Here is a 120120-nt window from a genome sequence, read left to right as displayed (position 1 = left end):
AGAAACCGAGGCTCGGTGCCCATTCCGCGCTGTGACACTAGGGGGAAGCACAAATCCAGCTTCTGGCCTGGAATGAGCCTTTCCCGGGAAGCGGCAGGTCCCGGAGCAGCCCGGCAGCGGACACGGCTCCGGGTATGGTTTTGGGCACGGCTCCCGCTTGCCCCCGCAGTCCTGCGCAGCACTTGGGCTGCAGTGCAACGTCCCAGAGGCTCAGGGAGGACCCTCTGCTTTTCGGGAATCTGCCAGCCCCCGTTAGCCAGGTCCGAGCACCTCGCTGACTCCTGGGCAGTTATTTAGCCTCCCCCCGCCCCAGATGGCAGCGGATCAGGTGCCCTCTTGGGAAACTGGGGCACGGAGGGGGCCCACACCTAGCCCACAGCTGACTTAGGGAGGATCTGTCCCAGCTCAACACCAGCACAGAGCCACCCTTGGGGTACGAGGAGGCTGCCCCTTTCCCGGGCTGCACAGAGGGGCAAGGACAGGCTCAGGTGTTGCTGGTCATGGCCCTTTCCCCAGCAGCTGCTCGTGCTACCAGCACAGCTGCAGCCTATTCCCTCATCTGAGGGTTTTCTGTGTGGGGTTAGTGGTGGACTGGGTTGGTAGTGCAGGACAAAGCTTGTCCCAGAGAAGGGTCACAGTCGGGTGGCCCTGCTGGCTGGAGGGGTGCTGTGAGGCTAAGCTGTTGCTGCGTGGGAAGTGCTTTGTGGCTGCTCGGCTGGTGCCAGGTAAGGAGCCCTGGGGTTTTCCTGGCTGCTTCCTCTTGGGATTTGTCTGGGAGGGCAGCTGAGGCCATCAGGCTGGGGACAGGATGGAGGTGAAGTGTGCCCTGGCTGAGGGACACTGTAGCAAGGGATGGTCTCTGTGATCCTCTGCAGGATCTTTTCCCCGGCCCAGAGGAAACCTTTGGGCTGTGATTGCCCCCAGCAGCTGGGGGGGCGGGGGGGACTCTCTTCTGGCTGCTTTCTCCAGACACCCCTCTGCATGCTGGTATGGAGAGTGGGTTTTCTGTGTTAGTGGAAAAAATATCCTTGGGGGAAAGCATGTACCTGGCTAACAGGGTATGTGGGCACTGGGCACCTCAGCCTGCTGAAGGGGTGGGTGTGAGCAGGATGCCAGCTCTCAGGGCTGTGCAAAGGCTGTGCACAAATGCTTCCTGCCCCTATTCAAATGTGGGAGCTGCGGGGAGCCCACATGGTGGCTGCTGGGCAGGAGCTGAGGCCCAGGTGTGGGCTGGCAGGACCCAGCTCCGGGGAGTGCCTGGCTGCCTGCCAGGCACTGTGCCGTGTGTCTGGGCACGGGAGGCTGACAAATGGCCTGGGCTGAGCGATCAATAGAGGAGCAAACAGGGCTGCAAGGAACGGTGCAGGCTGCCCTAGGACCGGCTGCGGCTCCCCGAGTGTGGCACGGGGCTGATCGTCCACCCTGGGAGCCGTCAGTGGGTGTCGCTCCGTGTGCCGCTTCCCAGCTTGCCAGCAGATGTCCTGTCCGGGAGGAAGGAGCTTTGGGCAGGGGGAGGTAGGCGCTGACGGCAGAGGCTGATTCTGTGAGCTAGGGACGCTGAGGAAAGGCGCTGGGGATACTGAGCAGCCGGGGGAAGCTAAAAACGAGCTGGGGCGTAGCATCTGCTCCCCCTGCACATGTTCCTCACATGGAGATCTGTGAGGCCCTGTGGGTGCCATGCCAAGCGAGTGCCCTGCCAGCCCACGCACCCCTGTTTCATTCACTCCTGAGTGTAGGAGGCTGGAAACTGCACCCGGATCCAACACATTGCGTGATGGAGAGCAAAGCACTGTAGCAGGTTTTGTGGCTGGAAGATTCCTGTTAGCAGCCCAGCCCATGCTGCCATCCTGCTGCAGCTGCCAGCAAGAGAAGGGGGCAGATGCCTGGCATGTGGCTGGGGCTCCCCAGAGCCTGGGATTTGCTTGTTGCCTCGGGTGTGGGCATGAATACCAATTTCCTTGCCAAGTGCCAGCTAACATCTGTATGGGGCTGCTGGCAGCAGTTGAAATGCACCTCGGTTCCTGGAGGGGTGTGTGGGCACCGGCTCTGTATCAGCTGCTGCTTCATGGGGACGCGGATGGCACGGGCAGGGGTACAAGCGAGTGGCAGGGGGCCAGGGAGCAGCACATGCAGGCGTGGGAGGGCTGTGTGCTGGGGACACCCACACACAGTTACAGAGCTGCTGAGGTGGCCCAGGAGCAGGCTGAGTAGGGGGTGGTGACAGCTATGGAGCTTGGCAGCAGCGAGGAAGGGGAAAGCACATCCTCAGGGAGGAGGAGGAGGAAGGCTGTGGTGTGTTGGACCCACGCAGCACGGGCACAGTGTGTGTTCCCACCTCTGCTTTTGGTGCTGAGGCCTAGGTGGGTGCATGTGCACAGGTTAGGGGACAGCTGGCCTCATCCTGCTTGGCACTACAATGAGTGTGGCCTGGAGCAGGGAGGGGGACACAGAGGGGTGTGTGCAGGAGGCAGCTTCTCTGTGCTCTTCAGCTGTGTGACATGGGAACCGCTCGCCCACGCTGTGCCAGGACCACCTTGGTGGTGTGGGTGAGAGCTCTGACTCTTCCCTGGGACTTCCAAGCGTGAGGAATTGCAATGAGCTGCTGTGGGCTAAAAATGGGCAAGGAGCTGCTGGGTTGTCTTTTTTTTCTGGTTTTTTTTTTTTTTTTATCTTTTTCTTTTCTTCCTGGGGACATTGGTTGCATTTTCAGCCAGATCTGTTGTTTTTATTTGTAATAATTGGGTTGTGGTTTGTTTTTCGTTGGGTTTTGGGTTTTTGTTTTTTTGGTTTTTATGCTTGCTGTTTTGTTTGAGATCTGAGTGCTTCGATTCCAATTTGCTGGGAAATAGAAAACTGGAAAGGCTGTTTTGGAAAGCTAAACAAACCTACTCTAATCACTTCAGGAGAAAACATTCTGAGCAACTCTAATGGTCCAAATTTGCTTTGGTGTGACTAAGTCTTGGGGAGCGAGATCCTGGCCTTGAATTAAGCCTTGGCTAAATACCCTCTAAAGTGGAGCAGTACCCCCCAAAGAGTTTATTTGTTGTTTGCTGGTCAGAGGATGAACTTGTGGTGCAAGATCAGGCCTAGCAGAGTTCCTGGGAGCAGCAAGCTGCTGCTTGTGTCATGAAAACCCAGTTTGTGTCCTCGGGCTGCTAAAATGTGTCCAGGATGCCTGAGGAGGGGCACTGGGACCAGAAGGTCCTGGGTGGCCTAGCCTCAGGGCTAGGATGTGGAGTATTCTGGGGCCAGGCTGCAGGTTTGCAGGGGCTGGGGGGAGCCTCCAGCTTGGCAGGGGTGCAGCAGCGAGCTGGGGGTCTCCGTGGAGTGTGGCTAGTAACCTCCCCCTGGCACCTGCCCACGGGTGCCACCCGGGTGCGGGGTGTGCAGCTCGGCGCTACCCCCCCTGTTCGCATAGTGGGAGGAGGAGGAGGAGGAAGAAGGGGGGAGCGGGGCGCTGCCCTCGGCGGGGGGCCGGGGAGCGGGGCACGGGGCGGGGAGTGTGCGGGAGCCCGGCCCATCTCCCGCCGCCAGTCGCCGGGCGAGGGCCGGAGGAGGAGGAGGAGCGGCGGCGGCGGCGGCGGCGAGCGGGGCTGTGGGCACCTCCGGCGGGCTGGCAGCGCGGCGGCAGGAGCGCGGCACGCCGGGGCACAGCACCGCCCGCAATTGCGCCGCAGCCCGGGGCCACGGCTGCTCTTTATGGCATGTGGCTGGTAACTTTTCTCCTGCTGTACTCTTTGCGGAAAGGTAGGTGGGCAAGGGGCGGGGGTGGACGAAGGAGGTCGCCGGGCACCGTCTGGGTGGCGTCGGGCTGGCCCCGGAAACGGTTGGGGCTAAGCTGTTGCCGGCTCTCGGGACGAACCGGGCTCAGAGCTCCGCGGCTCTTGGTGCGCCGTTCGCGGGGCTTCCGGTGTAGTCTCTCCGGGGCAATCGGTCCCGGAGCTCTCGGTGCAGCCTATCCCCGGTCCCCGGAGCTCGCCGGAGCTCTCGGTGCAGCCTTTCCGGGGGAGTCAGCAGCGGCTCTCAGCGCTCCCCCACGGGACGCGCCCGTCTCGGGGCTCCGGAGCTCTCGGTGCGCAGTCCCCGGAGCTTCCTGGTGCTCTTTCTGCAGCCCCTCCGGGTTACCGACCCCGGGACTCGGCGTTTCTCGGTGCTATCCCACGGGACCGTCTCAGCGGGGCTCTCGGTGCGTCCGCCGCGGAGTGGAGCGCGGAGCGCGGTGCGGAGAGCGCGGAGCGGCGCCGCGTCCCGAAGCGATCCCAGAGCCGCTTCTCGGGGGTCCGCCGGTGGCTGCAGGGAGCTGGAAGGCGGAATCGACGTGCGCGGCATCGCCGGGCCAGCGATGGGGACTGGAGCTCACCGCGGCTCCGCGTCCCCGCTTCCCGGGAGAACTTGGAGTGCTAGCCTAATCCCGTAAGGCAGAGGAGATGTAGCGATGCTCTGGAAATCGCATCCTTCCCTCTTGGAATACTGCACCCGGTGCAACCCGGCGGCTCGGCATGAATCGGATGGCGGCGGGGCGAGGTGGGGGGAGGAATCGTGAAACGAGTGTGGAGGAGATGTACACATAAAGATTAGAGCTGAATTTGAAGTTGGAGATGAAGGGAACGCTGCCCACATCCATAGAGGTGATACTCTGCAGCGAGTCTCTCGATGCAATTAAAAAGCAAGGCAAGGAGCTGTGCCTAACCCGGGCGGTTCAATCGCGGCGCCTGGCCCCGCGGCCAGCCGAGGTTACATAAAGGATTTGCCCCTTTCCCAATCTGCAGGAATTTTAAATGACATTCCTGTGCCGAATCGCCACCTCATTGCCACCTTGCACATGACCCGACCTGCAGATGTGGCAAGGGAAGCTCCCACCTCTTGGAAACCGTCTGCTCGGAGGATGCAAAATGACATCTGCCCTAATTATCGGTGGTGACATTTGGGAACGGCACAGGGGACGTTTAGGGGAGAAGGAGACAAGTGGAAGAGAGGGGCCCGAGCTGCCTCCTCGCCCGAGACCCCTCTTGCTGCCCCTTGCTTTAACCACTCAGCATTAATCTGCTGAAAAAAAAAATATTTACGGAGGTTTAATAGGGCACCCTGCCCGCTTCTGTGGGGGTGATCAATTATTCCATCGATTAGGAATTGTGGGATAGCAGCTGGATTCCAGCTGGAGCAGAGAGAGCTGCGTTTCGGAGCTTTTCCCCCAAAATCGCTATTGTGTTCGGGAGCTGCGGAGCTGAACGTGCCAGCCTCTGCTTTGCTTACATTTGCATTTTATTGCTGTGCTGGAAGAGGGGAGTGTGGGGGGGAGAGGAAAAAACTGAACCCAAACCCAACAACCGTCGAGGATGCTGCGATTTCTACCCCTCCCTTCCCCCGCTAATAACCAAAATAACCGAGAGCTGCCCTGGCTTTGTGGCTTCTGCAGGGTTTCAGCCCTAGCTTCTTGGTAAAAAGGATCTCTTCCCACAGAGCTATCTCTTTGGAGAGGAGCAAATTAAAAGCCTCCATTAGCACAACTCCTCGTGGCCTCATTTTCTCCTTTTTTTTTCCCCTTCTTTTCTTTTTTTTTTTTTTAAGGAATAAAAATGTAATCTTCAGTGCTGAACAGTCCTGGTGATGGAAAGCGTTAAAGCGAAACGGTTCCAAAGAGAGGACAGCAGCACAATGGAAGTTTCATTATAATAATAGGATAAAAAAAATATAATGAATTGCTTAATGCATGATAAACCTTTCAGATACTTAATATTTCTGGGCACTGAAGCACATCCTTTTAACGTGTTCCTGCTGTAGAACAAGAGCTCAAGTAGAAACTGAAAGCAAATAAACACTTGATCCAGGGGAAACCACTGAAGTTTAGCGATTCCCTGGGTGGGTTGGAGCTGCTCATTTCTCCCCCACTTGGAAAAATCAACAAAAAAGAGGTGGTTGGCAAGCAAAGGGAAAGGGGAGTTGAGCAGAAAGATGGCCTGGCAGAGGAAGAGGGGAAGCGAGCGGTGTGAGGAAGAGCAGAGTAGAGGAAATGGAGAGATTTGGGGCTGGGGGGAAAGCATCTCCCTGTGCGTTCTTGCTGTTTCTCCGTGCTGCCCGCTCTGCACTGGCATTCTGGCTGCCTGCTGCTGGGTACTGGGTGCAGTCAGCTCTGCAGCCTGCGCCTCCTCGGCTCGGCCCCATCTCGGCCCCCCAGTGTGGCACAGCGCTCGTTTGTCTCTGAAATGAAACATGGAAGCCTCATTAAATGCGTGGCAGAGAAGCCTGCAGTGCTGCCCGCTCCTCGCCGTGCCCAGGGTTTGTTTATCCTTGCTGGGTCGCCCCATGGTGCCCAGCGCAAGGAGCTGCAGTGGGTGCTTGCCCCAGGTCCCACAGCTCTTCCTGCCCCTGGGTGAGGAAATGGAGAGAGGCAACCCCTATGTTTTGGGCTGGTTTGGTTGTGTGGAGGAGCAGGCAGTGCCTTGTGTGTGTGCCACAGCACAGCCCTTCCCAGAGATGGGGCAGCTCAGCAGCTGGGGCCTTCATCTTGGGCAGCCATGGGAGTGGGCACCTTTCTGCTGCAACGCTCCCGACCCTACCCCTGTGGCCCTGGTCTGGAGGGATGGGCAGTTCTCCGTCCTCCTCTGGAGCCACTGGCGAGCCGAGCACAGGGATAAGGCTGTAAGCTTCTCTTTGTGGCAGAAATTCTGCCATGGCAGCACACGGGCTCTGAGCTGTGCCATGGAGAACGTGAGGCCATCTTGCCCCCCGATACGCAGAGTGTGGCTTGCTAGGAGGGCACAGAGGAGGAAGATGCTCCGGTGCCGCGGTCGTTCCGAGGCTCTCCTGGGAGGCTCAGGGCAGTGCTGGCTTTGGGTGCAGTGCTCCTGCTCTTGAAGTGTTTTTACGTAACCCTCATGCTGCGAGTTCCCCGTTCCCTGCGCCTGGATCCTGGAGCAAGCCAGCCCAGCAGGGGCGATCTGCCTGCTGCCGCCATCATCTGCCAGCAGCCCTTCTACCAAATATTTAGGAAATCCATTTCCCTGCCCCAGCTGCTGCTGCCTCTTGGAGAGGGCTCTGCTGGTCTCTCCCTGAGAGAGGGGAATGAGCACAACCTGGGGGAGAAGAGGAGGTGGGAAGGTTTAGGAGCTCGCTCCATTGATGGACTCCCCTTGTTTCTCAACCCTGCTGGTGCAAATCCTCGTGTGGCTCGGCTGGCATGGACCAGTGGCTCCAGAAGGAGCCTGGCAGCAGGTATGTGTGGATCCCCTCGTACCTGCTTGGCCTGGTCTTGGCCTCAGAGGGGGACTGTGTTGTCCCCCTGGCTTGGTAGTGTCACCAGATATTCCCCTGGGACCCTGCTGCAGCTCCTCAGGTTTCATGTTCAGCACGGCTGAGGTGTGGAAGTGGACTGTGGAAGGGGAGGGAGAGGCCGTTGTCTGTGGTGCCTGGCATCGTTCCTCATCCCCAGAGCAGAGGGCCCCTGGGACACGCTCGGGCAAGTTGGGGGGCTTGGGAGGTGGTGCAGAGCTGGGGGATGGCTGGCTCTGGGCCAGCCCCCCTGTTTGGATGGGGTGGTGAGACTGGTACCTCAGCAAGCTGATGTGGGGGGTCTAGGGGCTGGGGACATCATCAGGGAGAGCTATTCTTGTGCCAGGCAAGGGTTACAGACTCAGCCTGGGTGCTGGCGTAATCGCTGGAGGTGGCTCAGGCCCTAATTTCCATGCAGATGCATTAAGGAGCAGGCAGCTCCAAGCCTGTTTGAGCAGTGCCCTTCCCTGGTGGTGGCTGCTGGTCAGGAAGGGCTACATGGGCTGTGCCACAAGGCTGGCACTCCTGCAGTGGCTGAACCTCGATGCCAGGGGAGGGAAGGTGCTGTGGTGTGTGTCATTGTTGTGCTGGGCACCAGCTGAATGCCACAGGCCCTCCTTGTTGTTTTGTGGCACAATTTCCACCCCTCTGCACCTGGCCACGATGTGGGGGAGGCCACTGGGCTGGGGTCATGGCTTTAACCCTTTGGGCTGGAGAGCCACCACAGGGGGATGGCATCCTGCATGGCTGCACCATGCTCCTGCCAGGGTATGTGCACCTCCTGAGGGTGCCAAACTCGTGTTTCTCACCTCATCTTAACCACTCCTCTCCCTTCCCCTTCTGAGATGCTTGGGGATGCCACCTCTGGTTGTGTCAGCTGCAAGGCTGCTCCCTTCATTAGGAGAAAGGCCATTAAAAGTGTCCTGAAGATGAGGGCTGAGGGCTTGGAGGAAGCTGGTACCAGGGAAGGCAGAAGACTGCTCCAGTGGGCAGGCAGGATGTGATGGCATCGCTGCTGTGTCTGCAGGCAGCAGAGAGGAAAGATGAGGACTTGCCACCTACCTGTAATTCCCACCCTGCCGTGCATGCCAAGCCTCAGGTCACTTTCTCCTTGAGCAGGGCAGGTGTCAAACCCCCTTAATGAGGATAATAAAGGAGAGAGGAGGTGGTGATTAGCCCTGCTGCTCTGCACAGCAACCCTGCAGCCCCTCCAGCTGCTGGCTGGAGAAGCCCTGCTAGCTCCTGCAGTCCCTTTGCTGGGTGGCAGGTGGGCAGTCATGGACCTCTGCCACCCCTTGAGGAATGGCATCAGCCCAGGCTGGATCCCCGTGCTAGAGGAGAGCCTGAGAATCCTTCAAACACAACTTGTGTAGCCTTTCCCCATCTCTGCTGGATGTCCACCCAGTTTAATATGCAAAGGACCTTGCTGAGCTTGGAGGAGCTAGCTGGGTTTGGGTGGGCATGGGACTGGTGGGGAGTCCTGATGATGTCTGTGCATCATGGGCAGAAAAAACTTCTTAGCTCGGGAGAAAAGGCTCTGAATGCACTGGCACAAAGCTTGTCATTGTCTGAGAGCAGTCCTGAATCCACCTCACAGCAAAAGATGGGAGTTTGGAGGAAAGGAGGGATCACGTCACTGGGCACTGGCCTTGAGAGGTGATCTCCCTGGGTGATCCCCCCTGGGTGACCCTGCTTTTGGCAGGGGGGTTGGACTTGGTGATCTCTGCAGGTCCCTCTAACACTCTGTGATTCTGTGATTCACTTCTGGGGTACAGAGGCTGAAGTTCAGCCCCTGCTGCTCCTCATGCAGGACTCATGCCTGCATCTCATACAATCATAGAATGGTTTGGGTTGGAAGGGACCTTAAAGATCATCTAGCATGGCAGGGACACCTCCCACCAGCCTAGGCTGCTCAGGGCCTCATCCAGCCTGGCCCTGAACACCTCCAGGGAGGGAACATGCACAACCTTCCTGGGCAACCTGTGCCAGTGAATCCCCAGCCTCACTCTCAAGAATTTCTTCCTCATCTGCAGTCTAAATCTGCCCTCCTCAATCTTCTCTTGGCTGCCTCTTCCAGAAATAGGTGGCTTGGGGACAGTTTGTGGGGTTAGAGCCACTGGTTAGAGCCAAGGAGTGCATTTGGCAGCCCAGTGCTGTGCCGCTGCTGCAGGTATCTGAGTTTGGGGAGTTCAACCATCCAGGCTGGCAAATATTGTGAGGGGATGATGATAGCAAAACGACTTGCTTCTCCCAGCTCAGATAGAGAGATTAATATTTCAACAGCTCCAGGTTGTAATTTAGCACAATTTAGGAAGATTGCTCTCTGATAACTTCAAGCTCCTGCCTCTCGGAGCCAGCCCAGGCTGCGGCCGGCTCTGCGCAGGGCTTTGTGCGGCTCCCAGCTGCTCTCTGGGGCTGGGTCCTCCACGCCTGCTCTGCAACCCTCCCCCAGCAGAAACTGTTCCATTTTGGCTCCTCTTTGCAGGTTGCTGTGAATTAATGCCCTGGGTATTTAGGTTAGGGTCAGCACAGCTGACCAGATGTGAGCAGTGCTTTCTGGTATAAAAATATATTGCAGCACTATTTCTGAAATGTTTAATCTCTCCTTGGTGATTTGGAGACAGTTTTATGAAACATGGAATTAGGGATTGGTGCTCAATGCTAAATGGTAAAGGAGATTATCTGGATTTAACTCTCTGCGTCTGTCACATAACTATTGCCAATCCCATAACCTCCATTTTCCTCTGGAAAATCCTTTTCTCCCTTTGACCTGAAAAAGCTTGGAGGGTAAGCTGAATGTCTCTCTTCAGGAAGGATTTTTCCACTCTTCAAACCCCAGACCCTCACCCATCCATCTCTCAGCTTTCCTGGGTGCTGCTTGGGGTGAAGGTGTTTCCCTCTTGGGCTGTGGATGCACTCTGGTCTTTATCGTAGCCTTCAGGTCTCAGAATCCCAGGATGCCAGGGTGGAAGGGACCCCAAGGATCATCTGCTCCAACATTTCTAGGTGACAGCAGAGTTGTAATGGGCTGGCCCAGAACCCTGTGAGCTGAGTCTTCAATGTGACCAAGGCAGGGGACTCTACTGCTTCCCTTGGGAGGTGATTCCAATGTCCAACTGTTCTCAGGGTGACAAATTTCGTTCTGGATTCCAATGGGAATGTCCCCAGCAGTACCTTGTCCCCATCAGCCCTTGGGACTCTCTGTAAAAAAGTCTCTCAAGCTGCCTCTTCCTGTTTGATGGGAACCTGGGACAGGACCTCCTAGGAACCTGTTTGCAGGTGATTCTCCTCTTGCACATTACAGATGTTGCTTTTTCAAGACCTAGAGGCCATCAGGAGGAAGTTCTGCACCATGAGGCTGGTGAGACACTGGAACAGGCTGCACAGGGCTGTGGTTGAGGCCCCATCCCTGGAGACATTCAAGAGCAGACTTAATGTGGCCCTGGGCAGCCTGCTCTAGAGGTGTCCCTGCTGCCTGCAGAGGTGCTGGACAAGCTGCCCTTTGAGGCTCCCTGTGAGTGTTTCCCTTTGGGTGAATGTGGCCATATCGGAGCTGTGGTCTGGGACCCGGGGCGGAGGTGTTGAGTGGAGCAGATCCAGGTGGTCATCGGGGTGCTGAGCAGAGCAGAGCCCTCCTGGTGCCAGGCTGGTGGGTGGGTGGGTGGGTGAGGAAGGGTGGCTTTTGCTGTGCTTCTCACACGTGCCTGCCCCAGCTCCAGCCATCTTCTGCTGCTCTCGACAGGCGTTGCCACAAATAGCTTGGCTGCTGCTGGCGCGGGCTTTGTTTGCCTCCTCCGCCTGCAAACGTGCCTCTGCCTCTTTCATCTGTTGGGGAGCAGCACCGTGCTGCTCTGATGAAGGGAAATGCTGATTCATGACGACAAACCAGCCTGGAGATGTCACAAAATGACATCCACAGGGCCGAGCGTGGCCCCGCAGCTCTGCGCAGCCCGGCTGGAGCTTTCGCTCCTCCGGTCCTCACCCTGGTGCTTGTCAGCGAGCAGGGCAGCAGAAATGGCTTTGTCTGCTCCTACCTGTGTGTGGATGTGGGGAGCTGGTGTATGGGGAGATGTGGAGATGCTTTTCTTGACTGATAAATCTGTTGTCTGGTGAGGTGGCAGTGCCAGACCTTGCCAGTCAGCTAATCTGGGGTGTGGAGAGCTTTGCTGGGCAGCTCTGGCTGTGCAGTGCCCCTGGTGTGGGACAGCAGAGCCCTGAGGAGGCAAAGGAGGAAATTTTGGCATTTGAGGTGATGATTCAGTGCAGAGAGCACAGAGAGCAGCAAACAAATGCTCTCACCTCTGATTTTGTGGGTGCTGAGAAGAGATGTGAGGCTGAGTGTCCAGGCAGAAGGAGGCTGGAGATGGCTCTTCTCTGGGACAGGGTGAGGAGCTTTGAGGTTTCCCATCAGAGGGCTGGAGCACATCTCCTGTAAGCACAGGCTGAGAGAGTTGGGGCTGTGCAACCTGGAGAGGAGAAGGCTCCAGGGAGATCTTAGAGCTGCATTTCAGCATCTGAAGGGGACCTACAGGAAGGCTGGGGAGGGACTGCTCGGAAAGACTTGGAGTGACAGGATGAGGAGCAATGATTTCAACCTGGAGCAAGGTGGATTTAGCTTGTACATCACGAGGAAGCTCTTTACAAGAGAGTAGTAAAGTACTGGCACAGGTTGCCCAGAGATGTGGTTGAGGCCTCATCCCTGGAGACGTTCAGGGTCACACTTCATGTGACCTGTGCAGCCTGCTCTAGTTGGAGGTGTCCCTGCTGAGTGCAGGGGGGTTGGACAAGATGCCCTTTGAGGTTTCCTTCCAACCTGATGCAATCTGTGAATCTTGACTTGGGCTGGTGGCACAGCACCAAGCCAGGTGCCCACTGTTGCTGAGTGCTGGAGGACACTTTGTAGGGAGATGCCAGTGACACTCAACCAGCCTCTCCTCGGGCAAGCAGGAGGCCACCCTTAGAGGGGAGGCTTTCCTTCTCCCTGCTCCTCCCCAAGTGAAGAAATCGAGGTCAGGGAGGGTCCCCCGTGGCTGGTTTTTGATCTGCTTATTGGCTGGGCGGTGCCGCCAGCCCCGCGCTCAGCCCCAGCTATTAATACACCGCCCAAGGCTGCGTCCCCATCCCGGCCTTCTGCCTGCTTGGGAAGAGTGTGGCTAAAAAAAGCAACCAGGGCCCAGTGGCTGGGGCTCCTTCTCTTTATTTATAGCCCATCTTGCCTCGGTTGGGAGGGAGGGACTGGAGGAGTTCCTAGGGTCTCCCTCTATGGGGACAGGCTGGGAGAGTTGGGGTTGTTCAGTCTGGAGAAGAGAAGGCTCCAGGGAGACCTTAGGGCAGTCTTCCAGTACCTGAAGGGGGCTACAGGAGAGATGGGGAGGGACTTTTGCAAGGGCTGAGAGTGATAGGATGAGAGTGAATGGATTGAAGCTGGAGGAGGGCAGATTGAGACGGGAGATGAGAAAGAAATTCTTGCCAGTGAGGGTGGTGAGACACTGGCACAGGTTGCCCAGGGAGGCTGTGGATGTGCCCTCCCTGGAAGTGTTCAAGGCCAGGCTGGGTGAGGCCTTGAGCAACCTGGGCTGGTGGGAGGTGTCCCTGCCCATGGCAAGGGGTTGGAACTGGATGATCTTTGTGGATGTACAAGTTGGATGAAAAAAGTCCTGTCCCCTGTTTTGAAGCAGGGAAGTGCCCTGTAGAGCTGCTCCTGGGCATCTGGGTTGCTGCAAGCTCTGCCTTCAACCATGCCCTTAAACATGGCACATCTTGGTCTGTGGGCTGTGCCTGACGCCAGGCTGCAGCTTGGGCTCTGGGTAAGGTGGGGCCAGGTTCCTCTCCTGCTGACTTTGGGAGTGGGGAGCAGCACTGAACTCAGCTCTCCTTCCCCTCTCCAAGGGGTGCTGCAGCTTTGTCACAGGAAGGGTTCTGCCCTGATCCCTGATGGGCAGCTGGAGCTGCTCTGGGGGTCTGATGGGCTACTGGGGTGCTGGCTGTGGCTCCAGCCTGGGGGTTATGAGGGTTTGCAGGGGGATTGGTGCCACTTTGTGGTGCTTGGGTTGCGGTTGTTGCATGTGGGTGTCCTCAGGCCTGTGGGTGCTGAGCCATGGTCAGACCAGGTGCCCAAAGCCAGCTGGTGAAGCCTTGGGGGATGCCCTGGGTACCCTTCCGTGCTCTCACAGCCCCTGATGGTCCTGGCTGGGTGTCTGTGACCCTTGATCTGTGCTGCCAGCAGGAGCACTGGCCTGTGAAGATGGCTTTGTGCTTCCAGCTGATGCTCCTCTGCTTTACTCTACTCTGCTGGGGAGGCTGGGCTGGGGGCATGGGGCGCCAGGGCGCTGGCAGTGCCCGTGGGGCTGGGCGATTCCCCGGGTAACCCTCCCGCCCCTGTGGCTCTGCTCTCTCTCCCTGCAGCACATGCTGAAGATGTTGGAACCAGCCTCTACTTTGTGAACGACTCCATCCAGCAGGTCACCTTCTCCAGCACAGTGGGGGTGGTGATCCCCTGCCCGGCCGCAGGGTCACCCAGCGCCGTCCTTCGGTGGTACCTGGCCACGGGCGACGACATCTACGATGTGCCCCACATCAGGCACGTCCATGCCAATGGAACTTTGCAGCTCTACCCCTTCTCGCCATCAGCCTTCAACAGCTTCATCCACGACAACGACTACTTCTGCACGGCCGAGAACTCGGCTGGCAAGATCAGGAGCCCCAACATCCGTGTCAAAGCAGGTAGGAGCCCCCCTCCTCCTCGGGGGCATGGCCGGAGAATTCCCCCCACCCTCCAAGGCTGAATGTGCCAGGGCAGCTCAGCTGGCAGCAAGTGAAAGCTGTGCTTACAAGCAGAACTGGCATCTGCAATGACAGGCAACCAGTGTGGACAAAATATACAGGAGGCACTTGGTGCCATGGGTTAATTGGTTAGATGGTGTTGGGTGATAGGTTGGACTAGATGATCTTGAAGGGCTTTTCCAGCCTGGTTAATTCTGTGATTGGTTCTGTGGTTTTCAATATTTGCAGGGATTTACAATGGATGAACAGCACAAGGACTCCCCAGCACAAAGACCAGGGGAGCTGTAACAGCCTCTCCTTCCCTGCCTCTTCCTTACCCCTCTGTACACAGCGGGATGAGTGAAAGAGCAGAGGGATGTTAGCACTCAGCCAAAACAATGCAGCCAAGGTCAAGCAGAAGCCAGCAGAAGCACAAAGTTAGTATCTCCCAGAGCAAAGAAGCGAGAAGAGAGAGAGATTGTTTTGTACAACCAGTCTGAGTCTGTTACCTTCTCCAGGGGGGTTGTTTAGGACTATCATTATTTTCCTTTTCACACCCAATGGTGATTTATTTACATTCTCCCACTTTTCTGTTCAAGACCTGTGAAAAAATTTTTAAAGGCATAGCCTAAAACTACCTCAGGCTTGCACCCACTGCTGGCTCTGCTCTGCTCTTCCCCTCTGCTGCTTGGCACACAGAGCACACACAGCTCAACTCTTTCTCCCCCCTGGCACAACCCCACTAATGCTGCTGACTGGCAGCCTGCTGGTGCTGGGGTGGTGGATCTGGGCTGTTTTGAAGGGGAGTAGGCTGATGGCATCTCTGCCAGGACCCGGTGCCCACTGCCTTGCTGGGGCTAAGGTGCTGCTCCGCCTGCACCGTGGGCTGCTCTGGCAGCCCTGGCACAAGGCACTGCCAATCGGCACTGCTGCTGCCTGCCCAGGAGCAGAGCACAGAAGCAGGGCTGCTGTTGGAGGGCATCACAGAATCACAGAAACATTCAGGTTGGAAAAGACCCTTAGGATCACCAAGTCCAAGCGATAGGTTGGGTGCTGTGTGGGTGGAGAGCAGGAGGAGGGCAGGGTGCTGGGTAAGCAGGGCTGCCAATACATCTTTGCCAAGCAGCATCCTGCCCCAGCTCAGACAGCTTTGCCTCAGGCTGCTTACTGCCTAGGAGAGGCCTGGGGTGGCCAGGGGAGAAGTGATGTGCAGCATGAAGGTCTCTGGTGAGTGCCTGGAGGCTGTGGTGAGCCTGCAGCCTGGCAGCAGGAGAGGTCCTCTCCTTTGGGCTGCTATTAGACAGGATGTTAGAGGTTGGAAGGGACCTCTGGAGATCTTTAAGTCCCAACCCCCAGCTGTCACACCCAGCCACATCTGGGAGCTTCTCTCAGCTGCAGGAGGAGCTGGACCATGTCTGGGTTTGTGTCCCACTCATGCCCTCTTCAAGCCTGTCCGTTCCCATCCAGGCTCAGCATGCCAAGGCTTATTAACCTAAAAAAAAAAAAAAAACCAAAAACAAAAAAAGGAGGACTATGGCAAAGAGCTGAGTGCCAAAGCCATTATAGTAAATTATTGACCAGGCTGAGGAGGGCTAATAGCCCAGGAATGGCTTCATTATGTAACCTATTAAAAGTGAAGCTAGCAGAGGGAACACGACAGAAGTGACTACAGGGGTTTGTGGTTTAATGCCTTGTACTGCAGGGGAAATGAGTCTTAACCCCCTTCCCGGGGGTGAATTATTTACCAGCATGCCCAGGTTACCCAGAAACCACAGCCTGGCATGCAGGGTGGCAGCAGATGGGCTGCAGGAACGATGGTGCCCGGGCAGGCACCGCAGGCTGGGCTTCCCTGGGGCAGCAGCCTTTGCTCTGCCCTTGTCCAGGCTGGGCTGGATGGATCCATAGTGATGGGATGAGAGGGAATGGATTGAAGCTGGAGGGGAGGGCAGATTGAGACTGGAGATGAGGAAGAAATTCTTTAGAGTGTGGGTGGGGAGACACTGGTTGCCCAGGGAGGCTGTGGATGTCCCCTCCCTGGAGGTGTGCAAGGCCAGGCTGGACGAGGCCTTGAGCAACCTGGGCTGGTGGGAGTGGCCTTGGAACTGGATGGTCTTGCAGGTCGATTCCAACCCAACCCATTCTATGAATCCCTGCTCTTGGTGGGACTCAGCTAAGAGCCCTTTGCTGGTGCAGCTACCAGCAGCCATGGGTATGCAGTGGTGGCCCACACATGGCACTCTCTGAGGGCCACCAGCATGGCTCCAGCTGTGGCAGCTTGAGCTACTTCAGCCTTGTGGCATTTGGAAGAGGCTGTGAAACATTCTCCTGCTTCTGTTCTCTCCTGGTCAGTTGTGTCCCAGTTGCATTCCAGTGGCAAGGCACCAAGGAAAGGCAATGAGAGCTCTGTGAAGGAAGCAAAGAAATGCAGCTGGATATGGGAGGGGTGGAGAAAATCTCTGGAAGCTTAGGAGGAGCTGTTGGTGAGCACATGGAGCATTGGGCAATGGTTTGAAACTGGAGCAGGACAGGGTTAGGTTGGCCATCAGGAGGAAGCTCTGCACAGTGAGGGTGGGGAGACACTGGCACAGGCTGCCCAGGGCTGTGCTTGAGGTCCCATCCCTGGAGACATTCAGGATCAGCCTGGATGTGTCCCTGTGCAGCCTGCTCTGGCTGGAGCTGTCCCTGCTGCCTGCAGGGGGTTGGACAGGATGCTCCCTGAGGGTCCCTTCCCACCTGATGCATTCTGAGGTTCTGTCATCTCTCCAGCCAAGGGAACGTTGTAAGCTGTGGCTGTAGGTCACCCTGGTGGGAATTACTCCCTGTGGCAGCTAGAGGCCAGGGTCAGAGCTGCTGGCTCAGAGCTGCTGGGCTAGCTATGGTCAGCCTGCAGGAGGCTGGGCTGGGTGCTCCTCCTGCTCCCTGCTGGCCTTTCAAGCCTGTGAATAAGCCTCCTGCTCCGTGTGATTAAGGAGGCTTTTGCTGGCTAATCTGCTTTGTCTCTGGGGTCCCTTTCCATGGTAGGCTTCTCCAGCTCTCTGCAGCTTGGACTTCACATCTCCTGGTCTCCTTGGGTGCACAGTTGGTGTGTGGAGCCCTGGGGTTCAAGGTGGAAGCACTGTCACCCTCTCCTTGTGTTTGCACAATGGGTAACCACTGGGTGCCTTCCTCTGGGGGCTGCTGAGGAGCTCTGCCTCAGGAGGGTTGTTGAGCTTCTCCTGCTCTGGCAGAAGGGACTTGCTAGGTGATGAAAGAAGGATCTGTCCTGCTGCTCACGTCCTGCAGGGCACAGTTGTCACAGTAAGGAGGTACCTGGACTGCCTGAGGGTTAGACTCAACCTCCAGGAGTTTGTGGTGCCTGCCTGTGCCACTGGCCATGGTGGCATCTTTTTGTCTCCCTGAAGAGGCTGGGGTGGCTCTGCCTCATCTGGTGAGTGCTGCTGGAGGCTTGTGGCACTGGGGAGTCCTTGTCACTGGTCCAGGGAGCAGCATGGAGCTGTCAAAGGGATGTGCATCTCCCTAAGGAATAGGGCACATGATGGGGACAGCTCATGGCTCTCACTGTGGTGTTGCTTGGAAAATTGTCCTCAGCTTCCCCAAAGATCCCTCTGGGGGGTCTGAGGGGGTGCCAGGCTCTGTCATAGGCTGTCCCTCCCAGCTGCATTTGCAGCAGGGGGATGATGTCTCCAAGGTGTGAGGTTGAACATTGCAGCTCTGCTGTCCCTGTCCTGAAATCTGGCTGCTGCCAACCTTTGCCTTGGCAGCTTTGACGACTCCAAAGCCAGCAGCTTGCCCTGGTGCAAGCCCATGGGATGCTGAGATCGTGGCAGGAGCTGGGGCAGACCCTCCCCCACTGCCCACCCAGCCCAAGCCTGCAATCTCCAGAGGAAAGCTGCTTCCTGCCCAAGTGTTTTGGGTGGCAGCAGCGTGCTGCTGGGTGGGTTGGTTTGTTTGGGAGCCGTGGGACTGAAGCAAAAGGCAGTGTGCTTCCCTGCAGCACTGTCAGGCTCCCAACCATCTGCTCTCTCCTCCACAGTTTTCAGGGAGCCGTACACCGTTCGGGTGGAGGACCAAAGGTCGATGCGTGGAAACGTGGCTGTTTTCAAGTGCCTCATCCCCTCTTCAGTGCAGGAATATGTTAGTGTTGTCTCCTGGGAGAAAGACACCGTCTCTATCATCCCAGGTAAGAGCAGCCACCCTTCTCTTGGCAAAGCCTGACCTGCTTTGGCTCTCTGTGTGGAACTCGCCACCCGGGAAGGGCTTTTCTCGGTTTGTCGTCCGCCCTGGTGCTGCCCTAGAAGGGCTTCTAGTGATGCCCCTCTGGTGGCGTGAGCACACCTGGCGTGGTCAGGGTCTTCTCGGTGCTCTGCTTGGTGCTTTGGGTGTCTCTGGGCTCAGGGGTGTGTGGTATGGTGGTAGATGTGCCCCAGCCTGGCTTCTCGGTGTGCCTGGCAGAAGGAGCAAAGCCTGCCCGGGCTGTGTGTGTCCCAGTTGGAGCTGGTTGGTGCTGGTGTTACCAAGTACCAGTGCACCAAGGGAGGCTGCCAGCAGGATGGAGACTCCCTTCTGACAAGGAGTGCCATGGAGAAGCCAAGGGGTGTTGGGGACAAGGTACTGCTGGGGGCGTTCCCATTGGAATCCAGAGGAAAATGTTTCCCCATGAGAACAGTTGGACATTGGAATCATCTCCCCAGGGCAGCAGTGGAGTCCCCTGCACTGGTCACATTGAAGACTCAGCTCACTGGGCTCTTGGCTAGCTCACTGCCACTCTGCTGTCACCTGGAAAGGTTGGAGCAGATGATCCTTGGGGTCCCTTCCACCCTGGCACTCTGTGGCTCTGCAGTGGGGGTGATGCCTCAGTACCATTCCAGCTTCTCCTGGAGGTCTGCACAAGTGCTTCAGCCCTGGGCAAAGGAACTCAGTCAAAGCAGCAGCCTGCCCCTCTTCCCTGTGCCAGCACCTGCCAGCTGCCTGGCCCCGTGTCCCCTGTGCCTGTGGGCAGGTGCTGGGCACTGTGTGGGGCCAGCCCTGTGTCTCTGTGTACCAGGGTGACCTTTGGGCTCCCTCCTCAGAGCCTGTATTGATGGCAGCTCTGGCTGCCCAGCACAGCCTGTGTAAGCTAGTAGTAAAGTGATCAATAGCCACGGCCCCCGGGGATCCAGGGAGGGTTAAAGGATTTTGCCCAAAGTGACTGCTGGCAGCCTGGCATCTGCTTGCAGGTCAGCAAGTCCCCAGGCTCCTCCAGGGCTTGGCATTGCTGCACTAGCAGCACCCTGGGGAGCAGATGCTGGAGGGCAGATGCCATCAGGAGCCAGGGGAGCAGGCTCAGGAGGGCAGATGCCACCAGGAGCAGGGCACAAGCCTGGCACCATCTGGGGCAGCACTAATGGAACCTGAGAGGTGATTTGCTGCAATCCCTCCAGCAGGGATTAAGCTTGAGGAGCAAAGTGCCTCATCTGGGGGGTGGTGGCAGGTGGCCCTGAGGCCATGCTGGCTCTTGTTGGTGGCCTGCTCCTCCTGAGCTCAGCTCATCTGCTGACTCAGCACTGGGAGGTGGGCAAAGGGAAGCTGAGCTCTGGGGCTGTGAGACATCAGCAGGGTCTACATGCAGCCTCCTGCACAGCAGGGGACCCAGCTGTGCCCAGGGAGCACAACAACCTCTCCTGCCCAAGGCTGTGCCCTGGCTGGCACAGAGCCTGTCACGGGTGGCAGCACCAGGGCTGGGAGCCAGCTGCCTGCCTGTGGTCAGGACCTGACTGTTCAGAGCTTCCCCTCCCCAGAACTGACCTCTTCCTGACAGGCTTGGGATGAGATCCAACATGGAACTCTTCACCTGGAGGAGATGGTCAGCCCTGTCTGGGTGTTCAGAGCCAGGAGCTCGCCCTGAGCAGCAGCCAGCCCATGCCTACAGCAGCCTTTTGCCCAGAGAGGGCAACCCCATGGCAGTGTGGTTGGATCTAGATGATCTTTAAGGTCCCTTCCAACTTTTCTTGATGAAGAATGTCCACATTTGTCCATGCCATGTCCACACATTCCATGCACACCTCCAGGGACAGTGACTCCACCCCAAACTTGTGTAAGGAGCTTCTGGGTTTTTTGGGAATGCTATGGAAATGTCCCATTCTTAGTGGGTGAGAAAGCTCTGGGTGGTCCAGGGAGCCTCTTCCAAAGGTCTAGCAGTGCTCACAGGGCTGTGGTGGACACTCATGGTGGTGAGAGGAGGGTAGAGTGGTGCCCACAGGGCTCTGAGGAGTGGGGCTGATTGGCACCAGGCGTCCTGTGCACTGGGTTGGTCTCCCCCAGCCCTGTTCTGCAGTTTGCTGTGGCAGGGGATTTTTTTTTTTTTTTAATATGATGATTTAATTAGGGTGGAACGGTTTTAACATTCTAAAGCAATAATTACCCTAAAGACAGAACATATAAATTGTGTTACAGTGCAGAGTCAACACAAGCAAACATCCTCTGCTGTTGGATTGCAAACATAGGATCTGCCTCAGGCTTCTTTCTTTTTTTTTTTTTTTTTGTTTTCTTCTCTTTTTTTGTGCCTTGTTGCTGTTGTTAGAGCCAAAAGTGGCTTTGCTGGTACCAAACCCGTGGTCATTTCTCAGCCTCTGCTGAACTGTTGCTTCTGTCCCAACGCTGAGCCAGGCAGAGAAGGAAGGGGAGGTCCCTGCTGTTCAGAGCAAGCAGTGTGAGGGCTGAGCAGGCTGAAGTGTGGTGCCTCCAGCCACGGAGATGTGCTGCTGGAGTGGTGATCACCCAGATGTGCAGACACAGCTGCCTGGCTCTCCTGGTGAGGAGAAGGGCTGGGAAGGTACCAGAGCTCCTTCAGAAGCAGGGCTGGCTGCATGCCACATTGCTCTTTCCTAACCCCATTGTGCCAAACTCTGCTTTTCCTGAAACTCCCCTCCAGTGCTTCCCCTGGAAGCTGGGGAATCTTCCCAGCAAGCTCTGGTGCAGCTGTGATGAGCAGTCCTCATCTGCAGGAGCAGGAAAAGCCTCCATCCACAGCTCTCCATGGCACTAAACTCTTCTGAAGTGACTCTTCTCCCAGGAAATTCCTGCTTTCCATAGCTTCCCTGCTTTCTCCTCCATAAAGTGGAATATGCAGCTCAGATTGTGGGGAAGGGAGCATTGGCCCTCTCAGAAGCTCCATACATGGGCTGGGTAGCCCTTTGGTGAGCTTTTGCTGTTTTCTTGGTGGACAATTAATGGGGTTAGAGAGCTCTGAGATGTGTTTGGGGTTGCTGCTGCTCTTGCCAGCCCAGGAGCACTCCTCTTGCCTGGCTTCTTTCCAGCAGAGCCCCTGACCAAGGTGTCTCTGTAGGAGCACATGGTGGGGCCGCTCAAGGAGATGATAGAATAGTTTGGGTTGGAAAAAACCTCTAAGATCATTGAGTCCAAACTTCAACCCAGTGTCACCATGGTCATCAAACCATGGCCCCAAGTGCCATGGCCACAGGTTTCTGGAACACCTCCAGGGATGGGGACTCCACCACCTCCCCATGCAGCCTGTTCCAATCCCTGACCACTCTTGCAGCAAAGAAATTTTCCTCCTCTCCAACCTAACCCTCCCCTGACACAATTTCAGGCCATTTCCTCTTGTCCTGTTGCTTCTTCCTTGGGAGAAGAGCCCAACCCCCACCTGGCTCCAGCCTCCTTTCAGGGAGCTGCAGAGAGTAATGAGGTCTTCCCTCAGCCTCCTCTTCTCCAGGCTGAACTCCAGCTCCCTCAGATGCTCTCTCCATCCCTGTTCTCCAGACCCTTCCCCAGCTTCTTCCAGTGTCTCTGGACACCCTTCAGCCCCTCAAAGATCATAGAATCCTAGACTGGCTTGGGTTGGAAGGGCCCTTAGAGATCATCTCCTCCAATCTCCCCACCATGTGCAGTTGCCACCACTCAAAGATCTCAAAGCCAGCTCAGGGAGCGCTCTGCGTGGTCTCTGTCTCTGCATGGCCAGGCTGCAGGAGGGGCTTTGGGTGGCGAATTGCATTATTTGGTTAACTTGGCAAGATGGTAACTTACCCTGAAATCAGAGGTAAATCCTTGATGGGAGGTTGCCCTGGCCATAAATCATCGTTAGTGCGTCTGGGCTGTGCGCCTCGCCGTGCCGGGAGCCTAAAAATGTGTGTTTAGCAGAGTCAAGGGTTGTGCAGAAATTACAGGCTTCTCAAAAACCCATTTGCTTTTTTCTTTTTCTTTTTTTTTTTCTATGCTGGTTGCTCTCAGCAGAGGCAATCTTGCTTCTGGTTCCCCAGGCTGGTTGCAAACGTGCAGCCCAGCTCGCCGGACCGGCGCGGGCGGCGCTGGCACAGGCAGGGGCTGTGCAGAGCACTTGGCAGCCAGGTTGTGATTGCAAACTCTGCTGCTGCTTCTTGATCTCTGTGAGTGGGGAAGAGAGAGAGGGGGAGAGCTCTGCTGCTGAGCAGGATTGGAATGGGCTGCCCAGGGAATCATAGAATCATGTTAGGGGCTGGAAGGGACCTCGAGAGATCATCTGGGAGTTGGTGGGGTTGGTGTCCTGGAGGTGTTTAAGAAAGGACTGCAGGAGGCACTCAGTGCCATGGTCTGGGTGATTGGGTGATTGGTTGGACTTGATGATCTTGGAGGTCTCTTCCAACCTGGGTGACTCTGTGATTTTGTGTTTTCAGACCCCTCTGCCTGGGCTGTTGGGAAAGAGGGAGAAATTGCTGCTGTGAAGTGGTTTGTTGGGGTTCAGTGGAGCACTGCTTGGCTGTTCATGGAGTCAGAGAATCTGCTTCTCTTGCCAGCCCAGGAGCACTCCTCCTGCCTGGCTTCTTTCCATCAGAGCCCCTGGCAAGGCTGTCTTTGCAGGAGCACATGCTGGGACTGCTCAAGGAGATGATAGAATTGTTTGGGTTGGAAAAGCCCTCTAAGATCATCCAGCCCAACCAGCAACCCAGCACCATCAGGGCCACTAAACCATGACCCCAAGTGCTGTGGTCACACAGCTCTTGAACATCTCCAGGAATGGTCCTTTCTTTAGGAAGCAAAACAGAGAGCTTGCCAGAGGGGTGAAACTGACCCAAAATGGAGTTCTGGGATGTTGGATGTGGTTTTGTGGATGTTCTTGAAGCTTTTAGGAGTTCAGGAAATATCCAACCTCACCTGTTTGTGGTGGTGGCTCAGGTATGAGCTGAGTTTGACCTGCGTGGCTCTTGCCATCCCAGCCCCTGTGGTGCCCAAGGCTGCTTGCAGGACTCTGAAACTCGTCTCAGCAGCTGTTTAGAGAGGTGGGAAATGAACCTGCAGCAGTGTCCCTGTGGTGAGGTGTGGCCATCCAGTGCTTTCCTCCCCGCCTCTGCCTCCCACTGCATTTTCCTCTGGAATCTGAGGTGTGAGGAGCACAAATTCCAGCACCATCCACCTCCAGCTGTGGTGAGCCTGGGGAGCAGTGTGAAGTTACCAGCAGTGAACCACCCAGCCAGGGCAGCCTGCTCTGGTTGGAGGTGTCCCTGCTGCCTGCAGAGGGGTTGGACAAGACACCCTTGGAGGGTCCCTTCCAACCCAATGCAGTCTGTGAAGCTGTGTGGCCTGTGGGTGCTGCGTGCTGGGAGGGACAATCCAAGGGGCAGAAGAGCCAGGACCTGGATAATTCAGCATTGTCCTGGTGTCAATAGGCTTCTTCTGGGGGACATCAATCCCCTGTTACTGGAGGAGGAAGGCTGGAAGCTGGGATGGAGTAAACATGGTGAGGCAAAAGGCAGCTCTTGTTTGTGTTTGTCACACGCCGAGGGGGCCTGGGGACAGGAGTTGCTGAGGAGTATGAGCAGCCCTTAACCTTTTGGTTTGGTGCTGCCTGAATGCAGAGTGGTGCTGGCTGGTCCGGAGCGAGGTGCTTGGCAGCAGGCAGCCCACGGTTCAGAGCGTGCCAGGCGTCAGGTACCCTCTGCCCTGTCCCCGGTGTCACCTGCGGCAGGACACCAGGCTGGTGGCTGCCTCTGACCTTCCCGGTGCGCTGGGGAGAGACGAGGGTGCCCAGGGCTGCCTCTGCCTCCTCTGCAGAGCGATGTGGACCGGCAGCTCCACCAGGAGAGCTGTGCCCACCGGGCAGAAGGAGGCAAGGACCTGTCCTTCCCGCCGAGTGTTGTTGGCTCCGCCGGGGCCGGGCTGCGGCGCAGCACGCAGCAGCCTGATGTGATGCGAGGCAGCGCTGTCCGACCCCGCGCTCGCTGGGGGTGCTGCAAAACCTTCTCCTCTGTCGATCCCAAGATCTCTAAAGGTGTCCTGGCTTCTCCCCCCACCCCTCGCCACCCTCTCTGGCTGTGACATGTGCCCAGACCTGTTACAGAGGGAAGTAGCTCCAGGCGTTATTCTCACCAAGTGGGGTGAGATTCTGTCTGAAATCATTTCATCCTTCCCCAGAGACTTGGCGTGAATTTTATCTAATCGCCATGGCAACAGATAAAAAAAGGTGTGAGCACATCTCCTTTTGCTGTGATAATTCAGATTTATATATTCAGATCAGATTGGAGTTAGAGATTTTTTAAAGGGAGCAGATGCAGCAGAAGGTGTGACTGCAAATAATGTGGCAAGAACGTTTTGATGATCCTGCCCTTTAAGAGGGAGAGAGAGAGAGAGAGAGCGCTTTTTCCTGCAGGTTTTTTTGGAATATAATTATTCCATCAAATCCACTTTAACAAGGACTCATTACAGCCCTGATAATGCAGAGTCACGATGGAGACAATCTCACACACGCATGCACACACACAGCCAGAGAGGGACCACGTCCAGCAAATAAGATGCTGGTGACCAGCGTGGTGCCAGTGCCCGGTCGCTGCTGGTGCCCTGTAGAGCAGAGCCAGGCTGGGCCAGCTGAGGTCTGGCTGCCCTGGCCCACATGGCACCCTGGTGGCCTTCACATGGCTGGGGAGATGCTCACGGGCAGCCCTTTGGGTGCTTGGATCCTGGGAGCCATGTGCAGCCAGGAAGAGAGAGGCACAATGAGAGTGGTGAAATCCTGGCATAGGTTGCCCGGGGAGGTGGTTGAGGTCCCATCCCTGGAGACATTCAAGATCAGACCTGATGTGGCCCTGGGCAGCCTGTTCTAGTTGGATGTGTCCCTGCTGCCTGCAGGGGGCTGGATAAGATACCCTTGGAAGGTCCCTTCCAACCTGATGCAGTCTGTGAAGATGTGAACCCAGCAGGTGGGATGGAGGCTCTGGAGCTGTGCGTTTCCAGCAGCCCCTGCCCTGGGTGCAGCCCTGGCTCCTTTCTCCCGGTGCAAGGTGTCTCATTTGCAGGCTCCCAGGCTGCTGGCCGTGAGAGACTGCCTGAAGGTGAACTTGGACCACCCTGACCCATTGTGGTTTGCTGCTCTGCTCTGCTGCTGCAGCTTCTGCAGGAGGGGATGCTCCATCCAAGAGCAGAGCTGGGGCACTTTTAGCTGTCTCTTCTGCAGGCTAGAGGGAAGGTTTTGGGGAAGAAGAGTTGCTGTTGTTCCACTACTTGGCATCCCAGTCCTGTGTGGTGTCCTTGCCCCTGCTCCAAGCTCTGTGGGATGGTAGAGCATGAGCCAAATAGAGCACACCAAGGCATGGGGTACAGAGGAGAAGCTCTTCTTGGAGTTGCCATCTGTGTGTATCTGCAAGTGCAGGACTTCAGCCAGCTTGAGGAGCAGCTGTGACATAGGGGAGGGTCAAAACAGCACACAGAGGGAGGGAGGGATGGATGGATGAGGGTTTGGAGTAGAGGCAGGTGGGCTGTAAATCTCTGCCTGGTGCCTAATGCAGACCTAGCAAGAGACTTGTTTCCTGTGTTGCATAGCTGGACCTGTGTCTGCCCAAGCTGCTGAGGGCTCAGGAATGCAATTCATGAGTTTGTAAGACACTGGAAAGAAGTTAGAAACAAGAGGAGAATCCTCTGGAGCTTTGGTAGCAGGCAGGGAAGGGGAGTGACCCAGGCAGAAGGGGTTCAGAGGGGCTGATGGCCCTCCTGTGCTGACAAATGTTTCTGACCTTCTGAGCCAGCTGGGCTTGCCTGGGGGAGCCTGGAGACCCTCAGGCCATGCACTGCTCACATCACCAAGAGGCTTCTCTGCTGAGACTCAGCCCTTGGAGAAGGTTACAGGCCCAGCTCGTGCTGGAGCTGCGCTGCATAATGAGCTCTGGTGCTCCACGTGTCTGCTGCTCCAGCTGAACCTGCTCCTTGCTGCTGGTGTCACCGAGCTCAGGGGACACAGCTCCTGCTGAACTAGGAGGGCTGTGGTGGTCTTGTCCCCTGCTCAGAAGGCATTTGTTAAACTGTAGGGTTTTGTGCCTCTCCAAGACCTCCCTGCTGCAGGACAGGTGGCATCCTCTGGGCTGGGAGTTCCTGCAGGCACTGGAGCAGCTCAGGCTGGCGCTGCCATGCCCACTCTGTGTGCATGCTGGGCACAGGGGCTGCAGCCCATGCTCAGCCGTGGGCCACCTTTGAGCCACCTTGATTAAGGGACCCTTGGGAGCCACTTCCTCTGGCTGGAGCACTCTGCAAGGCTGCCACCAGCTCCATGGGCTTGGAAAACACCAAATCCCCTTGGAAAAGCCTAAGAGATGAGTTTGGAGGGAGAGGCTTCACTTCAGCAGCTGTTTGCTGGCACATGGAGCTCCTGCACCCTGCCCCAAACCTTGTTGCTTTTGTACTCTCCCCTTTAATTGCCATCTAAGGAGTGCAGGCAGTGCTGGCTCTGCTCCTGCTGTCCCCTGGTGTCCCCAGGAAGCTCCCCACGGGGAGCTGTGCCCACCAGGGCAGCCTGGCAGTGACAGCTGCAGCAAAGCCAAGTGATATGGAAACAGGTACAGGTCAAAACTTCTTTGCTAGCCACAGGTTTTCATGAGCTTGAGCCAGCTGTCCTTGGGGCCTCCTGATGGGCAGTTGAGGGAGAGGGACCAGTGCCAAAGCCGCTGCTGCCACTGTGCCCACTGGGGAGACTGGCACCCGTGTGCCCAGTTTCCCTTGAGCAGGCAGCAGGGCTGGGGTGCCTGCCCGTGGGGAGGGGGTGTTGGTGGTGTGGGTGTGCGCCCTCCTCCCCCTCCCCCTACCGTGCCCCCGCGCACACAGGCAGATGCAGGAACAATGAGGGTCGTTATTGCTGCAGTGGTGGCGGTGGCAGCGATGCCAGCTTCCTCACACAGACAGCTCTATTTCATCTCCTCTGCTTTTCAAAGCCTCTTTCATTTTGTATGAGCAGACAGATGTGAAGGGCTGCAGGCTGATAAATTCTGCTGCCTCCTGAAAGGAGAGGGTGAGGGTTTTGTTGTGGTTGCTTCTCCCTTCCTCCCTCCCCAGCCCCCCTTCCAGCAGCCACCCTCCCAGCAGAGGATGCTCTCTGCTCCGGGCATGGGACACTGCCCGATGCCCACCTAGCTGGGCAACGAGGTTTGCGGTGCCAGCCTGAACATCCCCAGGGATAGCAGGGCTGGGCTTTGGTGGGCACCCTGGGTTGTGGTGGTGGGCACCTGGTGAGCAGAGCGGTGCAGATGCCTCCCCCAAAAGGCATCCGCAGAGGCAGCTCTGGCACGCTCCGAGCCGCGGCCGAGCGTTTGCTGGGAGGAGCTGCTCTGAGCCGGAGGAGCAAGGGCTGTGCATGGGCTCCCAACCCAAACCCTGCTGCCCATACAAGCACCAAGGCACTGGGGCTGCTGGCTCGGGGTCAGTGCGAGCTGGGGAGCTGCTGAGGGCTGTGCCAGCTGCCAGCATCAGGGACAGAGAGCAAAGCAACCTTTTGGGAGTGCTCATGGCAGCACCCACTGGGTGCTGTGCCACTGCTCCAAAGCCTGCCTGACCGTGGGGCTTGGGTGGCCCCTGAGGGGTGATGGTGGTGGGGGATGGTCCCTGCACAGCTCCCCTTCCTCTTCTCCTCCTCTGCTGCTGAGAGCTGGAGTTTAAAAATAAAATCTCTCCATCTTTAATTGCGGTTTAAATAACTGCTTCATTTTTATTTAAATGTGGCTCTGTAAGGCTTGGAGAACAATTAGGAGAAAATACAGGGAGGGCACTGCTCTGGTGCCTGTGTTCAAGCATGTAATTATTTTTTTTTAATTGTACTGATGTTTGCCAAATCTGGAAAAAGATCTGATTGTTCCCCTTGAGTTAGTCACTCACCCCAGCCCCAAAGACAGCAGCCCCTTGGTGCTCCCCGTGCCTGAGAGCTCCTCAGATTCGTGGATTCATAGACTTAGGTTGGATCTCAGGAAATATTTCTTCACTGGAAGGGTTCTCAAATACCAGAATGGGCTTCTCAGGGCGCTGGTGGAGTCATCAGCCCTGGGGGTGTGCAGGCAGCCTCTGGAGCTTGGTGCTTGGGGAGGTGGTTTAGTACTGAGCCTGCAGTGCTGGGTTGAGGGTTGGACTGGATGAGCTTGGAGGTCTCTTCCAAACAGACATATCCTGTGATTCCATGATGGAATGGAAGGGACCTTCAAGATCATCCAGTTACAAACTGAGCAGGGACACCTCCCACCAGCCCAGGTTGCTCAAGGCCTCATCCAGCCTGGCCTTGAACACCTCCAGGGAGGGAGCATCTGCAGCCTCCCTGGGCAACCTGTGCCAGTGTCTCCCCACCCTCGCTGGCAAGAATTTCTTTGCAGTTTGAAGCCTAAGTAGTGGTGAGCTGCCTCCTGCCACCCCAGGGCTGGTTGGGGCTGTTGGACATGCCTCCTCAGCCTCTTCTGAACACTTTTGTACCCATGCACAGTGCTGAGGGCTTGGCTGGGGGCTTGCTGGGGTGAGGGTTGGTTCTTTCTTGTTGATGGATGATGTTAAAAGGCTAATCAATGACTTGGGGGGTCAGGTGAGATCTCTGCAAGGCTCTAAATGATCCCCTAAAGAGTGCTGGGTTGCCTTCTGCCACCCCAGGTCTGTCTGCTGGGGCTTGAGGTCTCTCAGGGACCAGGCTGTCAGCCCCTCCTGAAGGCTTTTGGATCCGAGAAGCCGTGCTTGGGGGCTGGCTGGGGGCTGAGGGTTGGAGCTTTGTTGTTGATGGATGGTGTTAAAAGGCTAATCAATGACCTGGGGGCGTGGGGTGAGAGATCTCTGCAAGTCTCTGAATGACCCAGAGCCCTGGCTCAGAAGCGAGCCAGCCATTCAGGAGCATAAATCTCATTGAGAGTCGATAGGGATTAAGTTCCTAAGTGCCCAACATAGCTAAAGTGCTTCTGAAAATGTTGCTTGTTAGAGGGCTGTGGAGGAAGCTGCATGTGGCCTGGCAGGGGCTCTAAGCTTATCAGTCAAAGGTGCTTTACTTGGTGACAGAAGCCACTTGTGGTAAACAAGCTGCTGGCCCCTCGGACTCCTGGCAATCGTTTAACCATTTATTAAAAAGCAGAGATGAACTCTGCTTGCAGGAGATGAAAAATCTTTGATAGGGAGAGCATGGCAGAGATTTTTTTTTTCCTTCTTTTTGTTTTGTTGTGGTTTTTTTTTTCCACAGATGGCAGCAGTGCCAAAAGCAGGCATTGAAGCAAACATTCATCACAAACATTCGTTTCTTTCAGAAAGAAAACTGACGTTTACAGCCCAGACGAATTTGGGCCTCATTTGCTTTGCCGTTTCAGTTCCTGAATGTGGGCAGAGGTCACGTCTGCCTGCACCTTGGAGGGCTAGAAACCAGAGTTATTTTGAACTGGAAACTGAGATTCCTGTGTCACCAAGTGGCAGGGAGAAATAGGATGTGCAGAAAGGGCTGGGCAGGACCCCACGGAGAGCTGGGACCCCTGGCTGGATGCACTGCCAAGGCTTCAACCTCTCCCTGTCCTCCTGCCTTACACCTTTCTGCCTGGTGCCACTCTGATGGTCCTGGAGCTGTGCTGGGCACTGAGCAGGACAGGTCTGCTCCCTTCCTCCCCACCTTAAAAAGCCAGAAATCCCCTCTGGATGGAGCAACTCATTGGCAGCTCATCTCCATTGCATCTGAAGGCTGCACCACGCTGGGTTTCAGCCTTGTGTTTTCTCTGGAGCAGTATCTTTTATTCCTGCCTTTTCAGAGCCTCTCTTGCCTCTTCTGGGTCTCTCCACCCAAAGCAGCTCTGAAACTGTCAATCCTTGTGGCCAAGCTGTGCCTGTTGTTTGCATGTCCCAAGCAGCTGCTTCCCTGCCTGCTCAGCTGCTGGCACCACCACCCAGCCTCTCCCCGGTGCCTGCTTTCCCCTCCCTGCCTGGCATCCCATCCTGAGGTACCCAGTGCAGGCAGTCCCCAGTGCTGGGCACTGTGTGCAGGGCTGTAGGTGCCATCTTGGGACCAGGCAGGCAAATCATAGAATGGGTTGGGTTGGAAGGGACCTTCAAGCTCATCCAGTTCCAGCCCCCTGCCATGGGCAGGGACACCTCCCACCAGTCCAGGTTGCTCAAGGCCTCATCCAGCCTGGCCTTGAACACCTCCAGGAGTCATCCACAACCTCCCTGGGCAACCTGTGCCAGTGTCTAGCAGGTTGCTCAGAGCCCCATCCAACCCAACCTGGAGTGTTGCCAGGGATGGAGCTTCTACCACCTCTCTGGACAACCTGTGCCAGGCCTGACAGTGATTAAAACAGGGATGAATGTCCCCAGGATTCAACTGAGCAACCCGAGCTGGGCAGGGATGCTGCTACTCAGAGCAGGGATGTTGCTACTCAGTGCAGGGATGTTGCTACTCAGTGCAGGGATGCGGCTACTCGGTGCAGGGGTGCTGCTACTCAGTGCAGGGATGCTGCTACTCGGTGCAGGGATGTTGCTACTCAGTGCAGGGATGCGGCTACTCGGTGCAGAGGTGCTGCTACTCAGTGCAGGGATGCGGCTACTCGGTGCAGAGGTGCTGCTACTCAGAGCAGGGATGTTGCTACTCAGTGCAGGGATGTTGCTACTCAGTGCAGGGATGTTGCTACTCAGTGCAGGGATGCGGCTACTCGGTGCAGGGATGCTGCTACTCGGTGCAGGGGTGCTGCTACTCGGTGCAGGGATGCTGCTACTCGGTGCAGGGATGTTGCTACTTGGTGCAGAGGTGCTGCTACTCAGTGCAGGGGTGCTGCTACTCAGTGCAGGGGTGCTGCTACTCAGAGCAGGGATGTTGCTACTCGGTGCAGAGGTGCTGCTACTCAGAGCAGGGATGTTGCTACTCGGTGCAGAGGTGCTGCTACTCGGTGCAGGGATGCTGCTACTCAGTGCAGGGATGCTGCTACTCAGTGCAGGGGTGCTGCTACTCAGTGCAGGGGTGCTGCTACTCGGTGCAGGGATGCTGCTACTCGGTGCAGAGGTGCTGCTACTCGGTGCAGGGATGCTGCTACTCGGTGCAGGGGTGCTGCTACTCAGTGCAGGGATGCTGCTACTCGGTGCAGGGATGTTGCTACTCAGTGCAGGGATGTTGCTACTCAGTGCAGGGATGTTGCTACTCAGTGCAGGGGTGCTGCTACTCGGTGCAGGGATGCTGCTACTCGGTGCAGAGGTGCTGCTACTCGGTGCAGGGATGCTGCTACTCGGTGCAGGGATGTTGCTACTCAGTGCAGGGCTGTTTCAGCTTGGGGCAGCCCTGCCCAAGTGTTCTCTTGCTGAGCATCACTCCTGTACCTTGAGCACTGCGGATCTGAGAGTCTCCCTCCCAGAAGCTGTTCCAAACTCACGTGGACTTCTCTTCTCCTTCAGGGAAGAGTCCTCTGGAGATTGCAGTTTTGTTCTAGTGGAGCCCAGATTTGCCCAAGTGCCCATCTCCCCCCTGCTGGCAGAGCATCTTGCAGTGCCAGCGCCCTGTGAAGTGTGAATGGCTGAATTTCTTCTTTATTTAGCCACAATGCATGATACAAAGGAGCTAAAAATGATGAATTGCAGCTAATGCTGCTGCCTGATGCAGATAAGGGCTGTAATTATTTGTTTGGGCAGCTTTAAATCAACACCCAAAGCCTGGTGGAAAACAAAGCAGTAAGCTCAACCTCAGCGTGTGGGTCTCAGGGGCTGGCTGACCAAGTGTGAACCTCAGACACAGGCTGCTGTGAGCTCTGCCTCTGTGGGTGGTCAGAGCAGCTCCCTCCTGTGCCAGGCTTCATGTGCTGCCCTGAGGCCTGCCCAGCACTGTGCCTGGGCAGAGCTGAACCTCCTAACAGCTTTCTGGCAGAGTTTGGCTCCTCCTCAAGCCTGCCTCAGCCTTGGCATTTCGCTGCTTCTGGTACCATGAGTGCTGCAGGGAGGATGTGACCAGCCTGCCCACTCCAGAGGGGTCTCCTGGCTCAATAGGAGATTCATAGAACCATAGAATGGGTTGGGTTGGAAGGGACCTGAAAGATCATCCAGTTCCAACCCCTGCCATGGGCAGGGACACCTCCCACCAGCCCAGGTTGCTCATCCAGCCTGGCCTTGAACACCTCCAGGAAGGGAACATCCACAGCTTTCCTGGGAAACCTGTGCCAGTGTCTGCCCACCCTCACTGGCAAGAATTTCTTCCCAATCTCCAGTCTCAATCTGCCCTCTCCCAATTTCAATCCATTCCTTCTCATCCTCTCACTCCAAGTCCTTGTCAAAAGTTCCTTCCCAGCTTTCTTGTAGCCCCTTTCAGGTGCTGAGAGGGTTGGGCAGGAGCTGTCTCAGCTCTGGATGCACTGAACCCATGGCTCTCAGTTTCCAGGTTCATTCTGGTTTGCTTCAGTTTAATTAAGTGATGGGTGGGAGCCTATGGAGCCCTGACCTCTCTTGCAGGCACCATAAATCACCTCCTGTGCTGCAAGTGGGGACTGGGCACAGTCCTGGCTGCTGGGCTGGGTGAGGGCAGCTCTGGGGGCTGGAAAGGCCTGGAGTGAGTGGCAGAGGAACAGTTCTATGGTTCTATCCCTTGAGCACCTTCATCACTCCACATTTTCTCCCCCCTCCCAGCACAGGGGTTCAGCACCCCTGGCTGCAGCCATTAGCCTTGGCTCCCCTTAGACTCCTCGAGTTGTTTGGGTTGGAACACTGGAACAGGTTGCCCAGGGAGGTGGTTGAGGTCCTTTCCCTGGAGATATTCAAGGTAAGACTTGACCAGGCTCTGGGATGCCCCTGCTGACTGCAGGGAGGTCAGACTGGATGACCTTTGGGGGTCCCTTCCAGCCTGGATCATTCTATGATTCTATGAAAAGGCCTCCAAGGTCCTTGAATCCTTGGTCAAGCCAAATCTGTTGTGCTGAAATCTTCCAAACACAGCTCAGTTTGGGGGTTTGACCAAGTGTTCCTTTCCATCCCAGCTTCCACTGCAGTCCTTTCTCCTGCAGAAAAGTGTTTGAGGGAAGGGAGGAGGTGCTGAGGAGAGAGGTTTGGTGAATCTCAGGGTCAGATGGGGGTTGTGTGGTGCAGGAAAAGCTTTTATTTCATTGTTTTCTTTTTCTGGCCTCCTGCTTTTCCACCACCATGTTTCTGCTTGGATGTAAAAAGGGCAAACCACACTTAGTACCAAATGCTGCCACTGGGGTAGGGATTTTTATCTCCTTTCTGGCTTCTAATGCTATAGCTGGTTTTAAAAACCTCTAAAAGCATCAGCATTAAAGCAATTTTCCTGAGTAATATAGCAAGAGGTCTACAAAAGCTCTGCAACATTTGATAATAGTTTGCCATCTTCAGCTGGAGATAATGATGTTAACAAATGTAAAGGGAGTAATGAGGGGAGATTCAAAAAGCAGCTTTTGTTTAATTTTCTTTTTTTGTAATGCAAATGAGTTGGGGAATAAAGAAGGAGAGCAGGAAAAAAAAAAGAAGAATGAAAACTTCATTTGAAATGAGTCTTAATCCTCACAGCCAAGTGCTGAAGGGGTAGGAAGGAAGGAGAAAAGGGGATGGGGAGCCTGAGCTGAGGCTGAGGGAGGCTAGAGGTGGGAAATTTGGCAGTGCCAGGTTTTGGGTGGGCAGTGACCTGTGCTGGGGATGGGTGGGGAAGGTTGGGCACTGCCAGGCAGCAGTGCATAGGTCTGTTGACATTGACAGTCCTCAGCACTGGAGGAAAAATTGCTTTGTGTGAGATTTCTGGGATCTCTCCTGTCCCCTAAGAAGAAAGGATCACAGACTGAGAGAATGGTGGAAGCCGGAAGGGAACCCTGGAGATCATCCAGTCCAACCCCCTGCCAGAGCAGGAGCACCCAGGGCAGGACACACAGGAACACAGCCAGCTAGGGCTTGAAAGTCTCCAGAGAAGGAGACTCCACATCCTCTCTAGGCAGCCTGCCCCAGGGCCCCTGCAGCCTCACACTAAAGAAGTTTCTCCTCATGTTGAGGTGGAACCTCCTGGGTTCCAGTTGTGTCCATTGTCCCTTGTCCTATCACAAGGAGCCTGGCCCCTGCTTCTTGCCTCCCACCCCTCAAATATTTACAAACATTGATCAGATCCCCCCTCAGGCTGCTCTTCTCCAGGCTCAACAGCCTCAGGGCTCTCATCTTTCCCTCCTCAGACATCTGTTCCAGGCCCTTCATCATCCTCATAGCCTCCATTGGACACTCTCTGGTATTTCTCTGTCCCTCTGCAGCTGGGCAGCACAGAACTGGGCAACACAGAACTGGGCACAATACTCCAGCAGTGGTCTCAGCAGGGCAGAGGAAAGGAGGATTCAGCAGCCCAGCTCCTCACAGGCAGGCCGTGGGGCTCACTGCTGTCTCCTGGCACAGCTGCTTCGAGGCAGAGGAGAATCCTTTTCCCTTGCTGCTGCACGTGCCATGTGCAGTGTTTCTGCAGCACCTTCCACTCCAAACTGATGCCAGCCAAGTTCAACCTCCTGACAGCCCAGCAACTCCCTCTCCCCATCAGGAGGAGTGGATTTGCTTTATTTAGATTGACTCCCAGCCAAAGTGATAGGGACAAGGCTGGCAAATAAGCATCCTTGTGATGAGGACTGGCACTTATGCATGTGCAGAAGACTCAGGTCTGTCAGCTCGTGTCAGCTCGCCTTCCGTGGAGTGTTTAATCTCCTAACCCTTGGCCAAGAAATGCATTAGGAGATCTGCAGCAAAGAGGTGCTCAAGAAGGGAGGGAGGCTGCTGCCTGTCCCTCTCCTGGTGTAGCCTGCCTGGGAAGAGGGCAGCAGGAGGGGGCACAGGGCAGAGCAGGTACTGTGCCCAGAGGAGAGCTGTCAGAGTAGAGCTGGAAGGACTGGAGGAACCAAATAACCTCTCCTTGTCCTACCCAGGGTTATCTGAGAGGTATGGGGAGTGCCAGGAAGACAGCCAGAAAGGGACTTTTGACAAAGGCTTGTGGTGGTAGGATGGGAGGGAATGGATTGAAGCTGGAGGAGGGCAGATGGAGACTGGAGATGAGGAAGAAATTGTTGGCAGTGAGGGTGAGGAGACACTGGCACAGGTTGCCCAGGGAGGCTGTGGATGCCCCCTCCCTGGACGTGTTCAAGGCCTAGAGCAGCCTGGGCTAGTGGGAGGTGTCCCTGCTCCCCCTGGCAGGCGGGTTGGCACTGGATGGTGTTTAAGGTCCCTTCCAACCCAGTCCATGCATCTGTGTCCTGCAGGGTGGGTCAGTGGCAGCGCAGGGGGCAGTGGGTGACCCTTGTGCCCACACTGGCTCTGGGCAATGTGCTCCTGCTGGAGCCCGAGCTGGCTCACACTCTGCCAGCAAGCAGATGGTGGTCACGGCTGCCTGAATGTTCTTGGGCACCAAAAGCAGTGTCCCCAGCCCCAGGGGGCATCACATCTGTCCCCTCTCAGAGCCCAGACTGGCACAGCTGCACAGGGCAGCAGGGTGGGATCTGTGCCCCCTGGCAGTGCCTGGCTCTCAGGAAGGCAGTGCTTGGGCAGGAGGATCTGGGCAGCTCCGAGGCAGGGACAGGTCGCCTTTGGAAGGGTGTCCTCCATGGCATTGTCCCTCCCTGCATGCTGGATGTGGAGCTGGAGCATGGTGTGAGCAGGCAGCGTCACTGCCCTGGCTGGGGGAGCAAGCTGCTGGCACTGGGCAAGGAGGGCAAGGCTGGGAGGGTTGTGAGGGCAAACAGCTCCCTGAGGAGGATCTCATCACTGCTGATCAGTACTGCCAGGGTGAGGGTCAGGAGGATGGGGCCAGACTTGGCTCAGTGGTGCCCAGGGGCAGGATAAGGGGCAAAGACTGGAACATCAGAAGTTCATCTGAGCATGAGGGGGAATTTCTTTAAGTTAAGGGTGAGGGAGCCCTGCAGGAGGCTGCCCAGAGAGGTGGTGAAGTCTCCATGTCCAGAGACATTCCAAACCCTCCTGGATGTGTTCCTGTGTGACCTTCTCTAGGTGACCCTGCCTTGGCAGGGGGGCTGGACTCAATGAGCTCAGGGGGTCCTTTCCAACCCCTTCTGCCCTGTGATTCCTTGGCATGTGAGAAGCATCTCAGGGGTTCTTGGAGGCCAAGCTGTGAGTCCTGGCTGGGTCACAGTGAGGATGGAGTGAAATGGCTCTGGGCTGAATGTGACATCACAAGGGGACAGGCCACGCTCTAAAGCAAGAGGTCTTTATGTTCTCAGCATCAGTTTTTCTCCATCTTTTTTCTTTTTTTTTTTTTCATTTTTTCTCCTCTTCCCCCCCCCCCCCCCCCCCGTTGTTTTTTTCTTTTTCCTTTTCTCTTTTTCCCCAGTTTTTTCTTCCTTTTTTCCCCTATTTTGTTTTTTCTTTTTTTTCCCTTTTTTCCTTTTTTGTTCCTTTTGTCCTTTTTCCTTTTCTTTCCTTTTTTTCCTTTTTGTTTTCCCTTTTCTTTCTCCTTTTTCCTTTTTGTTTTTCCTTTTTCCCCTTTTTGTTTTTACCTTTTTCCGTTTTGTTTTTGCTTTTATTTCCTTTTTTCCCTCCCCCCTTTTTCTTTTCTTTTTTCTTTTCCCCTTTTTTCCCCTTTTTTCCCCTTTTTTTTTTCCCCTTTTTTTTTCCCCTTTTTTTCCCCTTTTTTTTTTCCCCTTTTTTTTTTTTTTCCCCTTTTTTTCCCCTTTTTTTTCCCCTTTTTTTCCCCTTTTTTTCCCCATCTTTCTTTTTTTCCCCTCTCCTTTTATTTTCCCTGTTTTTTTCCCCGTTTTTTCCCCCCTTTTTTATCTTTTTAAAAAAAAAATTGTGTGTGTGTGTGTGAAGGTTAAAGCTGTGAGTTATCACATCTGGCTCTGCAATTTACAGCTTTTAATTAATCTGAAATTTCAGCACAGATTTTTTGGGGGGGGGCAGAGAGGCCTCTCCGTGAGCTGGGGAGGAACCATAACGAGGCGGTGAGATGAAGCTGCAGGATGAAATATCAGGGCAATAAACAAGGCTGTATAAAACAGAGATACAAAATAAAACCTGCCTGAGACATCAAAGCAGGGATCTGCAAATGAGGGCTCTTCTTGGAGCCCTTCCCTCTTGCAGCAGGAGTGGGCACGGGGTGGGGGGGCACGTGCCAGCTCTGCCCAGCAGGGTGATCTCTGGGCTCATTCCGTAGCTGCCATCTCCAATGGTCACAGCAGCACTGGGCTCTGCTCCAGGAGGTTGGAGTGAGGTGGGGGTTGGTCTCTCCTCCCTAATATTGGGTGGTAGGATAAGAGGAAATGGCCTGAAATTGTGCCAGGGGAGGGTTAGGTCAGAGAGGAGGAAAAATTTCTTTGCTGCAAGAGTGGTCAGGGATTGGAACAGGCTGCATGGGGAGGTGGTGGAGTTCCCATCCCTGGAAGTGTTCCAGAAACCTGTGGCCATGGCACCTGGGGGCAGGGTTTGGTGGCCATGGTGGTGTTAGGCTGATGGTTGGACTGGGATGATCTGAGAGGGGCTTCCCAACTGAAGGCAATGGAGTCTTAGCTGTCCACTTGTGACGGACATCAATCCATCACCAGAGGCCTGTGGGGCCAAGGGAAGGAGAGGTCTGTGGTGTAAGGAAGGCTGGTCTGGGACTGGGCTTTGGATGTGGAGCTCTGGGTGAGCTCTGTGCAACGCCCTGCCCCTGTTGCTGCAGGGCTGGGGTGGGGGGGCCACAAGGCATCCTCTCTTCATCAACTTCATAGAATCACAGAACTGTTTCTGTTGGAATCGCCCTCAAAGATCATTGAGTTCAACCCAGCACCACCATGGCCACCAAACCATAGCCCCAGGCGCCATGGCCACAGGTTTCTTGAATATCTCCAGGGATGATGATTCTACCAATTCCCTGGGCAGCCTGGTCCTGTTCCTGTGGCACTCTGCTGCTCTTTCTTGGTGTGCAGAGCCAGAGCTGCCCTCTTTCTCTGAAACCCAACAGGAGGGTTTGTCTGCATGGTGTAGCAAGGCTGCTTTGGTCCCTCTGGAGGGCTGTTTGTGGTTACTAAACAAGCCAGCAGTGCTCAACTCCTCATTATCTGGCTCATCCTTCCTGGCTAAGCCCTGGCTCAGTGCCCTGCACAGTGACCAAGCCCCTGTGCCCTTGGCATGGAGGGCTGTGCTGTGCTCTGCTGTGCTGCCTGCTCCAGGGGCATGCTGGCAATCTGCACCCAGCTTCGTGTCCCTGTGGGAGCTGCAGGGCTGGTGTGGGAGAGCAGAGGTTGGTGTTGGTTCATGGGGCACACACTGCTCTGCCAGCTGCTGTGCTGGGTACAGAGGGCTTGACCAAGCCACAGCCCACAGGGGTTTCTGCCTCTGCCCTTAGGGGCTCCCTGTGCTGCCAGGGAGGCTGGCAGAGCTGGAAACAGCTTAATTTGCCCAGCAGTGAGCAGAAGCAGGTTGGAAATGTGCTGACATCCACCTCATTTGTGAGCTCAGACTCTAATTACCCTGAGGATGCTGTGCTGGAGCTGCAGAGCCAGCACCACCACGTGCCCCTGTGCCCAGAGTCACCAGTGCTGGGTAAGGGTGGGCAGCACCCTTTGGGCTCAGTAGCCCCCACACCATGGTGCTGGTGGTGCCCTTGTCCTGTTAGAGGGACCTAGGTGTCCCCTAAGGATGCTGCCTGTAGCTGGACAGCCTCAGCCTTCCTGGTGCCCCATGGCTGCTGATGCCCTTCTGGGTGGGTCCAACACGCTGCAGGTGCCTGTGGGGTGCTGAGAGGAGGAAAGCAGATGTTGGAGATCTGGGAATGCTTTGGCCAGAAGGCTGCAAGTTAGGCTTGCTTTCCTCCCTGTTTTTTCTCCCTGCAGCTCTCAGAGTGGTGCATTATCCTCTGTTTTCCTTCTCCAGCCACCTAAAGCCTGGAAAATTGCACTAATGAAGGCTAATGATACAGTGTGGGGAGCAGGCTGCTGCTGGAAGTCTCCTGAAGTTGTATAAACAGAGGCAGGAAATGCTTATTTGCAAATATCCTCTGGTGAAAGGGGGAGGAGGGAGCAAGCTGCTTTTGTCTCCACCAACACAGCCTTGCCTTCCATCAGCCTTCCTCCCTGCCAGCACCTTGCTGCTGGGCTCTTCACTGTGTGCCAGGATCAGTCCCTTGGGAGCAGGGCGGGCACAAGGCGATGCCCCAGCCATGGCTGAGGTGGTTTACCTTGCTGGCCCCAGAGCTGAGGGCAGTGGACATGCTGGTGGCACTAGAGGTGCCCCCTTGTCCCCCACGGCTCCATGGGAACGGTGAAGGTCGTTGTGGTGTGGAAGTAGCACTGGGGAGGAGGGTGAGGGGCAAGCTGGGAGTTTGCTTTTAACATCAATATTCAGAAATGGTGCATGTGAATAATTGATGGTCCTGTGAGCTGGGGCTTGTCTGTCTGTCACAGCAAAGCAGAGGTGACAGAGTGACAGGCTGGGGTGGGGGCAGACTCCTGTGGCATGCAGGTGGGCTCTTGCCTGCATCTCAGCAGCTTCCTCTGGCACCTGGCATGGGGCAGAGTTCCTCCATGCTTGCCATGGTCCTGCTCTTGGGCAGGACTGCCCCATCCTCCAGTGTGGGCCTGGGGCTGCCAGCAGTTCCTCCAGCTGCTCCCCAGGTCCTGCCAGGCTGTGGTGGCCAAGCCATGTTTTAGGTGAAAAATAATCTGTCAGCAGGATTTGCCTGACCTCAAATTAGCTCCTGCAGGAAGAGCTTAACCCTTATTGCTTCCTGTCTGGGTCTGCTGCAGGATTTGATCCTAGGAGGGCTGGGTTCCTGCGAGGGTTTCGATCCACCTGTCCCTCAGAGGCCCCAGGGATGGAGGTGTGGAACAGTCTGGCTTTGGAGCTGCTGTGTTGGCTGTAGGGGATGGGTTCTGGCTTGCTCTGCTGGGTTAGATTTCATGGAATTATTAAGGCTGGAAATGGCCTCCAAGGTCCAGTCCAGCCCTCAACCCAACACCACCATGGGCGTTAAACCACGGCCAAGTGCCATGGCCACAGGTTTCTTGAACACCTCCAGGGATGGGGACTCCACCACCTCCCTGGGTAGCCTGTTCCAACCCCTGACCACGCTTGCAGCAATGGATTTTTTCCTGATATCCAGCCTAAGTTTGGAGCATGATTTGGTTCAAGTCTTGTTTCTGGATGGAGGTGCTCAGCAGTGCCTGCAGCCAGCGAGGTCTCTGCTGCTTGCAGAGCGACTTGTGGCACAGGGACACGTGGTGCTACCATCTCTGGAGATGGTGGCAGCTGGGGTGGCCTGGGTCTGGTGCAGGTGGCTTCGCTGGAGCACATCCAGGCCGTGCAAGGGCTGTGCTGTGGGTGTGGGAGGCTCACCTGTCCCTGTGAGTGTGGCTGCTGTCACCCTGCAGGTAGCACAGGCAGGCGGCTCGATGGGGCTCAACCTCCTGCCAGCCTTGGGATGAGGCAAAGCCCTTCACCCCTTCAAAGCCTCTGGCACTTCCTGCAGGAAGCAGGGGGAGAGAAAAAGCTCTCCCCCAGCACAAACTGCAAAGGAGAAGCCGGAGCTGGAGCCTTTGTTGCGGGAGCCCTGAACGGGAGGGAGGAGCAGGGTTTGAGCTCCTGCTGCTGGAGCCGAGCTCGCTACAAAGCAGCCTCCCAGCCTGGCGAGCGAGATACAGCCCAGAGGTTGCAAAGTTGTGACCTCAGCAAATGTCTGAGGCGGGAGGAAAGAGCTTTCTTCCCTTTCCCCCGTTCTGGTGTCAGCCCAGCCGTGGCTTTTAAACCGCATTACACAGGCTTGTCAGCCAAGATAAAATGTTATTAAGATAAAATGCTGCACAGGGAACAGCAGGGGACTTCCCACCGCTGTATTTCAGCGCAGCCCTAACGCTGCTGCTGCTGCTGCCGCCGCCGCTGGAGCAGGCGCCCGCAGCCGGGACTGAAGCTGGCAGACGTGTCCCGCTGGATGGTCGCAGGGCTATGGGCACGGGGAGATGTTGGTGCCAAGGTGCCCGGGCATCACCACCCCTTTTCCAAGCTGCAAAGTGGGGCCGGGCTTTGCCCGCAGAGAAGTGCGGGGGGGAGGTGAAGGCATCAGGGCAGAGGCTTGTGTGGAGCTGACAGCGAGCATGTGGGCAGCCCAGGGGGCTTCCTGCGGCCCCTCCTTCACGGGTCAGGGCTCTCGCTGCTGCCTCCCTCTCCTCTGGTCTCCGTTTGCCCCCCAGCACAGTTCCCAACTCCTCTGTCTCCACGTGGCAGCCCCTGGTCCTGAGCCACAGCCAGGGCATCCCACATCTTGCATCCCACACTGCCTGGCTTCATCCAGATGGGATCCACTTCTTTGGGCACAGTGGTGCTGGGCTGATGGTTGGACTCAGTGATCTTAGAGATCCTTTCCAACCTTAATGATTCTATGCCCTCCTGCTGAGGGATGCATTTAGGGCAGGGATTGTCCCCCTGGACTTGGCACTGGTGAGGCCACACCTCGAGTGTTGGGCTCAGTTCTGGGCCAGTCACTCCAAGAAAGACATTGAGGGGCTGAAGGTATCCAGAGAAGGGCAACAAAGCTGGGGAAGGGTCTGGAGAACAGGGCTGGGATGGAGAGAGCAGCTGAGGGAGCTGGGGGTGTTTGGTGTGGAGAAGAGGAGGCTGAGGGAGACCTCATTGCTCTCTGCAGCTCCCTGAGAGGAGACTGGGACCAGGTGAGGGTTGGGCTCTGCTCCCAAGGAAGAAGCAACAGGACAAGAGAAAATGGCCTGAAATTGTGCCAGGGGAGGGTTAGGTTGGAGAGGAGGAAAATTTCTGTGCTGCAAGAGTGGTCAGGGACTGGAAGAGGCTGCCCAGGGAGGTGGTGGAGTCCCCATCCCTGGAGGTGTTCCAGAAACCTGTGGCCATGGCATCTGGGGCTATGGGTTGGTGGCCATGGTGGTGCTGGGTTGCTGGTTGGGCTGGATGATCTCAGAGGCCTTTTCCAACCCAAACAATTCTATGATTCTATGCTGGAGGCTCCTTAGCCTGGCCAGCAGCCTGTGGATAATATTCCTGTACTGCAGCCTCTTTTCCTCTCATTGCCAAGTCTCCTCCTGCCCTTTGCCATCCCGTGGTGGACGTTTGCACCATCTGAAGGTGACCTGAGTGTGCACTGCTGTGCATGCAGAGGTGTGTGGGAAGGCAGCTGCAGGTGGGTGGTGGTTGCATGTCAGAGCTTTCCAGAGCTGGTTGTGTATGATGACACCATGTAGGTGAATCCTTTAAGAGGAGTGGAACAAAGCAGGGTTGTGGTGCCCTGCTCCTGCACAGCTACAAAAGGAGAGGTCAGGGGGCAGAGCATGGAGCATGGGAGGGACCTGGAGGTACTTGTGTGATCTGCAGGCAAAGCACAAAACAAAAGGTGGAAAGGGAAGAGCTGCTCTGACACCAGGTAAGAGCAGAAAGAGGGAAGGAAGGGGAGAGGAGGTGAGCTGTAGTTACAAGGCTGTGTAATCCCTGAGTTGAGCCTGGTGAGTGCTGTGCTGGAGCTGAACTCATCCTGGGCTTGTTCAGCTTGTAGCAGGGATGAATGTAAAAGCAAGGCTGTTAGCAGCCTTATTAAAGGCTCTGGCCTCAGTCAATATCCCTCTGTCCCTGGTGGCTCAGGGCTCTAATTCCTAAAGCTTCACACTTCCTTGCCAGCAGTTTCTGCTTGGAGGTTCCCTGGTGTCATTCAAACCCTCTCACCCCTTTGCTGTCCTGGGATTTCATCTCGTGTGGGGAGAGGACAGACCTGGGGCTGGGGTGTGAAAGCCATCTGAGTACTGCCTGCAGGTCTGGACTTTGCTGGAGGCACTCTCCAGCCCCAAGTGCCAGGGCTGCCCTGCCTCAGACAGTGCAGTGCCAGGGGGGCCTACAAGAAAGCTGAGAAGGGACTTTTGACAGAGGCTGGGAGTGATAGGATGAGAGGGAATAGATTGAAGCTTGAGGAGGGCAGATTGGGACTGGAGATTGGGAAGAAATTCTTCAGAGTGAGGGTGGGGAGACACTGGCACAGGTTGCCCAGGGAGGTCATGGATACCCCCTCCCTGGGGGTGTTCAGTGGCAGGCTGGACAGGGCTGGGTGCACACAGGCACAGCTGCTGCCAGAGAGCTGAACAATGAGGTGGCCTCTGGGGCTGGTGCAGCTAATCCATGCTGCAGACCAGGGCCTCTCTGCATTCCTTGTTCCCCAGCAATTAGATTGCCAGACACAGATCCTATTAGAGGAGCAAACACCTCCAGCACGGTGTCATGGGGTGTTCTGCTGGTCCTGGGCCATCACTGTCCCATGGCCTTTACCCTTGCCCTGAGACTGTCCCTCAGGGGCACACAGCTCTGGCCCTGCCTGGCACCATGGCAGTGCCTCTGTCCTTCAGGCAGAGTGCCACTGTCCCTTGCAGGTGGCACCACTCCAGCTGTCCCTCCTCACCCAGCCCACCCAGGCTGGCTGCGAGCCTCTGCTGGTTCCATCTGGTTTTTAGCTCTGCCCACTCACAGGCAGGGTGGCCCCAGCTGCCAGCCTTGGCACGGGCACAGCTGCTGGGTGCTCCCCACAGCAGATTGCACTGCCCTTACTCCCCTGCACCCCAGCACTGGGCTTTGACTGCAGGGACACCTAATGGGATCGGGGCCTCCTTGAGATGTATTTACTGGTGCAGGTGATTGATCAATCTATTGGTGAAGAGCTATTGATCAGCCTTACATGGCTCTCAGGCAGCCATAATCCATCAGTGATTGCTTCCTCCTGCCAGGAGAGCCCTTCGCCATCAGAAGATGTTTGTGGGTCTTGGGGGTGCCACCAGCTGGTTCTATTGGCAGGGCCATGACAGAGCCACCAGGCTTTGCTCTTCCCTGTCACTCAGAGGTGGTTTACACCCAGAAAGTCTGGGTTTGTACCCATAAAAGTAGCTGGAAGGGAGACTGGAGAATGGTTGCAAACCAAATGGCTGGAGCCCTTGGTTTGGGTTTTTTGGTGCAGAGCTGTGCCTGTGGTGAGGGTTTGGGCTCAGTGTAAGGTTTGTGTCTGCTGGAGCAGAGCCAGGGGTTGCTCTCTGCTGGGGTCAAGGGGAGAAGTCTGGGGTGTGAGGGACCTCCTGCCCCTGGGAGCCAGCTCCAGGTCACAGTCATACAAGGGTCAAGGGTCAGGGCTCGGCTGGGTTTGGATGTGAACTTCTGGAACCTGATACCTTGTGCTTTGGAAATGTAATTCCATCCCTGTGCTGGGATGAGACTTGCTCTGTGCTGCTGCTCTCTCTTCTCCTTGACTGAAGTAAGAGGCAATGCTGGAGTAGGGCAGAGTCCCTGGCCAGCATCATTGGTGCCCATTTCACTGCCTTGCTTATTGACCCATAGTGGAGGAACCTTTTTCAGGAGGATTTCCACAGTCGCACTCCTGGTGTCACTTGGGCATCTCTGTGCTACAAAGTTGGGTTCAGTTTCATCACAGAATGGGTTGGGTGGGATCTTAAAGATCGTCCAGTTCCAACCCCCTGCCATGGGCAGAGGCACCTTCCACCAGCCCAGGTTGCTCAAGGCCTCATCCAACCTGGCCTTGAACACCTCCAGGGAGGGGGCATCCACAACCCCATGGGCAAGCTGTGCCAGTGTCTCCTCACCCTTACTGTGAAAAGAAACAGGAATGCTGCTGTCAGAGTGGGGGTGAGCTGATGCTTCAGTGCTCAGCGATGTGGAATGGCCCAGACTGGCTCTACCTGAGTGGCACCTGGGGCTGGGTTTTGCCTCTGGGCTGGCTTTGGTCCCACCTTGTGGCTGCCCACGGGGAGCCCATCCATGCTGGTGCCAGTGGCTGGACTCATGTGGCTGCCAGGCGCTGGCGGCGCGGTTGCTGCGGAGCCGTCGGTGCTCCGGCAGCTCCGTGTGGGAATAAATGTTTCAGTTGCACTATAAATAATGGAGAGAGTGAAGATGTTGTGTAAGTGGTGCTCTGGGTTTTGCCAGAAGGTGTGGAGTTTGTTGAGGGCCTTTTTTTTCTGTTGTTGTTGTGTTTTGTTGAAGGCTTTTTTGTGCTTGTTTTACCTTTTTCCCTTCCCCCACTCCCCTCCACTTTTTTTTTTTTCAGTCTCCAGTGCAACACAGAAAGCTTCACGTGGGGAACTTGAGGGACTTGCTGCAAGGGGAAGCAGGAGGTTGGAACTGGTGGAACTAAGTCAATCAATCCTTGTCAGTGGCTTTGCAGCGCTCTGAGAGCAGCAGCAATGCTTCTCCTGGCCAGGAGCAGCTTTCCAGAGGCAGGGGCTGGGCACCGCAGGGCAGCTCATGTTGGCAGCCAGTGGTGCCAGCTTGGATGTGGCAGATGTGCAGTGGGGCAGGAGGTGGCTGCAGGTGAAGGATGCCCAGAGCAGCAAGGAGGAACCCTGGGTTTGCAATATTCTTGGCTTGCTAGAGATGCCCCCATCAGCTCCCAGCACTCCTCCTCCTCCTCCTGGGGCGGGCAGCAGGATGTTCTTCCTCTCTCCTGGGGGGCTCAGCCAGCCCCATGTTCCGGGGGGTGGGGGGAGGGAGTGGATTAGGAAGGGGCTTTACTTCTCTGGGAGATGAGTGCTCCTAAGCACTTTGTGTTGTTGTGCATCCTGCTGAGAACAAGCCAAATGTTCAGCCAGCTGGCCAGACCCTGGCTTGGGTGGGATTTATCTGTAGGTGTTGCAAACAAGATCTTAATTGATTTAGCTGCACACATGACTTTTAATTTCGTGGTGGAGTGAAGAGCTTGGCCCCAAATCAGGGAGCTGGGGAGAGGAGTGAGAGGATGAGGAGGAGGTGTTTCCACATCCCCAGATGCAGGAGATTTGGGTTTGGATGAGAAGTTTGTGGTAGGGGTGCCCCAAATGCCCTCCTCCTCTGGGGCTCCCACCCTGCCCCACAGCTCTCTGGCAGGCACAGAGCCATCTGGTAGGATGAACCCAAAGAGGTTGGTTGGGCTCCGTGGTATATGCCTTGGAGGGTGTTTGGGAGCCTGCTGAGTCTGGACACCCTGGGAGGGCTTTGGGGTGGCAGCTCTCCCTCCCTGGTTCTGCTCCAGAGTGGTGGGGAGAGGAAGGGAAGCACCAAGGAGACCTTCTCCTGCAAGTGGCAGAGACCATGAATATTTCACAGCTCTCCACAGGCCTGGTAGGAGTGGTTCTAATATTGCTTGACAGGTGCCACACTCCTGGGGCCTCCTGCTCCCTGCTGCCCCTTCCTGAAACACAGATCTCCAGGGAGGGACAAGCTGTGTGCTCCTGGGCATCTCCCAGTGCTGGTGCCCAGTGGAGAGGCTGTGTGCAGGCTGCTGGGCAGTGGAGGAAGGAGTTTGGTCATGCAGGATGGACCTCTCTGAATTCCTGCTGGGAGCCTGAGGAGCTCACAAGGAAATGAACCCACCTGGGGATGTGGTTTAATGGTCATGCTTGGACTTGATGAACTCAGAAGTTTTTTCCAGCCAAAGAATAGGACAGGAGGAAGTGGCCTGAAATTGTGCCAGGGGAGGATTAGGCTGGAAATGAGGAAAAATGTCTTTGCTGCAAGAGTGGTCAGGGATTGGCAGAGGCTGCCCAGGGAGCTGGTGGAGTCCCCAACCCTGGAAGTGTTCTAGAAACCTGTGGCCATGGCACTTGGGGCCAGGGTTTGGTGGAACTGGTGGCATTGGGTTGAAGGTTGGACTGGCTGATCGTTCAGATCTCTCCCAACACCAACAACTCTATGATACTATGAAGGGGAACCACAACATCCTTGGTGTCTGTGCCACCTCCACAGCCACACCACCTGCCCCCTTTGCCAGCACCTCACCGAGCGCTGTGCCAGGCGTTGGGGCACCGCTGCCAGGGGAACGCCAGGCAGCCCTGGGCACGCTGGAGGGGGAAGCCAGCGACATCCTCAGCCCCAGCTTGGGTCTGGCCTCCATCAGTTCCTGTAGGACATCACTGCAGTGAGCCAGATGCGAGCGTACAGCCGCAGCCAGCAGGCTGCCCCCCGCTCCCTGCCAGGCCTCGGCCCCTTACGCAAATCGCTTCTCACGCTGCCTTAATTGAAGCTGTCAGATGAGCTTTACCTTTTCTCTTTTCTTCTTCTTCTTCCCCCCCTCCCCCTCATTCCTGGCAATACAGATGGATTAATTCCACTATGGATACCCCAGCAGCCAGCATGAGATCAATAAAATGAGGTTGCATCTCTGACATATATATTACAGGAGTGGCACCAGCAATATTTCATTGGGAGAGACAAGGCAGACACGGGCGTGTGGAGCTCCTGCAGAGCCTCTTTGGCCAGGGGGGAGACAAGAGTGATTCAGAGGGGCACAGAATAGGTTGGATTGGAAGGGACCTTGAAGATCATCCACCTCCAACCTCCCTGCCATGGGCAGGGACTCCTCCCACCAGCCCAGGTTGCTCAAAGCTTCATCCAGCCTGGCCTTGAACATCTCCAGGGAGGGAGCATCCACCCCTGGGTACCCTGTTCCAGTGTCTCCCCAACCTCACTGGAAAGAATTTATTCCAAATCTTCAGTTTCAGTATCCCCTCATTGGCTGGCTTTGGTGGCACTGCTGTGCCCCATTGCAGATCAAAGAATCATAGAATTGTTGTTGGAAAAGCTCATCCAGTCCAACATCAGCCCCACCCCACCATGGCCACCAAACCGTGACCCTAAAGGCCATGGCCACACCTTTCTTGAACGTCTCCAGGGATGGGGACTCCACTACCTCCCTGGGTTACCTCTTCCAGTGCCTTACACCCAGTATGGCACAGGATGGGGGCAAGGAGAAGCTTCCCTCATTTCCCACTTTGCTACTTTTGCTGCACATCTGCTGTTCCCCAGCCATAAGACCACCATCCAGGGTTGCAACTTGGGTTGTTTTTTGGCATGCTCTGAGTTCAAGGATGCCAGAGCCGTGGTGTAGATGGTAGGCATGGTGCCAGCTCTGTGGAGATGTGTAGATTGATAGAATGGTTTGGTTTGGAAGGGACCTTAAAGATCGTCTAGATCCAACTCCGTGCCGTGGGCAGGGACACCTCCCACCAGCGCAGGCTCCTCAGGGCTTCATCCAACCTGGCACTGAACGCTTCCAGTGAGGGAACATCCACAACCTCCCTGAGTAAGCTGTTCTAGTGTCTCCTTCCCCTCACTCTCAAGAGGGTGGCATGGAGCTGGGGGTGCTGTCTCCCATGGCTACCACCCCCCTTCATTCGGCTCCCTTCAGAAATCCCCATGGCAGGGATTTGGGCTTTAATTATTTTCAAATGCTGCTTTTTTTGTGCGTGTGTGTGTGTGTAAAATTTGATTTGAAGAAACATTTTTTTTTTTTCTGCAGCAGGCTGTAGGATTTGAGGGTTTGTAATCCCTCCTAAATCGCCCTGGCCGGGGCTGGTATTGCAGTGCCAGTATCAGAGCTAACAAAGGGGGATTAGAGGGGAAAATGCTGCGTGAAAACCTGCCGCTCTTTGAGGGCTTTTAGTACAAAGCAGATAAGATAGGTAGAGCAGAGCCATTTTTAACCCAGTTTTTAATGCAGTCACTGCTTCTCCTCTTTGAGGCAAAGGAGAGGGGACATGGCAGCCCTTTAACCCTTTCCCTTCCTCAGAGATTCTTTACAATGGAATCGGTTGCCCAGGGATGTGGTTGAGACACCGTCCTTGAACGCATTCAAGATCAGCCTTGATGTGTCCCTGAACAGCCTGCTCTGGTTGGAGGTGTCTCTGCTGCCTGCAGGGGGGTTGGACAAGATGCCCCTGCAGGGTCACTTCCAACCCAATGCAATCTGTGAATCTGTGTGGGAGAAGTGCTCTGAGATGTGTTGGGCAGGAAAAGCTGCGGGGCGGATGCCCATGGCAGTTTGTTGTCCCCCAGAGCCATTGCCAGCTCCAAGGCCATGCTCCATGCTGGAGGGTGTCCAGAGAAGGGCAACAAAGCTGGGGAAGGGCTTGAGAACAGGGCTGGGGAGGAGCAGCTGAGGGAACTGGGCTCATATAGTCTGGAGAGAAGGCTGAGGGGAGGCCTCATTGCTTTCTACAGCTCCCTGAAAGGAGGTTGGAGAGTGGGGTGAGGATTGGACTCTTCTCCCTAGTCTCAGGTGATAGAAGGAGAGGAAATAGCCTGAAATTGTGCCAGGGGAGGGTTAGGTTGGAGAGGAGGAAAAATTCCTTTGCTGCAAGAGTGACCAAGGACTGCAACAGGCTGCCCAGGGAGGTAGTGGAGTCCCCATCCCTGGAAGTGTTCGAGAAACCTGTGGCCGTGGCACTTGGGGCCATGGTTTGGTGGCCCTGACGGTGTTTGTGTTGCTGGTTGGGCTGGATGATCTCAGAGACCTTTTCCAACCCAAACAATTCCATGATTCTGTGATCCCAGGACTGCATTGGTGTCTGCATGTTGGACTGTCAGTGCTGTCTGTGCCACTCAGAGCCCTGTTGTGCCACCCAGCCTGGGAGCAAAGCAGGTTCCCATCTTGCCTCCCGCTGCTGGGAACTGTGGCTGTGTGTCCTGGGGTGGGATCACTGTCCTGCTGCCCTGACAGGGCTGGATCACTGTCCTGCTGGGAGGGGATCGCTGTCCTGACAGGGCTGGATCACTGTCCTGCTGGGAGGGGATCGCTGTGCTGATGGGAAGGGATCAGTGTCCTGCTGGGGGGGTCGCTGTGCTGATGGGAAGGGATCAGTGTCCTGCTGGGGGGGGATCGCTGTGCTGATGGGAAGGGATCAGTGTCCTGCTGGGGGTGGATCCCTGTGCTGATGGGAAGGGATCAGTGTCCTGCTGGGGGGGTCGCTGTGCTGATGGGAAGGGATCAGTGTCCTGCTGGGAAGGGATCGCTGTCCTGTTGTCCGGTTGGGAGGGGATGCCTGTCCCGCTGTGCCACCGGGAAGGGATCACTGTCCCGCCTTCCTGCCGGGAGGGGATCGCCGTTCCGCCGGGAAGGAATCACCATTCTGCTGTCCCGCCGGGAGGGGATCTCCGTGCTGCTGTCCCACAGCGGGGGGATCGCCGTCCCGCCGCCTGTCAGCCCGGCGTCAGTCGGTGCCGGTGGCAGCTGTCAGCCTTCGCGGGCGCCTCACCGCCCGCAGATGCATTACCCGAGCTCGGGGAGTGCCAAGGCACATCAGGCCAGGGGAAGAGATGCTCCAGGGGGAGATGAAAGGATCCCTTCAGTGGAATTCATGTGGAATAAGCTTTCCGCAGGAGATATTTCCTCCTAATCCTCCTTAGCACTCAGCTGATGCCTGCAAGCATCGGGGTTTATAGGCCTTTGAAAAATTCATTCTCCCTGCTCCAGCAGCAGGTGTGAGCTCTGCCAGCCGTGCCCAGGACCCTCCAGTGCTGGGCTGTGCCCTTGGACCCTCTGAGCATCCTGTTGCAGCGAGTTCCACAGCTCACCTGTGTGCCTGGCAGAAGCAGCCTCCCTAAACATGCTTCCCTGGCAGGGTGCTGGGCAGACAGGGTTGTGCCAACCATGGATTTTTGCTCCTGAGTCTATCCCTGAATCATAGAATGGTTTGGGTTGGAAGGGACCTCCAAGACCATCCAGTTCCAACCCCCCTGCCATGGGCAGGGACACCTCCCACCTCCCACCCTGGGCTACTCAAAGCCTCATCGAGTCTGGTCCTGAACACCTCCAGGGAGGAGGCATCCAAAATCTCCCTGGGCAACCTGTGCCGGTCCTCCCTACCCTCACTCTCAAGATTTTTTTCCTCATCTCCAGTCTAATATCCAGATGGCTGGGGAGCTGCCTCCCAGCCATGGCAGTGCTGCAGAGCCCCTGGAGTTGCTGTTCCCTCAGCACTGCCCTTGCCTGCCTTGCTGCAGCTCTGGCACTGCCAAGTGTTTCACTGCAGCGCTTGACGGTCCTGGGCAGGCTGAGGACAAGGGAGCCGCGAGAGCTGCGGGTGCCAGGTTGTCTTTATTCTGCCATCTGTGCCCAGGAGGTGGTAGATGCCTGTACGTGGCAGCCTGAGATCCTGCAGATGTTCCTGCTCACAGGCTAGGCTTGGGAACCAGAGCTGCGCCGAGAGAGCCATCATCAATCTGCTGCACATGAACAGGCACCAGCAGGGCAGGCTCTTGGAGGGGACATTTTCCAGGTGACTGAACAGAGCTTTCCTGCTGCTGATGGGGGCTGTGCCCTTCTCGGCCCCTGGAAAATCCCACTCGGATCTGGAGGATGTGCTGCAGCCCCCTGAAGGTGCTCCCAGTCCTGCGGTGATGCTGCTTGGTGTGTTTGCTTCATACCTAGCACATGGCTGGGACCAGCAGGAACCAAGCATGTCATAAGATCCTGGAATGGCTTGGGTTGGATGGGACCTTAAAGATCACACAATTCCACCCACCAGCCTGGGTTGCTGAAGTGTCTACAGCTTCTCTGGGCAACCTGTTCCAGTGTCTCACCATCCTGTGAGTAGAGAATTTCTCACTGATGTCCAACCTAATCCCACCCTGCTCTGCCTTCAAACCATTGTTCCTTGTCCTGTCACCATAGGCCCTTATAAATACTCCTTCTCCAGCTCTCCTGTAGCTCCCTTCAGGTCCACAGCCAAAAAGTGCCCATGTGAGGCAGAGGGGTAGCTTCTGCAGCACAAGGTGCTCCTGTTTGTGTAAATGGGGTGGGAGGAAGAGCAGAGCCCCTGCACCTCCTCATCCTCACAGCAGCTCGATGGTTGCTTGATAAACAACTATGAGAAAGTGTTCAAATCCTGGAGGTGGGGCTGGCAGGAGAAGGGAGGCCATAACTGCAGGGGAAAATAATGAACTGCACCCTTCTTGCAATATGCAGTGGTCTAACAAGAATCAGAAAATTAATTATCTGCTGTAATTAGTGTAATGACCTACACTATTAGAGGTTATTTACAGCAGGAATAAAACTTCCCCCTGTAAATGTCAGGCTGTGCCATCGGAACACAGAGGCTGGAGCAAGCCCTGCATGGGTGCAGTGAGGAGCTGAGGGCAGGGCAGGGTGCAGGTGCCAGCATGGATCCCCCTGGCAGGGCTCTGTTGGCCCTGGCACTGGGCAAGATTGGCTGTCACATTCCCTGGTGCCTTGTGTCACCCATGCTTGGCCACTGGCTCAGCTGCTCAGTGGAGGCTGACCCTACCTGAGCCTGTCCTGGGTGGGATTTGCCATCCTGGGAGTCGTGGCTCCCGAGCTGTCCCTGCCAAACAGTGCTTGTGTCCCTCTGGGGTACTGGGGCTGCTCAGACCTCGCTCTTCCTCTGGATGAGCACAGCCTGCTCTTCCCCCATGCTCCAGAAAGGTCCTTTCGCTGCCGGAGGCACACGCCAGCTGCGCCTTCACAGCTCAAAATGGAGACATTAGGCTGCTATTGTTCCTCAGCCCAAAGCTCTCCTGGCTCTGAAAGGGTCCTTTTCTGTGCCTAGAGTGCATGAAACAGGTCCACGAGTGAAGTGTTTCCAGTGTGGGGCACAGGGAGCAAGAGGGTCTTGCCATGGGGGCTTGTTTGCCCTTCTGGAAGCACAGAATAGCAGCTCACCTCCTGAGGGAAATATTGGGTAGCTTTGGTCCTCTTGAGGGTGTTTTCATAGAGCCACACAATGGTTTGGGTTGGAAGAGACCTTAAAGACCATCTAGTTCCAAGCCCTGTGCCATGAGCAGGGGCATCAGCTGTGCCAAGCCCCCAGGCAGCAGCAGGGGTGTGTGCAAGGGAGGTGTTTGGGCTGCTTCTGGACGGCAGCAGCAAGCTCTGGCTGCCTGACTGTTCCTCTGCTCTTGTTGCTGCTCTGACACTTGCTGGCCAGGCTCCTGGCTCAGGTGCTGCTGGTGGGACTTGGAGAGGTCCCATGTAGGAGGCAGGATGACCCTGCTCTGGGGTTCTGCCCAGTGCCATCTGCCATGGAGCAGGTGGGAAGCTGGTGGTGAGTCCTCGGTGCCGACAAGGCAGGGGAGGCCGGGGGGAAGTTCTGAGCGTGGAGAGGGTAACCTGAGAATTCCTTGACATTTGAGAGTGGAGGATCATGACTGCTGCATTATTAACGCTGCAGAGATAAAATGCCTCACCTGTCACTGAGAACTGGCATCAATAATTCACTCTGGCACCTGCTGATTGCAGGGAAAGCAACACTGGCCCAAACACCCTGCCCAGGAGCGGTGCTGGTGCCACAGTGGTGGCCGAGGCTGCAGCCAACCCCAGTGTGATGCCTTCCCTGGTGAGACCACAGCTTCAGTAGTGTCCAGTTCTGGGCACCCCAGTTCCAGGGGGACAGGGGTAGGCTAGAGAGTATCCAACAGAGGCTGGTCCAACATGAGGATGATGAAGGGACTGGAACATCTGTCTGAGGAGGAGAGGCTGAGAGACCTGGGGCTGTTTAACTTGGAGGAGAGAAGGCTGAGAGGGGATCTGATTAATCTCCATAAATATCTGAGGGGTGGGGGGCAAGAAGCAGGGGCCAGGCTCTTTGCAGTGTCCTGTGATAGGACAAGGGGCAATGGACACAAACTGGAACTCAGGAATTTCCATCTCAACATGAAGAGAAAGTTGTTTGGTGTGAGGGTGCTGGAGGCCTGGAGGAGGCTGCCCAGAGAGGTTGTGGAGTGTCCTTCTCTGGAGACTTTCAAGCCCCATATGGACCTTGTGATCCTGGGCAAGCTGCTGCGGGGCACCCTGCTCCAGCAGGGGGGTTGGACTGGATGATCTCTGGAGGTCCCTTCCAACCCCTCCCATTCTGTGACTGCCCAGTCCCCGCTCCTCGCTGCCTGCGCACACGTGGCCGGAGAGGCTGAGGTCACCTCCCTCAGGGCTGCCAGGCAGGGTCAGCCGAGGGCAGCAGGGCCGGGCATCTGCACAGTGCCCAGGGGCACTGGGCAAGGGACAGGCAAGGGGCTGCTGCTGCTGCAGCAACAACGTCTGCTGTAACCTCGTTGTGTAAACAGAGCGGAGCTGGGGCTCTTGAAACCGAGAGCTTGTTCCTTCCAACAGGCCCTTAATGTAATTTGAATGTACAATCGAGGGTTTTTATAGCTTAATACTGCAGTGTTTGTGGTGCATCCTGGAATTTAAGTGTCTTAAACGTAATTATTGTTAATTGCTCACACGATTCTATAAACTCATCCAATTAAAAAAAAGTTATTAACTTTATAAAATATCGCAGGCGTCCCACAGAGCAGGAGATTTGCAGGAAATAACAGCTCCAGCAGGCAGAGCTGGAGTGCTGCAAGGTGCCTTGGTGACACCTTGGATTCCTGCCTCTCTTTGCTTCCCCCCAACCCCTTTCCCTAAAGTATTTTGGAAGTGCCCTACCCTGCAGCTCAGGAGATCCTGCATGCCCTGGGCTTGGCTTTTGCAAGGAGGGTGATTATAGAATCATAGAATGGATTGGAAGAGACTTCTAGAGATCATCCAATCCAAACCCCCCCTGTCACCCAGGGCAGAGCGCACAGCAACGCATCCAGGTGGGGCTGAAAGTCTCCAGAGAAGGAGACTCCACAACCTCTCTGGGTAGCCTCCTCCAGGCCTCCAGCACCCTCACACCAAGCAACTTTCTCCTCGTATTGAGATGGAACCTCCTGTGTTCCAGTTTGTGTCCATTGCCCCTTGTCCTATCACAGGACACTACCACAAAGAGCCTGGCCCCTGCTTCTTGCCCCCCACCCCTCAGATATTTATAAACATTCATAAGATTTCCTCTCAGTCTTCTCTTCTCCAGGCTAGACAGCCCCAGGGCTCTCAGAAGGACTGCAGGCAGCAGGACACTGAGAGCTGCTGGGTGCCTTTGGGAAGTGGCCTCCAGTGCTTTGCTATGGACTCACCTGGGAACCTCACTCCCTGTGCTGGAAACACCCTGTGGATCCCCAGTGATGTTGGGGAGCTTCTGAAGTGGGGCACAAAATGAACAGAAGCCTCTGGGGAGGGCGAGTGGGACTGGAAGATGGTCAGTGTGAGGTCAGGACCCAAGTGGATGTTCCTCCCTCCTGGGCTTGCCCCACATCCTCCTGCTCCCTGAGCTGGGGGCCACTTGCAGCCGGCTGGAGATGATGATTGGAGTCTTACAGCCTAATGCCAGAATTTACAGCCAGGGATTTATTGTCCCCTGATTGCTCTCTGCTGCCATTTAACTCATGCCCTGGAAGAGTTATTTAATGCACAGCAAGTGGAGTTGTGCTGAGGCTGCCTCGTGCACGAACATCTCCAACCTCCTCCTCTCATTTTCCTTCTGGGATTGAAATCCTGCTCTGTGTGGATACAAGCTCTGTTGGACCCAAGAGGATTTTGGTTGGAGCTGCCCAGCTTTGGAAAGCTTGGCCATTTCCCTTCTCAGGTGCCTGCTTGGCTGTTTCCCCTCTCAGTGCCTGCTGTCCCTCACCCTGTCTCAGCCCAAAACCTCACTCAGGTGAGAGCTGGTGGAATCCTCCCAGGGAAGAGAGGGGGCAAATGGGGTGTTCCAAGCAGGATCCTTCCAGCCTGGGTCAGAAGGTATCTTTCTCCCTTTCCATCCTACTGCTTTTCCAGTAGAGAAACAAATGGTCTGTAGCAAGAAGAAGAGATGAGGAGAAAGAAAACTTTCTCTCAGATGAAGACAAAATGGAACAGGCTGCCCAGGGAGGCTGTGAATGTCCCCTCCCTAGACATGTTGAAGACCAGGCTGGATGAGGCCTTGAGCAACCTGGGCTGGTGGAAGGTGTCCTTGCCTATGGGAGGGGGGTTGGAACTGGATGATCTTTAAGGTCCCTTCCAACCCAAACCATTCCTTGATTCTAAATAGTGGCACTTGGAAGTCAGCAAAGGAGCCTGGCTGAAGGCTCTCTCCTTTTCCCTGCTGGAAGCAGAGCAGGGAGACGAGAGACTGGCAGGCAAGAGACAGGTTTGGGAAGAGACCCATCCCAGGCAGGGAGGCATCAAGCAGCTCATGTCCTTGTTTTGGTAGTGGTGGTGTGTGGTGTTGTAGCACTGAGCCACAGGAGCTGGGATGGACTGGGAGAAGGTCTGGGAGCAGCTGGGGCTCAGGCACCATGGGGAGCACCCCCGCGCCAGCTCCGCCGACGGCTTGGAGCCGACCTGGGCACAGAGCTTCGTTTTAGGATTGTTCCAGGCCTGCTTAATTGGCTCTTGGGCTCCCTGTGCAAGGCGGCCAGTGCATCTTAATGAGGGATGCTCAAAGCCTGGCTTTTTTTTTCCCTGGGACTAGAAGGAGGTGGTGTTTAATATTCATGTCTAGCTCCACTCATTTGAAAGGTAACGAGGGAGTTGGATTCCCTGCTGGCAACGAACAGTGATGGGCTCTGGGCTCCTAAATCACCTGAGCCTCACAGCTGGGCTGGGCTGTGCTGGAGGAGGCTGCCCCACAGGCATGGGGTCGGTGAGGTCTCCTTTGGTGCTCAAAATGGGCTCTGGGAAGTGCTTTTTTCATACCACTCGTGGTCAGGATCTGGCCAATCTTGCCACAGGCAGCCATGGAGGTCGAGTTCTTAGCCCAGAGCGATTGGATGTTGACATGGCAGGGAGATGCTGCTGAGCAAGAACAGCTTCTGAGTGCCTTCTGACAGAGCTGTTAAAGCCCTTGCTGCAGGCAGGGTTTCAGCTGCACCTTAGCCCTTAGGGTCACTCCACGTCTGCCCACACTGCCATCTTCCGTGCTTCCCTGCCTAGGGCCAGGTGCTGGACAGGGGGAGATGCAAGAGGTGCTGAGGAGGCTGGGTGCTGGGAGGGCAGTGCCACCTCCCTGCTTGCTGAATCAGCCTGGCCTGGCCAAGGAGGCATTTGTGAGCCCTGCTTGTTGGGAGGAGCAGAAGATAGCCATGGGGAGCAGAGCTTTGCTTTCCATCTGTTCCCCTGACTTTGCTGCCATCCCCATCTCACTGTGCTTGGGGAAGATGGGGGGGAGGAGGAGATGCTGGGTCTGCTGTTGGGGTGGACCTCTGGGCATCCTGGCCGGCCTGTGTGCATGCAGCAAAATGGTGACTCCTGGAGCCTTTCTGGGGGACAGTTCTGTTGGGCAGATGCCAGCTGCCCAGAGGGGGCCAGGCCAGTGTCATCTGCTCTGTGAAACCCTCTCGCTTCCAGCCTACCCCCATCATGCCCACATAAGCCCTCGGAGCCCTGAACACCACACTGGTGCCTGGCTTGCTGGAGGATCTCACTCCTGTTTATGGCAAAGATGCCTTCCATGGTTCCCTCTCCCTGCCTGCCTCCCAACTGCTCTCCCTCATTGTCATTTTAGCCTAGATTAAAGGCGCTGGGGCGCAGCGCTGTGCGCATGATCCAAGCGGAGCCTTTTCACAGCACCGCACTGATGCCAAGCAGTAATGACAGGTTCAAGCTTTTCTGCATCACAAATGAACTGCATGCAAATGGCTAGTCCTGAATGGAGAATAATTGTCAGCACCTAGAGTCCTGCCTACACCCATCGGCTCCACCTCGCCTGCGGAGGGGAGGAAGCCCTCAAAGGGTTAAACGGGGGCCGGCCCGGCAGAGCTAGCGGGGAGCTGCCGTTTCCACTCTGCTAGAGCCCAACCTGTTAGTGCAGAGCTGTGTGAAGAATGTCAGGGATTTGTTCGAAGCGTTATCGAGATGTGGCTTTACATCTGTAAATCCTTTTACGCATCGCAGCTCAGCCGTGAGGCTTCCCCACGTGATGGGCAGTGCTGGCTGCCTGGCACGGGCCAGGCCAGCCACCGTGCCCAGGCGGTGCCAGAACCACACATCTGGGATGTGGTGCTGCTTTCAGGGCACTCCAGCTTGGAGGGAAAGCACCCCCAAAACGTTGCTGCTCTTTAACTAAATCTGACCTGCTTGTTCTGCTGTATCAAACCATCCCTCCCTGAGCTGCTTTGGCACTCTGATGGTGCCCATTAGCGTCAGTGACACCACCATGTCCTCACTCACGTGGTGGATGTAAATTGGACATTGGGAATAAATTCTTGACAGTGAGGGTGAGGAGACACTGGAACAGAGTGCCCAGGGAGGCTGTGGCTGCCTCCTCCCTGGAGGTGTTCAAGACCAGGCTGGATGAGGTCTTGAGCAACCTGGGCTGGTGGGAGGTGTCCCTGCCCATGGCAGGGGGTTGGGACTGGATGATCTTGCAGGTCCCTTCCAACCCAAACCATTCTATGATTCTATGAATCCTGCCTGCATTGACGATTTTCAGTCAGAAGCCAAAGGTGGGAGGCCCACAGCTGGTGTTAGCTGCCCCCTGGGGAGCTTTCCCAGCCTGTCAGCAGAGGGTTTGACTTGGTGCTGTTTGCCCTCCTACCAAGCTCTCACCAGCAGGACTGAATTTAGCAAGCGACTGTGCCAGTCTCGGGCACCACCAGGCAAAGATGCTCCATCATTCATTGTGATGTGTGCTGATGAGGGGAAAAGGAAAAAAAAAAAAAAAGAAAAGGCTTGTTCATCCATCAGCAACTCAGCACTGCTGTCTCCAGGTGAGCAATTTGCCAGCGTTACCCTGGTGTCACTCATTAGACACAAGATGTAACAGTTCTCATTTACTCTTCGGGCTTCCTGCCACTCAGTTACTCCTGCCTTTGACTCTGCACACCAAACTCCAGCTCGTTTTGAGCCTCTGTCGAGTTCCCCTTTCAAATTCCTGCTCGTTAAGCCCAGGCACAGCGTGTGGGCTGCAGGCACAGGAGAGGGGTTGGGAAGCCAGAATAGGACTCTGGTGCCTGTTGCCATTCAGCTTTGCAGAGCAGTGTGAGTGTGTTTCAAAGCCTGAGAGAGAGAGAAGCAGTTCCTTCCCTCCCATCACTAGGTCTGAACTTCACCAACTGCCTTGGCTTTGGCTGCATTTTGGTTCTGATTTTGACAGAGTTCTGTTCTTTTTAATAGATATAAACTTTTACATCCAATTGGGTTGATGCTCTTGGCCCCTTCAGGGATTTTTATCAACTTGGACATATAAGAAGGAGAGCAGAAAGTGCAAGGAGTTCATTTCCTCTGAGGAAGCAGAACCAGGGGCTTGAGTTTTGTGGCTTGAGCAGTTGTTTAATGGCTGGAGTTTTGCTGATGTCTGAGAGCAGCAACACCTGCAGGTGCAGGTGGGGACATTTCAGTGGCAAACTGAAGTGTTTCCCTCCAGTGCTTGTCTCTGCTCCTGTACTTAGATGATTTTAGCCACTCCTCCAGCTGGCCACATGGTGTGGGAGCAGGATGGAGGGGAAGGTGAAGCCAAGGGTGCTGCCAGCTCACAAAGCTGCCCTGCATGCAGAGATGGGGCAGCTATTTGCTGTTCCATGAGCTCCCAAAATGTCCTCCAGTGCTCCTGGCTCTTGGGGCTTGCAGCTGACCAGGGCTTGTAGTGCATCTGTGCCAGGGGCTCAAGTGGCCATCACAGTAGAGCTCATTGCTGTCCATACTTGCTACCCTGTTTCTGTGGACAGGAATTGTCCTCTCTGTTTTTAAGGATGTCCCTCCTCTTTGTCTGTCCCTTCCTGCACCACCTAAAGAGTCCTGTCCTGTCCTTGCTGATTTACAAGTACTGGCTGAGGATGAATCTCAGGTTTGACATGGACAAAGAACCAAGTCACTTGAGTAACATCAGTCAGAGCTGTGGGATGTGTAAGCAATGCCTGGGGAATGATCCTCCAGGATGCAGACTAGGAAAGTGGTGTTGAGAGTGCTTGGTGTTATGCTGAGACAAAAAAAGAAAGCCCCTTAGAAGCTGCCTTTATGTCTTCACACCATTGCTTGAATTGTCACTGCAGCTGAGCTCTTTGGGAGGGAGAGGCTGAGGAGCAGTCATCTATGACCTGATAGGGGAGAAGGTGATAATTCCTAGGATGTCTCTGGACATGGTGCTGGGAAATCAGTGTCTGTCTTGGACACCACAGGAGGGGCTGATTTCTTCACCCTGAGCAAGGGGATAGCCTGTGGTGTTTTGTGTGGTTTGAGCTGGTTCTAGTCAGAGGGGAGGGAGTGTGTTGAGATCTGCATTACAGTGATCATTCTGCAAATTCCAGAGCATTAGTGTCATTAAAATGTCAGGCTGCTATCTTCCTCAGCATTAGAACTCTTAATGCACTTTATCCTTTTGAACTCGTGGTGCTCCAAGTTAAAGCATGAGGGAAGAAAAAAAATAAGTGAGTACAGAGCAAGAGGATTAACACAGAAGGAAAAGGGGATGCCCTGCTCCGGGGCTGCTGGGCACAAAGCTTCCTTTAGTCTTTCAGTCAGGTGGAACTCCAGCAAGCTGTGTTCGTTTCTGTGACAACAGCCTGAAACTTGCTTGTGTTGCCCAAAGGGAGCTTTAGCAGCAGCCCTGAGCTTTTTGTGTTGTTGGAAGAGAGCTGCTCTGGTTGGACCTGGCCAATAATCCCAGGTGTCTGCACAAATTCCTTCTGTCCCACAGCCAAGTGGCAGGAGCAAAGGTCTCCTGTCCCTTCAGGTGCAAAGCTGGCCCAGGGCTTGTGCATGTTGGTGGACTTTTGGTACACCCAGGTGATATCTCGGGGTTGAAACTGATCAGAAAGAGGAAAGCTATTGCTTGTATCTCCTCACATCCACAGTGCATGCGCTGGGTGGTTGTGCTGCTTCTTCAGACCATCTTGGATGGCACTTCCTACTCCTCGGAGCTTCCCAGGGAAGCCTCTACATCCGTAGGTGGAAATACGCCTGGCAGCTGGAGGGGTTTTGTGGGGAGGCTGAGCTGAGAGGCTGAATTCTCCCTCTGCTGCCTTGTCGGGCTCAGAGCCCACAGAGTGCCACCATCTCGGGCAGGAAACCCCTACTGCTGCCTGCGGGGCAGGGAAAGAACCTAAACCCCACAGCCTCCAAGGGGGGCTGGGGTGGGGGTGCCGAGGCGCTGGCCGTGGTGCTGGCCGTGATGCTGACCAGCGCTGCGTCCCTTGGCCGCTGGCCGTGGTGCTGGCCGTGATACTGACCAGCGCTGCGTCCCTTGGCCGCTGGCCATGGTGCTGGCTGTGATGCTGACCAGCGCTGCGTCCCTTGGCCGCTGGCCGTGGTGCTGACCAGCGCTGCGTCCCTTGGCCGCTGGCCGTGGTGCTGGCTGTGATGCTGACCAGCGCTGCGTCCTTTGGCCGCTGGCCTCGGTGCTGGCCGCTGGCCGTGGTGCTGGCCGACCTGGAGGTCCTGAGCCGCTGTCCACGGTCCTGACCGGCCCGCGGGACTCGTGGCTGCCTACCGGCCCTAGGGTGCTCGCAACTGACCATCCCCACGCTTAGGCCTCGGGTTCTGTCCAACTTTCCCGCCCCACGGAGTGTAATTATGCCCTATCTCCATCCCCATGCCATGACCCCGGGGTTCCTGCCTCCCTCCATTCCTGCTGAGCGTGGCCAGGCAGTGCCAGGTGACAACTTTGGGCAGCTGTCCAGTTTCTCAGCTGTGTTTGTGTCGCCTTCCAAGCAGTTCACCTGGAAACCTGGAGTTTGCTCTGTGTCCTAAGCATGGCAGTTGGCTTTCTGGAGCCATGCACTTTGCACTCAGTTTCTGGTTTGTGCCAGGGTGAAAAGGGCTCTCCCAAAACCTAACAAGCTTCCTGCACACTGCTGCTTTCAGTGCCTCTCCTCATACAGCAGCAGAGAGGAATCCAGTCCCTAGGCAGTGAATTAGGAGGTGGTAGCTGCTCATTTTTCATCTCTCTGGTTAAAAAAAAAAAAAAAAAAAAAAAAAAAAAGAGAGAGAGGTGGGGGGGAAGCAAATCTCATGCAATCATCAAAAAATAAAGCTGCATTTTTCATGTATTCGCCATTAGGAATGTCTCTTGCTGATGCTCTCCTTCTCCCTCCTACCCCCAAATTATTGAGGCCTCATCAGTGTTTAAAATCTCATGGAGATTTACTTTTTGGATGCCAGCAAAGGGGTGGGAGTTTGAGTAATCTCTAGGGCTGCAACGTTGCCTTCCCTTAATAAAAGCATTCTTTATTTGGAAACAGAAACGTTGTTCTTGCAGAGGCATCATCCTGAACGGGGTTGGGTTGTTTTTTTTTTTTCCTTGTCCTTTATCTGAAGCTATTACAACTCTTGGAGACGTTCCCTGGCTTTAGCAAGCCATAACCCTTACATTTATTGCCTGTGTGTGGCCACAGCTGGCCCCCCCTCGGATAATTTTGTTTAGGGCTGTGGTGAAATTTGCCTTCAAATCTGAAATTGAATCCATTCTCTGCTTTCAGCAGCCCTGATGGGTTTCTGCCTCTCTCTCTTTCCCAAGGATGTTTGCAGTTATTGATGCTGAGTGTGGCTATTTATCACAGACAATACAGAACAAAGAAGAATTTATTAATAAGTCTCCCATTCCCAGATGCTTTCTCCAGGAACCTCAAGCAATACTATTTTCTCTTTGCCCCATTTATATCTACATCCTTTTGCTCCTGTCCGGTCAGATTAAATGCTTGCTGAGGAACAGGGGTGGCCCTGGAGCATCTGGATGTGTTTGGTTCAGTGCAGAAAGGGAGGTTGGCCAGGGGGAAATAACACAGAGTCCAACGAGACTGGCACCAAGGTGCCAGCCAGAGGTGTGTGCCTTAGTGGCACCAAGGCTTTAGGGGCTTGCTCTGCTTGGCTCTTGGCACAGGTTAGTTTGCATCAAGCAAGGAGGATGTTCACAGGCAGGAGGTCTGCTCTGTGTCCTGCTGGCTGGCAGGAGCACGCTGGGGGGCAGGTGGCATATACTGAATGCCTTTGGCCCTTCTCTTGCTTCGCTCACAGTCAGATCCTGCTGGCATCCTCGGTGGGAGCCTGGGTGCTGTGTTTGCCCACCCATCCTCCTCTTCTTGGCCTTCCTGGGAGGTGGGCTCAGCAGCAGCACAGGCAAGAGGATGTTTTGTGGGAGCTCCTCCTGGAAAACTAGAGTTGCTGATGTAGTGACACTGATTCTTGCTGCTCTGGAGAAAGGGAAGGTGCCTAGGGAAGTTCTGGTGGTTTTCTCCCCCTCGTGCATGCTCATGCTCTAATTAAAGGTCAGTCTCCATTTGCATGCAGAGCATCTCGCTCCTTCCCTGGGCTGTTCATCAGCAGAGGGCTGGTTTCCATCTGACCAAGCCGTGGCTGCAACAGTCACCCCCGGGCTGAGAGGACCCTCTCCTACTTTTGGCAATCCGGCAGAGGCCATCGTGTCTCAGCCATTAGGGTATCCTTGCCAGCGCCGGCAGGGGAGGGGGAGAGAGAGCCCCTCTGCCTCTGCTCTCGCTCTCCAGCCCCCCAAGATGAGTGCTAGGCATTTATAGGCTCTTCTCCATGGATACATGTGCGGGCACGGTGGTAAAAATACACCCAGGCACGAGTATATTTATCTGGAGTGCGGTGGAGCCGGAGCAGGCTGTGAGCTGATTCCCCCCGGGCGGAGCAGCATCCTCCCCCCGCGCCCCCGAAGGGGAGCTGCACTGATAATTACTGCAAATATTTTGAATACAGAGCTCATCACGGGCCTTTGTCACCGTGACAGGCAGTGACCTGAGATGCATTTCTCCTTTCTTAACGTACCCAGAATGTGTAATTAAGGGGTGACTAAAAGAGTCGTTATCAGTCTTTGTTTCCCCGATGCGGCAGACGCTTGGGAAACGCAGCCCCCTCCTTCCCTGCCTCTTGCTTCCCCACAGTAAATGTGGGGATTAACATTTGCTCTGCTCTTCCCTTCCCTCTGGCACGGGTCCTGTGCTTCCAAGGCCTCACTCCTCCCTGCCTGCAGCTTGGCCCTAGGTCTGAACAGTCACAACTGCCCAGGAGAAGGCTGGTGGCTGGTGGTCGGCTTGCATGAGAGGAGTTGCAGGTGTAGGAGGAACTGCTAGGAGGGCACAGGGGTGCCAGCACCCTAAAGGCCTGGTGTGGGCTCACCAGCAACAAAGGGTGGGAGGAAGGAGGCTGTGGAAGTAGCACCCTTGTAGCACTTGACCTTAAAGTGGCTTTCCAGTACTTCAAAAGGCCTGCAAGAAAGCTGTGGAGGGACTTTTGACAGAGGCTTGTTGTGATAGGATGAGGGGCAACAGATTGAAGCTGGGAGAGGGCAGATTGAGACTGGACATTAGAAGTAAATTGTTGACAGTGAGGGTGGGGAGACACTGGAACAGGTTGCCCAGGGAGGCTGTGGATGTCCCGTCCCTGGAGGTGTTCAAGACTGGGCTGTATGAGGCCTTGAGCAACCTGAGCTGGTGGGAGGGGGTTGGAACTGGACAATCTTCAAGGTCCTCTCCAACCCAACCCATTCTGTAATGAAAAAAAGCCCAAAGGGCAGGGCAGAGAAGGCAGGACAGTCACTGGGAGAGGCACGGTGCTGGGGCTGGCCCCACATTAGCAGCAGCAGCAGCAGCCAGGCTCTGCCACGCTGCGGGAAACGCAGCGTGACAGCACCTGAGCATGGCTACGTGCATAGCAGCTGGCTGGGTGCTGGGGCTGGGCTGCACACATCAGCACCCCATCAATTATAGATCTCTGCTTCCCTTGGCCTGAGCAGGCGCTCAGAACGGGGGCTGGGAAAGGAGACATGGAAAGGTTGGAGAGCAAGAGAGGGACTTGTGAGGACAGGGAATAATACCTGGGCTTGTTTCTCATCTGGAGAGGGCAGGGGGTTGGCAGTCCTCTCCTTGCTGCCTGGCCAGCCCTGCTGTGCTCTCTGTCAGTCCCTTGCACCTTTTCATGATGGGACCCTCACCCCTCTCACTGCAGCAATGGGAAGGGTCACAGGTTCCTCCTGCTCCTTACCAGGCAACTCTAGATTCATAGAATGGGTTGGGTTAGAAGGGACCTTAAAAATCATCCAGTTCCAACCCCCTGCTGTAGGCAGGGACACCTCCCACCAGCCCAGGTTGCTCAAGGCCTCATCCAGCCTGGCCTTGAACACCTCCAGGGAGGAGGCACCCACAACCTCCCTGGGCAACCTGTGCCAGTGTCTCCCCGTCATGGGGACAGATCCTGGGATGGTGGCAGGGGGCTGACAGCTTCCTGGAGCCACCAACCCCCCTCAGCTTCACCTCAGCTGTTCCCTTGTGTGTCTCATTGCTCCAGCCAGCTGTCCTCACCTGGCAGTGCCACCTCATCCTGGGCATGCCAGGCAGGGTTTTCACTGAAGGTATCATTTGCCTCATCTGAAAACCATTTGCAGAATGAATTCACCTCCTGCAAACAGTTTGTATTAATGAAAATGCATTTTTCATGTGGGCTTGCTTGGGAGAAGCTGGCTGTAGCTCAAGAGCTGGCTTGATCCCATCCTGCATGAGGAGGAGATGGAATTTGTTTAAAAAATTAAATAAATAACACCACTCAACACCCCCCCCCAGCCCCCATTTTTAATACAATATGGCCCAGCAGTAATCTCTGAGCAGACTGCAAGGGCCGCAGCAAGCTCCATCTGTGGCATTTTAATATGCAGCATTGTCTCCTTTTTGAATGTGTGTCCCCCCCTGTCCTGCCTCACGCTTGGGGGAGTGAGTCAGGAGCTGCTGCCCCCTCCCCTGCTCGCCCCTTGGAGCTGGGAGTGAACAGAAGTGGAGCTGGACGCAGCCGTGGAGCCCTTCCCCTCTTACCAGGCTCATTTGAGGATAATTGCTGCTGAATTCATTTTGCAGCCTCGTTTCTCCTCAGCCTTCCCCCACTCCCTCCTCCATATCTGCATGGAAAAAAAAAAATGAAAATCTCATCAGCCGGCCAGATGGCAGCTGGGGGCTCTCGGCCCTGCACCGGCGTTTGGAGGCTCCTCCTGGCCAGCGAGGGAACAGAGGCTGGAGGCGGGACACCAAGTGCCGTGGTCCTGTCAGGCAGCGTCTGCCCCGGGCTGGGGCACAAGGAGAAGCTCTCACTCAGCCACCCCCCTCCCAACACTGGGCTGGCATTGGGGTGTCCACCTTGGGCCTGAGCTTTGCAGTCTGACTTCTCAGTGGAAGTGGCACTGGGTAATGTCACCCGGGACGGCATCAGCAGCGCTGTGGAACTGTCCACAGGAAGGTGTTTGTCACAATGCTACCTGAGAACCTTGAAATGCTGTGGGGAAGGGCAGAGAGAAGCCTCTACAGATACTTGAGGAGCAGAAGGTCTGCACCCTCTGCACCATGCATGGGTGATGGTGGGGAACTGGGAGAGATCCTTCAGAGGGAGCACTGAGGATGAGGCTGGCAGAGCCCTTTCAGGATACACACTGGTGCCCTGTGCCATCCTGTGCCCAACCTTTAGGAACCCTGACAGCTCCTCCCTGTAGCTTTGAAGAATGCACTTCACCTGTACTCAGCACTGGTGAGGCTTCACCTCAAATCCTGGGCTCAGTTTTGGGCTCCTCACTCCAAGAAGGACATTGAGAGGCTGGAGAAGGTCCAGAGAAGGGCAACAAAGCTGCGGAAGGGTCTGGAGAAGAGGGCTGGGGAGGAGCAGCTGAGGGAGCTGGGGCTGTTTAGTGTGGGGAACAGGAGGCTGAGAGGAGACCTCATTGCTCTCTACAGCTCCCTCAGAGGAGGTTGCAGTGAGGTGGGGGTTGGGCTCTTCCCTCTGGCATCAGGTGACAGAAGGAGAGGAAATGGCCTGAAATTGTGCCAGGGGAGGGTTAGCTTAGAGAGGAGGAAGAATGTCTTTGCTGCAAAAGTGGTCAGGGACTGGAAGAGGCTGCCCAGGGAGGTGGTCGAGTCCCCATCCCTGGAGGTGTCCAAGAAAGGTGTGGCCATGGTGGTGCTGGGTTGCTGGCTGGACTCAATGGTCTTGGAGGCCTTTCCTGACCCCAAACAATTCTCTGATTGATTCCTCACTGAGAATCATGCCCAGCCCCTGCCACTCTCTGCTCCTATTCTTGCAGCCTGGCCTCCCGCGTTATGTTTATCTCCTTCCAGGACTGCTGGCAGCAACTCCACTCTAGGCAGAAACTTAATTATCTCTCCTCGGGTAGCAGCAGGGCAGTGATTTATTGCTGCCTTTTGTTTCCATCCTCCCCTCACCTCTTTCTAATTACGCTCCAGAAGAGACCTGCACGCAGGTTTGCTGTGCAGAGAGGCTGAGGCTGCTCTGCAACTTTGCTGGAGTTGTGGAGCCCCTGTCTGGAAGGTGGTGTTGGGCAGAGACCTGAGCTGTGGCCATGGAGCTCCCTCTTAGTGGCCATGGACCTCTCTCTTAGTGGCCATGGAGCTCTTTGCTGTGGAGCTCTGCTCCTTCTTGGTGGCCACAGAGCTCTTTGCCATGCAGCTGCCTCTCAGTGGCCCTGTCCATACAGCTGCCCCGTGGTGACACAGTGTGGTGGGATGTTTGGGGGTGCAGGGTGGGGGCTTGCAGTGCTGATGCTCCCTGGTGCTGTTTTGGTGGCTGATTTGCTTTGCCATAGTTACCCTGCAGAGGCAACAATGCCCTGGCTGAGAGGGCTCCCCAGGAGCAGACTTATTGGCTCCTCAGAGCCTCTGCAACCAAGACCCAGAAGTTTTCCCGTGCAGCCCTTTCATGCCAGAGGGTTTTCCCTCTCTCCCTCTCTCTCCCTCTCTCCCTCTCTCCCTCTCTCCCTCTCTCCCTCTCTCCCTCTCTCCCTCTCTCCCCTTCACTGGTTTGGGTGCGTGCTGACAGCAGCATCCCCTGCAGAGCATCCTCCCTGCTGCTCTCGGGCACCACGCTGTGCCCCCAGATCTGAAGGGAAGCAAAGAGGTTTGGGAAATGGCTTCTCCTCCCTGTGCCATCCACCAAGGCCCTGCCTTCACTCTCTGGGGAACAGGAAGGTGCTTTAATTATTCCTGCCTTCTGGAAGCACCATGGTAATTAGCAGCACTGCAGAGAGCAAGGCCTGGCTGGGCTTCTGAGCACTCCAAGGAGGTGGAAGCTCCTCAATGTCTCCTCCAAGGCACAGCTGTGCCAGAAGCAGGGGAACATAGAGCTCTCACCCAGCCCAGCTCCATCACTCACTCCCCCCTCTCCTCATTGTGTGGGAGCAGGAGGAATGGGTGGGCACAGAAATGGTGCCTGGAAGGGCATCGTGTTGGCTTCTACCCTGGGGTCTGCTGGAGGGGTTTGAAGTTTGAGGTCCTGTGCAGGGCTTTGCTGCAGTCACTGTGCTCTGCTGAGAGGAGCTGGAAGGGGGTTCAGTGCTTGCTTGGCTCCCATCCCTTGCTTGCTGTGAGCACTGAGGGGGCTCTGGCTGATGGGCCCTGGAAGTGCTGGGGGTGCTGGAGCCACCCCACTGCAGCTCCCTTGTCCTTGCAGGGACGAGCTGGCACCTTTGCTCTGACCTCCATATGAAACAGGGATGCTGCCCTGTCCAGCAGCTTAACTGAGGTCAGCAGGAGCTGCAGCTCCTCCTCCTGGTGTCCAAGCACCTGTGTCCTGGCCCTTCCACCTCCAGCAGCTCGAATCTGATTGCTTTGAACCCTGGCTGCAGACCTGGCTTGCAAGGAGCACCTCTGTGAGTCAGGGCAGGTCACCCTGCCTCACTGGGGTCTCACCCACACTGCTGGGTGATGGGCACCTGGCACAGGCTGCTCTTGTGTATGCCACAGGGGTTGTTTTTTTTGTACCTCCAGCAGCAGGGCTGGGCAGGACGTGGCAGCTCCATCTCAGTATGCAGAGCAGAGCCCTGCAATAAAGCCTTCCCTCTGCTTTTGAACAAATTGCTGATTATTTTTCCCCTCATTATTCATCTGACAGAGGAGCAGGTTGAGTAATTAGCAAGTGTGTGTGAACCTTGCAGTGATTTAAGAGGAAACTGCTTGTGGAGGGGCTGGGTACTGGCCCTGCTGCTGTCGCCTGTCAGTGAGGAGCATCAGGAGCCCTCCCGGTGCTGCCTTCCCCGGGGGGGCTCAGCTTTTTGCCCCTGCTTGCTCCCCAAATCACCCTTCCAGCACAGCATCAGATGTGTGTGAGGCAGCAGCTGCTGGGAGCAGTAGCCAGCAAGGCTTGAAGAGCAGCTGAAGGGGTGAATAATGTGAATCCATCAGGTCTGACAAGCTCTGGGAGGTGAGAGCTGGCAAGGGCTGCACCAGGGCTGAAGTGCCAGCGTTGCCAGGCTGGGAAGGGATGGAGAGCTGTGTCCCTGCCCCAGACAGAAGGGCTGTGTTTTAGGGGGGAGGTGAAGGAGGCCTTTAGTGGGGATCTGTCACCGAGCTCATGAGCAGGGGGCACCCCATGGTCTGTTGCCTTTGAACCCAGACACGTGAGGCTGGGTGCTGCGTGCCCAGGCTGGATGCTATGTGCCCCTCTGCAGCTTGTTCCACAGGCTCTCTCCCTTTGCACCCCTCTGGCCACAGCTCCTGGGGTGCCCTCCTGGGGCGCCCCAGCCGTGGAGGCTTCCCAGCATGGGCTGTTGCCTTTCTGCAGCAGCCTGCATGGACGAGGCCAGCCGTGCCTGCTGGAGCTGGCGCTGAGGCCTCAGGCTGTCCTGGCACAGTGGATGCTGGAGAGGCACCACTGAACCGTGTAGAGCAGGAAGGAGCCGTGGGCAGAAGGCCAGTGGCCAAGGAGGTGTCCCCCCAGGCAGGTGATGACAGTATCCTCACTGTCCTCCTCGTGTCCCCTGCCCTGAGCCATGCTGCGACCTGGCAGGGCTGGGGGTGGGCACCTCCAGAGAGCCTTTTACACCTGCACGAGATGAAGAGATCCATCCTGGGTGGCACTGCAGGGGAGCAAAGTGGGGCAGGAGTTCAGGTCTCAGATAAAGCTCTGGGGGTCTGCACATGCCTGCTGCTGGCCAATTTGCACAGGGTGGGGACAAAGGGTGCTGTGCAGCTCTGTGTGCTTTGGGTTTGCTGGGAGAGAATCCTGGGCCAGCCAGGGGCTGCAGGCCCTTAGCAGTCAGCCAGGAGCTTCAGCTGGGAGGGCAGAAGCCAGGGCAGCTGCTGTGAGTTGGCTCCAGGTGTATCCCATCACATAAATGGCAAGCTCAGTATAAAGGGGGGAGTTTGGGGAGGAGAAGGCTTTTGCTCCTCCTGTTTCTCCTTCTTCCATCCCTGGAGGGACCTGCTCCAGGTTCTTCTCCCCAGGAGCCTCACTGTTTGCTGTGACTGCCATGCACTCCCCAGGCTGAGTATCACTTCATGTTGGTGGCAGTTTGGCTGCTCCATGGAATCCATTTCCATCTCAACCCCTGGGTCTCCCCTCCTCTGCTTGTGTACCCAGTGCACTGGGCATACTGGGCAAGCTGGGAGTATGGCTGTGGGGCCACTTTCCTCCTCACCAGTGCTCCTCTTGCTTTGACTTGAGGGAGTTGCCAGCTGGGGCTGCCCCTCTCCATCACTGGGTTTCTGGTGCTGCTCTCTTGCTGAGGACCTGGTGCTGTCTTCATAGAATGACAGAGTGGTGGGGGTTGGAAGGGACCTCTAGAGATCATCCAGTCTGACCCCCCTGCTAAAGCAGCATCCCCTAGAGCTGCTCACACAGGAACACATCCAGATGGGTCTTGAACCTCCCCAAATCAAAGCCTCTTGGTGGAGCAGGATAGTGTTGACAAGCTGCTGGGCAGAGCTCTCCTGTCCTGGTTGTTCCTTGCTGTGAGGCTCAGTGCTACCTGCCAGAGTTTATCAGGAAGGGTTTTAGGAGGTGTGTAGAGGGTTGGTAAGGAGCCAGCAGTGCTGGGCAGAGACTTGGTGGGCATGTTGCCATTTCCAACCTGTCTAAGCTGAGCCCTGGAAAACAGCAACATGAGGAAAATTATGGAAATCAGCTACTGTGCAATGAGTGTGGTCCTAGAGACCCCCAGCTCCATCTCCCTGGCTCTTGGCTCCCTTCCATCCTGCTCTGCCCAAGGGCAGCGTGAGCCTGGGTAACACTTGGCTCCTGGGTTTCCTCTTCAGCATCCTGGTCAGAAGCCCCACATGACAGAACAGCTGCAGGGCTGCCTTCCTGCTGGGAGCAGAGGGTCCCCACTAGCAGGGAAAGGGCTCCCAGGGCTCTCCAGCACAGGGGGCACCAAAGGGGGCAGGGCACTGCTGCTCCTGCTCCCAGTGCTGCTTAGTGCTCCCAGCCAGCCTGCTCTGCTCAGTGCAGCAGCAATTTCTGGTCCAGGTGCCATGCCTGCAGATAAATTCTGCTGGATGAGCAGGTACCAGAGCTCTCCCAGGCTCCCCTGGCAACCTATGCGTTTGCTGACGTGCAGACTCCTCTCCTGGGGTCTGCAGCAGGACCACTCTGAGGACCACTGCCCCTTTGTCCCCTCTGCCCCATGGTGCTTTGGTTGCTGCTGGTCCTTGTGTAGTGCAGATGTTGATGTTGAGACTTCACAGCAACCACAGCTCTGTCACAGCTGCTGGGCTGCTAACCAGAGCCACCGTGGCTGGGTTTGCTCTTGGACCTCTAACTAGGTCACCACATTTGCCTTGTCTTAATAATTATTGATAAGATGTGGGGGGAGGAAGGGGCTGCTCCCCCTGCCAGCCTCCCTGTTCCCCAGAGATGCTCTGCAGTGGGTTGATGCCTTCCAATCCAAAGGGAGCAATGCAGAGGCAACACCAAGGTTGGTTCCTCAGCTGCTCCCTGAGCCTTCCCAGTGCCTGGATGTGGGTGAATGGAGAAGGGCTCATGGCAGCCCACTGGTGGCTTTCATGGCTCTGGAGATATTCCACTGCCTGTTCCTCCTGGCAGGAGGGACTCGTGCTGGAATCTGCCTGCCCTGAGGCAGAGCCAGCATGCAGGGCAGGAGGATTTGGGGTGACTTTGTTGGTGTGGGCTCTGCAGACCAACTCTGAGCGAGGGGAAAGGCAAGGAACAGGCACAGGCAGCCTCTCCGAGCCAGTCAGACTTCAGAGCTGCAGAGGAGGTTGTGTCCTGGGGATTTTTTTTTTCTGTTGCTTTTTGCAGCACTAATGAGCAGGGAGGAAGTTCTGCTCTTTGTTCCAGTTGCATTCACTGATTTTTTTTCTTTCCTTTCCCCTGGTGAGTGGTGAGGAGGGGAGGAGGGGATGCACTGTGCCTGTCTGTGCCAACACGTGGGGCCGTGGCAGCGAGCGGCAGGGTGGGATCCTTCCACTCCACTCCTGAGTTTTTAGAGTTCCTCTTATCAGGCTTTTGGGTTTTCTTAGCAGATCAAAACAAGGCCTTGGCTTTCCTGGGGCAGGGCAGGGATTTGCAGCTCCCTTGCAGTGTTCTGTGTGGCTGTGGGAGCTTTCTGCCCTCCTTGATCTCCAGGAAGCTTCTCACTGTTATCTGAAGCATCAACAACAGCATCAATGTCTGAGGGGTGGGGGCAAGAAGCAGGGGTCAGGCTCTTTGCAGTGGTGTTCTGTGACAGGCCAGGGGGCAATGGATACAAACTGCAACCCAGGAAGTTCCACCTCAATATGAGGAGAAACTTCTTTAGTGTGAGGGTGCAGGAGCCCTGGAGCAGGCTGCCCAGGGAGGTTGTGGAGTCTCCTTCTCTGGAGACTTTCAGCACCCATCTGGATGTGTTCCTGTGTGCCCTGCCCTGGGTGACCCTGCTGTGGCAGGGGAGTTGGACTGGATGATCTCTTGAGGCTCCTTCCATCCATTCTGTGATACAACCCCACCACCAGCAGTGTGGCCTTTGCCAGGGGGGGTCTGTTTGCATTCTTCTTGCACTGTGGCTGTACACTTGCAGCCTGGGAGAGAGCTGTGTGCTGATTTCTGCTCTCCCATCCCTCTAATTCAGGCTTTCACAGCCCAGCTCCTGCATTCAGAGCCTCCTCTGTGTGAGGAGCAGCATGCAGGGCAGGTGCTTCCCCAGTGCCCTCATTGGGGTGTTGCAGGGCTGCTGTCTTGCCCAACCTCCCCCAGCTCTTCCCCTCCTCCCTACCTGAGGACTTTATCATAATGCAGCATGAATTTCATTAGCTCATTTGTCTCTGGCGCTCGCAGCCAGATAATTTAATCCAGAAGTGGCTTACAAGGAGGAGCGTGGTTTAGTCTGCAAAGCTTTAATAACCCCCTTGGGCTGCCCTGGGTAAAGCCAGGGCCAGGGCAGGGCCATAGGCACTCAGGTCTGTGCCCTGTGGACCTCGTTAGGAGGATCCTGCAGCACCGGATAACAGCAGCGACTCCAGGCTTCCCCAACAGGCTAACAGCTGTGGCTCTTTCCTGGCCATGTTCTCTTGACAGCCCCGGGGCTGGGGACACACTGCCAGCACAGAATCCTGGAATTCTTTGGGATGGAAAAGCCCTCTGAGGTCATCCAGTCCAACCAGGGTCCCAACACCACCATGGCTGCCAAACCATAGTCCCAAGTGCCATGGCCACAGGTTCCTTGAACACTTCCAGGGATGGGGACTCCACCACCTCCCTGGGCAGCCTGTGCCGATCCCTGACCACTCTTGCAGCAAAGACATTTTTCCTCATCTCCAACCTAAACTGGATGACCTTTAAAGGTCCCTTCCAACCCAAACCATTGGGTGGAGTCACCACCTCTGGAGTTCTTTGAAAGGTGTGTGGACCTGGTGCTGAGGGACATGGTTTAGTGGTGACATTGTAGTGCTGGGTTGAAGGTTGGAATGGATGACCTTGGAGGTCTCTTCCAACCAAAGATACCCTGTGACTGATGGGCTGGAGCAGGCAGGTCAGGTCGTAGAATCATAGAATTGTCAGGGCTGGAAGGGACCTCAAGGCTCATCCAGTTCCAACCCCCCTGCCATGGGCAGGGACACCTCACACCACAGCAGGTTGCTCACAGCCACATCCAGCCTGGCTGCAAAAACCTCCAGGGATGAGGCTTCCACCACCTCCCTGGGCAACCTGTGCTGGTGTCTCACCACCCTCATGGGGAAGAATGTCTTCCTAACATCCAATCTGAATCTCCCCACTTCTAGTTTTGCTCCATCCTCCCCCGTCCTATCACTCCCTGACACCTTAAAAAGTCCCTCCCCAGCTTTTCTATAGCCCCCTTCAGATACTGGAAGGCTACAATAAGGTCTCCTTGGAGCCTTCTCTTCTCCAGACTGAACAACCCCAACTCTCTTAATCTGTCCCCATAGCAGAGCAGCTCCAGCCCTCTACTCCTCCTCATGTCCCTTCTCTGGACACCTTCCAGCACCTCCAGATCCTTCTTGTAAAAGGGGCTCCAGAACTCCAGGTCGGGAGGAGGTGACAGGTCCCTCGCACGTGCCCCTTCTCCTTGCACCTCACCAGGGGAAGGTTTAGTGAAGCAAGCTGCAAAAAGGGGAAAAAAAAAATCATTCCATATGCTGCTAGTGGCCTGGTTAATTAAGATCCACAGTTCTCTGGGTAGGAAAAGCCGACCTATATTTACTGTACGTAGGAAGACATCTGTCAGCTCCACGCACGGAGAGCCCCAGCGCAGGTTCCTCCTGCTTCCTGCAGCCTCGGAATCGCAACTGTTTGTTAAGCTCTGATGCAGCCCAAGTTAATTTTAAGATGACTGTTACTATTCTAAACAGAAGGAAGGGCATATTTAGCCTCTCAGTACTCAAGAAGGCAAAACCCCCCTGCATGTTTCTAGTAATTTTTCCCTAACAGTTTGCACAAAACAACAACAACAAATCCGATTTGCTTGCCGCAGAAGAATATGTTCGGGGGGTGATCGGAAAATAGATTATTTTTAAAGCTGCAGATGGTTTCCACATATTCCTCCTCAGCTCACTGCAGCTTTCCACCTCACTAAACTGGTTTGTAATTTAGCCCAGGGCTGTGGAGCAAGCGTTCTGTTGGCTTGTTTGCCTCCCTCTCCTCCTTCACCAGCCCCCCCACTGCTTCCTGTCCCTCTTCTTCTCTCTTCTTCTCTCTTCTTCTCTCGCTTCACAGACAATGTCCCCTCCATACCATGGCCACCCAGCCTGTAAGCAGCCTGTGCCAGGAAGTCCCTGCAGAGCTAGGAGCTCGGTGATGTTATTTTTCAGTGGAGAAGAGGAGTCTGAGGGGGGATCTCATTGCTCCCCACAGCTCCCTGAAAGGAGGCTGCAGTGAGGTGGAGGTTGGGCTCTTCTCCCTAGCATCTGGTGATAGGAGAGGAAGTGGTCTGAAATTGTGCCAGGGGAGGCTTAGGTTGGAGATGAGGAAAAATGTCTTTGCTGCAAGAGTAGTCAGGGATTGGCACAGGCTGCCCGGGGAGGTGGTGGAGTCCCCATCCCTGGAATTGTTCAAGAAAGCTGTGGCCATGGCACCTGGGGCCATGGTTTGGTGCCTGTGGTGATGTTTGGTTGCTGGTTGGACTGGATGACCTTAGAGACCTTTTCCATCCCAAACAATTCTGTGATTCTATGCTCCTGTCATGATGGGCAGGAGATGCCTTCTCCCTCTCCTTATCATCTGGTGGGGATATCAGAGGCTCACCCCACTGCTGGGGCTTTCTCACCACTGGGCTGAGGGATGCACAGCCCTGGGAAGGATAATGAGAGGAAGGACACACTTCCAGTCCTGCACTCATGCCTCTCCCCCCACTCCCCTGGCTCCCTGGAAGAAAACACAGCGCTTTTTTTGCCTTTTTTTTTCTTTATTTCTTTGTTCTTTCATGGTTCAGCATTATAATTACTGAGATTTCACTGCAGGGCAAAATGATCATTTGACAATGTAAGTGGGGAAAATAATTCTGGTGTTATCCAGCAGCCTGACTCTTATTATAATTATGGCACAACTCCTGCAGACTGAAGTGGGGGCAAAGAATTTCCTCCACCGAGGGTGCTTGTCTCTCCCAGATCTGATTGCAGATGGGAGGATTTTGGGTCCCTCCTGTATTTTTAACAACCCAGGGTTGTTGATGGATGGCCAAAGACTGGAGTACCTGTTGTTTTCCCCTTTGTTTTCATTAGGTGTTCTCCATTTCTGTCATTCCTGGCATCCGTGATGGATTCTTTATGAGCAAATATCTTGGGTAGAGCCCTTTGGAGTTTGTTTGCACGGTGATGTCTGCAGCAGCAGCAAAACCCAATTAAAAACAAATGGGGAAATTGATGGAAAAAAAACCAAACAAACCACAAATTAGGACAAACTCTCAAAATGGGGGACTCTCAAAATGCTTATTGGGCTCTGCTCAGCGGCTGGTACCAAGGTGGGCAGGGTGAAGGCAGCTGAGAGGCATCCAGGTGGTCAGGCAGAGCCATGGCTTCACTGTGACCTTGGGCTGGGCACCTGGTAGGGTTGTTTTGGGGGAGCACAGAGTCACCAGGAGGTTATGGCTGAGACAGCACCAGGGGGCTGTAGGATTTTATTCCTTTGGGTGGGAATTGGCACCCATGGCGTTGGTGGTGCCATTGGAGAAGCCTCTCCAGATGTGTGTCCTTCTCCTGCCTGGGGGGGTGGGTCTGTGCTGCTCCCCATGCTGAACTTCATCCCATGCTGCCAGCCTGGCGCTGGGCACCCCTCGTGCCAGGGCCTGGTACCACTGTGGGGAAATGCTCCTCGGTGCTGTGGTGCGGGAGCCTGCTGCTGTCCCCTGCTACCCTGGGGCTGATGGAAATGAGCTGACAGAGGAGAGGCAGCATTAGCCTAATTATGGCCCTGCGAGCTACCTCGGTGCTGGATTTTCCTTTCTTAGCGACTTCCTGTTTTCCTCTTTGAGATGCAAATTTTTGCACAGTCCTCGATCCAGATTCTCTTCTCATTAGCATGAAATCTGACGAGTTCCGCGGGTTTTTAAATAGCAAATTAAGGAAAAGAGTTAACCGCTGCGCACAAAGTCACGGCGAAGCCCCTGCCACCGGCGGGGACGGGAGCTGGAGGGGCTGCTGGGGACCCTGCTGTCCCTCCTCGGGCATCCCTTGGTTGTGCCAGGCTGCTCTGCCTCGCTCTTGCACGGCTGAGCAGGAGGCAGGCAGAGCTGCAAGCACGGAGGTACCAGTGGGCAGAGCCCCTGCCCAGATCCCTAGCCCCATTGGAATGCCACCTCGAGCCCCCAGCCCACACTACACCAGAGCTCAAGCAGGACATGATCAGCTCATAGTCTGAAGCCTTTCCTTTTGCTTCCTCCTGGAAAATGGGGCTTGTCCTAACAGGTTAAAAAGAACTACGCCAGAAAAAAAAAATCTGGGGTTTTGTGATGCACCTCATTCCGATGGAATTATTATTATTATTATTATTTATTATTATTATTATTAATTTTTATTTGTTGGTGCCTGCTGTAGTCTGTGCACACCACAGTTCAGCTCCGGGAGAGGGCTGCGAGCACAGCTGGTTTGTGCTGAATGTCACTCCAGGAACGTGCAGCTCTCCTCGGAAATGGGAACGCAATCCTCACGGGAGGGAGAAGCCCAATACAGAGCTGCGGTGCTCTCCTTCCAGCCCCAGTGCCCTCCTGCCAACCCCGGTGTTCCCCTGCCAGCCCCGGGCTGGGGATGCCTTTTGCCTGCCGTCACTTCCCTCCCCCCCAACGCCGCTTTCCCAGGCTCCCTTCACAGCCCCTCCCTCCCCCCCTGCTTTCTGCCACATAATGAGTTTGATAAGAAATTGTCTTGTTAACAGGATTAGCCATGGAAATCTCTAGTCCCCTCCTATTCATTTTGTAATGCTCTTCAGCCTCTTCTGTAATTTTCTGCTGGTATTAGACAGCTCCGGACCACCTCGGGAGATTAATTCCTCCTTCTTCTGGGATAGTGCCAGCTCAGGCAGCGCCAGAGACCCCTCTGCGGGCCAGCTCTGGATCCGGGTTGCAGAGCTGTCCCCTCACCCGGGAGAGTTCCTCCTGCTCGGTTTGTTCCAGTGAAAGTGGGTCAGTTTCAGAATCACGTCCACAAACAAACCAAAGAGTCCCCAAACACGCATGGCTTTCGCTGCCTGTGTCTGCAAAGAGCTCTGGGGGCTCGGAGGTGCATTAAAACCCAGCCAGGAGAGCCCTGCTCTCCTCTGTGCCCGCATGAATCCCATTCCCTAGGACGCATAGTCCTGGATTTCCTTCTAGGAAAGCTCCTTGCCAGCCTGGCCGTTTGCTTTGCTCAGTGATTTCCCCTTGATTTAACAACTTCTGGCAGCCCCGCAGGACGCCTGGCTTCTGAGGGAGTTAATGGGAAGAAATCTTCTCTAACGGTGGTTTTCCCAAGTCCTCCAACTCCCGAGCGTGTATCTGGGAAGCAGCATCCAGGCAGCAGCGACTGCAGGCTGCAAGTCGAGCGGGGAAGATCCAGAGCTGCTGCTCAGGGTGCAGGGAAATAGTGTGGGAGCAGCAATGCAGCAAGGGTTTGGTGTGCTCAGCTGGAGGGAAGTGAATGTTTGTGATTTCCTGAAGCTGTTTTCACACAGCCTTTTGCTTTCCCTTCCCCCAAAATCTTCCTGTGCACAAAATGGGACCTCCTCTCTCCTGCCTTCTTTGCCCAGAGAGAGCAATGCAGATGGTGAAGCCGTTGCGGCAGGAGCAAAGTGACAGAGATGCTAATTGTTAGGCGGAGTGGAAGCTTTTGAGGGCTAACACTTGCTGTGGGACCAGGAGAGCAGGGCACAGGGCAGGAGCTTCAGCAGGGCCAGTCCCACCCGGCACATTCCTTGGGAGGGCAGGGATTTATTCACCCATTTTTGCTCCCTGCGGTGTAAGTGCCTCTGAACGCCTCGTTCCCTTCCTCTGCTCGCTGCCAATTCTTTGTCATGCTGCTGGGGTTCGTTTTTGCCATGGGGATGGCACGGAAGTGGCTGTGAAGAGGTCTGGAAAGGGTGGTCTGGCTGTGGTGCTCCTGAGGCTGCCTCCAACCATGGATTGCCACTCAGTTATCTGATTTACCAATCCCACAACTATTTCAGCGTGTGTGTTCCTGAGCCCCGCCACAGAGATCCCTGGCTCCAGAGGCTGGCTGTGCTGTTCAGCCTGGCCACCACCACGGCAACTGCTGTCAGTGTCCCTTGGCCATGGCGTTGTCCCATCCCGGAACCCCCAGTGTCCTGGGCACCCATCTCAGCAGGACAGGGTGGAGGTGCTCGGTGCTGTTGTCCTCCTGCAGGCTGGCAGTGCTGTGATGAGGGGACCGGCCTCAGGAGCTGTGCTCCTTCCTGCATGCCGGGCAGGAGCTGCAATCCAGCAGTGCCAGCTGCAGGTCGCTCCTCTCCGCAGCTATTGCAGAGGGTGGCTCTCTCCAGCTGCCAGTCCAGAGGTCAGAGCCAGCCTCGGTGCTCAGAACCCCCCACGGTTTCCTTTTAGGATGCGCTGAGTTGTTGGCAGCTGGCTGGGGCTTGCCAGCAATTCCGTGACGCGTTCGGAGCCGATTCACTGGAGAGGGAACCGGTGCTGAGCAGTGCCTGGCTGGGCTGTGCCAGGGGTGAGCCAGCAGAGGGGGGACGGATCCCATCCGCATCTGATCCAACCGCGACTGGGTCCCTGGGGCACCCAGGAGCGGGCACCTGGCACCACGGCTGGCAGGCAGCAGTGTGACAGGGAGGTGACAGTGATATCCTCCTTTTAAAGCTTGCCTTCTGCTTCTCTCTCTCTCTGTTTTGTTTCCTCTCTCCCTCTCAGACAAGCCATTTAAATGTAATTCCATTCTGAAAGCCTCTCCCTCATGCATGGCTAATGAGCGCAGGCAGCGCGCAGGCAGCGGCCCGGCTGGGATCCAATCTCGCCGAGTGTCGACAAGTCATTTGGAAGCAGCCCTGGGAGCGCGCCCGGCTTTATTACAGCGTAATTAGAAATAAAATCTTGTTGGGAGAGGAGAATGAGAGCCCGGCACTAATCCTGTCACGGGAGGAGATGGAGCCCTGCGTACAAAGGAGATTAGGGAGGGGAGGAGGAAAAGCTCGTCACGGTTGCCCGACTTCCAGCCCTCCTCTGCGCTCCCCCTCTCAGGCTCCGCAGCCGCCAGCAGCAGCACGCAGAGTGCGGCTGGAGTCCCTGCCTCTCCCCGCCTGCGCTCCTCTTGTCCCTGCCTGTTCCTTCCCGTCCTTGTCTGTGCTCCTGTCTGCCCCTCTGCCTGCAGCCAGCGAGGAAGTGCCTTTCAAGGAGGCTGTGCTCATGTCTGTGTCTCCAGGTCAGCGAAGCCTCTCTGGTGCCTGCAGGAGCAGGCAACGGGCTGCAGGCAGGTCCCCAGGATGAAAGGCAGCACAGCCAGACCCCAGAGCAGGCAGCTGCCCATGCCATGCCCTCTCTGGGATGCAGCAGGGCAGGGACTGCTGGAGACACAGCTTCTGGGGACCAGGTTTGTGAGTGCCACACACCTCCCCTGGGAGCTGGATGGCAGCTAACAGGGACATAAATCTGCTGGGTGTTGCATGGCTCTGATTAAATTTGCATTGGGCTCAAGCTGCGGCTCCCCTTCAAAATCTCTGGGATGGATCTTTAATGTCAGTGCCCAACATAGGTCTCCTCTGCCCTGGTGTTCGCTGTGGCACCAAGCAGGGCTCAGCCTAGTGAGACAAGAAGCAACTCTGCCAGCCCCCTCCTATGCCTCCATGTCTCCTGCCCCAGCCCGGCACTGCATTCCCGGTACCCTGCTCCATCCAGCAATGGCAGGGAGACAGGGCAAGCAATGCCACAATGTGCCACGCTGTGCCATGGAGATTCAGTGCCATGGGCAGCTGGTTGGGTTTGCTGACCCACCCTGGGGAGGCTTCTCATGCCCAGGCCAGCCCTATGCCAGGCAAATGGCACCCTGGAAGAGCAGCCACAGCAGCAAAGTGCTGATACAGCAGCAGTGGAAAATCCCAGGCTTTGTTCTTTGGGGCTTCCCCCTTCGTGCCTTCCCCACCCCAGGGGAGGTGTTTGTCGCTTTAACCGTGGCCAGAAATAGAACCCAGCAGCTCCTGGGTTTTGTCTGGGATGCTTTGGGATGCAGTGCTCCACGTATGGCTAATTCATAAGGGCTGGCACCTATTGATTCCCACACAAGTTAAATCAGAGAGCGCGAGGAAATATCGGCCCCGGAGTACCGAGGGGAAGTTATCTCATTAGTCTCATGAACTATTAAATGTGCTCTCTGCTGGAGCCCTGACCCCATTGCTTTTATAAATCCCTGTTGGATGGAGCAGTTGCTGGTAGCCTGGATAGGCTGCAATTTTTCTCTGGAAATTGGGAGACCCTTGGGAATGCTGCTGGAGTTTCATGGCTGCTGCAGGCTGTGGATGCAGGAGATGCTTTTGGTTACAGCAAGTCAGGGAATCACAGAGCAGTGGGGGCTGGAAGGGACCACTGGAGATCATCAAGTCCAACCCCCCTGCCAAGGCAGGGTTGTTGAGAGAAGGTTACATAGGAACATGTCCAGGTGGGTTTTGAATGACTCCAGAAATGAAGACTCCACAACCTCTCTGGGCAGCCTGCTCCAGGACTCTGCCACCCTCGAAGTACAGAAGTTCCTCCTCATGTTTAGATGATGATCTTTGAGGTCTTTTCCAACCTTATTGATTCTGTGATAGATCTTCCAGTGTTCAAGTTTGTGCTAGTTGTGCTCTTGTCCTGTCAGTAGGCAACAATTAGAAGAGTCTGGCTTCATCTTCCTGACACCCACCCCTTAGGTATTTGTAAGCATTGATAAGATCTCCTCTTCTCCAGACCCAGCTGTCTGGTTTGGCCATTGCACTTTGGAGATGGTTTAATGGCCATGGTGCTGTTAGGTCCGTGGCTGGACTGGGTGATCTCAGAGGGCTTTTCCACCAAACCAGTTCTATGGTTCTATCTCTCTAAGCCCTTCCTCATCTGAGAGATGCTCCAGTCCCCTCAGCATCTTCATGGCCCTGTGCTGGACTCTTCAGTAGAGAGAACACATCTCTCTGTGTGTGCACATGATAAGAGACCTTCTCAAAGTTTGCTGTGTGGGCCCCAACCCCCTCTCACCCTGCTGCTTTTCTTTGGGTGAGCTCCCAGGGGCTGCAGGACTCGTGGCTGCCCGGGGCTGGGCACGAGGGGCTTGGCCAGGCATCGCCAAAGGCAACGACTCAGGTCTAGCTGGAAGAGTGATTGGAGGCACATCGCTCCAGCCTGGCCACAGACGTACTTAATCCTCTGCTTCCCGTAAAGCTTTTCCACCTCCTGGCAGGCAGAAAGATCTGATTTTATTCGGCGACCTTCGATGTTAATCTCTCTGGCAAGCTCAGCAATAAGTCACTTCGGCGCGGGCTCTGTCGCAGCCGTTTACATCAACCACTGCCCTGCATCTCTCCCTTCAACCAGCGCAGCACTCCTTGGCAGAGTCACTTGTCCCTTTTCGGGGGGGGGGGGGGAGGAAGCCCAAAAGGAAGCTGTGCTGTCACAGCCCTGACGTTTGCTGTCACGGCAGCTCTAAAGCTGCGCCGTGCAAGGGGACAGCTGCTTACTGTCACTGCGCGGCACGGGGCTGCATGCTACGAGCTGCAGATTTTCTGCCCGTTCCTGTCTCTGGGGTGGGTGCTCTGGCTTGAGCCCCAGCTCAGAGGCTCCATCTCGGCTACACAGGCTGGGAAAGTTGGGGGGCCTGCAGCAGGTTGGGGGACTGAGGGTTGCGGGTTCAGGCAGGGCTTGGATTTGTCATCTCCAACTGCCCAGGTAGGAGCTTGAAGTTCCGTTTCCCTTGGCCTCACCACATGCAGGGACTTGGTTCTTGTGAGCCCTGCTGCTGCTGTCACAGGTCTGTGGGGCACCCAGGACACCTGCTTTTGGCTCCTTCAGCTGTGGCAGGGCTTTGTTTTCAGAGGAGCAGTGCAGGGCTGTGCTTCAGCATGCACGGGTGTGCATGAGGGTGTGGGGAGGGGAGCCCAGTGGGGGCTGCTGAGCACTCTGCAAAATACAGCCCAGTTACCATGGAAACTAGCTCCCCCCATCTCAAATTCCAGTGCAGCCAATATTTCTCGCTTACTGGTTTGATGGGAGATGAAAAATTAATGTTTGATTTGCATCTTGTTCCAGTTGCACTCGCGGGACTGTTCCCCCCTCCCCTTTGTGTCAATCCCTCAGCATCTCCAAGGCTCAGGCTGCTGCACATCTGCTCCCAGTTGCATACTGGTGCAGCAGAGAAGTGCTGCTGCACTGGTGTGGCCCTGCTGCGGTGGGGAGGCTAAACCATGCCTGAGTTTTTGGCTGGGGAGCCCTCAACCTCTCCAAGCTAGGATGGAGATGTGGGTCCCATGATGCCTTGGAGGGCTGCAGCTTGCAGGAGGCTTCTGGAGGTGTGAGGATGTCACCCATAGCACCCCATGGCACCCTGTGTGGCTGCTGCTCATACTCCACTGCTTCCAGGGTGAGCCTGCCTGTGCCTCTGCTAACCACAGCCAGGCTGATGTTTTCTGGAGGCTCCTGGCTGTTTGGAGTCCCCAGTACTCTCCCATGAAGCAACTGGAGCTGAACAAATGCCTCCAGCTGAGCTGCAGCTGGAACAGGGCAGTGCCAGGGAGGTGCTCTGGGTCCCTGGGAGAGGAGCCCCAGTTTCTGCCAGTCTGTCCCCTCGAGCACTCACAGAGTAAGGCTCATGTGGTCCTGCCCTGAGAGAGGACAGCCAGGCTGCTCAGCTTGGCATCTCCTCCGGCATTCCACTCATGGTTCTCCTGCACTCATGGATTTGACCATGGTTTGGCTGGTGACGTGGTGCCACCAGGCAGATGGATGGACCACCCTGTCCAAGATGAGGTTCAGTGGCAGCTGGAGCTGGAACAAACCCCAGAAGCCCCACAGGAGCTGGGGTCTAAGCTTGCAGTCACTGTCAGCTCCAGCTGTGGGGTAGGGTGACAGGACTTGGGTGGTCAGGGGAGCTTCTTACCCTGCTCTCCAGGTAGCCACCACCGAGGGCTTCCTATTCCTGATGAATTATGGGGGGCAGGGTGGCTTCACAAGCCAGTGGAAGATATCTTCTCCCGTGTGTGCCAGGCTCCAGACCCTGCTGGTGGAGGGGGCTTCCTTGGCAGTGCTGCCTGGGGCTGTGCTCTCTGCCTGCTCCCTGCCTGCTCCCTGCCATCCCCCTCCAAGGGCTCAAACAGCAGCTCAAGTCCTTATTTGTTTTTGTGTGCTTCTAAGTAACTTAAGTTAATTATTAACTCAGTAGGACAGATTCACTTTTAATTGCCAGGTTGCTGTGCAGCGCGTGGCAGAGCATCGTGCCACGGAGCATCATGGCACAGAGCATCATGCCACCCGCTCTCCTCCCCCTCTGCAGCCACTCCAAGGCCAGACATGGCTGCACCGGTGCCCCTGGGTATCTCAGCTGTGTGCAAGGACACCCTGAGCCCAGCTCCGTGCCTGGGTGCTGAATGGAGGCAGGCTGTGGCCATGACTACAGGGGCTGCTGGTGCAGCCCCAGGTGCTGCTGGTGCACACACAAGGCTGCTGCTCACCTCTTCTGGCTCAGTTCTCCAGCTTGCCTGAAATTCAGCCCTGAAGCTGAAGCAAAAGGCTTCACCCTCTGCAACGGGAGTACAAGGAGATGGAGGAAGGATTCACTTTCCCTGCCTGGCTCCTGCCTGGAGTGTGGGAACTCTGCCTGCCCCAGGTGCCAAGAGCCTGGGCGATGTGCTGGGTCTTGGCCAGCTCACTCACCCTTCGCCTCCCTTTGTGTCTCCAGAAAATAGGTTTTTTATTACTTCTTATGGAGGTTTGTACATATCTGACGTGCAGAAGGAAGATGCCTTGTCCACCTACAGGTGTATCACCAAGCACAAGTACAGCGGCGAGACGCGGCAGAGCAACGGCGCCAGGCTCTCGGTCTCAGGTGAGCCACTCCCCTGCACCCATGGTGGTGCCCAGCCCTCCCAGCACACCCATTCCTCTGCCCACCCATTCCTCTGCCCACCCACCACGGTGCCTGTTTGCCAGGGGTGCAGGAGGCAGTAGTGGTATTGCTACCCCCTAGACTGTAGTGATGAGAGGAAAGGGAATGGATTGAAGCTTGAGGAGGGCAGATGTAGAGATGAGGAAGAAAGTAGATGATTAGGAACAAATTCTTTCCAGTGAGGGTGGAGAGACACTGGAACAGGTTGCCCAGGGAGGCTGTGGCTGCCTTCTGCCTGGAGGTGTTCAAGGCCAGGTTGTACGAGGCCTTGAGCAACCTGGGCTGGTGGGAGGTGTCCCTGACCATGGCTGGGGGTTGGGACTGGATGATCTTTCAGGTCCCTTCCAACCCAAACCATTCTATCAATCTCTGAATCTCATCGGAGAGTAGAGGGAGGGTCCCGTCGGGGCTGCGCAGGGTGTTGGTGCTGCCTGGCAGGTACCCCGGAGCCCGCAGCCCCCCAGTGCTGGCCGTGGCGGGCGGCGGCGCTGCGCAGCACCCCGACGGGAGGTGACAGGCTGCGAGGGGATGCGATGTGACAGGCGGCGATGTGAGCAGGCTGAGGCGATGTGACGAAGACGCAAGCGATACTGCGGCGCAGGCAGTGCAGTCCCCAGTGCCGCCTGTCCCGCGGCGCTGCCGGCTCCTCTCGCTGCCCAAATGACTCCGCTCGGGAGGGAGTTCGCTCGACTCAGCCTCGCCGCTGCTCGTTTGGCTGCAGCCTGCCCACCCGCCCCCTGCCCGATGGTTTTCTCAGCCTGGCTTCCACAATTAATTCCTTGGAGATGGTTCAGGTATTGATAGAATGGTTTGGGTTGGAAGGGACCTGAAAGATCACCCAGTCCCAACCCCCAGCCGTGGTCAGGGACACCTCCCACCAGCCCAGATTGCTCAAGGCCTCATACAACCTGGCCTTGAACACCTCCAGGCAGAAGGCAGCCACAGCCTCTCTGGGCAACCTGTGCCAGTGTCTCCTCACCCTCACTGGCAAAAATTTCTTCTTGATCTCCACTCTAAATTTACCCTTCTCAAGCTTCAATCCATTCTCTCTCATCCTATCATTCCCAGCCCTTGTCAAAAGTCCCTCCCCAGCTCTCCTGTAGCTCCTTCAGGTACTGGGATTGCAAAAGGGTTACAAATATCTAAGGGGTGGGTGTCAGTCAGGAAGATGGGGCCAGACTCTTTTTGTTGGTGCCCAGCGACAGAACAAGAGATAATTGACACAAACCTGAACATAGGAAGTTGCATCTACACATGAGGAGAAACCTCTTTACTTTGAGGGTGGCAGAGCCCTGGAGCAGGCTGCCTAGAGAGGTGGTGGAGTCTCCATCTCTGGAGACATTCAAAACCTGCCTGGATCTGCTCCTGTGTGACTTGCTTTAGGTGATCCTACTCTGGCAGTGAGGTTGGACTCAACCATCCGTGGTCCCTTCTGACCTGTCCCATTCTGTAAGAGCAGGGAAGGGCTCTGGGACTGCCAGGCTGAGTGTCTCCAGACCTTGCCCAGCCTCTGAAACACTGAGGATCCTGAGTCCCACCCTTGGTGCCCATTGTGCCAGGCATCCCCTGAGGAGCACAGCTGGATCATGCCCTCTCCATGTGCTTGGCTCTGGCCTGGTCCCCTCCTGGTCACTGTCATTATTTACACTCATGACATTTCACTTCTGCTCAGGAGCAATGAAAGAGGTTTCTTTCCCCTGGAATTTAATTTCACGCCTGAGACTTGGTGATTAATTTTCTCCCTTCCCAGCTGCCTGATGGGCCTCTTTGCTTGTAAATTTTGAAATGTGCCACGGAATTTGTGTATTTTGTACCCAATTAGGTGTCACCCTGAGTAATTCCTCCAGTGCTGAGTTTATTCGTCCCATCAGCTACTGAGATGTGTTTTCCCACCCACCTCCCCCCAAGCCTGCTGCCCCAGCCACCCAGGGCTGTGTGCCACCCATCCTGGGTGTGCTGAGCCATCATGGCCAGCAGAGGATGTGGCTGGCATCCTGTGCCTGCCTGGCTCCTGTTTGACAGGGTGCTGGGCCACCTAATTTCAACTATGCTATCACCTAGAAAGCTTGGACCAGATGATCCTTGGGGTCCCTCTTACAATCTGGCATTCTGTGATTCTGTGCTTCTGCTCAGCACAGCCACCAACTCATGGGGACAGGGACTTCACCAACTGGGCACAGTGATGTTGTGTCACCACGCCAGGGGCTTTCCTGGTGCCCCTGAGAGGAGGAATCTCCCTGCCTCCTCTTTACCAGGTGAACCTCTTTCCTCTCTCCCCCCGCCTCAGACCCAGCAGAGTCCATTCCCACAATGCTAGACAGCTTCCAGTCCCGGGAGGTGAAGGCTGGCAGGCTGGTGGAGCTGCCCTGCATCGCCTCGGGCTACCCCAACCCAGCCGTGCGGTGGATCAAGGACGGGCGGCCGCTGCCCCACGATGGCCGCTGGGCCAAGCGCATCACAGGGCTGACCATCAGCGACCTGCGGGTGGAGGACAGTGGCACCTACATCTGCGAGGTGACCAACACCTTCGGCTCCGCAGAGGTCACCGGCACCCTCACCGTCATAGGTGAGAGCCCGCAGGCAGCAGCAGAGCAGGGCAACAGGGAGGCTTCTGTCCTGCTGCCATCTTCTGAAACGCGAAGCCTTGGAGGGTCTCTGCAACATTGCCTTGCAGCCTGGAAGCTGCTGCCTCACAGTGCAGCAATGTCTGAGGCACTCAGGAGAGGTTTATCCTGCTGCAGCGTCTGCAGGCATCCCCTGATTCACTGCTGCCATCAGAGCAGGGAGAGAGGCTTGGGGAGCACACAGAAAAGACGGGGTGGTGGGGACAAGTTGCTGCTGCAGAGATTCCAACTGGAATCCAAAGGAAAATGTTTCCTTATAAGAACAGTTGGACATTAGAATCATCTCCCAAGGAAAGCAGTGGAGACCTCTCCGTTGGTCAGGATTAAGACTCAGTTCACAGGGTGCTGAGCCAGCTCATTGCAACTCTGCTGTCACCTGGAAAGGTTGGAGCAAATGATCCTTGGGGTCCCTTCCAACCTGGCACTCCATGAGTGTGTGAACATCACTGACTGGGCACCAGTAGCCTGCTGGGAGCCTGCTTGGCACAGTCCCAGCTGAGCGCAGGTCACATTTAACTTGCAACCAGGCTGGCACAGCCCGGGCAGAGAAGGCAGAGCCCAGCCAGGCCAAGATGCCTCCTGCTGCTGCCTGGCCCTGCCAACACCTTGCCCCCTCTTGCCCTTTCCCACACAGACCCTCTGCGTGTGACCCTTACACCAAAGAAGCTCAAGACAGGCATCGGCAGCACCGTCATCCTCTCCTGTGCCCTCAGCGGCTCCCCCGAGTACGTCATCCGCTGGTACCGCAACACGGAGCTGGTGGTGGTGGATGACTACATCTCCATCCGGGGCATCAGCAACGAGACCCTGCTCATCACGGCCGCCCAGAAGAGCCACTCCGGGGCCTACCAGTGCTTCGCCACCCGCAAGTCCCAGACAGCACAGGACTTCTCCATCATCACGCTGGAGGGTGAGCTGCCTGCCTCGGGCTGGGGGCTTTCCTCTGCCCATTTCTGAGGTGTGCTGGGATGTTTATGCATGGCTGGAGGGCCACTGGTGATGCCTGGGCTGTGTGTGCCCTTTGCAAGCAGCTCTGGAATGCAGCACCAAGATGAGGGTTGATTCATCCAGCCCCTGGCCTGAGGCACTGCCTTTCACTGGGTGTCCCCATCCAGCTTGCTGGATGTTTGGAGAAGGGGGATGGCTTCTGCAGAGCCAGGTGTCCCCTTAGGCCAAGCTCCACATCCACCAGCACGTCCCCTCACAGCACCTCCCAGCTGCAGAGCTTCAGGCACACGCTGCAGACCAGGGCCTGTGCTGGGCTCCCCCTCCTTGGGCAGGGGGGAGCTCGAAGCCACCCTCACCAGCAGGTCGACTGCTGCTGCCCTGTGGCTGCCTGCTCCCTGACCCCCCCTCCCCCTGGGTGCCCCCCCAGATGGGACCCCCCGCATCGTCTCCTCCTTCAGCGAGAAGGTGGTCAACCCGGGGGAGCAGTTCTCCCTGATGTGCGCCGCCAAGGGGGCCCCACCGCCGACCGTCACCTGGGCGCTGGACGACGAGCCGGTGCCGCGGGACGGCGGGCACCGCACCAACCAGTACACCATGTCAGACGGCACCACCATCAGCCACATGAACGTCACCAGCCCACAGATCAAGGACGGCGGCGTGTACCGGTGCACTGCGCGGAACTCGGTGGGCAGCGCCGAATACCAAGCGCGAATAAACGTAAGAGGTGCCTGTCTACTTTTAAATATCAGAATAGGACTTTTAACTGGGCTTTTGGGTTGGGTTCTCTTCCCCACCTACCCCCCCCCCCCCCAGCTGACACTCCTCCACATTACCCCCAGTCTCCCTCCTCCTCTTCCCGGCTGCCCCAAGCCCAGTCCCCAAGATCCCCACAGTCCCCACTCCTGCCCTGCTTGCTCACAGCATTGAGCCTCCCACCACTTGAAGAGGACAGGCTGGAAGAGTTGGGGCTGTTCAGCCTGGAGAGGAGAAGGGTGTAGGGGGACCTCAGAGCTGCATTTCAGTATCTGAAGGTGGTACAAGGACCTACAGCTGGGGAGGGACTGTTCAGAAGGGCCTGTGGAGATAGGATGAGGGGCAATGGTTCGAAACTGGAGTAGGGCAGAGTTAGGTTGGACAGCAGGAGGAAGCTCTGCAGAGTGAGGGTGGGGAGAAAACGGAACAGGCTGCCCAAGGATGTGGCTGAGATTCCATCCCTAAAGACATTCAGCATCAGCCTGGATGCAGCCCTAGGTATCCTGATCCCGTTGGAATTGTTCTTACTGCCTGCAAGATGCCCTTACCCTCCAACCTGCTGCAATTTGTTGAACCTGAGTTTTAGCAAGAGTTAGGAGGTCCTGTAGCCTCCAAGAGCTGGAGTTTGGCTTTGCAGGGACAAAAGGACATCAGGGCCTGCTCTCACCCCACAGAACCCCCACATGGGCTAGCAAACAACCTCCCCAAGGTACTCCACAGCTGAAGAAGGTGTTGGTGGTGGCAACAAAAGTATCCCGGGTCCCCCAGTGGCCTCCCAAATACCCCCCAGTCCCAGCACGGAGCTGGGCTCCCTGCAGCAGAGGGATCTGCATGACAAACGCTGATGAGGCAGCAGATGAAATCGTGGCGAATGAGCTTTGATTTGTCATGTCTGTGTTTTCTTTGTCTGCTAAAAGCCATGGCCGCGTTAATCACCGCGTTACTGCGGCGCCAGCGTGCTGCTGGCTGCGTTGCAGGGAGCGCTTGGTACGGTGTGAGCCCCTGCCCGTCAATAACCACCACTTAGAGCTCCCAGGCGTACAGGTGGGAGCGAGGCAAGAGACAAGGTAGCGTGGATTTGTCTCCTGAGAAAGAGGGTTGAAGGGCTGTGTTTGTGTCTCAGGTCTGAAACAGATCTAGTGGCTTTTTGGCTGCGATCCCAGGAGAGTCTGCATTTTGCTGCCGTTTGCTGTGAAATTTGGAGCAAGCTCATCCCTCAGCCAGGAGAAGCCAGAGCAGGACGTGTCCTTGTCTCCCTTTCCCCCCCACCGCTCTCAGCTCCTGACAGGCTGTCGCTAGATAAGATCCAGAATCTTTTATCCCTGGAACGCAGCAAGTCTCTCAGACAGGCCCAAGAGAGGGTTACAGAGCGAGATGCTAATTCCTTCTTTCCTGCTCCTTTTCTAAACGTGTCCCGGCACGAGCAGCTCCTTCCATCAGCTTATCCTGAGTGTCTGCTAAGCTGTTATCCTGCTTCACCCTCGGGTCGAGGAGTCAAGATAGGGTTAAGCTTTAGATTAGTTTGCTATTTCCGGGAGAACAATGTAATTATTGATGCATGAAACCTCGTTGAGATCCTCACCTGCAGCATTCTCCTGGTCTTCAAGCCAGCACTGGAGCCGGCCAGAACGCAGGGACTGTCTGGCTCTCCAGCCATGCATGGCTTGTCAGCAGGAGGCTGCAGAAGGTGGATTTTGGGGGAGGTGAAATATATTTGCCAGCAGCAGTCAGGTTCCCAAAGCAGCTCTTGTCGAGGATGTTTGGCACAGCACAGACAGTTTCCTCCTAAAAGAGGCAGAGAGCAGCTGTGGCCTGGGGGGAGCATTCCCCATCTCTTGTAGAGCTCCTCTGGTCACAGTGGTGTGTTTGGTGGTCACAGCTGCTACTGCACAGGCACTTCCAGACACCATCCAGCCCGCTGCAATGAGCAGCAGTGGTGTCTGCAGGTGCAGCTACCCCAGCACTGACGTATTGACCCTGAGATCCAGGGTGGGGCTGGCTGGAGCCTGGTCACGGTGAAGGGGCCAAGGTTGCCGCTCAGAGCTGTCGCAGGCGTGGGTGAGGAGCTGGAGCTGGAGGGTGCAGCTGCTGAGCAGCTTTCCCCACGCAGGCTCAGGGAGGAGCCCCAGTCCGCTCCTCACCCTAAACCTCTGGTTGCCTCCTTTGCCTGTGAAGCTCTCTCTGAAGTAGCAGCAGCAGCTCTGCATGCAAGCAGCCTGCCCTTCGGAATTAACCTAGCCTGCCTCTTCCTTCCTCCCCTCTATGTAGGTCCCCCCAGCATCCGAGCCATGAAGAACATCACGGCAGTAGCCGGTAGGGACACTTTCATCAACTGCAGGGTGATTGGCTACCCCTATTACTCCATCAAGTGGTACAAGGACTCTTTGCTGCTGCCCGATAACCACCGCCAAGTGGTCTTTGAGAACGGGACCCTTAAGCTGATGGATGTGCAGAAAGGCATGGACGAAGGGGAGTACCTGTGCAGTGTGCTGATCCAGCCCCAGCTCTCCATCAGCCAGAGTGTCCACGTCACCGTGAAAGGTGAGCAGGTGCAGAGGCCATCCTGGGGGCAATGGGAACAGGAGGGCTGGAGCATCTATCCTGTGCAGTGGAGCTGTTCGGCCTGGAGAAGAGAAGGAGATATTAGAGCTGCATTGGTGTATCTGAAAGGGATCTATAGGAAGGCTGGGGAGGGACTGTTCAGAAGGGCTTGGAGTGACAGGATGAGGAGCAATGGTTTGAAACTGGAGCAGGGCAGAGTCAGGTTGGACATAAGGAGGAAGTTCTGCACCGTGAGGGTGGGGAGACACTGGCACAGGCTGCCCAAGGCTGTGCCTGAGGCCCCATCCCCGGAGACATTCAGGATCAGCCTTGTTGTGTCCCTGTGCAGCCTGCTCTGGCTCGAGGTGTCCCTGCTGCCTGCAGGGGGTTGGACCAGATGCCCTCTCAGGGTCCCTTCCAACCGACGCAATCTGTGAATCTCCTCTGTGGGACAGAGGCAGAGGAGTGTAGCAGAGCGTGCCAATGGTAGCTCAGCTCCCACCGAGCTGGTTCAGCTCCTGCCGGAGTGGCTACACCTGGCCGTGCCCACACAGCCGCAGCCACCCCATGCCGGGCCGTATCCATTTCCTTTGACAAGCCACGGAGCAAGGCTGCACGGTGTAAACACAACGGATTAAAGCAGCTAACCTTTGCTCGGATCACCTTCACCCATGTTTTTCTCTGTGTGTTAGCTTTTAAAAAAATAATACCCTGGGTCTTGCGAGCGCACAGAACATCTTAAAAGCTTCTGGAGGCCATCAATTATTCAGCCCCTTTGAGGGAGCTATCAGTCCTAATGAATTGAGCCGGATGCTTTCCCTCCCAGTGCCTGGCTGAGATTGCACCGGCAGCACACAGCGCTCCCGGATCTGCCGTCCCCAGCCCTGCCGGCTCCCCTCTGCCCGTGCCCAGCCCTGCCTGGTCACTTCTACCCGTGCCCAGCCCTGCTGGCTCCCCTCTGCCTGTGCCCGGCGTGGCGTGGGCAGTAAGTGATCTCGGCAAACACAGCCACGCCAGGCACTGAGCCAGCCAATTGCCTGTCTGGGGCTCACCCAGCAGGGTATTTGTGGGCTGGATTTTCCTCTGATCCCCCCCTTCTCTCTCCCCTCCCCTCCCCTTCCCTCCCAGCCACCATTTTCTTATTAGGAATGAGGTTAGCAAGAGAGAACATCAAGCTGATTAGAGATGCCACCACTTGATTAGCTGAGGCTCTTCTGCAAGGCTTTGTGAAGGCAAGAGGAGGCTGTGGATAACCTGAGGGTGGCTGGGGAGGGCTTCTCTCCCCTTGGGTCTACAAGTGAGGGCATGGACAGCCCTGCTCTGCTCACTGCAAAAGTAGGAGGCAAGTGAGTTTTGGTCCACAAAAAAAGATGTGGACAGGCTGGAAAGTGTGTGGAGAAGGGCCTGGAGAATGGTCAGAGGGCTGGAGGATCTCCATGCAAGGAAAGGATGGGAGCTGCGTTTGTGCAGCCTGGAGAAGAGAAGGCTTAGGGGAGACCTTATCACCGTGGAGCAGTGCATCAAGGGAGGCTATCAGGAGGATGGAGACTCCCTGTTGACAAGGAGTCCCATGGGAAAGACAAGGGGGAATGGGGATAGGGTACTGCTGGGGACATTTCCATTACAATCCAGGCCCCCCCTAGACCTAGTCAAAGCCCAGGCTTTGACTACCTGACCTTGAAAGGTCCTTTCCCACCCAAACTGTTCCATGACTCAATGCTGATCTTCTTGGGATGAGCAAGATAGGCAGGGCTGGTGTGGAGAGAGCAGCTACAGGGCTGTGTGTGCCTGAAGCACCAGGAGATGCCATCAGAAGGTTCAGGATGCTGGAGCTCAGCCAAGGTTTGTATTCTGGGAGACAACAACAAGCAAACCCTTCCCAGCCAGGATTTACTGCGGTGATTAGTGGCCGGTGGCAGGCTGGGGAAGGCGAGCGGCTGGAGATGCTCTGCCACAGCCAGATGTCTTCATCCCACCCATGGCACAGCTGCTGGAGATTTATGCCCAGCTCCAGGGATAAAAACCCTGTGGGAAAAGTTGCCAAGGCCCTAGAAGAGTCAGAGCCAGCTCCATGGAGAGGGGCAAGTAAATGGAGCTGTGGAGAGAGAGGAGGGCAGGGTGGTGTGGAGCACCACAAGGCTTTTACTGCCACACGTGCCTGGCCACCACATGAGGTTATGGCCTGAAATTGTACCAGGGGAGGGTTAGGTGGATATTAGGAAAAATTTCTTTATGGAAAGAGTTGTCAGGGATTGGCACAGGCTGCCCAGGGAGGTGGTGGAGTCCCCACCCCTGAAGGCATTCAAGAAAACGTGGCCATGGCACGTGGGAACATGGCTCTGACGAACCACATGTGGGTTTGGTGCTGTCCTGGGCTATGTGGATGGGCACCATGGGCAGAGAGACCCTTGTGTGGTGCCATCTGCTGCTGCAGCAAGCTCTGGCTGTGGGGAGCTTGGGCAGGGGAGACCTCCTCTGTGGAAGGCTCTTCTGTGTCCTTCCACTGGCAGCTCAGAAGCGGCCGATGGGGCATGTTTGGAGAGGCGTGGATCCACAAGCCCAGCCCTGCTCTGCAATAGACTGCAGTGCATTCCCAATTAATTATTCATTAATTATGGAAAACAGGCAGCCTGGCTCCATGGCTCTGGCAGCCTGAGCCACGTCGCTGTGGCTGGCAAAGGGGCAAGCCAGCCCTGCCTGCACCCAGCAGCCCTGCCTGTACCCAGCAGCCCTGCCTGCACCCAGCAGCCCTGCCTGCAGTGGTTAGCAGCTCAAGGGGGTGGCCAGCAGCCCCCCAGCTCCACAGAGCTCCCAGCTAGTCTGGGCAGAGCCCTGGCATGGAGCCCTTTGTGCCAGGGCAGAGCTGGGAGCCCAGGGCCGTGCGTGGCAGTGCGGGGAGCCCGCAGGAGAGGGCAGCTCGTTTCTGCCGAGGGGACAATTGGCAGCCTGCTAATTTAATTACAGAGACTGCGGAAAGAGGATCTCATCTACCAGGTGCTGAGCCTTGTTAAGCTAATTGTCTCCCTCTCTCCACTTTCTTCCCCCTCCCGCATTGCCAGAGCCAGGCTGCGGTTGCCTAATTAAGTTATCAGAAAGATAATGGCTGGTTCGGAATCCAGGGCCTTTAAGAAAAGCATCCATCTAATAATTGCTTTTCCACAAGCAGATAAATGCTGAGGTGGAATTTCGGCTGGGTGGGGGGTGGCCAGGGCTTTCCCCAGCGCAGGGAGGTAGATGTTTCTCCATCCTGCTCTTAGTGTGGTGGCCCTGCCAGATGGGAGATGTCTTCCTGCTGTCCTCTCTGCTCAGCAGCAGCCTCTGCTCTCCCTGGCCGTATTCTTGGTGGAAACAAAAGCCAGCCTTAATTTCTGGGCTGCTCCTCCTCCTGGGAAGCATCTCCCCCAAGCCCTGCTGCAGCCCTTCCTTGCTGGAGGAAGGTTGTCCCTGGATGGGCTCTTCAAGTGTGCTGTCTGCTTCTTCCCCTGACAGTCCCTCCACTGATCCAGCCCTTCGAGTTCCCACCAGCCTCCATCGGGCAGCTCCTCTACATCCCCTGCGTGGTCTCCTCCGGGGACATGCCCATCCACATCACCTGGAGGAAGGACGGGCACGTCATCCTCTCTGGCTCCGGAGTCACCATCGAGAGCAAGGAGTTCATGAGCTCCCTGCAGATCTCCAGTGTCTCCCTCAACCACAATGGCAACTACACCTGCATTGCCAGCAACGCCGCCGCCACTGTCAGCCGCGAGCGCCAGCTCATCGTGCGCGGTGCGTGCCAGGCCCTGGGTGTGGGGGGTGGGTGGTGATGAGAGCCAGCACGGCAGGGAGCAGGGAGAACTTCAAGGCTGGAGGGAGAGGACGCTGGTCCCTCGTTGCAAGAGCACCTCAGAAGCAGGACAGGACAAGGGGCAGTGGATGGAAGCTACAGCAGGGGAGCTTCCACCTCAGCATGAGGAGGAACTTCTTGACTGTGAGGGTCACAGAGCCCTGGAGCAGGCTGCCCAGAGAGGTTGTGGAGTCTTCTTCTCTGGAGACTTTCAAGCCCCATCTGGCTGTGTTCCTGTGTGACCTGTGCTGGATTCTCTGGTCCTGCTCTGGCAGGGGGTTGTACTTGATGATCTTCAGGGGTCCCTTCCAACCCCTAACATCCTCTGATCCCGTGATCCTATGAAGCAGGCTGGCAGGGTGAGGAGCAGGGCAGGGAGGAGTTGTGAGGAGCTGGTGGGGTTTTTGCTCTGGTGATTGTCTTTTCTCTCCACTTGCTCAGTGCCTCCTCGCTTTGTGGTGCAACCCAACAACCAAGATGGCATTTATGGCAAAGCTGGGGTGCTGAACTGCTCTGTCGATGGGTACCCCCCTCCCAAAGTCATGTGGAAACATGCCAAAGGTAGGGATGAGACACAGCAGCACCCAGGCACCTCCATGGGGCTGGGGAGAGGCCCCCTCTGGTATGGCAGCATTAGGCCTCCCAAGTGCTCCTCTGCCTTGGCTGAGCTCCATGTCTCTGTGCCCTCCTAGGAAGCGGCAACCCGCAGCAGTACCACCCCATCCCCCTCACGGGCCGCATCCAGATCCTGCCCAACAGCTCCCTGCTCATCCGCCATGTGCTGGAGGAGGACATTGGCTACTACCTCTGCCAGGCCAGCAACGGCGTGGGCACGGACATCAGCAAGTCCATGTTTCTCACCGTGAAGAGTAAGTAGCCAGGGCCATGCCACGATGGCAAAAGGGGCTGGGGACCTGGTGAAGGTGGCTGTGACTGCGGGTTGGGGGCGTTGTGAGCAGAACCTGGTCTGGTGCAGCCCCCTCCTCCTCAGCACAGGGGGTACAGCGTGGCTCTGCCCCCGGCACCGCACATCCCCGGGATCAATGAGCAGGGCACGGGGAGGGCATTGATCCCCATCCTCCAGGGACCTGCTTCCCTTTTGCTATTAAATGCACTTTGTCCTTAATAAACCCAGCGATCAATGGACATCGTGCTGGCGGGAAGGAGCTCGCAGGGCTAATTCGCCTGGGCTGGGCTGGGCTGGGAAGTGTTGTCAGGCGCTGCCTCTGAGCTGTGCTGCTCATTGGATTCCTCTCCCGTGGCTCTCAGCAGGCTGCATTATCCCCCAGCTCCTCCGTGGTTGTTAGGATTGGAGCATTCAAACCTCACAAAGGGGGTGGTGAAGAGGGTGCCAGCCTCTCATCGTTCACTCTCCCGTGGCAGCTCTGGCACAGCTGGAGGCAGGGCTGGGCTCAGCAGGGCTAAGCTCAGCCCTGTCCGTGCCCATGGGATGTGGGCACACAGTAGGTGGGGGTTGCAGGTGATTCTGTCCCTCTGCTCTGGTGAGATCCCACCTGGAGTACTATATCCAGTTCTGGGAACCCCAATGCAAGAAGGACATGGAACTGTTGGAGTGGGACCAGAAGGGGCCTGTGGGGACAGGCTGGGGGAGCTGGGGCTGTTCAGGCTGGAGAAGAGAAGGCTCCAGGGAGAACTTAGAGCAGCCTTCTGGTAACTGAAGGGGCTCCAGGAGAGCAGGGGAGGGACTTTTGACAAGGGCTGGGAGTGACAGGATGAGAGGGAATGGATCTGGGCTGGAAGAGGGGAGATTTAGACTGGAGATGAGGAAGAAATTCTTGATAGTGAGGGTGGTGAGTTACTGGAACAGGCTATCCAGGGAGGCTGTGGATGCCCCCTCCCTGGAGGTGTTCAAGGCCAGAAGCCCCCTTCCAAGCCAAACCACTCTATGAAGCCCTGGGAGCCACCACCATATTGTTTGCCCCCTGGGCAGGGGGTGCACAGCGTTCCCCAGGTGCCAGTGTGTGCCAGTGGGGGTCTGATTCCTGGGGAGTCACCTGGGACAAGAGAAGGAGAGCAGCGATGCTCAGGCAGCTCCCTCCCCTCATCCCCTCCCCAGCCATCGCTGCGTTTTCTGGCAGCGGCAGGCATTTCTCTGAGGGCTTCTCCCCCCTCCCTGTCAGCCTCTGCTTTCCCGTGGCTCCGCTCCCCTCCCTGTCAGCTGGTTAATTTCTCCCACCGACTGATGAGTCCAAACGAGCCACTTCAAACAAGGCACTTCAAGGGGGCCAGGTACAAAGTCGAGGAGATTAATCCCGGGCGAGCGTGCAGCAGGCTGGAAGCTGGATCTGCTGCCGTGTCCCTGCTCTCTGCCCTAATTGCATCCCAGGACAGGTTGCTTGCTGACTTGAAGAGCACGTAACCTTATTATGCACGGGCTTCTCCATTTCCTGGAGACCTCGCAGCCTTTGAAAAGGTTGGGGATGAATCTGTGCCGGCGAAGCGCCACAGCCAATTAAGCGAGATGCGGAGCTCTTTGTTTTGGTTCGTTTCGAGGGGGGGGGCGGTTGTTTGTTTAGTGAAATGTCAGCCAATTACAGCCAGATCAGCGCCGGCTTTCCTGGAAAGTCAGAGCGCTGCAGACAGGCTGAAGGGAAAGTTAATCACAGCCCGAACAAAGCCTCATGGTGGGCAAGGGGAGCAGCCAGGGCAGGCAGCCCCCAGCCCCTTCCTGGACACACTGCCATCATGGGCTCCAGGGGCTGAGATGGCCTCGTGATGGAATCATGGAATTATAGAATCGTTTGGGGTGGAAAAGACCTCCAAGATCCTACCAGCACCATGGCCACCAAACCATGGCCCCAAGTGCCATGGCTACATGGTTCTTGAACACCTCCAGGGATGGGGACTCCACCACCTCCCTGGGCAGCCTGTTCCAATCCGTGACCACTCTTGCAGCAAAGAAATTTTTTCCTCATTTCCAACCTAACCCTCCCCTGGCTCAATTTCAGGCCATTTCCTCTTGTCCTATCACCTGATACTGGGGAGAAGAGACCAACCCCACCTCACTCCAACATCCTTTCAAAGAGCTATGATGCAGACCAGTGTGTGTGGTCCTGGCCCCGAGGATCTGTGGACCTCCTAGTGCCAGGAGGAGCTCCATGGCTTTTGTTAGGTGGTGGGCAAGGAAAGTCACCCAGCTTTGCTGGTACCAGCTTGCAGATGTGACCCTGGAGCTTTCCCATCCTCTGCTCAGCCCCCAGTGCCTGGCTGGGTGCAGGCAGCCACGGTGACATGGCCACCGTTGCTCTGGAAAGGAACTGGTTAGCTCCTGGTGAGGGGCACTGTGAAGCCAGCAGATGCTGGAGGACGGCAGTGTGTGCCCGGGGGGTGGGCGCAGGTGAGGGCACTACCAGTGCATGATAAATGGCATTTAGCAGATGGCTGCACACCCACCTGGGTGTCGAGAGCAGGGAGTGTGGGATGGAGAGGGACACACCCTCGGGGGGCCCTGCAGGCTGTGCTGGGGCTGCTGGGGTGGTGGCACGCAGAGGCACGGTGGGCAGCACTCACTTGGAGACCTGTGCTCAGCTCTCCCTGACACTGCTGTGGCTGGGGGCATGGGTCTGAAGAGGGGGCTGGCAGAGAGACACAGCTGCCCGCAGGTGGGGCACAGGCTGTGTGGCAGCTCAGGACTGTTTGCTTCCCTGCTGTGGGAATTCAGCTCCTGCTTCAGGTGGAGCTCAGCTCATCAGCAGAGAAAGAGCTGCAGTAGGTGCAACCAAATTAGCATCCCAGAGGTGGCTCCCAACGAGAAGGAGGGGGGTGAGGGAGGCAGACACAGCCCTTGTCACCCTTGTCACCGTTCTCATTCGGTTGTCACCAATGGCTTGTAGCCCAGTCGGGTGTGGGATGGCAGAACATGCCAAGCCTCCCTTTGTCACCAGCCTTATCTGCGCCCAGCAAGCAGGACCAGCCTGGTGTCAGGGCCGTGTTAACAAGGCTCAGGGGGGAAGTGTGGCATAGCACTGGCAAAGGACTGGACACAGGGAGGATGGGCAGGCACAGAAGGCATCAGAGGCAAGCTCTCCTGCGCAGCAGCAGGGCTCTGGCTGATGCTCTGGCAGGCAGGAACCAGCGTTCCTGTTGTCTCTGCAGCCAGGCTGGGGGGCTTGGGGCAACCTGGAGCAGCCCCCAGCAGCCCTTGGAGGGTCAGTCCCAGCAATGCTGTCCCTCCACAAGCAGCAGAGCAGGTGCTGGGTGGCAGCACTCGGGGGTGCTGTCTCTGTGTCCCCTCCAGCACTGTCTGCACAGCTGGTTGGGGTTTCCTTTGGGCTTGCGTTGCTGCTCCCCTCGCTGCGGACTGCACGCTGCTCCCCCGGGACCCAGCAGCTGAGAGAAGTGGAAATGTTTACATCTAGGAAGCTCCGCTTAATCAAACATCAGTAAGTGCATTTCAGCAGAGCAGAGCCTGCAATGGAGCAGCTCTGCTCCTGGGGCTGCCACTTGCCAGGAAGGTGGCTGATGCCCCCTGGCTATCGCAGCCCTGTGGGGCTCTGCTCCCCTTTGGCCCCTGTGGCCATGGCCAAGCTTCCAGCTTGGACCAAGTGAAGGCTGAATGCAGGGAAGCAGCCTCCTGTCCCTGGGTGCTAAATGACAGGTGGCCTCTCATAGAACCATGGAAATACTGAGGTTGGGAGAGACCTTTGAGATCATCCAGCCCAACTGCTCACCCAGAGCTCACAGTGCCACCACTGCTGCTGAGCCACTGTCACTAAACCCTGTCCCTCAGCACCCCATCCACGTGGCTTCTAAACCCCTCCAGGGATGGTGACTCCACCACCTCCCTGGGCAGCCTTTTCCAGTACCTGAGAACTCTTGCTGGGAAGAAATTTTTCCTAATATCCAACCTGAACCTCCCCTGGCACAAATTTTGGCCATTTGCTGGTTTTTTGTCACTTGTTGCATGTAAGAATGGCCAACCCCACCTGGCTCCAACCTCCTTTCAATGAGTTACAGAGAGCAATGAGATCTCCCCTCAGTCGCTTCTTCTGAAGGCTAAACAACCCCAGTTCCTTCAGCTGCTCCTCACAAGATTTGTTTGAGGCTCTTCCCCAGCTTTGTTGCCCTTCTGTGGCCCTGCTCTAGCCCCTCAGTGTCCTTCTTGGAGCAAGGGTCCCAAGACTGACCCCAGGATTTGAGGTGCAGCTTCACTGATATCAGCACAAGTCCCAGCACTGCTCTTGGGTTGCTGCTTGGACTTGATGATCTTGGAGGTCCCTTCCAACCCAAACAACACTCTCTTTCTGTGTCTCTATGGCTCTCCAACATCCCACCCCTTTGCCATCTCTATACCATGCTCCCCCCGGGCAGGACTACCAGCCAGGCTGGGCACCACCGCTCTGTCCATGCCACGTGGGTACCTGCCCTGCACCCCACAAACAGCAGCAGATCCGGAGGAGGAGGTTTCCTTGGCTGTTAATTGAATTACATTGGCAGTGCCAGGCGTGGAGCTGTAGCTCATTAGAGCCTCTGGTGCCCCATTAGAGCAGCGTGTGTTGCCTTTGCGGCTGTCATTACCATACATTACCGCGGGACTCGGCGCTGCTGTTTGTTTATGCATTACATTTTTTTTTTCTCTCTCTCTTTTTGCCTTACCCAGCCTGCCCTTGCCCCTCCAGTCTGCTTCTCACACTGGCTGGGCACCCACCTCCATGGCAGTGCCACGGCTAAGCTGGTGGCCCCAGAGTGCAAGTGGGAGGTAGCAGCTTTGTGGCAGGGCTGGGGGTGTTTGCTGGCAGCAAGAGAGATTTGCTGTGCTGGGGGCTGCATGAGATCACCTTTGAAGGTCCCTTCCAGCACAGTACAAGCTGGGAATCTGTGGTGCCCCAAGGCTGTGCTGCAGTCACTGCTTTGGATGTGCCCATGGTGGGTGCTGCAGCCCAGTTGGGTGGTGAGCATGGTGTGGGGCCTCCCCCCACCATCCTCCAGCACATAGTGAGATACTGGAATGGTTTGCCTAGAGGAATGGTGGATGCCTCATCCCTGGAAGTGTTAAAGGCCAGGCTGGATGAGGCTTTGAGCAAGCTGGGCTAGCAGGAGGTGTCCCTGCACATGGCAGGGGGTTTGGAACAAGGTGATCATAGAATTGTATGGGTTGGAAAAGCCCTCTGAGATCAATGAGTCCAACCAGCAACCCAACCCCACCATGGCCACCAATTGCCATGGTCACAGGTTTCTTCAACACCTCCAGGCATGGGGCCTCCACCACCTCCCTGGGCAGCCTGTTCCAGTCCCTGACCACTCTTGCAGCAAAGAAATTTTCCCTGATCTCCAGTTTAAGCCTCCTCTGATCCTTAAGGTCCCTTCCAATTCAAGCCATCCCACAATTCAATTCCATGATTCTCTCTTGGGATATCTACGGTAAAAAAATGAACAAACCTCTGAGACCAAACCCCCAAACCCACCTATCTGTGGCATCTGCAGTGCAAAGGCAGCCTGGCCGCTGTGCAATCCCACTCTGTATTCTGCCCAGGTTTCTAGGAGTGAATTATGCAAATCTGTGATGGAAAACATTCTTCCTCTCATCCTCGGGAGTGTAAAACCTTAGTCAATAATTCATACCTGCGCGTCCCTGGCTGCAGCCTCTCTCTTCATTATGGCCTGCGCCGGCTTATTTGTCTTTGCCGCTTTATTGTCTGCCCTGCTGTAATGCTCTGCATTATAAAATTTATCTGCTTCATTATTTTATGATCCTGAGCTCTCTGACGCAGCCAAGACGATGCCGCTCCGAGCTGCATGGCCTCGTGGTGGAAACCCCCCCCCCCGGCATCTGCCACCTCTGCTGGGGCTGGGCAGCCATGGGTGGCACCTAGCTCTCTGGGCACCCACGGGTGGCACCTAGCTCTCTGGGCGGATGTTGCCCTGGTGAGAGCTCATCTGGAATATTGTGCCCAGTTTGGGGCTCCCCAGTTCAAGAGGGACAGGGATCTGCTAGAGAAAGTCCAATGGAGAGTACCAGGATGCTGAAGGGACTGCAGCACTGCCCTGTGAGAGGAGGCTGAGAGCCCTGGGGCTGGTTAGTCTGGAGAAGAGAAGACTGAGAGGGGATCTGATAAATCTTTATAAAAATCTGAGGGCTGGGGGTCAGGAGGGAGGGGACAGGCTCTGCTCAGCTGCACCCTGGGATAGGACAAGGGCAAATGAATGGAAACTCCAGCACAGGAGGTTTCACCTCAACATGAGGAGGAACTTCTTGACTGTGAGGGTCACAGAGCCCTGGAGCAGGCTGCCCAGAGAGGTTGTGGAGTCTTCTTCTCTGGAGACTTTCAAGCCCCATCTGGCTGTGTTCCTGTGTGACCTGTGCTGGATTCTCTGGTCCTGCTCTGGCAGGGGGGTTGGACTTGATGACCTTCAGAGGTCCCTTCCAACCCCTAACATCCTGCAATCCTGTGATGACCTCCTGCCTCCTCACCAGTCCCTGCCATGATCACCTCCCACCCCAACACCACCATTGCCATCAAGGGGCAGACCAAGGAGCTGAACTGCACAGCGCGGGGGGAGCGGCCGATCATCATCCGCTGGGAGAAGGGGGACACCGTCATCGACCCCGACCGCAACATGCGCTACGCCATCACCACCAAGGACAACGGCGATGAGGTCATCTCTACCCTCAAGGTCAGGGTTTCCAGGGGGCCTGGCACAGCCCCAGGCTGCTGGGTGTCTCTTGCCTGGTGGATATGGGGGCAGAGGGTGCTCGGGAAGGGTGGTGGTGGTGGTCCCCGCGTGTTCCTCACTGGGTGTGACACAGGATGGCAAAATCAGGGCTGGCAGGGAGGGGTGTTGGAAACTGCAGCTGCAGTGGCTCCATGCTCTGGTTGTGTCTGTCCCAGCCACAGCAGGCTGCAGGAGAAGCACCTGGCCAGCACCTGGACTTTTACAACTGGTGTAAGAGTTAGCTCTGCCCTGGGCCCCTGCAAGGAGCCAGGCTTCTAATTTTAATTACCCCAATTAAAAACCAGCCACTGGCTGCTGGTGGTGGCAAGCCTCTGGATTTTGCACCGGATCTCAGCTGCCTACAGGAGAGGCTCTGCTGGTGAAGGGGTTCTGCAGGGCTGTCTCCAAGAATCATTTATCAGCGCAGAGCCAAGGTGGAGGACTGGGATTTGGAGGGTGACCTACCTCATGGGCACAGCTCCACAGTGCTGGCAGCAGGCTGGGATGCTGGGGGATGGTGAGGGCATGGTGCTCAGGGTATGGTGCTCAGGACAGCTCAGGCTGAAGTGGTTCCTCTCCTCCCCCTGAAATGCTGGCAGCTGAAACCAGCCGACCGTGGCGACTCTGTCTTCTTCTCCTGCCACGCCATCAACTCCTACGGGGAGGACAGAGGCTTGATCCAGCTCACCGTCCAAGGTACACCTTGAAACCTCACCACGAGGATCCTCCTGCTTCCAGGATGGGCCTTCTCTGCCTCTCATCCCTAACCTGCCACCCCCGTGTTCCCCCAAGAGCCCCCTGACCCACCGGAGCTGGAGATCCGCGAGGTGAAAGCTCGGAGCATGAACTTGCGGTGGACGCAGCGGTTCGATGGCAACAGCATCATCACTGGCTTCGACATCGAGTACAAGAACAAGTCAGGTGGGTGCTGCCTGGCATCTCCTCCTCGCCTTGTGCCAGCTCCTGGCAAGCGCTGGGGCCGGGGGCTGCGCTGTGGCCGCTGCAGCCCCGGGCTGGGCTGCGTGGGCAGGTGCGGGGCTGCCTCCAAGGGAATCTTCTGCATCCCAGCTCCTTTGATGAAAAAAGGAGAGAGAGCAGCGGTAATGAAATATGTTAATTTCTGTTGGGTGGAAGCCTTTGAAAGGGAATATTAAAGGAGACAATATTTGTGAGAAGCCAAACCCAAACAGCAGCGAGGAGGGGGAAGCCCCCATGGGGGCTGGGGATGAAAGCTTGGAGGTGCCTGGGGCCTTCACCTACCTGAGCATGGCCTCCTTGCTCCTGTGGACCCCAGGATCAGGGAATTGTTTGGGATTGGAAAAGGCCTCTGAGATCATTGAGTCCAACCAGCAACTCAACACCACCGTGGCAGATAAACCCTAGCCCCAAGTGCCATGGCTACAGGTTTCTGGAACACCTCCAGGGATGGGGACTCCACCACCTCCCTGGGTAGCCTCTTCCAATCCCTGACCACTCTTGCAGCACAGAAATTTTTCCTCATCTCCAACCTAACCCTCCCCTGGCACAATTTCAGGCCATTTCCTCTTGTTCTGTCACCTGATACCAAGGAGAAGAGACTGAGACCCACCTCCCTGCAACCTCCTTTCAAGGAGCTGTGGAGAGCAATGAGGTCTCCCCTCAGCCTCCTCTTCTCCAGACTAACCTCCCCCAGCTCCCTCAGCTGCTCCTCCCAAGTCCTGTTCTCCAGACCCTTCCCCTTCTCTGGACCTGTTCTGGGAGCAGTGGGGTTTGGGTGCTGACCCTCCTGCCTCGCTCTGCTGCTTTTCCAGACTCCTGGGATTTTAAGCAGTCCACAAGGAACATCTCCCCAACCATCAACCAGGCCAACATCGTGGACCTGCACCCAGCCTCTGTCTACAGCATCCGGATGTACTCCTTCAACAAGATCGGCCGCAGCGAGCCCAGCAAGGAGCTGACCATCAGCACAGAGGAAGCAGGTGCTGCTCCCAGCTCGGCCACTGGGGCTGGAGGATCCTCAGCTGAGCGTTTTCCTGCTCAGGACTCTCTCCCTGCTGCTTCTCAACGTGCTCTCCTGCCTCTGTTTCCCCACAGCTCCTGACGGGCCACCGATGGATGTCACCTTGCAGCCGATGACGTCCCAGAGCATCCAGGTCACCTGGAAGGTGAGTGGGGCTGGGATGCTTCTGGGGTTTTCCCTGCCCACAGGGGCTTGGGCAGCACCAAAGGTCATCCCAAGTCTCTGTGCTGGCAGCTTGTCCTGGGACCCAGGAAGAAATTCCCAGGCAAAATTTCCCCTTCCTGGAGATGTTCAAGGCCAGGCTGGATGAGGCATTGAGCAGCCTGGGCTGGTGGAAGATGTCTCTGGCCATAGCAGGGGGTTGGAACTGGATGATCCCTTCCAACCCTAGCCATTCAGTGATTTGAAAATGAAAACCTGAAGGGCAGGTGCACAGCTCCATCACAGGGGGTCCTTCTTAATCAACTTGTAACCATGTCCTTATCTCATGAGGTGTCCATGGCAGGGTGAGAGGATGAGGCCATAAAACCTGAGGCTGTGGGCTGCAAGTGTGAGAGCAGAGATCAATAAGATTTGGAACCAGATTTATTCTTCCAAAGGTGCATAATGAAAACTAAAATTGATTATGAAGTTAGGAGCTGGAGTTATGAAGTGGTGAGTCAATAAATTTAGGGTTCCAACTTCTGCCTCCTGACTCCCCTCAAGCACTGGGAGAGCAGATTAATGGCAAATCAGATTCACTTGTGAGATAAGTCACTTCATTTGGAGTGTGCTGCAGCCAGATGGATCACCCTGGCTGGGCAACATAAATTTGCCCTCAGCCTCATCGATCGCTGCGTGCTCTGCAGCAGGACACTCAGCATTGATCCCTGGGACTGCCTCCTTAAGGCTGTCACACCTTGGGGGGTTTCCCCTCCTCCTGCTGAGCTGCTCCAGTAGGGAAACCTTGCTGGGATAGAAGGCAGCAGGATGTGCCCAGGCAGCACCTTCCTGTCTGGTGGCCTCCAGAAAGGACCTTTTGTATCATAGAGATGTTTGGATTGGAAAAGCTCTCTGAGATCATAGAGTCCAAGCAGCAACTCAATATCACCGTGGCCACCAAACCCTGTCCCCAGGTGCCATGGCCACAGGTTTCTGGTACACCTCCAGGAACAGGGACTCCACCACCTCCCTGGGCAGCCTGACCACTCTTGCAGCACAGAAATTTTTCCTCACCTCCAACCTAAGCCTCCCCTGGCACAATTTCAGGCCATTTCTTCTCCTTCTAGCACCTGAGACTAGGGAAAAGAGCCCAACCCCCCCCCCCCCCCTCACTCAACCTCCTTTCAGGGAGCTGTGGAGAGCAATAAGGTCTCCTCCCCTCAGTGTACTCTTCTGCAGGCTGAACACCCCCAGGTCCCTCAGCTGCTCCTCCCCAGCCCTGCTCTGCCACTCAGAACGTGCAACTCAATGCTGCTGTGGGGAGAGCAAACTGAGCAGCTTGAGCAAAGCCCCTGGGGAGGGGCAGAGGAGACAAGGGACCCTGCAAGCCTCCTGGGGCATGCTTGCTGTGTTTGACTCCATCTTGCACCCCCTGTTCCTCAGGCCCCCAAGAAGGAGCTGCAGAACGGAGTGATCCGTGGGTACCAGATCGGGTACCGGGAGAACAGCCCTGGCAGCAACGGGCAGTACAGCATCGTGGAGATGAAGGCCACGGGGGACAGTGAGGTCTACACTCTGGACAACCTCAAGAAGTTTGCCCAGTATGGGGTGGTGGTGCAGGCCTTCAACCGTGCAGGGACAGGGCCATCGTCCAGCGAGATCAACGCCACCACACTGGAGGATGGTAAGGCTGGCCCTGCCCGGGGGCTGGGTGCTTTTCCTGCTCCCTAGTGCCACATCCCACCTTGGGGGCTCCCAACCCAGCCACTCTCAGCCAGCCCAGACAAGTCTTGGTGTGGTTTGGCTCTTGGCTGCATGGTCCCACCAGCAGCTGCCCTGGGGAGGAGTGGAAGCAGCTCTGCTAGGAGGACAGGCTGAGGGAGCTGGGGATGTTCAGCCTGGAGAAGAGAAGGCTCCAGGGAGACCTCAGGGCAGCCTTCCAGTACCTGAAGGGGCTACAGGAAGGATGGAGAGAGACTGTTAGGAAACAAGTGCAGTGACAGGACCAGGGGCAATGGCTTCAAACTAGAGCAGAGCAGCTTTAGATTGGATGTGAGGAACAAGTTCTGCACCAGGAGGCTGCTAGAACACTGCAACAGGTTGCCCAGGGAGGTGTCTGAGGCCCCATCCCTGGAGATATTCAAGGGGAGGCTGGACAGGGCTCTGGGCAACCTGATCTCGTGGAGGATGTCCCTGCTGCCTGCAGGGGGTTGGACTGGATGCCCTTTAGAGCTCCCTTCCAACTCAGACCACTCTGTGGGAGCACCATGATGCCAGCACACCCCTGGCACTGGCTTTCTACCACCATCAGAAGGCCATCGAGGTGGATTTTAGACACTCCAGAGAGGTTTCTATCCGGGGGTGGGGGGGAGCTCGCTGAGTGGCTGGAAAAGAGAGAAGAAAAAAGTTTTGCGGTGCCTTCCCTCTGCAGTTTTTCATCCTTAATTAAGGCTCTCGTTAGCCTGTCAAAGCAGGCTCGTTTCCTGGCTGCATTAGCACTCCTCCCGGGGTATTCAAGGGCCCCTGTTTTAGCAGCAGTGTCTTTTCCATAATTATATTACTTTAATTTTGTTCAAACGGACTGTCTGCATTAGTTTATTATAGCCTGCCCCTAATTACATGGTGCTTACATTCTTGCACCCAAGTAATCTGAAACAATAATCGTTGTCAGAGGGGCTCGTTAGGCTGATCTATGAGCGTTTAAATGCTCATCAAACCCAGAGGTACCTCTGGAGGGGCAACGTCAACTTAATTACCTCACATCCCCCTCGCTGGGAAGCTCAGCCTGGACCTGCAGCCTCCCCCTCCCCGGCAGCACAGGGCTCACACCTCCATCCCTGCTCCAGGAGGAGCCAAACCACCTGTTGAAGGCAGACCATAGAATCATAGAATTGTCAGGGCTGGAAGGGACCTCAAGGAGCATTCAGTTCCAACCCCCCTGCCATGGACAGGGACACCTCACACTACAGCAGGTTGCTCACAGCCACATCCAGCCTGGCTGGAAAAACCTCCAGGGATGAGGCTTCCACCACCTCCCTGGGCAACCTGTGCTGGTGTCTCACCACCCTCATGGGGAAGAATTTCTTCCTAACATCCAACCTGAGTCTCCCCACTTCTAGTTTTGCTCCATCCTCCTATTACTACCTGACCCCTCTCTGTGTCTGGCTCCAGGGGCAACTTGGGGAGAGTGGGCAGCAGCATGCTGGGGTCTTGTGTGGGCACAGCAGTGCTTGGCCCATGGGATACAGCTCCTTCAGCCTGGCATAGGTTGTGTGGGTTGGAAAAGCCCTCTGAGATCATCCAGTCTCACCAGCAACCCAACACCACCACAGCTATTAAACCATGTCCCCAGGTGCTATGGCCACACCTTTCCTGAACACCTCCCTGGGAAACCTATTCCAAGGCCTGACCACTCTCTCCATAAAGAATCTCCATAAAGAATCTCCATCATCTCCTGCTGATTGTCCTCCCCACCCATCCCCTCCTCAGTTCCCAGCCAGCCCCCTGAGAATGTCAGGGCCATCTCCATCACCTCGGATGTGGCTGTGATCTCCTGGTCGGAGCCTCCTCGCAGCACTCTCAATGGGGTGCTCAAAGGCTACAGAGTCATCTTCTGGTCCCTCTACATGGATGGAGGTGAGTGGTTGGGCTGAGGGGGTGAGATTGGGGTGTCTGGGGGGGGCTGTGCAGAGTGGGTGAGGTTGGGGTGTCTGGGGGGGGCTGTGCAGAGTGGGTGAGGTTGGGGTGCCTGGGGGGGCTGTGCAGAGTGGGTGAGGTTGGGGTGTCTGGGGGGGGCTGTGCAGAGTGGGTGAGGTTGGGGTGGCTGGAGGGGCTGTGCAGAGTGGGTGAGGTTGGGTGGCTGGGGGGGGCTGTGCAGAGTGGGTGAGGTTGGGGTGTCTGGGGGGGGCTGTGCAAAGTGGGTGAGGTTGGGGGGTCGGGAGGGCAGTGGGCAGGGGCTGATGGGCTCCACGTGGCTGCAGAGTGGGGTGAGATGCAGAACATCACCACGACACGGGAGCGAGTGGAGCTGAGGGGCATGGAGAAGTTCACCAACTACAGCGTGCAGGTGCTGGCATACACCCAGGCTGGCGACGGCGTCCGCAGCAGTGTGCTCTACATCCAAACCAAGGAGGACAGTAAGTGGCACTGCCCAGGGCAGCAGGGGCTCTGCCTGCCCTCCCCTTGTTCTGCCTGACTCAGCCACCTGCTCAGCAGAAGTGAGAAGGTGGAGCTTTGTGTAGGAGTCCTTAGCAGCCCACCAAGTGCCCAGAGCTGGGGTGGGAGGGTGGCTCCCGGTGCTGCCCAGCTGTGTGTGCTCAGCCCTCAGCTGCTCCTCAGGGTGGCAGAGCACCCTGCTGGTCTTGCTGCCATCACTTGGGGTTCCAGGAGCACTTGCTTGTGCTACAGGATGTTGTGGCTGCTCTGACTGGGGAAGAGCTGAAGTGGCTGTGTGGAGGAATCCCACTGGGGACAGCCAGGGGCAGGGCATTTCCCTTCCTCTCTTTTTCTTTCCCCAAAGTGCAGATGGTTAAATATTTACACCCCTGCCCGCCCTACTTTAATGCCGTTAGCTTGGCAGCAACTGGCCCAAGGGCTGGCATGGCTGCCCACCTGCCCTGGGAAGCACCAGATGCTGGGGAGGCTGAGCCAGGAGCCACTGGGGCAGACGGAGGAGCCTGGCCATTAAAAGCCAATTGTGGCTTCCAGACCAGAGCCTGGGCTGCAGTTAACCCTCCTGCCTTTGGCTTAGCAGGAACCCAAGCTGCCCATGGAGAGATGCCCCATGGGCAGTGGGGCGACAGCAGGGTGACTGCTGCCTTGCAGACCTGCCCCCACTGCCCAGTGCTCTGCCATTCTCTCCCTTCTCCAGTTCCAGGTCCCCCAGCTGGCATCAAGGCTGTCCCTTCCTCTGCCAGCAGCGTGGTGGTGTCCTGGCTGCCACCAGCCAAGCCCAATGGCATCATTCGGAAGTACACAATCTTCTGCTCCAGCCCCGGCTCGGGGCAGCCGGTATGGGATGGGCACAGGGATGGGCAATGGGGGTGGCATGAGGCATGGGAGGTGCTGAGTGTGCCAGGGGAGTGGGGAGCTGCCTGAGAAGGAAAGGTCCCTGCTGCTGGGCTGCAGCAGCAAACAGTCCCTTAAGCCAGGTCATAGGATCAGAAGATGTTAGGGGTTGCAAGGGATCTTTGAAGGTCATCCAGTCCAACCCCCTGCCAGAGCAGGACCAGAGAATCCAGCACAGGTTGCACAGGAACACATCCCAATGGGGCTTGAAGGACTCCAGAGGAGGAGACCCTCACAGTGAGGAAGTTCCTCCTCATGTTTTGCTGGAACCTCCTGTGCTGGAGTTTCCATCCATCACACTGTCCATGCATGGCGCCATGCCCTGCAGGGTTGGAAGGGCACCGGTGGGCACTCTGCACCAGGACACAGTCCCTGAGCCCTTCCTCTGGCATCTCCCCTGCTCAGTGCTGGCTCCAGGAGGGGAAACATGCCAGCAACTGCCTGAAAATAAACCAGAAATCAAACCTGGCCCCATCCCTCCTTCACAAGGGAGAGGTTGATGGGAGGTCTTCAGACTAGTGCTTATCAAAAGCTCCTTCTCAAACTCATTTCACTATCTGAGGCTCTGGTTTCCAGGGCAACATAATCTTTTCATCAAAGGACTGTAAAACCGCTGGGATCCGATATTGTTTTCCTGGCATCTTGTCAAAACTGTCATTTGGGGGGGGGGGAAATGATCTACAGGATACAATATTCATGGAGGTGTCTGCTTCTGGGGTACCTCCACACCAGCAGCCCCACAAGCACAGAGGGCTCTGCTCAGCTGCCTCTGTGCTCACCAATGCCACATCCAGCCCAGGACAGCATGGTGGCACATCTCTGGCAGGGCAGCCAGGTGCCAGGCAGTGCTTTGGTTTTGATGTGATGGAGGCTTGTGCCCAGCCTGGCTGTGGGCCAGAGATCTTCAGAGGGGAGAACCCATTGGGATGGGGGGAGCTGACATGGGAGATGAGCCCAGGCAGGGGTCTGGGGACCCTCTGGCTGCTGCTGTGACTGCAGTAGGATTTTAGCAGCTGCCCAGGGCTTGCCTCTGTGCCCAGTGCCCAGTGTGCTCAGCAGGCAGCTGCGGAAGTGTCCTTTCCTGGGCACAAACCATGCAGCCATCTGCTCCTGGGCCCCAGCTCCCTGGAGAAATGACGACACCAGCCGGCTCCCAGCGGCACTGGGAGAGGTGCAGCAGGGCTGGAGCGCTGCTGGGGAGCAAACCGCAGCACCTCGAGGAGGTGGCTGCCAGGGTGGCTGGGAGAGGGAAGGCAGCTCCGCAGGGATCCCTCCTGGGGCCCCTTTGCCAACTGGCAAGGGCAGGAGCCTACTGGCAGTGGGATGGTCAGGATGCCCTGGGTTGGGGTCACAGAATCAGCCAGCTTAGAAGAGACCTCCAAGATTAGCAAGTCCAAGCAATCACCCAACCCTAGCTGATCACCTGGGCCACTAAGTGCCCCATCCAAGGCTTTTCTTTATGTGGTGTGGTGGTTGGGGATGCCCAGGGCCAGGCAGCTGGACCAGAGGTAGCTTTTCCTTGCTGTCAGCTCAGGCACTGTGCTGGCCTCTGGTTCACTGCTGCTGGGGTGTTTGGGGCACCTGAGATGGGGGTGCTAGGGACAAGGGTCTCACACTGCCTGTACCTTCTGCCATCTGCTTCTCCACAGGCTCCCAGTGAATATGAGACCAGCCCTGACCAACTCTTCTACCGCATTGCTCACCTGACCCGCGGGCAGCAGTACCTGCTCTGGGTGGCTGCTGTCACCTCCGCTGGCCGTGGCAACATCAGCGAGAAAGTCACCATCGAGCCTGCTGGGAAAGGTATGGGCAGGCCACCAGCCCCCAGGGACACATCCCCTGCCTCTGCTGTCCCTTGAGGTTCTTTGGCTGCTGTCAGCCTGCAGCAAGGGACGGATGGGGTGACCAGGACAGAGGAGGGATGGCACGGGTGGGCTCAGCTCTCCTGACACATTGTGGGGTCTGTGGGTGAGCCTTGGTGCCAGGCTGACCTCCTTCTTGTCCCCAAGCCCCTGCCAAGATCATCTCCTTCGGAGGCACTGTCACCACACCGTGGATGAAGGATGTGAGGCTGCCCTGCAACTCTGTTGGGGAGCCAGTCCCTGCCATCAAGTGGACCAAGGACAGGTACTGAGTGGGGGCCAGGGTAGCTGCACGCCCTTTGCTGCGCCACCCATGGCTGATGTCCCCTCTCCCCTCCGGGCAGTGAGGACTCTGCCATCCCGGTGACAGTGGACGGCCATCGGCTGATCCAGGCCAACGGGACCCTGGTGCTGCGCTCGGTCAAAGCAGAGGACTCTGGCTACTACACCTGCACGGCCACCAACACCTGGGGCTTCGACACCATCATCATCAACCTGCTGGTGCAAGGTGAGGGGTGCTGGGGGGGACCTCGGGACCCACCTCCGTGCCCAAGAGCAGGCGCCTGGCATGGCCACGGTTCAGTTTGGCAGGCGGCATAGCAAGTCTGGGCTCTTGCTTGTCCTTGCCCTTGGTGGGGTGAAGCACCACAGGGTCTGTCCCCTGTGAGGGACTCTCACTGAGCCAGGGGGTCTCACAGTTTGGGGGGCATGGCTCAGGGCGCTTTCAGCTGATTCCTGGGAGGTCTCACAGGCGGTTTCTTCCTTCCCAGTGCCCCCAGACCAGCCTCGCCTGACCGTCTCCAAGACCTCGGCATCGTCCATCACGCTGGCCTGGATTCCTGGGGACAATGGGGGCAGCTCCATCCGAGGTATGGCTGCTGCAGCTGCTCTGGGCTAGATCCACCCTCCTCAAGCTTCAATTCATTCCCTCTCCTCCTATCACTCCCAGCCATTGTCAAAAGTCCCTCCCCAGCTCTCCTGTAGCCCCTTCAGGTACTGGAAGGCTGCTCTAAGTCTCTAGGCTGATGAGCCCCAGCTCTCCCAGCCTGTCCCCATAGCAGAGGTTCTCCAGCCTCTGATCATCTTTGTGGCCTCCTCTGGACCGTCTCCAGCAGCTCCAGGTCCTTCTTATGCTGGGAGCACCAGAACTGGAGGCAGTGCTGCAGGTGGGGTCTGAGAGAGCGGAGCAGAGGGGCAGAATCCCCTCCCTGTGCTGTTGCTCTTCCTGCTTTGGATGCAGCCCAGCACTGGTGCAAGCTGACAGGGCAGGATTTGTCCCCTTCTTCCCCAGCATCCCCTGTCCCTGGCAGGCTGAGGGCTCCTGGAGCATCCCTGTTTTGCAGAGCCTCCTTTCTGCTCTGATTCATCTCCTGGATCACAGGCTGCAGCAGCTGCCCGTGGAGTGGGGAGCAGGGAGCAGGGAAGGAGCCCTCGCTTACAATTAATTAAAAGCATGAAAGTAATTACAAGCAAAGCTCCCCAGCCAGCAGCCGCTCACTCCAACGGACTCTGTTGATAAATTTGGTTATAATTGGATTAGAAATATTAAAAACATGCTGCAGCCACCAAATAAATAACTAGCAGCAGGCACCAGGCTGCCAGGCACCGTGGGCAGTGTGGGTACAAAGGGCTGTCGTGGGCATGGCCAGGAAAGCCTCTGCCCTGTGGGCAGAGCTGTGCCACCCCAGAAAGGCTCTGGTACCCTCATCTTCCATCTGCAGAGCAACCCTGCAGGTGTGAGAAACCTTCCTTCCCTCAGCACTGCTCTGCCAGAGCTGGAGCTGGGCATTTGCAGAGCTGATGTGGAATGGTTGCAAAAAGGCTGCCCAGGGAGACTGTGGATGCTTCCTTCCTGGAGGTGTTCAAGGCCAGGCTGGATGAGGCCTGGAGCAACCTGGGCTGGTGGGAGGTGTCCCTACCCATGGCAGGGGGTTGGAACTGGATGAGCTTCAAGGTCTTCAAACTCTCCAGTGGAGGGGAATTCACTGCTCATGTGCATGCATCTGGGCAGGAACCAGTGCCTGCTGGGTGCCCTGGCACTGCAAGGACTTGCCCATGGGCTGTCCTCAAGGTGGGCTCAGGATCAGAGGATGTTAGGGGTTGGAAGGGACCTTCAAAGATCAAGTCCAACCTCCTGCCAGAGCAGGACCAGAGAATCCAGCACAGGTCACACAGGAACACATCCAGATAGGGCTTGAAAGTCTCCAGAGAAGGAGATTCCACAATCTCTCTGGGCAGCCTGCTCCAGGGCTCTGTGACCCTCACAGTCAAGAAGTTCCTCCTCATGTACCCACTGGTGGCAACCCCTTCTCTCACCCTGCCTGGGCACTGCTCACTACCCTGTCCCTGCCCCCTCAGGCTTCGTGCTGCAGTACTCTGTGGACAACAGCGAGGAGTGGAAGGATGTCTTCATCAGCTCCTCCGAGCGCTCCTTCAAGCTGGAGAGCCTCAAGTGTGGCACCTGGTACAAGGTGAAGCTGGCAGCCAAGAACAGCGTGGGCGCCGGCCGCATCAGTGAGATCATCGAGGCCAAGACCCACGGCAGGGGTGAGCCCCGCCCTGTGCCACCCCCTGCCCCGCTGGGGCACCTCCGCAGTGCCCCCCGGGCGGTGCCAATCCTGACAGCTCCTGTCCCGCAGAGCCCTCCTTCAGCAAGGACCAGCACCTCTTCACCCACATCAACTCCACGCACGCCAGGCTGAACCTGCAGGGCTGGAGCAGCGGCGGCTGCCCCATCACCGCCATCCTCCTGGAGTACAGGCCCAAGGGCAACTGGGGCTGGCAGAGCCTCCGCACCAACAGCTCCAGCGAGGTCTTCCTGACAGAACTGCGGGAGGCCACCTGGTACGAGCTGCGCATGAAGGCCTGCAACAGCGCCGGCTGCGGCAACGAGAGCGCCCAGTTTGCCACCCTGGACTATGATGGCAGTGAGTGGGCTGGCCTGGGAGGGGGTGGGGGACAGGGACCCCCACCCAGCAGTGCTGACCACCTGCCTGTGCTCTGCCCTAGGCACCATCCCCCCCATCAAGTCTGCCCAAGGGGAGGGTGATGACGTGAAGAAGCTCTTCACCATCGCCTGCCCTGTCATCCTGGCCACGCTGGGAGTGGCTCTGCTCTTCATCATCCGCAAGAAGAGGAAGGAGAAGAGGCTGAAGAGGCTCCGAGGTGAGAGGGGGGCAGAGCTGCGCTTTGCTGGCTGGGCTCTATCGGGAGCAGCTGTCCTAAGATCCTTCCTCCCTGTGTTTCTTCTTGTCTCCTGCACAGATGCCAAGAGCTTGGCTGAAATGCTGATCAGGTGAGTCCCTGGGGGGTGAGGGATGCTGGGGAGGTGGTCCTGGGTGCTTTTAAGCCAGGCTCAGCCCTTCTTAGGCTCAGTCCTGTGGAGGTTGTGTTGGGCACTCTGGTGCTCGTGCCTGCTCCTGCCTGCCAGAGGGTCCCAGCACCCAACCTGGTGCTTGCCTGGGGCAAGGTGGGGGCTGCTCAGCTGGGGGGCTGGCAGCAAGCCCTGGCTCAGCTGGAGCCAGCTGTGCTGGGGTAATGGCCAGGCCTGCGTCCCCTCTCACCTCACAGCAAGAATAACCGCAGCTTCGACACGCCGGTGAAGGGCCCCCCGCAGGGCCCCCGCCTGCACATCGACATCCCCCGGGTGCAGCTCCTCATCGAGGACAAGGAAGGCATCAAGCAGCTGGGTAAGCACCACACAGCCTGAAGACCCAGCCCTGGCTACAGCAGCAGGATGTTAGGGGTTGGAAGGGACCTCTGACGATCCTCAGGGTCCAACCCCCCTGCCAGAGCAGGACCAGAGAATCCAGCACAGGTTGCACAGGAACACATCCCAATGGGGCTTGAAAGTCTCCAGAGAAGGAGACTCCACAACCTCCCATGGACGTGGGCCAGCATGGCCCTGAGAAGCCCACGGTGCCCCCAGGCTGTCCCCATGGCAGAGAAGGATGCAGGGCTGTTCCCCATGGGTCCTGCTCCCCTCACTGCTGGCAGCCCCCAGCAATCTCCTTGGTGAGGGTGGGGATTAGTGGAGAGCAGTTAGGCAGATATTCCAGCCCCCCACGCCCCAGGGTGCTGGTGGAGCTTCTGGCAGCAGGGTGGGTGTTGAGCATGGGCAGGAGAAAAGAATCTCTGAGCTGTGCCTTCTTCCCCCAGGGGATGACAAAGCCACCATCCCGGTGACGGATACGGAGTTCAGCCAGGCAGTGAACCCCCAGAGCTTCTGCACAGGGGTCTCACTGCACCACCCAGCACTGATCCAGAACACAGGGCCCCTCATCGACATGTCCGACATCCGCCCTGGCACCAGTGAGCACCGGGGCTGGGCTGGGGGCAGCAGGGAGGTGCTGGCAGATGCAGGTGGCACAGGCACTCTGGCAGCCCAGGGGCATCGCGGTTGGTCCCTGCCTGCTCTGGAAATTAGGAACAATTCCTGTGCTGCAAGGGTGGTCAGGGGTTGGAACAGGCTGCCCAGGCTGGTTTGGAGTTACCATCCCTGGAGTGGCACAAAAAAGGTGTGTCCATGGCACTGGGGCACATGGTTTGGTGGCCAGGGTGGTGTTGGGTTCAGGGTTGGACTCAGTGATCTTGGAGGCCTTTCCCAACCCAATTCTATGGTTCTATGTCCCCTGCCAGTGGGGTGCAAGCCCTGTCCCAGTGCTGGCCATGCCCAAAAGCAGCTGTTGGTAAGGCAGGAGGCGTGTGGAGAGCACTCCAGGGAGCTGGCACCGTATCCTGGCTGTCCCTGGCAGTGACCTGCTGTGACTGTGCCACCTTTGTGCCCTAGACCCTGTGTCAAGGAAGAGTGTGAAGTCTGCCCACAGCACCCGCAACCGCTACTCCAGCCAGTGGACCCTCACCAAGTGCCAGGCCTCCACCCCGGCGCGGACCCTCACCTCGGACTGGAGGACAGTGGGGTCCCAGCATGGCATCACCGTCACCGAGAGCGACAGCTACAGTGCCAGCCTCTCCCAGGACACAGGTGTGCCAGCGCTGCCCTGGCAGCTCCAGCTCCCGGGGCTGCTCCTAGCAGGGATCAGCCAGTTTGGGGCACGGGGGGTGAGCCCAAGCCACGCGTTTGTGGTGACTGCAGGGCAGCGTTGGGTCAGGGGGAGCCATGGAGGTGAGCGGTGAGAGGTCTGCTCCAGCTGCTAGGGGAGGGGTTAAGAGCACCATGGGCAGATGTAGGGCACAGGCCCTCAGCTCTTGTGCTCTTGGTGAGTTGCTGGGGAGGTGTCCCCAGCCCTGTGCTCCTGCCTCTGCTCCCTGTTACAAGAAGGATCTGGAGGTGGTGGAAGGTGTCCAGAGAAGGGCCACGAGGAGGAGCAGAGGGCTGGAGCTGCTCTGCTAAAGAGACACATTGTGAGAGTTGGGGTTGTTCAGTCTGGAGAGGAGAAAGCTCTGAGGAGACCTTCATGTGGCCTTCCAGTAGCTGAAGGGGGTGACAGAAAAGCTGGGGAGGGACTTTTTAGGGTGTAGGACTGAGGAGGATGGAGCAAAACTAGAAAGAGGGAGATTCAGATTGGATGTTAGGAAGAAATTCTTCCCCCTGAGGGTGGTGAGACACTGGCACAGGTTGCCCAGGGAGGTGGTGGAAGCCTCATCCCTGGAAGTTTTTAAGGCCAGGCTGGATGTGGCTGTGAGCAACCTGCTGTAGTGTGAGGTGTCCCTGCCCATGGCAGGGGGGTTGGAACTGGATGATCCTTGAGGTCCCTTCCAGCCCTGACAATTCTATGATTCTAAGCTATTGAGTTCCAGGTTAGGTGAGGTGGCTGCCCTGGTGTGTGGTCACAGGATCACAAGCTGGAAGGGACCTTTGAAAATCATCCAGCCCAAGCCCCCTGCCAGAGCAGGACCACAGAATCCAGCACAGGTCCCACAGGAACACATCCAACTGGGGCTTGAAAGCCTCCAGAGAAGGAGATTCCATAACCTCTCTGGGCAGCCTGCTCCAGGGCTCTGTGACCCTCACAGGGAAAAGTTCCTCCTCATGTTGAAGTGGAAGCTCCTGTGCTGGAGTTTCCATCCATTGCCCCTTGTCCTGTCCCAGGGTGCAAGTGAGCAGAGCCTGCCCCTGTCCCCTCCCTCTTGCCCCCCAGCCCTCCGATATTGATAGACATTGATCAGATCCCCTCTCGGTCTTCTCCTCACCAGACTAACCACCCCTAGGGCTCTCAGCCTCTCCTCCAGTCCCTTCCTCATCCTTGTAGCCCTCCCTTGGACTCTCACGAGTGGATCCCTGTCCCTCCTCAACCAGGGAGCCCCAAACTGGGCACAATATTCCATCATCTCCTCCAGAAGCTTGGTGGTGGTGGTGGCTCCATAAGCAGCTTGGGGTGGTGCCCAATGGCCATGGGTGGCTCCGTGAAGCCAGCCTGGGGGTCTCTGGGAGGAGAGCGATGCGGCAGAGGGCAGTGGCAGTGCCCAGGTAGGTGACAGGAGCTGTGCCCCCACAGACAAGGGCCGAAACAGCATGGTGTCCACCGAGAGCGCCTCCTCCACCTACGAGGAGCTGGCCCGGGCCTACGAGCACGCCAAGCTGGAGGAGCAGCTGCAGCACGCCAAGTTCGAGATCACGGAGTGCTTCATCTCCGACAGCTCCTCTGACCAGATGACCACCGGCACCACCGACAACGCCGACAGCATGACCTCCATGAGCACCCCCTCCGAGCCGGGCATCTGCCGCTTCACTGCCTCCCCGCCCAAGCCCCAGGACAGTGAGCGGGGCAAGGGCGTGGCCGTGCCCATCCCACACCGTGCCAGCAAGAGTGAGTACCCCTGGGGCCTTGGCTGGGGCTGGGCACTGCCTGCGTGGCACAAGCCACCTAAGGAGATGGTTCCTGTAAAGGGGGAAGAACAAAGCACCTTCCTCTTCCACCCCAACCTTCCAGCAGCCTCAGTCTGCCTCCTGTGTGGCGCCTCCTGGGGCTTTTGTAAGGCTTTCCCCTGGGATCCTGATTTGACTGCAGTAGGAGCTGCAGAGATCCTTCTCCAATCTGGAAAGGATTCCCATGTGTCCCCTCCCTGCTGTTCCAGGCCAGGCTGGATGAGGCTTGAGCACCCTGGGCTGGTGGGAGGTATCCCTGTCCATGGCAGGGGATTGGAACTGGATGACCTTTAAGGTCCCTTCCAAACCAAACCATTCTATGGATCCACAGATTGTGCCCACTCAGTGTGGCACATCCTAGCCCTGAGGCAGCCAGAGGATGCCAGAGCCTGATGTGCTCCACCTGTTGCAGCGCCCAGGCTGTGCCAGCCAACAGTGGTGACACTGCACCTGTGACCACCACCACCTAGGGAGGCTGGGGGCCAGGAGGGGTCCCTGGTGGGGGGCAGGCAGGGTCCCTCCACGCCCTCAGCTGCCTTCCCTCTCTCCCCCCGGCAGGCGACTACTGCAACCTGCCTCTCTACGTCAAGTCGGAGGCCTTCTTCCGCAAGCCGGATGCCCACGAGCCATGCCCGGTGGTGCCGCCGCGGGAAGCCTCCATCCGCAACCTGGCCCGCGCCTACCACGCGCCTGCCCGGCACCTGACGCTGGAGCCTGGCACTGCCAAGCCCCTGGGCCTGCCGCCCCCAGCCTCCGCCGCAACCACCTTACCTCAGAGGACTCTGCCCATGCCCACCGCCGCGCCCGGCCCTGCTGCCGCTGCTGCCGCCCCGGTGCCCGCTGCCGCCGCCAGCACCGCCCCAGTGCCCACCGCCGCCAGCACCGAGCCCCCCGCCGCCCCTGGCAGCAGCGGTGCCGGCGGGGAGGCACGGGTGCCCACGCACTCCAAAGTGGGGGGCTCCAGGGACTCGCTCCTAGAGATGAGCACATCAGGCGTGGGCAGGGCGCAGAAACAGGGGGCAGGAGCCTACTCCAAGTCCTACACCTTGGTGTAGGGGAGGGGGTCGGTGGGGGGGGGGTGTCCTGGAGCAGGGGCCTGCCCTGGCTGCTGCTCATTCCTACCCCCAGCCCTCCACCACCCCCACCCCCTTCCCACCTCCCCCCCTGCGCCATTTCTATTTAATTAACAAACTTGTAGATAACGAACTCTTTTGTATAAATGAAGCTATTTTCTTCTTCTCCGGACAGAAAAACAAAACAAAAAACAAAAAAAAAAAAAAAAAGGAAAAACAAACAAACAAAAAAAAACACTAAACAAAAAAAAA

The 120120-nt window shown here is 56.5% G+C and overlaps 1 protein-coding gene across 1 annotated transcript; it reads left to right on the top strand.

Moving 5' to 3' along the window:
- The first annotated feature begins 3701 nt into the window (after positions 1–3701).
- DSCAML1 (DS cell adhesion molecule like 1) lies at positions 3702–119850 on the top strand. The gene is made up of 33 exons (XM_054395599.1): positions 3702–3747; positions 13675–13992; positions 18065–18211; positions 84325–84471; positions 86819–87097; positions 87790–88065; positions 88531–88827; positions 91125–91397; positions 94887–95165; positions 95665–95784; positions 95916–96092; positions 102659–102858; positions 103497–103593; positions 103690–103818; positions 104688–104855; positions 104971–105041; positions 106481–106721; positions 108527–108673; positions 109018–109173; positions 109908–110047; positions 111754–111907; positions 112114–112231; positions 112311–112474; positions 112737–112835; positions 114325–114513; positions 114606–114893; positions 114976–115131; positions 115231–115261; positions 115537–115655; positions 116125–116277; positions 116756–116950; positions 118425–118736; positions 119354–119850. Exons 1-33 carry the CDS (start codon positions 3705–3707, stop codon positions 119848–119850), a joined length of 6180 nt encoding a protein of 2059 aa, XP_054251574.1. The 5' UTR covers positions 3702–3704.
- Positions 119851–120120: the final 270 nt, after the last annotated feature.

The sequence above is a fragment of the Indicator indicator genome, chromosome 34 (genome assembly GCF_027791375.1).
Source record: "Indicator indicator isolate 239-I01 chromosome 34, UM_Iind_1.1, whole genome shotgun sequence".
Classification (NCBI taxonomy): domain Eukaryota; kingdom Metazoa; phylum Chordata; class Aves; order Piciformes; family Indicatoridae; genus Indicator; species Indicator indicator.
Note: the sequence above shows the minus strand (reverse complement) of the source record. Positions and strands in the feature narration are given on the sequence as shown.

Excerpts from the sequence above, each read along its gene's own strand:
- DSCAML1 (XM_054395599.1), top strand. The coding sequence starts at position 3,705 with ATGTGGCTGGTAACTTTTCTCCTGCTGTACTCTTTGCGGAAAG. Across the intron at positions 87,098-87,789 it reads CGGCACCCTCACCGTCATAG|ACCCTCTGCGTGTGACCCTT; the intron begins GTGAGAGCCCGC and ends TTTCCCACACAG. Across the intron at positions 115,262-115,536 it reads TTGGCTGAAATGCTGATCAG|CAAGAATAACCGCAGCTTCG; the intron begins GTGAGTCCCTGG and ends CTCACCTCACAG.